Raw genomic sequence first — 144,179 nt, forward strand, 5'->3', positions numbered from 1 at the left:
AGTGATGGATGAGCTTACGAGATCAATTCAAGAAATTGTGTTATGGTGTATGTTGTTTGTTGATGATATTATTTTGATTGATGAGTCTAGAGTTGGGGTTAATGCTATGTTAGACTTATGGAGACAGACATTGGAAGCAAGAGGTTTTAAGTTGAGTAAGAGTAAGACAAAATATATGGAATGTCGGTTTAGTAAGCAACGAAGTAGTGATGGGAGTGTAGTGAAGCTTGGTGAGCAAGAAATACCGGTCGATGATTGTTTCAAATATTTGGGATATATCATTCAAAAGTATGGAGAAATTGATGAAGATATAAATCATAGGATAAAGGTTGGGTGGATGAAATGGAAAAGTGCAACTGGAGTGTTGTGCGATCGTAGAATGCCATTGCAGTTGAAGAGAAAGTTTTATAGGATTACTATTAGACCCACTTTACTATATGGTACGGAATGTTGGGCTGCCAAGAGACATCATATTCAAAAAATGAGTGCAGTTGAGATGTTTAGATGGATGTATGAAAATACAATAAAAGATAAGATTCAGAACGAGGAGATACGTAAGAAGGTAGGCATTGCACCCATTGAAAATAAGATGAGAGAAAATCGTTTACGGTGGTTTGGACATATTCGACGAAGGCCTAATGATGCTCCAGTTAGAAGGATGGAGTGAAATGAGAAAATATATTAGTTAAAAGAGGTCGGGGTAGGCCAAGGAAGACATGGATGGAGATGATAGGAAAGGATATGAATGCTTTGAATCTCACCGAGGACATGGCATTGGATAGAAATGATTGGAGAAGAAGGATTCATGTGGAAGACCCAGAATGATTTTCTTTTTTGGTTCATATCGCCGACTCCAATTATTTTGGGATGAAGGCGTAGTTGTTGTTGTTGTTGTTGTTGTTGTTGTAATAAAAGATCCATGGTCGTTTCAAATGCAATAGCTAGATTTGTGGGGTTCTTCACACTATCTTTTGTTCGAATTTCAACATAGATTATATTCCACCTGTTGAAAGAATCAAATAAGAATACAAAAACAAAAGCAAAACACCCTTAAGAAATCAAAATTTGGATCCTTAGGGTGCATTTGAATCCCCCGGGAGTCTCGAAATCGAAGGATCAATTTCATACCAGAGATCCTGGGTTCTAGTCCAGCCGCTCCCTGTCCATCCCTTAATTGGACTGGAGACAGAGGATAACTTAAAATGAAGAGATCCAACATCTGAGAGGGAGTAGGATCAAGACATGGGGCCACACCTTGATCCGCATGTCTGTGGATCTCCTCAATGATCCACGGCAATAGAAAACTCACCTTAGGGCCTCTTTGGAATCTAGGAACTAGAATAGGAGTTATGCATTTGGCAAAAAGTTTGTCATACTACCACCTTGGTGGCTGTTTGGAAACTGGTAGCTGGGATGAGAATGCATTTGGGATGAGAAGTGGCATTGTATTTACACTAAAGCATGGAATTGACAGCTAGGAACCCTCTTGATTTATTTATTTTTTGTGATTAAAAACAACGATTTTATGAGCCAAGAAAATATCACACATTATAGGCCATTAATTGATTTTTCAAGACTTTATGCATGTGTCATAATTAAACGATCTAATAGTCCATTCCCACTAACCAGATCTTATAATCCCATTCTGTAAAGTTGGTTTCATGAAAAGCAACAAAAAGATTGAAAAAAAAAAAGACATTTGTATGTAATGATGACCTGACCAAATTTAACTTTCTTGTAAAAACTCTCTTGTAAATGCTAATCTTAGGTGTTTTTTTTTCCTTGTGATATTTTATAAAGGGAAAGCCTGATTAAGGTAGTGGGGCATATTAGAAATTGATGTTCTATCGCATGGCTCACAAGTGGTTCAGATCTCTCAATCGCCATACTAATCTTAATCTTGTTAACCATCTAACTTGAATAGTTTTGTGCGTGAAGGAGAAGTTCAATCTTATTTTCATGAAATGAAAAAAACATGGTTTCATGTGTAAAAACCCTGGTCTCCAATTTTTTATATGTTTGCCACCATGTGAAAATGTCATTTTCACGTGAAATGGGTGAAAGGGTGCTTATTTTAAAATGTAAAGACAATGCGCACTGCTACGGCCGTGGATGTTCCTTCTCCATCACACTCATAATCACAAATCTCATTCTTACGAAAGTATCAGCGAGGGAAAATTTTGTGATATTTTGAAAAATTAAAATTTTTTGTAAAATCTCAAAAAATATCAGCATGTATAAACATATATAAGATATACAAAAAATAACAACAAAGCCTAAATAATATAAAAACTAAGAAGCGCGTTTATAACTTTAATTATCACGTTATTATCATTGTTGAAAACACGTTATTTAAAAAAAATGTCAGGTTTTATAATATTACCCTTTGAAAATATCACAATAAAATTGCATTATTTTCAAAATATTGGTAATGTTGTTTTCTATAAAGTATCATTCAGTCACGAGTCTCATTTAACTTAAGACCTCAAGTGGTTCTGCCACTTTAGCCTCCTATCTTTAAACCTTTTTAATTTCTGATGATTTGACAGTCCTCCCAAAGAAGGTTGTTGTTTTCTCTTTGAAGTGAAGGGGAAGAAAGTATAATAGAAGCCAAGGCCTTGTGTGGATGAGATGTGGCAAAACCACGTCTCTAAAAAACTTGGTTTTGCTTCAAAACTAAGTTTTTTTTTTGAATAAAAAATTCTGGGTTTTCTGATGTTTTGATGACCAAAAAACTGATTTTTAGTTTTTTCGTTTGAAAAATTAAAAAAATAAATAAATAATATAGAACCCATTTTGCGTGTCACTAGCTAGAAAATGGATACAAATGGCCTTTTTATTTAAAAAAAAAAAGATAAAAGTTAATCTAACCATTTTCAGCCACCCACCTACTAAAAAATAATCGGTCATCGTAATCATCAAGCCTTATCACAACCACATGTGGTTGGCTAGAAAATAGCTTGTCACCACTGATATTACAAAAAAGAAAAGAAAGAAAGAGGCTTGAATCCAGTCAATGACCAACCAAAGGATGGTCGGGATGGCACCACCCGGCAAGTGCCACACTAGTTCAACCATCTTCCAGCCGATCAGTGACCAAAACTTAGGGCTAATGCATCAGTAGGGCTGGTAAACCAAGAGAGCAGCTCATGACTTGGCTCGGTTCAGCTTGTCACGAACTTGTTGGTGATCGATTCATATAGTTGGCGAGCCGAGCCACGAGCAGCTCGTTTTGCTTAAACGAGTCCAGCCCGAACACAAGGTGTTCAGCTCATCTCGATAGTGCTCATATAGATAAATATATATTTTTATGGATAATATATATTGTGTAATATATAAAAAGAATAATACATCAAATATATATAAAAAGAAGGATGAATGAAAACTATATACATAAAATATGGACTATTAAGTGTAATTTGTAAAATGTTATATATATTTTCAAGTATAATATATAAAAATATATATACTATGTATAAATAACATGGAATGTTTTTACACGAGCCAGCTAGTCTCATTCAGGGACAAACTGAGATCGAACTTGGCTTGGCTAAACACGAACACTAGCCAGCCACAAGCCCAATCCACTAGTAAACAAGCCGAGCCCGAACATGCCCTGTTCGGTTCGTTCGGCTCTTTTACGAGCCCTATGCATGGGGCTCATATAGGAGGCGTTGTGAGATGGTGGTGGTAGGGGTTGATAACACCTTCCCCTCTATAAACTTGGTTAAAAAAGAGGGGGAGAGTGTGTTGCGACAATCCAGTTTTGCTCCACACAACACCTAACGATCCAGGTAGATCTTAGAGTAATTTAGATTAATCGGATCATCATTTGAGTCCATAGAGAAACATGCAACTTCAAAGGTCATAATTTTGTCATCCGATATCAGAATTGGTGATTCTTGAGCCATTGGAAAGCTTATTTCTAAGGATACAACTGAAAAGTATTAAAGATGGTTTGCTACCATTTTCAGGTCCATCCGAGATGTTTTAATGGGCTTAATGGAGAAGTCAAAGTTTTGCATATTATATATAGCAAAGTTTGACCGATGTTCATCTCTTTATTCTAGAAGAGTTTGAGGGTGATTCAAAAAGCAAAGTGGATGTAGTCAACGAGTTCTACACAGATATGGACTCATGTAATTTGAATATATGTAACCTAATTTAATTGAGTAAGATTTTTCCTTTATAATTAGTAGAAGGATCCCACCCTAATTAAAAAAGAGAAGTATAACCTAATTGGGAATCGGAGTACCCATGACTAGTATAAATAAAAGTTCTATGTATCAACGCAAAGATAGTGAGATTCCTGGAGATTAATGAAAGCAAAGATGGTCTCAATGCCTCACTTTGAATTTTTCCTAAACTTTGTATGAATCCTATTTTGGATTTTTCTTACTCTTGTGTGTTCTTGTTCGGGAGTATTGGGGGAAGAGATTTCTCTTCTCCTAGTTTCGCCGTTTCGGATCACCTAAACAACCAGAAAACCAAGTTTTTGGGTGTAAAAACTAGTTTGACACTCAAAACTGGTTTTGAGTGTCATTCACAGGTCCTAAAACACATCCACTTGAAATGAGAAGCTTGCCTCCGAAAGAATAAAATAAAACATGCAACAAAGCACAACCAAAAACCAATGTCAAAGTTTTACTTGGAATTCATATTGAGCATCTCAGCTTGTTTCCTTGCAAATTTTATTTTTCTTGCACCAGAAAAATATGATTTTTTTATTTTAGTTATCCTGGATCAAGAAAAACTGTAACATGTAAACCGGTATGTACCAAGATTTTTATAAATTTTTTTATTTTTTTCTAAAATTTCATCGTACAGATGTGATCTAGATTTATGGTTTTATAGAAACAAACTTTTGGTTCATCTGATTACGATGTATAAGAAGGATCTTTTAAGCCTTGAAAATCAATGGCTTAGAATTTTTTGTAAATATGAAAGCATAAAAAATCATATTTTTTATCTGATTACGATGATCCAATAGTTGATTTCAAGCAAATGGATCACAGCGAATGCATCTGCAGGGTTAGATTTGCATAAAAATCTATGAAAATCTTGATTCATACCGGTTTACATATTATAGTTTTCCTTGATCCAGGGTAACTAAAATATGTAAATTGGTATATGCACAAAGACTTTCATAGGTTTTTTTTATTTTTTTCTAAAATTTCACTGTATAAATGCGATCTAGATGCATGGTTTTATAGAAACAGACTATCAAATCATCCGATTATGATGTATAAGAAGGATCTTTAAGGCTTAAAAATCAAGGGCTCAGAATATTTGTAAATCTATAAGCATAAAAAATCACATTTCTTGATTCAATTACAATGATTTAATAGTCAATTACAAGCAAATGGACCACGCCAAATGCATCTGCAAGGTTAGATTTGAAAAAAATCCTATGAATAGATTACAAATGATCAGCATAATGATGACGATAATTATCATCGTTAATATATCTAAAATCAATGATAATTATTATTATCATTATGAATTAAAATCGATGATAATTGTCATCGTAAATATAAATATAAAATCAATGATAATTATCATTGTTGATGTTAAGCTTATACCTAAATCTTTTGTGGGAGGGCTCTCGCTCTTTTACTTTTCGCTCTTGAAACCCCTTCTCCTCTACCTTTTCCTCCACATCCCAAAAGAAGAACACCCGTTGTTGGACACCCTTCTCCTCTGCCTCACTTGCCGCTATTAGTGTGACACCCGATCCGGGACTTCTGGAGTCCGAGTTCGTGGGTATCACTTCCTAGAGGAAAATACCAAAGTAGTGCACTGAAAATATGGTACAAAATTTTGTTTTTTCTAAATAAACATTATCATTTAATTTAAATAAAGCAAATTCTACAAGTCATAAAGGTTACATCATCAAAATAAGGCATCACTTCTCAAGTTTATTAAATAAGAGAAAAAGAAGAAAAACTATTCTACTGAAAGACGAGGCCACCTACATCCTGAAGAAGGATGGCAACGTCCTAACACAAAGTCTTGTCTCTCAAGTCACTTGAAACTTACAGTTGTAATAATTAAAGAAGGTACTATAACTCAATAAAAAAATAAATTATAAGCAAAAATAAACTCAAATTACAAATGTAGTGGGCTCTAAGCTCCTAGTCTTATTTTACTTTTCGATCACACATCACACGCAGGTTTGTGTCTTTTAATTTTTCCTTATTTTTTACTGGATTATCATAAGTTAGCATCATCTCAATGCTAACCAGTATCTATTTCGGTTATACCGGTAATAGCCTATTATGGGTGTAGTAACCCGTGTAGAATACTAAAATTCTACAATGTTGGCTAGACCATGAACCACTCTCACTCAGTCCACTGCAATGTAGAACCTTCGATAGTGAACCGACAAGTCAGAAGTCTAGAGTTACACTTGTCACAAGGTTTTTATGGTTTATGTTACATCTTAATCTACTCTAAAGTCTCAGATTCTCTTGGTAAAACCTTAAAATTTTCTAGGACATATGAATCTCATGCATTCACATAAACTCTCACTCGAGTTCATTTTCATTGTCTCCCAACAATGTTCTCAATGAACATTCTTATTCAAGTATTCTCAATGAACAAATCCTAGGATTCTGAGGTTCACCAAATTTTTAAGCATGCAATTATGTAATCTTTCTACATCTATAAATCTCAAGGACCCCAATAATGGTGACTCACGCATTGACGGCCATCAGGCAGCCATTTTCACCATCTTCCCTAGTGATTTATTGGGTTCTAAGCATGCTATAGTATTTCAAGTATAGTAGCACCTTTGTAACTATTATTGAAGTCAAATCTCATCTCAAGAACTATATTCTCATTCATGTATTTCTATGTTCTTCACAATTCAAGTATACATTTCATTTATCATACAATAAGTCAATACATGCAACTCATGTTGAAATATCATACATACATGAAATCATTTATGTCATTCAGGACTAATTCATATGCATTTAGTCTCTAATCATAACAAAATTATATTTTCATCCTGCAGTTTTAAACTCATTAGAATTCAGTTATGATCTCAAGCAAACATGATTTTATATACTCTAAGTTATAACACTACAAGAAAAATGTTAACTAGCGATGAAAATTTGTGATGGACTATTTCCGACAAAAATTTGTGATGGATTAGCTAGAGAAAATTAATTATCTTTAAAATTAAAAATTAGCAACGAAAAAATTTATCGCACAATCCATCGCTAATTAGCGATAGATTAGCGATGGCCAAATTCTGTCACAAAATTCATTGCTAATTAGCCACGAATTTGCGATAGAAAAATTCTGTTGCAAAATTCATCTCAAATTTTTTATTTAAACAGGCGCAAAATTCTCCCTCCCTCGCTCTCTCTCCCTCTGATTACCCTACCCATATCGTCGTTCCCCACGAGATTCAAACGCTTTTTGTGTGTGATACATTTAAGATGAGGGCTAGGGTTGGGGTTACAGGGTTCCTCGCACAGGGTGCATGAGCGAGATAAATTCGAAGGAGGGTGAGGGGGTCTTGGTAGGTTCTGGTACAGTTGAGGAAAACAGAGAGATGGCAACTCCCATCGACAACGATGATGGTCTCCCCCCTCCCCCCGGTGACAGGAATCTGGTGCCAGCAAGCACCGGAGAGGTAAGGTTTCACACCTTTTTTTTCAGTGTCACCGAGGTTGCCGTCACCACCAGCGGCCAGCCAAGGCTGTCGGCTCCAACGGTTGGTCGATGGCAACATAGACTGCCATCATCCACCGCTGACTCCCATTAGAAGAGGGTGGAAGAAAAACCCTGTCGTCTTCACCCGACGAGACCCAGCTCCCGTTCGCTGCCACAGAGACTAAGCGCAGGCAATGCGAGGTTCCGTCGGCGAAGGCCACCCCATGGCAGCACTCTGTCATCGATGAGTCCTCCCAGTAGACGCCGGCTAAAGGTAACAAAAAAGGCTTTATATATATATATATATATATAGGCATCGCCCAGGCTGAAATTGCCACCGGCGGTCGGCCAAAGCAGTTGGCGGCGACGATCGATGGATGGCAACCAGTCACCGTCTTCTACCGTTGTCTGTCGGCAGTTGCAATAGACGTAAGCCTGCAAAACCCAAAATCCCCTATTTTCCCCTTTTACTGCCTGTAGACACAGCAACCGTTGGTGGCCTCCGGCAACCGATCCTAAATGTCGTTGACGACGGCCATCCACCGGCAGGCAGCCGTTAAATGCATCGAGAAGGAAGATGGACGGAGTGGTGCCTTCTGTTATGGTCATAAGAAAAAGGAGAGGTTCAATGGTATCCTAAAGATGTATGTTGGTACTCATAATTTTCATAATTTAACAACCCGAACAAAGGCAAAGGATCCATCAGCTAATCGCTACATTGTGTCATTTGAAGCCAACGATCGTTGTTGATGGTATTGATTTTGTGAAGTATGTAGTCGTGGGGCAGTTCATGCTACATCAGATTTGCAAGATGATCGGGCTTGCTGTTGCAGTCATGCGAGGTTGCGCTCCAGAGTCGTTGATAACAACAGCTTTGAGGAGGTAGACTTCTGCTTGAATTTCAAATTTCATCCAGTTTTTTGTGTGATCAGTTCATACTATCGATTTTGGTCTCTTCCTGGTTTTGCCATTTTAATTTTGCTTTCCAGTCTGTTGTTTTCTTTGAGAATTTAGTGAAATTGTTACTTACAGGAAATGCTAAAGTTTCATGTCCTTATTTCAGTGCTGTTGAAGATTTCTGTTAGCAAATTTATTGAAGAGAGCAGTTAGAGAAATTGATACTTTCGCTTAGCTATTCATGGATGTTATGATGCTCTTAGAGTTGATGACATGATATTTTCTTATATTCAACTGTGAATAATGTTGCCCTTTCATTTGCCTTTGGTATCTTCAGGGATGTGAATATCAATGTTCCTACAGCCCCTGAGCTAGGTCTTTTTCTGTATGAATGCTTGTGTTCCCTTGCGACTTACAGTGTACAGTTGCGCTTAGAGTCTGTTTTGCTTTTGTTGAGTCTGATGTAAGCTGCTCGGTTCAGGTGAATCAATACCCCGAAGGGGCAGCCCGTATACTTGAACTGTAATAGCCTGCGGGCAAAATTGTGAATGAAGTAAATGCGTTGAGCTTTCTTTTGTTCACCCTCGTTGTGATTGCTTCTTGTGATTGCAATTTCTCTCCCTCTATTCTCTCTTGCTCTCTTGCACTCTGATTACAAGCTTCCGCGACCGGCAAGCGAGCTGACGAGTAGGCTTGCGGCGGTAAGGAAGGACCGTTGCGCCGCGCTGGCCCATTAAAGGAAATAGGCCTGTGACAAGTGGTACCAGAGCCCGTTCTCGTGCTGGGGAAGGGACTCCGGAGTCGGTGTCGACAGACACGCCGACAGGCTGCGATTTGTGAGCAAGACATCGTGGCGCCTTATCAAAACTTGCGCAACACCAAAGGCAAGGCAGTTGCCGAAGCTGAGGAGATGGGTTCACCTCGGGGCCAAGAAGAGTTGGCTGCAACTGTTAACAAGCTGGTGAAAGATGTGAGTTCGCATGATGAAGTGATTTCACGCGCATGTGAATCATTTAATGGATTGAATGATATGGTGGCGAGCCTGCAAGAGCAGATGAACTTACTAATGGGGCAGGTCACTTCATTGACGACTATAGTGACCGATCTTGAGTTGAAGAACCGTACGTTGCAGCGGACGGTGACCCTAAATGGCGGAAATGGTGAGAGACCATCAAGGATTGATGTACCTAGACCCGCAAAATTCAATGGTTCTCGCGACAGCAAGGCCATTGAGAACTTCTTGTTTCAAGTAGAAGACTACTTGGATATCCAGAATGTGACCCTCGAAGATCTGAGGATCAAGGCTGCAGCGGCCTTACTTGATGGGGATGCTATCGCTTGGTGGAGGCGGAAGCGCAATGACATGGAGAGGGGTCAATGTGTGATAGACACCTTTGATGACTTCAAAGTAGAGTTGTGCAACTACTTCATGCCAAGAAATGCACAGAGACAGGCTTACCAGATGGTTTGTGAGCTCAAACACACTAGTTCGTTGCAAGACTATGTCAGAACGTTCCAGAAGCTTATGCTGGAGATACCTAACGTGCCAGAAGACGATATGCTCAACTGGTTCATTGTGGGACTTCAACCATGGGCACAGTCTGAAGTGGAAAGGAGCAACCCCCGTATTTTGGAAGATGCATATGTGGCGGCAGAGCGCTTAGTTGACACTCAGCACAAGCCTTTCACCCCATCAACCAAAGTTGGGAAGAAGCCTGACCACGGAGGCAAGAAGGATGAGCAGTGCAATGATAAAGGTAAGGTGTCGACACGCCATCAATCCGAAAAGAAACAGAACTTCACAAAGCATAACAACAACAACAAGGGTGTGGTTGTGACATGTTGGTTCTACGGCGATAGACATATCGCCAGGCAGTGCCCAAAGCGCCTTGTAAAGGACGACGGGTAAGCCAATGTTGCACGGTAAGAATGCAGCGATACTGAATGCAGTGACACTGAGACCATGCAACCAAGGATGGGAGCCATGCGATCGACTAACGCAGCTAGAAGTTGCGCATCTAAGAACATGCAGGTCAGTAAGGAACTTATGTACGTAGAAGTCATTATGAATGGAAAGTCTACTTCAGCAATGGTAGACTCGGGGGCCACACACAACTTTGTCTCGCGGGAAGAGGCAGAACGATTGGGCTTGAAAACTGGGCCAAAGCAGAGGACTATCAAAACAGTAAACTCTGAGGCCAAGCTCATCCTTGGTGAAGCAAGAGATGTGGCTACTCAAGTAGGGAGTTGGGTCGGCAAAGCCAACTTCTCTGTAGTGCCCTTGGACGATTTCAAGGTGATTCTGGGTATGGAGTTTCTGCGAAGCCAGAATGTTATGATGTTGCCAAAGTTTAACACGTTGACGATCATGGGGTCAGACCTGTCACACACAATACAGTGCATTACGCAGAAAGGCAAGTCTTTCGTGTTATCGGCAATGCAACTGAAGAAGGGTGTCAAGCATGGGGAGCAGACATTCTTAGTTGCAGTGCGTGCAGATAAAGGGAAGGTAGAAGCAACAGTGTCGTCGACCCTAGCCCCACTATTGGAGAAGTTTCGGAGGGTGATGCCCCCGGAATTGCCAAAGTGTCTTCCGCCAAGACGTGAGGTTGACCACAAGATTGAGTTGACCCCGGGAGCGAAGCCTCCTGCAATGGTTCAATACCGTATGGGGCCAGCTGAGTTGAAGGAACTGCGCAGGCAGCTAGACGAGATGTTGGACGCAGGCATTGTTCGTCCATCAAAAGCCCCATTTGGTGCCCCGGTCCTTTTTCAGATGAAACATGATGGCTCTAAACGGTTATGTGTGGATTATCGTGCCTTGAATAAGGTCACGGTGAAGAACAAGTACTCATTGCCATTGATAGCGGACTTGTTCGATCAACTAGGCAGTGCCCGTATCTTTTCCAAGTTAGATCTGCGATCGGGTTACTGGCAGGTGAGGATTGCCGAAGGTGATGAGCCGAAAACAACTTGTGTCACCCGCTATGGTGCTTATGAATTTCTAGTAATGTCATTCGGGTTGACAAATGCTCCAGCCACGTTCACGACTTTAATGAACCAGATTTTCTACCCTTACTTAGACAAGTTTGTGGTAGTCTACCTGGATGATATCGTGATCTACAGCAGCAACATGGAGGAACATGTCGAGCACTTGCGAACAGTCTTTCAGGTGCTGAAGGAGAATGACCTCTGTGTCAAATGAGAGAAGTGTATCTTCGAGCAGGAGGAGATCAGCTTTCTTGGCCACGTTGTGGGGCGTGGTGTGCTGCGTATGGATGGGCAGAAGATAAGGGTCATCCAGGAATGGGTTCCGCCAAGCAAAGTGTCAGATATACGGTCATTCCTCAGTTTGGCAAACTATTATCGGCGTTTCATCAAAGGTTATTCCCTCATTGTTGCGCCCCTCACAGATTTGTTAAAGAAGAATCGGGTATGGCTCTGGACAGGAGCGTGCCAAGATGCCTTCGATGGCTTGAAGAAAGCCTTAGTGAGGGAGCCAGTGCTGCGACTGCCTGATCATTCGAGACCCTTTGAAGTCCACATTGATGTCTCAAACTTTGTCATTGGCGGAGTTATTATGCAAGATGGTCATCCGATTGCATATGAGAGTCGCAAGCTGAAGGATGCAAAGAGGCGTTACACAGTGCGCGAACGTAAGATGACTGCCATTGTGTATTGCCTCAGGACCTGGCGGCACTACCTTTTAGGTGCAGAGTTCGTCGTCAAGACGGACAATGTGGCCACGAGCTATTTTCAGACACAAAAGAAGTTGACGCCTAAACAAGCTCGATGGCAGATGTTTTTGGCTGAGTTCGACTTTGCCTTGGAGTACAAGGTTGGAAAGACCAATGTTGTGGCGGATGCCTTGAGCCGTAGGGCCGAACTGGCAGCTGCATGCGCGGAGTCTTCTGAAGTGCATTTGGAGGGTGCATTGCTGAGCCGCATCCGCGAGGGTACGCAGCAGGATCCGACCGCACAACACCTTGTTTCTCTGGCGCAGGCAGGGAAGACTCGGTGATTTTGGCTACAGGATGGCCTCCTCGTAATAAAAGGGGGACGCATCTTTGTACCACGGTGGGGAAGTCTTCGCTGAGAGCTACTCAAGGAGTGCCATGATACACTACGGGCCGGCCATCCTGGTCAGGAGCGGACCTTAGCACTCCTTGAGCGCGGCTACTATTGGCCGCAGATGAGAGACGACGCTGAGGGGTATGTGCGGACATGCCTCATCTGCCAGCAAGATAAGGGGACAAACCAGAAGGCTGTCGGTCTCCTTGAGCCTCTATCAATTCCTGAACGTCCTTGGGATAGCATCTCCATCGACTTTATTGTTAGTCTGCCGAAGGTAGAGGGCCTCACTTCTATTTTGGTTGTGGTGGATCGTTTCTCAAAGTATGCCACCTTCATCCCAGCTTCCAAGGAGTGCCATGCAGAGAAGACTGCAGAGTTGTTTGTAAAGCATGTGGTGAAGCACTGGGGCATACCAAAGAGCATTGTGAGTGATCGTGATGCTCGTTTCACGGGCAAGTTCTGGCGTGAAGTATTTCGGCTACTTGGCTCTAAGTTGCTGTTTTCAACAAGCTTCCATCCGCAGACAGATGGGCAGACAGAGCGTATCAACGGGATATTGGAGCAGTACCTTAGGCACTTTGTTAGTGCCAATCAGAAAAATTGGGTGAAGCTTCTTGATGTGACACAATTTTGTTATAATCTGCAGAAGAGCGAGTCTTCAGGCCACAGTCCGTTCGAGATAGCCACGGGGCAGCAGCCACTGACCCCTCACACTCTTGCCACACAAGAAAAGGGAAGGCCATCATTCGCCTATCAGTTTGTTCGCGACTGACACGAGCAAAATGAGTTGGCGAAGGCATTCTTACACAAAGCGGCAAAGAGAATGAAGAAGTGGGCGGACAAACACCGTCGGCCCACAGGGTTCCAAGTTGAGGACCAAGTGTTGGTGAAGTTATATCCTGGTCGCACAGGCATCTTCCGTGGGCGGCACCGCGGACTACTCAGAAAGTATGAGGGACCCTTCACCATCACAAAGAAGGTGGGCAAGCTGGCATACAAGCTGGAGTTGCCCCCAGACTTCAAGGTGCACCCGATGTTCCACGTGTGCAACCTCAAGCAGTTTCATCCAGATGATGGAGACCCGGAACGCAGTGTGCCACAACGCGCTCCCATCATGCAGAGGGCCCCGGCATCACAACAGGCCGAGAAGCACCTCAGTCAGATCCTTCGCCACAAGGTCAACTACTTGGGACAAGCGAAGAAATACTTGGTGCAGTGGGAGGAAACAGCGGAACCAACGTGGGAGCCTGCATTTCGAATGAACAGCCGCTACCCGGCTGAAGTCAGGGCTTACCACGAAACAGATGGCACCGAGGACGACGCATGATTTGAAGGGGGGAGCATGTTCCCTTGCGACTTACAGTGTACAGTTGCGCTTAGAGTCTGTTTTGCTTTTGTTGAGTCTGATGTAAGTTGCCCGGTTCAGGTGAATCAATACCCCGAAGGGGCAGCCCGTATACTTGAACTATAATAGCCTGCGGGCAAAATTGTGAATGAAGTAAATGCGTTGAGCTTTCTTTTGTTCACCCTCGTTGTGATTGCTTCTTGTGATTGCAATTTCTCTCCCTTTATTCTCTCTTGCTCTCTTGCACTCTGATTACAAGCTTCCGCGACCGGCAAGCTAGCTGACGAGTAGGCTTGCGGCGGTAAGGAAGGACTGTCGCGCCGCGCTGGCCCATTGAAGGAAATAGGCCCGTGACAGCTTGTATACTTCATATAATCAGAAGTGGGGAGATTCTCATGAGGAGTTGTCTTTGGAGGGATATGCTGAACAGGTGGAAGAATTCAAAGCATATATATGCTCACATTGCGTCAACTGAACGTAAGGAAGTAGTTGTAGCACTTTGGCTTCACTCTCTAAACCATCGTAAGTATCTTGATTTCCGAATGGAACATCCCAATGGAGATAATGATACTGAAGTAGGCATGCAATGTAAAAATGGTGCCATGAGTGAATTGGTCTGATATGATTGGCTGCCATGGCACATAAGTTTTGTTATTTCCAACTTTTCCTTCCAAAATGTGGATGGTATAAAAGCCTGCCATTTTTTTTAGCAGGGAGTGTGTTCTTCCTGTATTATTTATAAATGCTCATTATTCTATTAACAAGATTTTTTTTTAATGCTATACATTGCCAGGAATTGTTGCAAAGATGTTGAGAATCCAAATAGCAACTTAAAGTTCAGTTTATATCATGCTGTGCAATTGTTTATGTTATATCTTATTAGGGACAAAATTACACAATCCACCAATCCTGTATTAAAAGAGACTTTATGATACTATGTTGTATTCTTATGTAGCATTGGATGCATACTGTAGGTATAACATAGAAGTAGGCCAGTTATTGAAATTGACCCTGATCACACATTTCATAGTGATTTTCCTTGTCAACATATGCACAAGAGCATTTTGATGGTACTCATGACTGTCGCTACATCTAGAAACCTAGACCTCCTTTTGCACTCAAACAGGACGCAGAAAGGCCTTCATTGCAAACACTATGTAGTCAAAAGCATTAGGCGGTTCCTAGTCGATAGACCCCTAAAAATCCACAATCATTTACCTGTTCTTGATTCTCTGGTTGTGGATTTTGCATTACTCAAATTAGCTTCCTCTTTTAAAACGTGAATGAGTGTTGTATGCATTCATTTTTATGCTGTTATTGCCTAGGTGGGGGGGGGGGGCTCAACTGGCACGATACAATTATATATTGGTTATCAGGTGAGGAGGAAGCTAAAAATGGAATGGTGACCAGTTCTGAAGTAAATCTGCTTGTACATATTTCAAACAATTTTTTTTTTTAATTTTATGATGGATTAGCGACTGCTAATATTTGTCTCTAATCCGTCGATAAAATAGCAATGCAAAACCAAATTTGTGCTTATTTAACGACAGACTCGTGATAGATCATGTTTGTCGCTAATTAGCGACAAATAAGTTTTGTCGCTAATTAGCGACCAAGAATATGTGACGGATGCTATTCGTCGCTAATTTGATTTAGCGACGAATAGTGTCTGTCGCTAATTCGTATTTTTCTTGTAGTGTAAATACGTCAGCATATAATGTTTTATTAACTAAAATACTCATAATTTTTCTTACATCGAATACGAACGTTACACTCTAATCGCAGTCGAGTCTCACATGGCAGCCAAAAGAAAAAGCACCAACACCCACACTTATAATATCATTTTAACATTCAAATGAATTTCAACATACTAACGAACATCTTTGCCATCTTCTAAAACTGAATAGCACCAAAGGATCGTACTACCTTGCCATTTAGCATCTTTTAAAATCACTATTGGTGGAAAGAGAGAGGTATACAGTTTAAATAGAAGTTTGTAATTTTTAATCATCCATATTCCTTCATATATTCATGAAAACAGGGTTTTTACATTCAAAAACTGGTGAAAAACTAATACTAACCTGTCAAAAAATGTCCATAAACCAGTCTCGAAATGCCTTGTATCAGTCTTAAGCTGGTTTAAATAGTACATGAACCTTATTTCGGACCTGATCTGATCCAATCTAGATCTAGATCCAATTCTAATAGATCTCAATTCTAGATACAGCCCCATTTATTATTGGGTCTCAAGTTTGGTCCTATGATCCAAACCTGCCCTAGATCCATATTTGATCCAAATAGGATCTGATTCAGGATCCATAATGCAATCTATATTCTGACCCAATCCAAATAGGATACCAGTCGGATCCAAGAACCTGACCCGTAAAAGATGCGGGTTGGATTCGAATGCTGGATAGGGACGTTAGACCCAGACCCGATATCTCAAATGGGTTTGGGTTTGGTCTCATCCAATGGATCAGTTCCTGACCCAATCCACCCAGTTTCCTAATGGATCTGATTTGTGGATCAGGCCTGACCCGTGATGTGATGCAGACCTGATCCACTAAAAACGGGTTTAGATTGGGCCTGCCACCGGGTTGGGATATCCGATCCGACCCGGATGGATATCTGGCACCTAATAAGGCCCGATGGCCTTTCAGTTTCTGAGAAAACCGAAAGCTTTCGAGCCACTCTGACTCTGCACACACACACACACCACACACGTTTCAGTTAACGGTCACCGGCACTGGAGATGGCACCGACGAAGGTAAGTCGAAATATTTTTTTTTTGTTTCGTAGGCAACCTCAACGGACGGCCGGGGCCACTGTAACCGACGGCGACGGCCGGTCCACGGTGACCAGCCGTTGTCCGCCGACAGCTGCAGCAATGGAGGGCGGCCAGGCCGATAGGGAACTTCATTCCCTGTGGCTTGTGTCCACCGAAACAAACACCACCTCTGACGATTGTCGACGATAACCGGTCCCAGATGCCGCTGACGAATGGCCAGTCGTCGGTGCCCTGGGCTGACTGCCGACGGCTGTGGTGGTGGAGGTCAATAGAAAAAAAATTTGGGTTCTCGACCCCCCTGCTTTGATGCTCCTCCATCCGACAACATCCAGCCTCCACCGCTGGCCGTTGCTAGCGGCGGTCAGCCGAGGGTAGCCACCGGCGTGGGCTGGCCAGTAGTGGTCGGCCCTCGATGCCAGGGTCGTCCGCAGCACCAGCAGACCCCGTCGACGGTGATCTTTAAAGGAGCATAAAAATAAAAAATGTTAAGCAAGGATTGAGTCGACCCTAATTATCGCTGTTCGGCAGTAAATAGATAGTTTGGGGCTGGCTGCTTTCGATGGGACTCCGAAACGGGGTGACTCATAATCCTGACAGAAATCGAGATCGGACATCACGGCGACCATTGCTGCCTTCGCAGGAGGGCTACAACTACTGCCGACCCTCTGGCGGTGGTGCGCTGGTCAACTCCTCCTCGGTCGCCATCCGACTTTCCAAAATCTAACGAAAGTCCTACAAGAGAGAAGTTCCCCTATGCAAATTTCATCGAGTGCCCCATGAACGCTGATGACGCACGTCGAAAGAGTGGTGGGCTTATAACTCATTGTTGATCTTCTTCAAACAAAACTGAAATATAAAAAAAGCAAGAATACATACCCCAAGATGTGCACGACATTTTTCTTAACCTATCGATGTCCACGATGAGCTCAAGCTATCAAGTCGATGGTGAGTAGGATCCTCAACCCAAATGAGAAAAAGAGGACACCTGGTTGCTCTCTCCAAGCAATCATGCATTAATTTATAAGAGGAGGATAGTGGAAGGTTATATACATGGCATTCATGTATGTGAACCCTTCTCATCTCATATTAAATATGAACTCTTCGCATGCACGTAACTCCCTCTTCAGTCATGCTTTCATTAGTGATTTGTGTCAAATTGAGTTACTCAAGGATGAACCTGATCAGAAATATCCAACAAGAGCTTGAAAGAATTAGAGTTTTGTCGGACAACCGAAATTCATGACTAAAGCTATGAATTTGGTTGATTAGATAGCTCAACTAGGGATGGTAATGGACCGGGGCGGGGTGGGGGACAAGGTCTCCACCCTCGCCCCGTCTCAAAATCTGAACCTCCATCCCCACCTTCATCCCCGCACGAGAATGGATTTTAACCTCCACCCTCGCCTCCATCCCCGTTTCATGTCCTCCATCCTCGGTCTAAACGGGGGCAAGGCATGGTGGGGCCCATTTTCCCTCGATCTAGTGTCATCCCTTAGAATGATTGAGGGTGGGGTGGGGTGGGGTGGGGTGGGGTGGGGCAGGGCGGGGCAAGGCAGGGATTGAGACGGGAAAGCATAAGTTCATCTCCACACGGGGATGGATTTTAACCTTCATCCCCGGTCCAAACAGGGTGGGGCGGTGCTCCCCTTTCCCTTGGTCCACTGCCATCCCTAAGCTCAACCCGAATTTGTGGCAAGAACATACTGAAATTGACTGTAAATACATCTAACATGCTTGCAATTACACATTTTACGTATCTAGCATGCATTACGACAGTAAACAAGTCGATTCAGATGTTGGAAGGACTCACCGGATTTCCGCAAGCCACAAGAGGATCGTGATTGCAAGATGAGATTCAGTTGCCCGCGACCTTGTACAGATTTGCAGATCAACCCGATGTGATTAAACGGCCCAGGGTATTGCATTGCTGCTGCCCCTTCATCCAAGTTCGTCACCCACTCACCAGGTGCACACCTATTCCACGGCCTCTGATGATCAACCATCGGCAATGGCCAATCCCTAACTAGACTGACTGTGGAAATCGGCTAGGCCTATGCGGAAGTGATCAAGATCACTATTCTCAGATCAAGTGATTAGCAAAAAATGAAAAGGCGAGCCAAATTCGATTTATGATTTGAATTCTATGCAAGAAATGGCTCCACCAAGAGTAGTTAATACAAAAAACTTGAAACATGAATGGTTTCTAAACAAACTGAAACAGAAAGAAGTGGAGGGGACAACATGCTCCACGCTGGCCTGGGCGGTAGGCTGAGTCATCCGCCCGCTGCTGAGCTGCGCACTGCGCTGTGCACTGCATGGCACACGCTGTGCACTGCATGGCGCGGGCCCCACTACTGACAGGTCTGTCCTCAGGGTGATCAGATGCTGAATGCACAAATATTTGTTCAATCATATTTCACCTTATCTTTTCATCTTCCAAGTAGGGTAGGAGCTAACTTTATATTTAAGAAAAGATGGAAAAACAGTAGCATGGAGAGAAGGGACTACGCTTGTCACCTCACATGCGTGCAATGTATAGAAGAGAGAGAGATATGATGATGATGGTGGTGGTTTTGAATGACTGTTAACAACAAATTTGAGTGATCATCCAAATAATCTTACACTGCCATTTTATGTGCATCCACTCTTTTGTCCCATTAGGAGCCGATACCTGAAGCGTACGTCAGCAATCAAGAATTATCAAAACTTGTCGATCAAACCCCATCGCTCAAACCCCTGGCGGCCAAAATCTATGGAATCCTACGGCCTGAATATCAGGTGAATATAAGGAAAGGTAAAAGGGATTTGAGAAAGATGGCTCACAAGCAACTAGGTTTGATAAGGGTGGTCTGGTGACGAAGGAGCAATAGTGGGCAGAGAGGGTGCAACGTGAAACTTGAGAAAAAGGGGTTTCTCTCTCTTTGGCGGGTGTCTTCAGTAATGGTGGTTCATTGAGGAAGTCTGGCGTGAGCTTCCGACAGTGAATCTCTCTCTTCAGCGAGGGACGATCTTTGGCAAAGGTCTCTCTCTGACAATGGTGGCTTCAGCCCGGAGAGAGAGAACAACGGGCAGGCCATTCTTTTCATTTTCTTGTGCTCTTCCTCATTACCATTAAGCTTTCCTTTGTACTGTTGGGCGACACCACCTCGCCCAATCGCTTTCCCAAGTGGGGTGTAAGTGGGTCAGATCCAAATCAGATATCAGATCCAACAGAAACTACTTCCAGCAAATATAATACTTAAAATATGCACATTCTGCAGGTGAGTTCGTACTCGGATCCAAGTAGGAAGTGTCGATATCAGATTCAAATTCGGATCTGATTTGATATTTCTTCAGAAAGACCATACTTGGATCCGATAAGGATTACATAAACCAAATCAGATAAAATAATAATTTTTTACATTGAAAATTGTGGATGAAACTCAGGATGGATCTGATTTTGGTATAAAATTTCATAAACCATATTGAACTTCATGGGTCTGACCCGAATAGTTAATCGGACTCCTTTCTTTGTTACCAAACCTTGACACTATCAAATTCAGTACGGGTCCAAATCGGGTCATACCCAACCCATAGCATGATCAAAATAGTAAGAATCAGCTAATTGACTATTGAATTATGATTTTTCAAAGTAAAATATAATTTTATAAGGGTTGAAACTTTGTTACATTATAAGATGTTGCTTTAACCCTTGTAAAAACTTACATGTTGGAATAATAAGATCCAAACACTGATTTCTATCGTGGTCTAGTTTTGTACAATAGATAAGGAATTAACTTATTTTATATTGATTATGCATTTAAACTCTATTATTACAACAAAAAAATCGTGCATAAAAAGTATTTCTACAATAGGTCGATTTGGAGATGGCCCCACATGTATTTAATATGATTTCATGATCGTAGATATAACTTGTTTTATCTTGCACTATAAGTCTAACTTAATTGTGGTTTACATGTGCATACATATAAGAAAATGAATAATATGAGTTAGTTATAGGAAAATAGTATTTATTTTATATTATTATTTATTAATAGTTTTTATTTAAAATTTTCATTATTTTATTAATATTATAAATTTTATTATTTTAATTATGAAGCTTACGCTTCAACACTTTGAGGCTTACGCGTCGCTTCATACCAGGCTCAACGCCTCGCTTCGCCTTATCACATTTAACAACCTTGACTAGGAGTTCAATTGAGACCAACAAGCCTTCACTTGTCTGGTACAATCAGCTAGTGCACGTCACCTTGTGTTTGGGATGTTTTAAGTTCAAATCCCAATGGTATCGGTGTATAAGGAAAGCAGATCAGGTCATGCTGAAAATGAGCGTTTTTGCTCATGCTGGCCATCCCATTTGCATTTTAAAAAGCTCAAAAGTCAACAAAACCACGTGGCATTCCATCCAAAATGCAAACAGACGGCCACGATGTCCGAATGAGCAAAAACGCTCATTTTCAGCATGACCTGATCTGCTTCCGTGTACAAGGGGTCTGCCTAACCCCAGCTTGCCTTTAAAAAAAAAAAAAAAGAGGAGTTCACTTAAGAATACTCATCTTCTTTAAATCCTATGTTCAGAATAAAAAATCTGCTCTTTAATTTAATTATTTTTGTAGGAAGGCAAGACATGACTGCAATCACGTGCACAAAATTTCTGTAATAAGCACTTGATCGCCCTCCCTCCATCAGGCCTTGGGCCCCGCAACTGACAGGCCCTGTCCCAAAGATTATGGGTGATCAGGTGCTTAATGCACAAATATTTGTGCAATCATGTTGCACCTGATCTTTTCACAGATTCCACAACCATTTCACTGTTGATAATACAAAAATAAAAAGGAGATTTCTCATGAGCCTCAAAAAGCGAAATTCTGTAATATGGATAATGGTTTCATTCTCTATGAATGTAGCGTATATTAACTATACTATGGCAATTTATTATGGTATTGAGTTTGGACAATTGTGAATCGAACTGGCGTAGTCCATGAATCTTTTTAACATAGGTTTCAATGCTTGACAAGCTTAAACTTAACATCATTTTTTTTATACCCAAGGCGGCTATATGAAATGCATTCAGATAAAAGAATGTAAGAACGGAAACATTTGGGCATCTTTTTCAAAATAGCTGACGAATTAAGTGGTTTTCTGTACATTATTGTTTTTTTTTATTTTTTCTTGTGGGCTTTGGCATTGAATAGCCCGTAAAATTGGAGGCATTCTGGCATCGTTACCGAAACGGGAAGGTAAGCAAAATAGGAAGGAGGCAGCTAAAAATTGAAGTCTATCTGTCCATCTATCTAGAGCTCTACCGACGGGTGAGCACCAACGTGGTTCATATAGGCCACACAAGCAAGGGTTCCAACGTTATCAACTGAAGTACCACTACCCAGATAAAGTTTCAAGCCTTTCTAATAATTCATCTGCCCTTCATATTTGTAACTTTTTTGCTTTAGCTTTTCACCAGTCATTGACTAAATCTGAGCACCACCAAACAGCTTTTGGTATTTCCTTTTCACCAGTCATTCTGATATTCGAGCATTGACTATGAAAGCCATGGTCTCGGCAGGAGAAGTTTGGTAGAGAGCAAGAAGCTTTGGCACCTTGCAGGCCCAGCCATCTTCACAGCAATATGCAACTACTCACTTGGTGCACTCACACGGACCTTCACTGGGCGAGCTCGAGCTGGCTGCAGTGTCTATAGAGAACTCTGGGATTGCAGGATTGGGGTTTGGCTTCTTGTTAAGATCGATCATGACATGAATATAGTTTCTACTAGAACATTTTGTATGATATGTTGTATATTGACATAAATTTTAGCTGTTGGTGGCGGTGGTGATGGTGGCAGTTGGGCATGGGTAGTGCCTTGGAGACGCTATGTGGGCAAGCTTTTGGTGCAGGGAAGTTGGGGATGTTGGGAATTTACATGCAGAGATCCTGGGTTATCCTGTTCACCACAGCCTTGATCTTGACTCCCGTTTACATCTTCTCAAACTATATCCTAAAGCTTGTTGGAGTCGTAGACGCAATGGCTGATCTAGCAGGAAATTTTTTTTCTTCTGCAGCCATGATCATCACCATTCTTTTGGACTAGTCATTACCATCATCATTTTCATCATATGCACGTTTGTGCATATGGTGAAATCTTTTGTCATGTGGATGTATAGTGAACTTAGTACCCTGCTTTTTATGTGAGCCTCACTAATAGCCCAAAACCAAGCCAAAGAAGGACACGAACGGATCCAGTGATCGGGCTCAAGTACTTTACAAAGTACTAGAGTACTTTGTAAAATACTTGGGCCCGATCACTGTTTTGTGTTTTACACAAAAATCGCTGCATGCCTAAAAAATTTCTGTGTTTGTGTTTTTACACAGAAAATCGCTGAATGCGTTAGCAAATTTTCATGTTTTGCGTGGCCCAAGTACTTTACCGATCACCTAACCACTCCTCGAGAAGTAGGAAAGACTCAATGTTCAGGGCCGAACACTTTTTCCAACTAAGCTTTATATCAGTAGCCAGATGAATTGCTGTCATGTGATTGGCTATGGCACTTAGCCATGGTACTTAGCCGCTTCTTGGATCTTGGATCCCCCCACATGAAATGCCAATCATGTGATTGGCTATGGCACATAACCGCTCCCTGGCCTTCCCAACTATATAGCACCACGTAGTTGGCTGTCCCCCTCCCCTCCATTAAGAGGAGAGCCCACTGCTCAGGTTCCATTTATCAACATTTTTGATAAAAGAAAAATCTTAATAAATAGTTTTTTTAATTTTGTCTTCTTTTTACCTTTTGTGGGGCCAAAAATTAAATCGCATCTGACTGGTCAACCAGCTAAATGAACCAAATAGAGGGTGTTCAAGCTCAACTCGTTCTAGTGGCAAGCTCAGCGCTGAGCTCGAGTTAAACAAGTTCACTTGATCTGGCTCGACTACAAAAAGTTGCATTTTTTAAATTAGAAAATGATAAATTTTGGATTCTAAACCTAATCAGCCAAGCTCATACTAACTCATTTACAAAATGAAACACTGTTTTAAAGTGGTAAGCAATAGGATTGAACTCTAAACTTTTGCCAGCCTAACACTTCAACCATCTGCATTTATGATATAAAGTATGCTTACTGCTAGTTAACAAGCCTATGCAATTGGAATCAAGCTGAGCAACTGATGCTCATGTTCAGCCCGAGCTTATCTCATGAGTTCAGTGACTTTAACAACACTACACAGTTCCCTAAAAAAGTATATCCTAAGCGTCCAAATAAAAATAAGGTCACTGAGATTTTCATGCAGAGGTGGGGTTGTAAGGGCTTTGACCGGTAGGTACATGCTTTCATTCAAAGCAGAGATTGAAGAAGTGACACTAAAGTTATAATTTGGAAGCATTGGTAGTGTCACGGGCCTATTTCTTCAATAAGCTAGTGTGGCGCGATGGTCCTTCCTTACCGTCACAAGCCTTTCAGTCGCTCACTTGCAACTAATTTGTCACGAGCATAAAATATTTTGCAAACCCGCGATACACCAAACTGCCCATTCTGACCAGCCTAACGGCCAAAGGCCGAGTACCAACACTTTTTCATGTGTTGAATCATTTTTATTGGCCCTGCACACCACCTCATGCACGCTGCCTAGCGGAAACTGATCAAGCACATTTTTAAATGCGAATTTTATCTAGTTCATGTCACTTAGTGCATAGTCATCTCATACCAGCTATCACTTTCGAAAAGACCACAAACTTTGCCTTAGCCCTGCGTGCCATGGAGCGTATTGCGACTCCATACGCACGCTACAGCAAAACCCCGCCACTAAAAGAACAAGACCTTGTGACCCCCAGTTCGAAGATCAATTGATGATTGAACATAATATCGAAGAGCACCACCCAGACTCATTCGCTGGCATCTAGGCATTCACTCGCCTAGCTCCGAGTCACCATACTTGGTTGGAATCACCTAATGTGATCCTTGAAGGAATTAGCCCTGACCTACACATACTCTCATGCATCCAACTGCTACGCATAGGACATTTTGCAAGCCAAGATGTCCTTAACCAAATCTCTAAAGGCAACATCTTCTGATCGTTGACACTACTTAACCAAACAACGTTTCATGTCTGTGCCGCCACACAGTAATTCACTAACGACGATATCATTGCCTATTGTGTGCTATGCTACCACTACATATCACCCATCAAGCAAATGCATACTACACGTTCCTATACTCAGTGCATTTTCCACTCAGTAGAGCTCCATACTTTGCATGCCCTATTCTAAAAGTTTGGTCTGGGGCATTCTCTCCTACATAAACCATTGTCGTCCTCAATAATGTCGGTGGAGGTAAGAACACAATCTTAACAAATATGTTAGTTTCTCTTTATACTTATCTTTAGTTTACTCATTTTCTTCATCCTATTGAACTTGTTATGGTTCATATCCACCATCACCGTAACCTTTAATACACCAAGTCTCATTCCTTAATGTGCATTTGATCACTTAAACATCGGTCTTCTGCCTTATCAATATCGAGTATTCTTTACTCGTGAGACCCTAGTGCAGTCTCATACACAAGCAGGTCATCATCACTCGCTCGACAAACTTGTCGTCTTCAAGCACATGGCTGGAATGCCTTCCAACTCCAGCAAGGGCAATTTCAAGCCCTTCGTGGTCCTCGCAGAGAAAGACGACCATCAATGTGTATCACAGGGATATCAACTTTCTTAAGGCACCAACTTGTGATTTTCCAATGGTTCAAACTAGTCGTCAAGTAGGGGACATCTACTTGCGTATCACCCCAAAACGGTCTCTTAAAGTGTCTTCATAAGCACTCGTCCCCACAAGGGCACCTTGGCCCAACACTGCAACTCTCATCTAGATCCAGTATGTTGTAGCTCTCTCCCAGAGTCAGCAAAATAATCCCGCAAAAACTAAATTGGTGAGCCATGAACAATAACTTTTTTCGCACATACAATCCATAGAAGAACCGTCAACTCAAGGAACTAAAATAATGAGCATTTTGCTCATGATTGACACTCCGCTAACTCATAATCTTGGGAGAGAATATAAAACTTTTGTTGAGTCTCACATACCCAAAGGTGCAAATCCATTCAGCCGAATCCAATATGCATTCTATGTATACACAAGGCAAACATCACGCTCCACCTGCGAACCTAATGCGCAACTGATAGGAATCTTTGGCTTATTTGTGTTCCCTTAGCCAACTAAACAATAACCTTATATTTCTGCTTACCGTGGTAAAGATGTCTCATACCATACTGCTAACATCTTGCTTTTGTGCTCAGTTAACAATACTTCAGCTATACAAATTTATGTAACCAAGATAAACCATTTATGTCCTCTTCAGTGTCGCATACAATGAACAACAATGTCTACATGAATTTTTCTGCTCTAATATCATTTTGTCACGCGCCAATTTCTTCAATACACTACAAGAAAAATGCTACTTAGCGACGGAAATTTGCGACAGATTTTTTCCGTCGCCAATTTGCGACGGATTAGCGAGCGAAAACTATTTGTCGCTAATGTTTAAAATATTTGTAAAATTAGCGACGAAAATATCTATGTCGCTAAAGTCGTCGCTAATTAGCGAGGGATTAGCGACAATATTTTTTCGTTGCCAAAACACTACAAAAAATGCTAATTAGCGACGGAATTAGCGACGAAAGTTTTCCGTCGCTAATTAGCGACAGAAAAATTCCCTCGCTAATTTTTGTCCCACCTGAGGCACGAAATTTTCCCTCCCTCCGTTCAAATTTTTTTCTCCCTTTGTTTTTTCCTCCCGTTCGATTTAAACCATCCCCACTTGAGGCGCTTCTCAGGACGCCAGAAGCCCCGTTGACGACGTGCACAAAGAGTCGATCCCCACCTATGGAGAAGTCGCAGATGGAGCCGCCGTGGCTTCGCTGAAGTCGAGATGTCAAGGAGGCGACGAAGAGAAGGCTGCTGTTGGGGAGCCACTGGAGCCTGCCGGAGTCGAAGAGAGTGGCAACGAAGAGGAGACTGCTGTTGGGGAGCCACTGGAGCCTGCCGGAGTCACCGACGGACCAGCCGGGGGTCTCGTAGTAGAAATCTGATTGCTTCCCGGTGTGGTCGTCCCACACTCCTATGTCGTACTCGTTGCTCCTCCCCCTGCAGCTCGCGAAGATCCGCGTGGAGTCGCAGCTGAAGCTGAGCGCCCCCGCCGTGAAGCTCTTCAGTTGGTTCTCGTGGCAGACCTGGAACTTGAAGAGGAGTTCCCCCCGAAATGCGCCCCCGCCGTGAAGCTCTTCGGCTGGTTCTCGTGGCAGACCTGGAACTTGAAGAGGAGCTCCCCCCGGAATGCGCCCCCGCCGTGAAGCTCTTCGGCTGGTTCTCGTGGCAGACCTAGAACTTGAAGAGGAGCTCCCCCCGGATCCGCACGGAGTCGCAGCCTGTCGGAACGCACCGGTTCTGTGCAAAAAAAAAATTGCTCCTTGCCAGAGAACGCGCCGACAACGAGCAATTTTTTTTAAATTTTTTTTTTAAAATTTAACGATGGATTAGCGACGGATATTATCCATTGCTAATTTAAAATAGCGGACTCGCGATGGATCATATCTGTCGCTAATCCATTGCAAATTAGCGACGGAATTAGCGGCGGATAAGTTCTGGCACTACTTAGCGTCGAAAAATTCGCGATGAAAGTTTTCTGTCGCTAATCCGTCGCTAAACAGTTTAGCGACGGATTAGCGTCGGATTAGCGACAAATTTAGGTCATCGCTAATCCACAGGTTTCTTGTAGTGATAAGCTAGTGCGGCACGACGGTCCTTCCTTACCGTCACAAGCCTTTCAGTCCCTCACTTGCAACTAATTTATCACGGGCATAGAATGCTTCGCAAACCCGTGACGTGCCAAACTGCCCAATCTGGCCAACCTAACTGTCAAAGGTTGCGTACCACTACTTTTCTATATACTGAATCATTTTCATTAGCCCTGCACACCACCTCGTGCGCAGCTGCTTAGCAGAAGCTGATCAAACACATTTTTAAATGTGAATTTCATCTAGTCCATGTCACTTAGTGTATAGTCGTCTCATACCAACTATCACTTCTGAAAATGGCACAAACTTTTCCTTAACCTTGTGTGCCATGAAGCGTATTGTGACTTCATGCGCACACCACAACAAAACCTCGTCACTGAAGGAACAAGACCTTGTGGTCCTCAGTTCGAAGATCAATTGATGATTCAACACCATAGCGAAGAACATCATCCAGACTCATCCGCTGGTACCTAGCATTCATTCGCCTAGCCTCGAGTCACCCTACTCGGTTGGAATCACCTAATGTGATCCCTGGGAGAATTAGCCATAACCCACACGCATCATCATGCATCCAACCACTACGCGTGGGACATCCTGCAAGCCAAGAGGTTCTTAACCAAATCTCCAAATGCAACATTCTCTGATCCGTTGGCACTGCTTAACCAAACAACGTTTTATGTCTGTGCCACCACACAGTAATGCACTAACGACGATATCATTGTCTATCGTATGTCATGCTATCACTGCACGTCACTGATCAGGCCAACGCATACCGCGCGTTCCTACACTCGATGCATTTTTCACTCAGTAGAGTTCTGCACTGTGTATGCCCTGTTCCAAAAGTTTGGTCCGAAACAAGTAGAGTGACGGCCCAAAAAATCAGAGGCAGTATGATTGCACAAATATTTGTGCATTAAGCATCCGATCACCCTCCATCTTGGGTATAAGGCCTGTTGGGGCCCATGGCATGATGGAGGGTAATCAGGTGCTTAATGAACAATTATTTGTGCAATCATATTGCACCCAATCTAGACTTAGCGGCGATAATCTGACAATTGTTAGGGGTGCATTGGATGCCGTTTACGGTTCATCTATGAGATGAACCTCAACCCAAAAAATGCCATTTGTTTTTCAGCGTTTCTTTTTTATGCTTTAGATGTCATTCATCATGTAGATGAATGGCTATGAAAGTTTTTGCGAAACCCATCTGAGAGGTGAACTATCCAATCATGATGTTTGGGCTGCCGTTCATTCCATGGATGAATGGCATCCAAGGCATCTTTGTTAATCCGTCAGAGATGCCTCCAACCTGATGGCGCCTCTTTTTTAAAGAAATCAAAAAGGAAATTATCAAGTTTCTAGTTGCCAGAAAGTACTATCGTTTAGGGAGCCACATGAGGAAGGTCATGGCCATGGAAATTATCAAGTTTCTAGTTGCCAGAAAGTACTATCGTTTAGGGAGCCACATGAGGAAGGTCATGGCCATGGTTCGGTTTTCAGGTAAGACAATACACTGGAGAGTTGGTTCGGTTCGGATCGAGGACAGCGAAAAAAAATCACACACATGCACACATCCTCTGCACAGGGTGTGTTTACATAATGGAGGGGAAAGGATGCTCGCATAGGGGGGCTTTGTTATCTCTCAAGATGCCTTGGCACACTTGGCGTAAATTAGATTTTTACTTGCTTAAATTTACAATTGGTGCAAGCCGATAAAATAACATCTCAGTGCATGGAAACTTGAGTAGAGTATGAAAAATGTGTCCAAGTCAGAAAGACTCCTACTTGTTTACTATCACTAGGGGTGGCAAAACCTGACAAGACCCGCCAACCCACCTCTTAGGCGGGTTCGGGTTGGGCTTAAGCCAACCCGTTTAATAAACGGGTCGACCCGCCTAACCCATTTATTAAACAGGTCGGGTCGGGTTGGGGGTATGCCAACCCGGCTGACTCGTTTAATAAATGGGTTAGGCGGGCGGGCCAACCCGTCGACCCACCAACCCGCCAACCCGTTTTCCCGACCCAACCCATTTATTAAACGGGTTGGCGGGTCATGTCGGGTTACCCGTTTATTAAATGGGTCGGGTTAGTGTTTGCCACAGCCGACCCGTTTAATAAACGGGTCGGGTGGTTGAGGTATGCTGACCCGCCAACCCGACCCGATTGCCACCCCTACTATTAAGTGGTTTTCTCACCAAAACCTAGCAATAACATTAAATTCATGTGATCATGCTGCTATAAATATAGTCTCAGACGCAATCAGAGCCAAGTTCAGCTCAGAGTTGCAATACTCTTGCAATCATTCCTATCAAGAAATCATTTTTTCAGGAGATAAACCTAGGGGATATAACTCTCCATGGGACTAAAAAACAAGACTCATCGTTAAGACAATGCAATATAAATCCAGCAGTCAAACACATTCCGTACCATGTCAAGCAACCATATATTTATGTGGTGCCCTTGATTATCAAGAACAGGAGCCAAGAAGATTTGCATGATGGATGCACTCATCTAAATAAATCTCTTTCCTTTCACAAAATGGTCTAAGATGAATGGCACTAAAACACAGGTTAGTGGAACAATTGTAAGGAGATAATGAAGGAAGAGTTATTGTACGTTCTACATTCTGCAACTAATTTTATCCTGTATATTCAAATAAATTATTACAATAAACAGTAGGCAGTCAAAAGGTTAACTGCACGTGCAACATCAAGCATCAAATTTTCATAACCACCACTACATCAATTCTACCGCCTGCAGAATGTTATGGTGGAGAATGAATGGTAATTTTCTATTTTTTATGGATTTTAAAGTACAAACGCTTTACCTGAATTTCTCCAACCACTGAATTTAGGATAGTTCTCAAAGTTCATGAAACGGCAATTCCTGACGATGCAGATCCCTACCACATGTATGACTCAAAGAATATCAAGCCCATCTCTTGTTGAATTTGATATGCACACATTTTTCTCATTTAACAGAAAAATTATTTCTCCAATTAAAAAAATCAAAAAATTTGCTTCCTTAACTTGTAAAACAGATGAATTGAGTACAAGGATCATGCTAAAAAGATGTCTTAGGATTGAATGAAAGTAGAAATGAAAGAGCTCTACATATGCCTGCTAATTTTTTGGTATGTTTTTACCAACAATCTTTGCAGGTGTTATGCGCAGGAGATTTCCTGGCTTACCAGGAACAGCACCCTTGATCATCATTACTCGAAGCTCATTATCTATTTTAACCACCTGCAATTTTCTGATTTTTGTCTTTGTCCCTCCCATCCTACCAGGCATCTTTTTCCCTTTATATACATGTCCAGGCGTTGTTCCCGCACCAATCGAACCCAAGGCTCTGTGGCTTTTTGAACCATGAGTCATTGGACCACGTCGAAAATTGTGTCTTTTAATCCCACCTGCAAAAATCAAAGAAAACACATAAAACTAAGTTCTACAAAAATGGAAAAAAAAAAGTTGTCTTTTCCCTGGCTGAATGTGGATTTAACACAATTGAAGTCCTGAACAGAAAAAATCCAATTGAAAATTCAACCTTTAAAACTTAAGCAATAACTATAGGTATAAACAAGCCGAGACCAGCACAGTACTATGCTGGTCTGGCTCAAAAAGATGGAACTGTGGGCTCAAGCTGTAGCCAAGCTCATGAAAGTATAAAGTTTGGTTTGCTTAAGCTCATTCTCAGATCAAATGAACATCAGTAAAAGTAAATTTTCTTAAGTTAATTTACTATAGTGGTGATTGAATTTCAATCATCATCATACAAGAACCTGACATGCAAACTGAAAGCTCTGGAAACTTTCCAATGAAAGAAAGAAAAACCAGATTTTGGAATGTGAAAGTTGTGCAGAAAGCACATGAAACTTTTTCAAAGGAAAGAATAAAGAATGCATGAAAATTGCTGCCAGAAAGTACAAACCTCATATGCACCTTGCACAGACATTTTCTGAGAGAAAAAAATACAGATTAGGAAAAAGACAAGCAGCTGTAGCAGAACTGGCAAATAATTTCCTTCCAACACTTGGGAAATGTATGCAACCAACATCAGTCACAAGACTTCTACTGATGTCAGAAATAAACAGAACAAGATCTTACCCATTTTAGCTTTATGCCTAGGTATAAGTATAAGTGAGAGTTGTAAGGAAATGAGAGCCTCCAACCATGTTCACCAAATCACCAAAGTGGACACATAAAAGAGCTACAACAAAGTCCACCAAAATACCAAAGTGAACAAACAAGAAGCCAAAAATGGGTTCACACACAAAACCTACTAAAGGAGTCAACACAATAGGCTAAAAAAATAATATTTTATTGATATAAATCCATTCAAGAAGCATTACAATCAAGAGAGGACTCATCACCTATTTATAGACAAAGCGGGAGCTCCATAGAGTCATTGGAGCTGGTGACTAGTCAACCAATGTGTTGACTAGTTCAATAAGAACTAAAAAGTTTAAAATAAACTAACCTAGTTATATATATATATATAGAGAGAGAGAGAGAGACAGAAATATAAATATGTATATATATACATATATATTTACACAATGGATATACATTTTTAACACTCCCCCTCAAACTTATGGTTGGATAACCGAAAGTTTTTCTAAGAGAAAGTGAAATTTAGGTACAGCGAGAGGTTTGGTAAAGAAATCTACCAATTGGTATTCTAAGGTAACGTAGGGAAGATCAATAGTACCATGTAAATACTCTTCTCGTACATAATGACAGTCAATCTCAATATGTTTGGATCGTTCATGAAAGGTTCTGTTGCTGGCAATGTAGATGAAAGTTTTGTTGTTACAACACGTGTGATGCTTCTTTACTCGGGACGCCCACATCAGCCAACAATCTTCTTAGCCAGACTACCTCCATAGTGGTTGTAGTCATGGCTCGGTATTCTGCTTTAGTCGAAGAGAGAGACCTTTTGTTGCTTCTTACATCGCCATGAGATCAACGAGTCACCTAAGAAAACATAAAAACATATGGTTGAGTGTTGGTTATTGGGATCACCTCCCCAGTCAGCATCAATACAAGCAGTTAAATTTAAAGATGAAGAAGCAGATAAGAAAAGACCTCGATAAATGAAAGTCTTAATATATCTAATAATACGCAAAACTATTTCCATATAAACAGAAGTGGAAGCATGCTGAAACTGGTTAATTGTATGAATTGCATGCGTTATATTAGGTTTTAAAATTAAGAGATAAGAAAGTGCCTCGATAAGTTGTTTGTACAGTATTAGATTCTCAAGTGGTTATCCATCATCAATTCTCATTTTAGTATTGACAACTTCGAGAGTGTCAACCTTCTTATCATCTGAGACTCCAAACCTGGCAATGATATCTAGAGCAAATTTAGATTGAGTCAACAGATAACCTCTAGAAGAATAAGCAACTTCAATGCCAAGAAAATGTTTTAAAAAATCCAAATCAATCATTTCAAAATGTGTTTTGAGAAGTTTCTTAATGTATTCAACTCTCTACTTGTCTCCTCCGGTGATGATCATGTCGTCCACCTAAAGAAGAAGAAGAATACTTGCATCAAAAATCTTAATGAACAAAGTTGTATCATTCAAACAATGAAACTCAATATCAAGCATAACTTGAGTAAATATGGTCATATCATGCCTTTGGTACTTGTTTAAGACCATATGTAATGCCTCAAAATTTCAAACTTGTAAACTTTTAAAAATACTTAGAAAACCTTTCATTTTTCAGAGTTTTTATCAGCAAAAACGATTTTTTTAAAAAGCAAAACAAGTTGACAACTTTGGACACGTTACCGTAAAAATCCATTATCAAAAAACATTTTATACAAGACAATTTTTGAGCCAAATATTCATTATGAAAACTATCAGTTGTATAAAAGTTAGGGTTTCCCCTTATACAAAACTCCAACTAAAACAGGTGTCCCAGATACAAAATCGTGAGCAGAAGAGTGAAGTCTCAGGCCATCTCGCATCCTACCATCAGTTGTCTGAAAAAACTACTTGTCACATGCGCCCATAAAATGGGTCAATTTCACGAAAAACTGGTAGATACGCAAGCAAGACAATATGGAACCAAAATTAAAGCAAAGCATATTATGCTAGCATGATGAAAAGTTTAAATTAGTAATTAAGCTACACTAGCAGGAGAAGTTATCTATGAAGAAAATAATCTATTTCTAGCATGAATAATTGATTACACAAGCGGAGAGTAGTCAACTAAAGCAATTAACAGAATATAAGCATAAGCAATAAACAGTTCATCCATCTCAAAATGCACAATCAATAAATATTGTGAACAGGATAATCTTTGTTTCGATATTAGCTAGCCAGTGAGTACGCACAGACGCGAAACGTAGAAACAATCGAGACTGATCTGAGGGTTTATTATGCTATGTATTTTATGATACCCCGGATAGCTAGCTGAATCCGCTCTTAAGGGGACGGTCAGTGACCAAGAAAGGATTCCTCAAAGGCATTTGTGGCCACAGATGCATCCTACTTCTGCAGAAATCCATGGGATCTACCACCTAGGATAATTTTTGGCAGTCCCGTCCCCTAACTCCGATAACTGGGAAGACCGAGTCATTTGCCCGAGGGGTAGTTGTTAACAACCTGTCCATCGGAGTTTTTGTACTATCTATCCTCTCCCTTGATAGAAACAAGAGGCGAATGGGCGCATCAAGGGTTACTTAACTGACGCCCCATCCTATATGTTCTGGTCTTTCAGACCCACTCGAGCATATTGCCTGTAAAAGCGAATCATCACCATTTTATGTGATAACAAAGTGCTTATTGCACGTTTTGAGGTTGTCATCGACCTCTCATCACTCATCGTAGTACAAACATACCATACATGTCTAAAGGTACGGCTACGATGATAGGGGCATGGGTTTCTCAAAGGATAACCCAACAGAAAGTTTCATATAAGAAATTTAAAATTCAACATGCTTAGTCTTGCGAAACTGAAAACACTTGCATGATTTAGGATCTCCATGGATCTGAAATGTTTCTCCCAAGTGTACCAACTTGAGGAAAGTTAGTTGCTAATTTGAAACTCACAACATTCTCTAGCTTGGCTTTGCAAGACTGCATACTCGAGAAGCCGGGATCTGTGCAAGGAATCCCCTTCTCGAGACTGTAGTGCTCGTACGCAAATTCACGTCTTTTCGAAAAGAGCGAAAATGGTGTGCACTCCTGTGTGCCCTGCGAGACTTGCATTTAAGGAGTCACTAGTGCCAAAAATGTAAGTTTGCGCTCTAAGTGTGGCGGCAAGGGTAAACAAGAGTAGTAAAGCGAAAGCAATAGCTTGTGTAATAAAGTGCGACGGCAAAGCAAGTACAAAATAGTAAATGCAAAAACAAGCTTGTGCACTATAGCGTGGTGGCAAAGTAAAGACAGGAACAGTATAGACAGAAAGCAGTAAAGATAGGAAAGTAAATGTGAAAATAAAAGCATGTGGACATCAAGCGCGGCTGCAACAAAAAACAGGAAAGTAAATGCAAAAATAAAAGGCTTTGCACATTAAGCGCGGCGGCAACAGAAAGCAGTAAAGACAGAAAAATAAAAAAGGACAAGGATCGTGAAACAGCATCCTTGACTTAAAGGCATACATATATAGATATACGTATACATATATATATATATATATATTGTCCTTTGTCCTTTCTTTTCTATTTTAAATTTTAATTTTAATTAGTTTATTTTAGTTCATCCATTGTCCTTTGCGCAACTTTCTCCTACCTTGGAGAGTTGCGGCGTTGCGCACGTCTTCGAGTGTATGTGACGAATGTCTCGGGTCACGGGTCATGAATGGGCTCCGTTGTGCAAGTTGCGAAAGCAAAAACACCTGCTGAAGAAAAGAGGCAGGGGCAAGGGCACGACCCCCTCCTCGTTGGATGTCGGCTTGACCAAAATAGGGACACAGGGGGGTGGGCTCGGCTGTCAGACCGAGCCCGACCCTACTTGTCAGCGCAAGGGGGATACAGAGGGGGTGGGCTCGACTGTCAGGCCGAGCCCAACCCTTGCTCACAACAGAGGAGGGGTGGGGCTCGACTGTCAGGCCGAGCTCGGCCCTCGCCTGACAAAGGAAGAGGAGGGAGGCAGGGATTTTGCCCCTGCCTGCCAGGAGACGCAGAGGCAGGCTGCCTGAGAACGTAGAGAGAAAAAAGAGAGGGGTCTGGCCCCTCCTCTGCGTACAGAGGGAGCAGGGAGGGGCTCGACCCCTCACCTGCAACAAAGAAGACACAGGGAGGGTCTCGGGCCCCCTCTTGCAAACAGAGGACGCAGGGAGGGGCTCGGGCCCTCCCCTGTGTACAGAGAGAACAAGGAGGGGCTCGGCCCCTCCCTTGCAAACAGGGGACACAGGGAGAGGCTCGGCCTCTCCCCTGCGTACAAAGGGAACAGGGAGGGAAGTAGGGGTTTCGCCCCTCTCCTGCGTACAAAGGGAATAGGGAGGGAGGCACCCCTGCCTACCGGAAAAATAGGAGGGGCAGGGGCAATCACACACAAGCGGCAAAGGCGTCGCCCCTGCCAGAAAAAGAGAGGAAGACGAAGGGGACGAAGAAGACAACGCAAGAGGAGAGGGAGAGGGATTATGATGCAGGGAGGAATGCGATATGCTCACGATAATGGATACCCATGTAATGAAGTATGCGGAAGAATTCAAGAATGCCAAAGCATTCACAATGTCCAACACGGACAAATGAAACAAGCACAAGAGAGAAAATCCACTAAGGGATATACGAAGGGCCTTATAAAAAGGCTACACACATAAAAGAATATTTCTTTTATTGAAGAGGAGCTCTCTAAGAGCCATACAAAATACAAGGGGGGTTCCCCCTATTTATAAGAGAAGGGAGACCAAAGGGGGCTCCCAATAGAGTCGTTGGGAGCCCCCAACGACTCCATTGTGACCGTTGGGAGCCCCCAACGGTCACAATTGTGACCGTTGGGGGCCCCAACGACTCCATTGTGGGGCCCCTTTTCGGTATCCCAAAATACATTTAAAAAATAAAAAACAGCAAAATAAAAGAAATAAAACAAGTACCCCTATTGGGTACTTGGTGAAAAGACCATAATACCCCTATCGGGTATTATGGTAAATGCATCTATATTTATATATATATAGATGTATATTATTACATATGTCTTAACAACCCACACTGTCGTTCCTCAGTGCAACAACAAAAATGAATCACCCACGCACAGGCTTGACGTTGTCGTGGATCTGTCTGGTGCCCGATCAGTTGTGTGATGGCAAGAGAAGCAAAAGGAGTGCACCGTAAGGGATCAAATCAATGGATCTGATCAACGTCTTTTATTCAAAGGACCAATAAACTATTACAATGTTCAAAAGGCAAACAAGCTAACAACTATTGGCTGAATGTAAAGAACTAATGCAAACAATGTGAGAAACCTACGGCTGTAGTGAAACCAACAGAAAAGGACAAAACCAGGAGAAGAAAAGCAACAATAGAAGAAAAGTCGTGCGGCTAAAGAAAAGTAACAGAGCTGTTGCAAGGGTTTAATTTCTCTTTGTCTTGCGCACGCAACCCTAGAGGGGTTTTAAAGGTCTCGTCTGGTTCCAGATATCGGGTCCGGCCCCGAACCCGATACCGCTCTGCTATGTCACATGGGTGCGGGTGCGGGTGCGGGTTCGGGTGCGGGGATTCGGCACTTCCAAAAAACCCGGGTGCGGGGGTGCGGCAGGGGCAAAAATGTAAAAAAAAAAAAATATATATATATATATATATATATATATATATATATATATATATATCAAGGGGGTCAGCAGCTCTGTCAGCTGTCAGCAGCTGACAGACAGCTGCTGCGGCTGACAGCAGCTGCTGCAGCTGACAGCAGCTGTCAGCAGACTGCTGCAGCTGTTCTGACAGACAACTGCTGTCAGCAGCTGACAGACAGCTGCTGTCAGCAGCTGTCAGCATTACTTTTTTTTAAAAAAATTTCGCAGCCCATTAGGGCAATTTTTAAAAAAAAAAAATAAATCCAAAACAAGAATGGACCAAAATGATCCTGGGTGCGGTCAACGCACCCAGGATAGGGTTGACCGCACCCGGTGCCGCACCCGCACACGCACCCGCGTCGAGTCGCGTCGACGCGGGTGCGGCACCCTGCTAGCCGAATCCCTGTGACATAGCCGCTCTGGTGTGCTGCTTGATCTGGAGTTGTCTGTCTCATACTCTCTGTGCTCGCCTGGAATTGGTATGCAGCGGGACCTCTTCCCCATGTCTTGGAACCGATATCTGGATTGGATCCAATCCCTAGAGTGTAAATTTGGTCCCTGGCTTGGGTCACGCTGTATGGATCCGGGTCCATCCTACTCTGCATCAGATTACCTGAGAGGGAAACGAGGTAGGGGGAGTTCAGGGACGGCGTCGAGTGGAGGCCACCAGCGTCAGGGTGGCTGCGGAGAGCTAGGGACGAAGGGGGTCGTTGGGGCTGCCGGCGCTGAGTGGTTGGAGCGAGCAAGTGAGAGAGGGAAAAGGTAACAAATAGAGAGAGAGAGAGAGATCGCGAGGAGAGGGGGACAGCAGAGGGGAGGTGAGGATGTGGGTCAGGTGCAGGGTGGGGTTGTCGGCGAGGGCTCCGGCGAGCTGCAAAGGACGGAGGTCGGAGGTCAAACGAGAAGAGAGAGAGAAAGGGATAGCGAGCATCGAAAGGGGTTTTCTCGAATGAGAAAACCCTACCCCTTTCGCTGCTTAAATAAGCACGAGGGGGGGGGGGGGGGTTATCGGGTACCCGGGTCGGATCCAGATCCGACCCGAGTCTAAAAAAAAATTCTAAAAATCTCGAGCCTTACACCATAAACACTCAACTACAACATATAAGTTTCTTTCGTGAGAGAATATCTTGTATAATCCAAGTATTTGCTTCTTCTAAGACATCTAGCTATACCCTCATGGTTTTTACCCATTTAGAGTGTTCTTTTGCTAGATCATAGGTTGAGGTCCCTACATACGAGTGTATTAATGCAATATAGGCTTGGTACTTAGGTGAAAATGAGTTATAAGATACAAATTTCTCAGGAGGTTTTGATACTCTAGTTGATCTTCTAGTTTGTGTTTTCATTATCAATATATCTTTCTAGTGCACATGGAGGTTTATAATCACTACACCTGGAATATTATATACAACTTTAATCTCATTATCACGTGATTGTTCTTGACTCTATATCATCTCTAAGATCTTCATCAAGATCAACATTATAATTGTCATACTTTGAAATTAGATCTAGCAAAAAAGAATACTCAGTTATTTTTTTAGATTTTTCAATTTCAAAAAACCTTTCTTTTTCTAAAAAAGGCACATTCCTTGAAACATATAGCTTTTTATTTTTAAAATCAAAGCATCTAATACCTTTTTTATTACTTGCATACCCCAAAAAGACACAAAGAATAACACAGGGAGAAAGTTTATCATTCTTAGCAATAAAAACGAAACATTTACACCTAAAAACTCTCAATCTAGAATAATCAAGAATTAGTTTGAAAAGTTTTTGAATTGGTGACACATTTTTCAAAGATGATGGCATTATGTTAATGAGATAAATCACAGTCAATGCGGCTTCAACCCAAAATTCTTTAGGTATTTGGTTTGCAATAAGCAAGGTTTTTGTTGTTTCTATAATATGCCTATATTTTTTTTCAGCTAAACCATTTTGTTATGGAGTGTAAGGGCATGATTTTTTATGTGTAATTTTATTTAAATCTAGATAATCTTTAAATTCTTTTGATAAAAATTATCCCCTTGAATCAATGCAAAAGATGAAAATATCATTTTTTAATTTATTTTTGACCAAACTGTGAAATATTTGAAAATGTAAAAAAACTTCATATTGGTGTTCAAGGAAATAGATCCAAGTATGTCTGGTACCCTTAGATATAATAGGTGTTGGGCCCCAAACATCCGAATGTATAACTCAAGCAGTTGTGAAGAAACAAAGGTTCTTTCTTGAAATGGCAATCTCTTCATTTTGCAAAGAATACAATCTTCATATGTAAAGTTTCAGAATTACAAAAAAAAATCATCTTTGAAAAATATTGAATTTTGAATACATTAATATGGCTAAACCTTTTATGCCATAAAACCAAATCTAAGTTATGAACATTATAACAAAAAATATTTTTGGGTATTTTCAAAAAATCCATGTAGTACAAACATCATTTCCTATGGCCTTCCCCAATCAGCTTCCCTAACTAGCAATTCTGCACTCGACAACTACGAGAGGAGAAGGAAACGTTACACCCATGGTCAGATAACTGAGAAACACACAAAAGATTTAAATTTAATTTAGGAATATATCTAATTTTTTTAATAGAAAATCTTTTTGAACTTTAAGAAATATTTTTGAAATTCTCTATTCTTTTTATCTCAAGACATATCCCATCGGCAGTAAACACATTTGACCCGCTTGAGTTACAACATTCAAATAACATATTACCATTTTGTGTCCCATGAAAAGAGGTGCCTAAGTCAAGAAGTCAAAGAAATTTATCGGGATCGAAAAAGACGAATGAAGACACTGCGGCTCCAATTGATGAAGATGCTCCTTTGAGTAGAGGTTGAAGGGCCTCTGCTAATTGTGTCAAAGGCATATTACCAATTGATGAATCTTGTGTGATTTGACATCACTTGACTCTTGTGGAGGTCCAACCAAGGAAAAAGTCATTTTCAACTTTGAACAATAGGTTTTAATGTGTCCTGAATCATGACAGTAATAACAAAACTTTTTCTTCTCATACTCATTGCCTCGTTTTCCATAATGTTCATTGTTTGGTGTTCCATAGTGTGCCGGTTTGTAGGTACAAACATAGTTTTTCGGTCTAGATACGGCTAGAACCGAGTCATCATCACTCTTAAAAATCTTTTTTAAAAGTCTATTTTCCTTCATACTTAATTTATCTATAGTGTCTTCAATTGAGGTAACTTTTCGCCAATTAAGGAGAACGGATTTGGTGGATTCAAATTCTGATCTCAATTCATTAATAAATTGGTAAAAATGCTCCGCATCTATTTGATTTTGACAGAGTTCTATATCTTCGGGACAATGTCATTTTGGTTCAAGAAGAGTTAACTTTTCCTAAAGCTTGAACAATTCATTATAGTATTCTCTAATACTCTTGTCCCCTTGAGTCATGTTTCGAACTTTGTCTTGCAAGTTGTACATATGTGCAATATCTTTAAGAGAATACATTCTCTTGAGATAATTTCATGCCTTAGTTGCATGTTTGAATTTAGCAAGACTATAACACTTCTTAATATCAACACTACTAATTAGCCAAGACATAATCTTGGCATGCCCCATTCTCCATTCCTTTCATTTTTTCTCATAAGTAGTGTCATTGCCTTGGTTTTTTCAACCTCTATAAGAGACACTTATTTCTCACCTTCTACTTTGATAAGAAATAATTTGGGTTTCAGATCGGTCCCGTCCACTAGTCCCCATAACCCTTTTCTCCATATGAGGTGCTTCATAACTGAAACCCATGTTACATAATTTGAGTCACTAAGTTTAATGGGTTTTAGTCAAAGATGAGGAGATTAAGGAGAGATGGAAAGATTATTTTGATAAGCTATTAAATGAAAGTCATGCTCAGGATCTTGAAGACTTCTCTATTCCTTTTCATGAGATGAATCGTGACTTCATGCGCAAGATTCAAAAGAAAGAAATTGGAGAGGCTTTAAAGAAAATGAAATCAAGAAGGGCAGTTGGCCTAGATGGTATACCTATCGAGGCTTGGAAATGCTTGGGAGAGAAAGGTTTAGAATGGTTGACAAATCTTTTTAACAAGATTTGACGGACAAATAAGATGCCTAATGAGTAGAGGAAGAGTACTTTGGTGTCTCTATATAAGAATAAGGGTGATATACAAGATTGCTCAAACTATCGTTGTATAAAACTCATGAGTCATACTATGAAACTTTGGGAGAGGGTGATTGAGTCTAGGTTGAGGAAGGTTGTCATGATATCAGAGAATCAATTTGGTTTTATGCCTGGAAGATCAACTATGGAAGCTATACATCTTCTTAGACAACTTATTGAGAGAAATAGAGAGAGGAGTAAAGATTTGCATATGGTTTTTATTGATTTGGAGAAGGCATACGATAGAGTACCTAGGGACGTTCTTTGGTGGACAATGATGAAGAAAGGTGTTTCTCTCAAGTACATTAGAATAATTAAAGATATGTATGAAGGAGTAGTAACCAATGTCCGCACTTGTGGAGGGGTGACAACCAATTTTCCTATAACGGTTGGGTTACATCAAGGATCTGCTTTAAGCCCTTTCCTATTTGCTATAGTGATGGATGAGCTTACGAGATCAATTCAAGAAAATGTGTCGTGGTGTATGTTGTTTGCTGATGATATTGTTTTGATTGATGAGTCTAGAGCTGGGGTTAATGCTAAGTTAGAATTATGGAGACAGACATTGGAAGCGAGAGGTTTTAAGTTGAGTAAGAGTAAGACATAATACATGGAATGTCGGTTTAGTAAGCAACGTAGTGATGGGAGTGTAGTGAAGCTTGGTGAGCAAGAAATACCGGTGGATGATTGTTTCAAATATTTGGGATCTATCATTCAAAAGTATGGAGAAATTGATGGAGATGTAAATCATAGGATAAAGGTTGGGTGGATGAAATGGAAAAGTGCAACTGGAGTGTTGTGCGATCGTAGAATGCCATTGCGGTTGAAGGGAAAGTTTTATAAGACGACTATTAGGCCTGCTTTACTATATGGTACGGAATGTTGGGCTGCCAAGAGACATCATATTCAAAAAATGAGTGTAGTTGAGATGCGTATGCTGAGATGGATGTGTGGAAATACAATAAAAGATAAGATTCGGAACGAGGAGATACGTAAGAAGGTAGGTGTTGCACCCATTGAAAATAAGATGAGAGAGAATCGTTTACGGTGGTTTGGACATATTCGGCGAAGGCCTAATGATGCTCCAGTTAGAAGGATGGAGAAATGGGGAAATATATTAGTTAGAAGAGGTCGAGGTAGGCCTAGGAAGACATGGATGGAGGTGATAGGAAAGGATATGAATGCTTTGAACCTCACCGAGGACATGGCATTGGATAGAAATGATTGGAGGAGAAGGATTCATGTGGAAGACCCATAATGATTTTCTTTTTTGGTTCATATCGCCGACCCCAATTATTTTGGGATGAAGGCGTAGTTTTTGTTGTTGTTGTTGAAGTTTAATGGGTTTTATGGTCACATTTTCATTATCATCCATTTTTAAGAAAAGAATAGAGAAAAGAAATAAAAATGAGGAAGAAAGCAAGGTGAAGATCATGAGCACTCCACCACCAAGCAAGCACCACCGATAACAAACACGAATACCCCTCCACTAAGTAAGCACCACCAATCTTTTACTTGAAACACAATCATGATCTCACAAGTACTTGAATAGGAATTGCAAAAGAGCTTCAATACTTTTAAATTTTGAATAGCACATTTCCCGATGCACAAAAACAAATTCATCTTAATCATCAAGATCTGATACCATGTAAGAAAATGAAAGCCTCCAACGATGTTCACCAAATCACCAAAATGGACACACAAAAAAGCCACAACAAAGTCCACCAAAATACCAAAATAAACACGCAAGAAGCCACAAATGGGCTCACACACAAAACCCACTAAAGGGGTCAACACAAGAGGCTAAAGAAATAATATTTTATTGATATAAATCCATGCAAAAAACATTACAATGAAGAGGGGATTCAACCCCTATTTATACACAAAGTGGGAGCTCCATAGAGTGGTTGGAGCTAGTCCAACGGCTCTTGCCTCCACCCACTCTATTGACTGGTCAACTAATGTGTCGACTAGTTTAATAAGAATTAAAAAGTTTTAAATAAATTAACCTAGTTCCAACCTAGATATATATATATATATGTGTGTGTGTGTGTGTGTGTGTGTGTGTGTGTGTGTACACAGTGTATATACATTTTTAACAAGAGCTACAAACTGCATTTCTCAATCAAATTCCATTGTAAACACCCTTCAACACCACGGTATCATCACTCCGCTACAAACAGTTGGATTACCACATCCATTAGCCGTTTCAAATACTTCAATCATGTAAAGATTTCACCTCATGAATTACTTATTTTTCATGTATAAATCCAAAATAAAAGAAACCATCAAAACACAGATGAGTCATAATCAGAATCGAACATATCGTTTAATTAGAAACAAATAAACACAAAACAAGTGAATAGAACTAACTAATTCATTCAACACCAGACCATCAATTATCTAAGATTGTGCATTCGGAGACCAACAAATTCGACTACTTTTTAAATTCATCAATGCTCACCAAATTCAATAATCTAGAGAATCTTTTGATTTCTCCACCATGAAATCATAGTAGAAACACATTTCACGAACTCCTCAAGGATGGCAGATGAATTAGTACCTTGGAACCCTTTTCCGATCGACTTCCCGGAGACGTCGACGAGGTCGCCTTCCTTGAAGACGTCTTCGATGACCAACCTCTGGTTGGGCTCGAACCCTTCGACGGAAACCAGCCGGAACTCCTGCAGATGCCTCATGGGGATCGCACCCACCTTGTTGAGATGGCCCAGTTCGGGCTTGGTGAGCTTCCTATCCCTGACCCTCCGGTAGCCAACCTGGACGGCATTGTAGCCCTCGGTGGCCTCGGCCTTCACCTGGGTGACGATGTTCCCCTCGCGAAAGCCGACCACCGTAACAGGGACGACCTTACCGCCTGGCTCGAAGTATGTCATCATCCCCAATTTGGTGCCCATCACCCCAATCCCGGCCTCCATGCTCATTGACACAACTGGCTTCCTCTGTATGGGGGTCAGGGTTTTGTTGGTGGGGAGGGATATGGAGATGGTGGGGAGGTGGTGGTAGGGTTTAAGGCCATTGTAGGGCTTCGGAAAGGGAGTTTGGGAAGGGGAACAAGAGGAGATTGGGGTAAATGGGGAGCGGATAGAGATGGAAATGGCCATCTTCTCAGGAGAGAGAGAGAGACAGCTAGCTCTCCATGAGCTTAGAGAGAGAGAGATTCTTACTGCCTTATCCGTTGAATTTTTCACTGATGAAAATACCCTTAAGTTTTGCCTGGTATATGGGATTTTGGCCGTGGTGGGTAACTCAAACGTTCTAGGGTAGTTTAGTCATTTGAACTTGACTCTTGGAGCGTTCCATGGAATTCGAGAACTCAGTTTGTGGTTATGAATTCATTGTTCGACAAAGAGTGCTATTTTTCCTAATTTTTGTGTTTTAACAGGAATGCAATATGTCAACAAAATTTCAATCCCATGAACTCGGCTTCCTGAACCAAAAGCGCACTGCAAGAAATGGCTTTGCCGTTGTTTCAGTTTAAAAGAAATTATAATTTGAATGTTCAGCTAGAAAAGAAATCAAATCCTAAAATAGTGACGCTTGTGAAAGTTTTTCATTTCTTCCTTTTTTCTTACAAAACTTTTGGAAGGTGGGAAAGTGATTCATTTTCATGTGAAAATGAACACTCATGTACAGGCATGTTTGCTAACTTCTCATGAGATTCGGACTCTCGTGCAAGTAAAAGAATAAATCTCGTTGGCACAGCTAACCAAACATCGGAAAATGAGCGGTGAGAAACTAAAATCATAATTGCAAGGGGCCTTTTGCGATTCTGATTCATGACTCCAAATCAAGCTTGGGATCTATTATCCCAAGTCAGTGAGAAATTAGATCCTGGTCAAAGAGACTTGTCATGGGATTTGAAGTCACACATCCATCCATATGATTTTGATTCCCATGAAAGTTTTTACCACCCATAATTTGTGCCTATGATCTCTCTCTCTCACACAGAATATTAATAGGTTAGATATGAAAATTATCATATTCAACCTATATATGAAATGAAGCCCATGATTTGATATTTAATTAAATATCTATTTATTCAAATGCATTTCGTCTTTGCTTCTCGATTCATTGCTTTTGAATTTTATCTTCAATTTTGGATCTCCAAAATTGAGAAATCTCAATTTATAAAGTTCAAAACAAACATAAGAAATTGATACAAAGGATTCTACATAATATGATTCATTTTTCACATACGATTTACTTTCAGATGTGTAAATGTCTTTCCGAACGTGACCAAAAAGAGTTTGTCAAAAGCATGCCTGTGAAGAACATGTACACTTGGTTTTGTTATCAAGCTGAGTAAATCATTAGCCTCGCTGAGTTAAAACTTGCAAGCAGTCTAATACAGTCTACAAAACTAATAGAAAATTAGTAACAATATGGGTAGCAGGCCTGCAGTTCAGGAGCAAGCATTGTGTTTCAATTGTTTTTTTGGTGATTTGGATAAAGACTGATGCTTTCATCAGCTTATGTAGTTGTGCACTAAGATGGTCACAAACCCTCATATGTATGTGTATATGTAGTTGAAATCTTGTGAACAATAACCATCTTTTCAGAACAAACATAGCATTTTTAGTTTGATCTTGCTAAGATATGAATCAATTGTGACCAAATCTCTATGGAGTAGCAAAACTTTGAAGATAGGAGTTCCACCCCACAATTCTTTCCATCAAAGAATCACCTTTGCATTTGACTACTTGCTCAAGTTATGAAGCTGGAGTGCACGACTCCTAAGAGTAAAAATGAGAACTAACCAGCAAAGATCGAACCTTGGAATCGTGTCAAGTTCACTTTGAATCTTAGCACACTTCAAGCAACCTATTAAACATGCTTAATGGGTTACCACCGATATAGACTTGGTCCTATGTGCATCACATAATGGATAGATTATTAACAATAACAACCACCAACATTGCATTGGTGTCTTGTTTCAAAGCTAACACCATGTAGAGGTCAAATTCCACGGCCAAGGATAACCAGTTACTAGACAGTCAAGGTCATCAATTATCGAGAACAGACACAAGGGGAACTTGGTTAGACTTGATCATTAGGTTCGGTCTGTACTTGGCGCAAGAAAACTACGAACTTTTTAAACAGTCCAGTAGCCAATTCTTTATTATTTGGTAACTGTGGGAGTTGCATATAGATGGTCGGGGCATGCTTTTTGGCTTTTTCTCTTTTGTGAATCTAACCTTACAGATGTAATTTGTTAAGTAAAAAACAAACTGTGATAAACTCATCTATGGGGTCAGATTGACTAGACAAAGCTTGAATAGATGATTTCTAACCATATTAGTACAATATATATATATATATATATATATATATATATATATATGCAAAATGTGTAAACTAGTATGAACCAAGATTTCTATAGGTTTTTTGCAAATCTAACCCTGCACATGTGTTAGGGAACAACTCTTTGACCTATCGATGGAGAAGAAATAAGCACGAAAAAAAATGAGGAAAAACAACCATATATGAAAACAAAGATTTTACGTGGTTCGGCAAGAATTGCGTACATCCATGACCACACTAAGTCTTCTTTTTTATTTATTGAGATACACAATACAGAAGAGGAAGCCTCCTTAAATAGGAGTACACAAATTTACATGGAGTCTACTAGTGTTACTGGATACAACAAGGAACCTAAGGTAAAATTACAGAACTATCCTCCAAAACAATTGCTTCTAGGGTTAACGGTCTTGAACCTCAACCTTATGGGCAGGATGGCCGACTCTCCGCCAACTTACCGCAAAGTTGAATCTAGATAAATTATGAATTTATATCCAGGTAGGAAATAGGCTCCACACTCTAACAAGATGCATTCAGCGTGATCCATTTGCTTGGAATCGACTATTGGATCATCATAATCGGATCAAGAAATGTGATTTTGTATGCTTGAATATTTATGAAAAATTCGAGCCGTTGATTTTCAAGCCTTAAAAGATCCTTCTTATACATCATAATTGGATGATCTAAGAGTCTGTTTCTATAAAACCAAGCATTTAGATTACATAACTATGAAATTTTAGAAAAAAAAAAACTATAAAAATTTTGGTGCATACCAGTTTACATATTTTGCTGGTTTACATATTTCAGTGACCATGTATATCTATACCCATTTCTTGTTAGGCAATGTGCATGCCCCACAGCTCACCTCTACAAAGCAGCTAAACTTTAGAAGACTGAAAAAGTGCCCCCAGAAAAAGGACTCAAAAGATCTCGACCAACATATAGTTGCTAAGTTGGAATATAATGCAGCTATTATGAAGACTTGGAACATTGCAAGTATAATAAGTTCACTAAAATTGATTGGTAAATTAAATTTTAATTGCTTAACAGAACTACAATCAAGCAAATGACTAGGCACCCTCAATTGTATGAAAGGCGTGCATTGCTTTAATGGGAATTGAATGCCTTAAATTCTCAATAACAAACATTTATATCTTATTTACTGAACACTTCTTTTCTCCTCTTTTCTTACACTACCATATTCATACAGCTAACTCTGATGTCTCGCTAAAGAACCAAGAAGTGATGAATCTTAATCATGCACTTGAATTTGCCCGTGGCAGAAAACTTGAGGACAAATTCAGTAGAATGTCAAAAAATTTCTCCATCTCTGAAAAAAAATTGCATTCTGTACTTTACATGTTGCAGTTTTATAATCCCCATTGCATCACAAGAATTTGCATGCAAGTTCATGAAGCAGTTTCTCCGCGAGGCTGCAACGAGCCCCCCCACGCTCTAACATGCTCTTCAGCTCGCAAAGCCTGTATCAAGACCATCCCAATCAATCACCAATTTATAATCTTCTCAAAGTATGAACTTAATTGTGACACTTAAGAGATGATCTAACAGGATCAAATAATGGCTGCTAAGAAGCAATCTCTTTAAGATGGTGAAACATTCAATTGTTAGATGCAACATCTAGATTTTCCTACCTCTTTCTGCCAGTTAGTTCGAATTGTAATCGTCATCAGAATTAGCGTCTGTAATAGACATCCTGCTAACATTCCAGACCAAATACCCTACAAAATGATGAAAACAAAAAACAGCTGTGTTACGCACATAGATCTAGATGACATGAAATTAGCTTTTCAAGTTGTGTTTTGTTTGTACCAGTACTCCGAGGTTGAACTTAAAGCCTAGTAAGGCACCAGCAGGCAATCCGAAGAGATAATAACATCCTATATTGATATATGCAACTAGAGACTGCCAGCCTGCACCTACAGCTACACCTGAATGGCCAAAAGAAACACCAGTCATCAACTGAGAAAAAGCTATACGAATCTTCTACTGCCCCTCTTCAATGAGAGATATGGACAGATACCCGAAAGAACAGGTTGGACACTGTTCAGAAGCATTGTCACAGAGAGAAGGTTTGCTAGCTTGGATGCCTCTTTTATGACATTAGGTTGTGATGTGAACAATTGAGGGAAGATACTCCTTGTGATGAAAACTACAATCATAAAGATTATTCCAATGGACAGAGATGTTGAAACAGCAACTGTGACAGAAAACTTAGCAGCTTTGGGACGCAATGCACCAAGTTCATTCGAGACCCTCACACTGCATAGAACAAAGAGCATTGGATTGTTAGAAATAGAAGATATCGAGTGCATCCTAGTGATTGCTATCATCAACTAAATGGAAAGGAAAATTTCACCGACCTGACAGCTGCATTGAACCCCAAAGCTATCATCAGTGTCCACATCTCCAGATTCATGCTGCCACAATTTAATAACAAGAAAGAAATTAGAATGTGCATAAGCTGTATTTAGACCATGATAACTTGAAGTTGCCTTAAGACACAAGAGAAGAGTATCACTTAACCAAGAAAACGATTTCTTTGATTAATAAATTCATCCTAGAACAGGCAAAAGAAAGCACTAGAATAAGCAAATGGCAGTAAACAGATACTACAATCAGAAAGTGAATCCTGCTTTCTCCTGGTTTCATGAAATGATAAAACAGTCATGCAACCTAGGAACCAGAGGCTAATCCAAGCAGCAAATGGAGATCAAAAGGCACATCCTTGAACAAGTGTAAGAGTAGAAACACAATTTATGTAGATACGGAGAAGGACTACTCACCAAATTGAAATGGCATCAACTGCAACTTCTGGGTTCTTTAATAAACCAACCAAAAGTAGAACTGCAGTAAAATACCAAAGTTCCAAGCTGCCACAAGAGAGTTTAGATGTAAGAAACAAAAAAAACTAAATTAACCACTGATAAAAGTTTCAATAATTTGATTTCAGTACTAACCATAACATTACAGCTGATGCCAGTGATAGCCTTATAAAAGAACCCAAGGAGTGAAATGCTGCCCAAGAAAAGCCAGTCCATGCATCAGGGAATTTACCAGATACCACATAGAGCATCTGAGCCAAATTTATGATCCACCATGAAACATTCCCTATAACTGCCGCTCCAACCAGCCCATACTGAAGCTTTGACAAAAAAATCCAGTTCAACACAGCATGCAAACCCAAAGTGACTCCAGCAATCACAGTCATGATTATTACTCTGCTCTGAGCCTGGTAAAATTTCTGCAGGGGGAAGTTCACAGCATATGCAAACAATTGAGGAATGACCCAGATAGAGTATTTTCCAGCCATCTCAGCTATGTCATGAGATTGATGAAGGCCTTTCAGAATTGGTGATGTGAAAATGTATATTGGTGAGATGATCAATGCAGTTATTAATGTTATAACCCATGACCTTTGCATATAGATTCCAAGCATATTCAACTGCCCAGCTCCAAACGCTTGTCCGCAAAGAGTCTCCAGAGCGCTGCCCATCCCAAGCTATACATAAATGAGTACATAGATAATTAACAGAAGGGTAAGAAATATCAAACGTGATAATCATAAACGATGAAAAGCTTTCAGCCATCCAACCAATACAATTATTCCCATAAAAAACAGAAAACGAGAGATATTTTTTTGTTCTCCCATTTCTTCCTATGTTTGTTTGTTAGGCGTGGGTAGACCATTACCGGTTACCAATATAAATAATATTGGTGTAAAACATACAAAGGTTTCATATTTGGCAATTTTATCTTCCTACGCAACATCATCGCTAAAGAGAGCTAATCTGATAAAAAAAGCATTGAAAGTATTAATTTGGTATCCAATACAGGGAAATCCTCATGTTCTCACCAAAGACAAATAGCAAAGCTGGGGTAGAAAATATATACCAGCTATAATTTCTTGAGCAAATAATATTTTTTATCATGTAGATCACTCTAAATTGTCTGTAGCATAATCTTATCCTTATCATGAAACCAAATAACTAAATAGATGGTACGAGCCCAGTGTGGTGATCTTTATTTACACGCGTAACTGTCAGTTCTTGAAAAGCCTGGAAAAACAAATACTTCGACACAAGGTTGATGAATTAGTATCTAAGCCAAATTGATTCCATAACCAGATACCATCAACATTAAAAAACCATGATTCTCAGTTATGCAAGTATGAACTTCAATTCACCGTAAAAGCATCTGTTTTTTCACCAAGAAACAAGAAAAAAGAGATCATTCAAATTGTACAGTAGATTTCTTCTGCAGCAGATTCTAAATCTAGATTACGATATAACATTTCAGGAACAGAGCGACCCTGTTCCCACAGACATAATCCATAAATGGTGAGAAACATCTGCAGAGCCCAAGAATTTAAATACTATGAGAGAATCGAAGTCGAAGATATTAAGCCTTGCATATGGATTCCTAGAACGTAACTGACATATCCGCATATTATGGATGATAAAATTAAAAGGAAGAATAGACCACAGCTCTAACAAAGGAACGAAATAGCAGCAAAATTCCTATAACACGTCAAATTTATCAATGTTAACGAAATGTTTAGCACTATCGCTAGCAAATTTACGCTAATTGTGCAAAAAATAAAGCAGAAAACCTTTTTTTTGCTTTAAGCAAGCTAAATGGTATTCATAAAATTCAAAAAATTTGTAATTTATCCAATAATTATCCAACAACATAAAAATGAAACTTTCACCAAACAAACAAACAAACACCACCACCAGGAGAGAGAGAGTGTGTTACTCAGGAAGTGATCCTTACCAGAACGCCAAAAGCAAATCCTTCAATGACATTCTGAGCAATAGAGATAGCAGCGAGCTCAACCTCACCCAGATGGCCAACAAACGCCACCGTCACAAGCCCAATCGAGAACTGGAAAACAGAGGTCAGGATTGCAGGCCCTGCTATGTACCACAGCTTCTTAGATTCCTCCCACACCCTTCCCGCCACCCTCCTCAGAGTTGATCTCAGCTCCCCAACAGGAGCATCCCCACCATGGCTCACCTCCATCGCCCTCGCCATATCCATCCACTCAGAGAGCTACTATGATTGAAGGTAGGAGAAGACTCCTAAATCCCACCCACCATCAAACTTTCTTTCTATATATCCCCTCCCACTTGTCACTGTTAGAGACGCAGAGTTTTGACCAGCTAGCCGTTGAAAACGCAGCTAGTGAGATGTATGCTGTCACTGTAGCTCCTCATTTCTACTAACTATTTGACACATCTCCTTGTTCTCTTGAATTTTTGGTATTGTGGGTGATTGATGTGCTCTCTCTCGTTTTTTTAATTGTTGGTGAATGAATGCCAGAATGGTGATTCTCTATAATTTTTGGTATTGTTGGGGTGATTGATGTCATTCATGTGGCCCTCTCTCTCTCTCTGCAGATCATTTAATCTGTTCATACATTATAATCTCTGTTTTGTTTGTGCATGGGCTCTCTTTTTCCGTGGAGCAGGGGAAAAACTAAAATATTTTTTCTATTAATGGCCATTAAATTTTAAATCACCAACCAATTCGTTTGTTTGCTTGCGCAACAGCGCTACTGCTACCCCCACTTTGAAAATTTCATGACCAAGTTATTATGAAGATGGGATCGGCCAAGTAGCTGTTTGAAATTGCTGCCTTCTTCTGATCTGACGTGTGCTATAACATTAGTGGCATCCCTACAGAAGGTTAACTGGCATAGAGTTAGGCGTCTCCACGCACCTAACAATTGATGTTGATGTCAATATTTTGGCACTAACCAAAGCAACTGATAATTCGGATTTTTTATTTTTTAAAACTATTTCTAAAAAACAAAATATTCAAAAAATTTAAAAACCAAAAGAAAAATGAAAAATACAATTAGCATAATATAAAACCCCTGCCCAACTTGGTCACTTCAACAACAACAACTCGGAACTTCGTGATTTTCTGCGAAATTATTAAACAAAAAAAGTAATTTTGAAAGAAACTTTATTATGTTCCTCTAAAAGTTAAAACTCGTGTTAACGTTTTGGGGATCACAGTACCTTTAAAAGTACTCAACCTAATCATCTAGAATTATCTCAATGACATATTCCTACTTATCTCAGTGGCATGGAAACGAAAAAAAAAGAAGAGTTGGGAATTTCGTCATTTATCCAAAAAAGGCTAAAGAAAAGATGTAGCAAAAGTTGGAGGTAGTAATTAATTTGGTTTAGTGAGAACATCAAAGTTGATGGCTGCTTATCTTTTGTTATTGAGTGCGGATCAGGTCAGACGTACCCGTGACAGAACCCTCAGGGGTCCCTCTACCTCTAATGCCATTCACCTAAGCATTGAAATATTGCATTGTTTGCACTGGGTCCCATAAAAAATTTCAGACCCGGTATGCTTTAGATAATCGGCATCTAAGTCATCCAAAAACGGACAGCCTAGAACAAAGTAGGGTATGAACCGATCTCGACCCGTACCGGATCCTATAGGGTCAGGGTTTGGGATCCGAGTTAAACCCATGAAGCTAAGTCCGATTATTGAATGTGTCGGGTATGGTTCTGCCTGTTTATTAAACTCTTTGGTCATAGGAAGGGGCCCACTTACCTACAATTAGCTGTTGGTTGCAAGCAATAGTATCCCTTCCAGAAGCTGAAGCGTTTCGTGTGATTCTCAAGTGGGTAGGTAAATGATGGCGATGATTTGATTGTCAAGATCTTTTGTTTTTTCGGTTGCCAAAGTTGGTGTTTGGTTAAACAGGATAAAGCTCTGATTGAAAAGATGACATGCTCTTGTTGCAGGATCCTTCATATGATAAAATATAAATCTGCTTGATCACGCCATTGCCATCCATCATCAAGATGAGTGATGATCAATGCATCTGGTAGTTGTGGTTTTGTGGATGATTAGGGCCCCTTTGTGTCAATAAGCCTGCGAAAATGCCCTTTCGTGGACAGGAGCATGAGCTTAGGAAAAAAAAATAGCCACCACTTTTTCATGAGAAAGTGGAGTTTCCACTGCCACTTCTTTTTTTCTTTTACCACATAAAGTTTAACGATCCAAAGTTAGTAAAAGGCTTTTTCCCAAAAGCTTCGTGAGAAACATTCACCGATTCACCATGCCATGTGGACTGACTACTTTTACATGGAACTAGGGATGGCAGTGGACCGAGGTGGGGGTGGAGGCCCCGTCTCAAAATATTACCCTCCATTCCCACACGGGTTTTGATTTTAACCTTCATCCCCGCCTTTATCCTTGTTTTATGTCCTCCATCCCTGGTCCAAACGGGGTGAGGCAGGACTCCATTTTCCCTTGGTCCACTGCCATCTCTAAAGAATGATCAGGGATGGAGTGAGGCAGGGATCGAGGACGGGTATGGGGCGGGGTGGGGGAAAGCTTAAGTCTATCCCCGCCTCCATCCCTGCATGGGTTTTGATTTGGGAAAGCATAAGTCTATCCTCCCTCCATCCCTGCATGGGTTTTGATTTTAACCTCTATCTCTGTTTCATGTCCTCAATCTCCGGTCCAAACGGAGCGAGGTGGGGTGGGGCTCCGTTTCCCCCCGGTCCACTGTCGTCCCTGCATGGAACTAGTTTGTTTCACATCCAATAGAAAAAGTGGCCTCTTTCTCCTGGGAAAGGAGGTGTTTCCCGTGAGACAAAGACCTTAAGTTTTGTTTGTTTCGTAGCCATGAAAGGGAAAGACTTTTCATAAAAAAGGACATGGATTTTTCCCCCAAAAAAATTTGTCAACTCAGCCGTTCCAAGAAAATGTTTTTTTGTAGAAGGTTGAAACCAAAGTGGTAGACGGTAGAAAAAACAGTCTTGTTTATCTCAGTGATATAAAAGAATGTTAGCCCAGTAACTTTCTATCAAATTACATGAAACAAACGGGCCGTTAGGATAAGTACGCCCATTTGTGCTGTCTTTTTTTTTTTGTCTGAAAGGCAAGCTCGGGTTAGGTAGATCCCTACCGGTTATTATTCAAAGTACCACTGGTGTTTGAACGGAACCTTCAACGTCCCACCAGAAAGAGACATGCACTGACAGCTCCTGTCAACCACGCGGAGCCCCCATTGGCCATTTGTGCTCTCTGTCTTAGCTACAAGAATCAAAGCAGTTTTTACATTTGTTTTTTGGTTTGGTGTGATGCAATTTAATTTAATGAAAATTTCAGTAACCACAGCTCACCAGCTTTTGAAGATTATGAATATTTTCTTTTTGGTACACTCGAAGGGGAAATATTATGTAAGACAAGCAAATAGTAGGTGGACAATATATAAAAAAAAAAAGTAGTAGAGGAGGAAGATTTTTGTTTGCTATATGATAGGCATGAAAGAAACAAAAAGGAAATATTTTGGTAGCAAGATGCCAAGATCTGTTTAGGACGTTTGGAGTAGAGTGTGACGATTTGCAAGCAGACTCGTGTAACGATTTGTAGAAAATCACTGTGAAGGAGAACGGTTGGAATCCTCAACCGTGAAAATGAGAAAATTTTGTATATATCATCTTGCATATGCAGCCCCTTTTATATACAATTGAGTGACAACATGGTAAAAATAATAAAGTTACAATAGGAAATATATACACACTTATGATAAGGTACAGGAGGAAATAAGGAAACAGGAAACAGAATCAGTTGTGATCCTTCGAGATCCTCCGTCAAATGAGGAAACAAATGTGAACGTAAGATTACACATATCACACTGGGAGCCCAATCCAAAATGGATCTTAACACTCCCCCTCAATTTGGAGCATGAAGATCACTAAGGCCCAAATTGGAAGTCAATCTCACAAATAGATCTTGTCCAAGAGGCTTGGTAAACAAATCAGCAAGCTGACTTGAAGTGTGGACATAAGTAGTACTAATGAGTCCTTTACACAGTTTCTCGCGAACACTATGATAATCAATGTCGATATATTTTGTACGTTCATGATACACTGAGTTTGCTGAAATATGAAGCACAACTTGATTGTCGCAGTAGAGCTTTGTGCGTGAACCATGAGATACCCTGAGAGATAGAAGCAAAAGACGAAGCCAAGTAATCTCACAAACCATATTTGCCATGGCTCGATACTCTGCCTCCGTAGAGGATCTGGACACAGTAGGCTGCTTCTTGGTCTTCCACAACACTGGTGTAAATCCCAATAAAATGCAGTAACCAGTCACTGAACGTCTAGTTTCTGGACATGCAGCCCAATCAAAGTCACAATAAGCATGAATTTGAAGAGAAGAAGATGAAGATAAGAACAGTCCTTGACCCGAATGGCTCTTCAAGTATCTAACGACTCGAAGGGCTGCATCCATGTGAGATTGTCGAGGAGTATGCATGAACCAACTTAAGATGTGTATTGAGTATAGAATATCTAGTCGAGTTATGGTCAAATAGATGAGACGCCCAACAAGACATCGATATGGGGTTGGGTCATGCAACACTTTGCCCTCAGTACTTGTGAGATGTTGGCGTTGTTTCAAAGGGACATTGACAGGTTTAGCTCCTAATAAACTGGTTTCATCAAGTAATTACAGGGCATATTTCCTTTGAGAAAGAATGATACCTTCTTTTGAGCGAGCCACCTCGATGCCCAAAAAATATTTTAAAGTGCTCAGGTCCTTCATATGAAACTGACTGTGAAGGTATTGCTTAATGGTCTGAATGACACATGCCTTGTTCCCAACAAGTATAAGGTCATCAACATACACAAGTAATGCAAGGAAAGCATCACCTTGTTGAAAAGTAAATAGAGAATAGTCCACCGGAAATTGACGAAAACCAAATATGAGGAGTGCAGAGGAGAATTTGGCAAACCAGTTTTGAGGTGCTTGTTTAAGCCCGTACAAGGACTTGTGAAGTTTGCATACTCGATGATGTTCCCCCTATCGAGCAAATTCAGGTGGTAAAGCCATATAAACATTTTCTCCCAGATCGCCGTGAAGGAAGGCATTATGCACGTCCATTTATTGGAGAATCCAGATTTGTGTTGCTGCTACTGAGAGAAGACATCGAACAATCGTTAATTTTGCCACAGGGGAAAAAGTATCATGATAGTCGATGCCGTCTTATTGGGAATACCCTTTAGCAACCAACCAAGCCTTATAGCGTTCAATGGTCCTGTCTGATTTGCACTTAATCTTGTAGATCCACTTTCTTCTAATGGGTTTGACCCCTGGTGGTAATTCAATGATAGTCCAAGTATGGTTGGCTTCAAGAGCCTGAATTTCAGCAGCCATAGCCTCCCTCCAACAGGAATGCTTCATAGCTTGGGTGAATGATGTGGGTTCAACTTCATGGGATATGGTAGTGAGGAAGGCTTTATGAGACGAAGAAAATTTGGCAAACAAAACAAAATTTGACAAAGGAAAACACGTATCTCCAATCGATTTTGACGAAGGTTGAGGCGAGGACTGAATCGATGCACAGTAAAAAATCCTTTAATCGGATAGAAGGTTGACGGTCGCTAGTGGACTGTCGTAAGTGGGTTGATAAGGAGGTGTCGAACGTATGAAGAGAACTAGGTATTGTGTCAGAAGGGTGTTCACTTGATGGATGTGAATCAGACACTGAAGGAGATTGCTCTGAGTGAGAGTTTAGAGATGTAATTGGGGCAGAATGAGAGGAGTCATGCTGGTCCAAAAGGGGTACAGGCAGCACCAGTTCAGATGGTATCTCTTGACTCGTATGAAATGGAAAAAACTGTTCATGAAAAACAATGTCGCGACTAAAAAATATTTTATTTTTTTTTCAAATCAAAAACTCGATATGCTTTTTGTCCATGAGCATAGCCAAGAAAAACACACTTTGAAACACACAGATCAAATTTCATCCTGGTTTCACTAGTGTTGATAGTATAGCACAAACATCCAAATATCCTGAGATTTGTGTAGCTAGGTTTTTTTTTGAAAAAGTTTCTCAAACGAAGGTTTGCCTCCCAATTTGGAAGAGGGTGTGCGATTGATAAGATATGTGGCTGTTAAAATGCATTCACCCCAAAATTTTAAAGGAAGATTGCCTTGAAAGCGTAAAGCCCTGGCTATTTCGAGAAGATGGTGATGCTTTCTTTCAACAATGTCGTTCTGTTGAGGAGTTGCAACACACGAATGTTGATGAAAAACTCCTTGAGAGGAGAAAAACTCTTGCATTTCATATGAAAAAAATTCAGAACCATTGTCAGTTCTGACAATTTTAATTTTGCCTTTATGTTGAGTTTCAATTAAACAAAAATAATATTTCAATAGACTCTGAGTTTCAAACTTATATCTCATTAGATATACCCAGGTGCATCTAGAAAAGTTATCAACAATGCTTAAAAAATAGTGAGCACCATTTAAAGATGCTTGAGAGTAAGGTTCCCAAATATCACAATGGATTAAATCAAATAGTTTTTTTGTGACAAATTCACTCAATAAAAAGGCAAGTCTTGATTTTTTGCTCTAGGATAAATTTCACAATGACATAAGCTATTCATCTGATACTAGCATCATAATTATTAAAACATTTCATACGAGAAGAAGATGGATGCTCAAGGCGCCAATGCCAGAGATGTGTTGTGGTTTGGTGAGACGATAATGCTGATGGAATAGGTAGAGAATGATTGAAGTAATACAATCCTTCTTTTTTCTCACCTGCTTCAATCGTCGTCCTCGATTGTAGGTCCTGAATAAGACAAGAGTTTGAAAAAAATGTTACTGAACAATTTAGCTGCTTAGTCAATTTACTAACTGAAAGTAAATTGAATCTAAAAGAGGGAATGAACAAGACATCCTAGATGTTCATATTGGTGTTTAAAGTGGTTGAACCAATGTGAGACACTGGAATGAGATTACCATTTGGTAATTTGACTGGAGGGACTGAAGTATTTTGAAAGGAGTGTGATAAGAATTCTGGAGAAACAACCATGTGATAGCTTGCTCCAGAGTCTATAACCCATCTACCTGTGTGTAAATCAGAGTTGGAAACTGACAAACCTGCAAGATTTGCGGATAGAGCATTCTATCGAAGAAGAGACATAAGTTGATGATATTCTTCTAATGTAAATGAAGGAACAATTGAGTTTGGGTTATTAACCGAATCACCAATGTGAGTCTTTCCGTCAGAAATAATGCCACTATGATCTCGTGATGTGGAGTTTGCGGCTTCAGTGGTTCTTTGACTGACATTATACGACTTATGTCCAGGAGGATAACCATGAAGAACATAACACTTGTCTTTCACATGTTCCACTCTATTGCAATGGGAGCACACAGGTCTGTTTTTCTGATTTTCCTTCCAATTTCGATTTTTGAAAGTTATTTGAAGACAATCGATTTGCATATCCTGAGTTCACGGCACAAGTCGTTCTGTCCATTGGTTGGGTTACCCCATGTCGAGCTTCTCGTTGTTTCTCCTCTTAAAGTACCAAGGAGTAGGTTTTTGCAATGGAAGGTAATGGCTCTATTAACAAGATTTGTCCCCTCACTGTATGGAACGAATCATTCAAACCCATTAGAAACTGAATGACTCGTTCCCTATGAAGTTGCTCGGTCATACTTCTAGCAGCCCTACAAGTGCATACTGGCATGGGGGAATATGATGACAACTCATCCCAGTATTCTTTTAGTTTGGTAAAATATGTTGCAACTGAACTAGATTCTTGTTGATATTTTGTAATTGCATATTGAATTTGATAGATTCTTGGAGCAATACTCCGAGTAAATCTCTCTATGAGATCATCCAAAACTTCTTTAGCCGAAGTAGCGTAAATGACGTTGTTGGCCAAATCTCTCGAGATAAAATTTAAAATCCAGGAGAGAATCATATGATTGCAACACATCCATACCAATAATTCGGGTGAAGAAGGGTTTGGTTTGGATAACGTACCGTCTATGAAGCTGATTTTATTCTTTGCACTTAACGCCATTGTCATGGCCCTGCTCCACGTGGGGTAATTGTCACCATCCAGTAGTTGAGTAACCAAGATTGAGCTTGGACTATCTGAATGATGCAGATAATATGGACTTACTGCATCTGAACTTAAATTCATTGAAGACGTCGGAGTGGTACCTGCATCACTTTCTTCAGTCGCCATCAATCAAAGTGAGAATGAACGATATTGTAGCACAACAAGGGATGAAGATCGGGCTGTGAGGATCTGCCCACAGTCGTCCAAACAAAATATGGATGAACAAGGGCAACCAGAGACGCACGACTAGAACTGGAGCTTAGCCTCTAATACCATGTGACAATTTGCAAGTAGACTCATGTAACGATTTGTAGAAATAGCTGTGAAGGAGAACAGTTGGAATCCTCAACCCTGAAAATGAGAAATTTTTGTATATATCATCTTGCATATACAACCCCTTTTATATATAATCGAGTGACAACATGGTAAAAATAATAAAGTTACAATGGGAAATACACACACTTATGATAAGGTACAAGAGGAAATAAGGAAACAGGAAACAAAATCAGTCATGATCCTTCGAGATCCTCCGTCAAATGAGGAAACAAATGTGAACGTGAGATTACGCACATCACATTGGGAGCCCAATCCAAAATGGTTCTTAACATAGAGTAACATGATTATTGGTCACTTCACACCGGTGTCCTACAGTACTGGTAGGTATAGGAGGACCAAATTGCAGCTTCATGCCTACCAAACACACCTACCTCACAAAGACACGAGTTCATCAATTCTTTGAAAAAATAAGACACGACATGAATTTGTTAATTTTTATCAATAAAGTTTTTTATATTTAGTATATAATATAATGTTTTATTGAATTATAACAAAAATAATTAAAAGTATCAAAATAATGTTTGTATATGTGTCATTCAATGTTATGTCATCTGCCCCAATCATGTCCGCTACAAATGGGCTTAAGTAACGTGTCATTGTGATGTAAACAGAAACCATTGCCTTGATCAATTACTAACTCCGCCCATACATACACTGCATAGTTTTTAACTTGAGATCAACGGAATCCAAGAGAGCTCTAATAATGGTAATTATCCCATCTCCAATAATTCATTCATATATATACCATGTAAATTTTATTCTCTTCCAATTTGCAATAGAATCAAATTTTATTCTCTTCAAATTTTATTCGCTTATCTGGTAGGAGCAGCTGGTGCACATCACCTTGTGTTGGGACGTTGCAAGTTTGAATCCCAATAATGGTATAGTTGTATAACTGGTAGGGGTCTGCCTAACCCCAGCTTTCTCTGTCGAAAAAAAAAACTCCATCGTCGCAGGACGTTGGGAGGTTAATTAAGTGGAAACTGGGTTGGTCTTTCATCTTAAATTCTGATAAAAAGCATAACAAAGTGAGATAAAAACACTTCTAAAGGAAGCTCTGCAAAAAAGCTCTTAATTTGTACCGGGGAGTGAACCTTGTTTGTGTGAGTTGATTACTAAATGCAGCATAACTCTATCAATCACAAAGAATCATGCACACAACTTTCATCGTCTTTTAACTGCCCTTTTATTATTTTGTTTCTCGATTGGCCATTGTTTAGTAGACAAAAAAAAAAAAGAAAAAATAAAATGCCCTCAGCATTAATATTTTTAACAAAAAGAGATAAAAAGGGTTATTTTAACAGCAAAGATTTAAAAATAAAAGTATTTTTGTACCTTAGGTTGGTATTTGAAATACACTCAGAAGAACAGGTGGCGGCTTGTAATAACTGAAAATTTGAGCAGTTCTTTGTGAATATGTGATAAGTTCTTTTTGCATCATTGAACTAAAATATTCCGTGATTGGTATAATTAAAGTATCAGAGACAGGTTGGAGTTTGGGCAAACACTTTTATAATCAAAAGAAACAAAAGGTGTGGCCAAGTGTTTGGTGCACTACTTTCTGCCTAAAGCATGGTTGGGGCAGTTAAAGTCTTAAAAATAACTGTTTCGATATTTATTGTTCTTGAAGAAATGAAATTGAGCGCGTGTTACTTTGCTAAAAAGTTGTATCACTATATTATACTCGATAAGAAATTAGTTTAGATTAAATTTGCAGTTATGATTTAGCATAATTTAATGTTGGAACCATAATGCTATGAGTAGAAGAATATATATATATGTATATATATATATAGGAAAATGAAAACCTACCTCATAGAAAACCTCCAAAACCTACCCAATAAAAAACATTACATCTATGTTTTTTCAAAAATTTGACCCTACAGATGTATTTAGCATGTATTCAGTATGATTGATTTACTAGAAATCGATACTTGGATTATGCATTTTGGATGAAAAAAATGATATTTGGAACCTCAAAATTTTATGAAATTGTAGGCCATTGATTTTTGTAAAAACATATCCATGCATGAAAATCAAATGCTCCAAGAACTTATTCCTATAAAAACAAGTACATAGATCACATCTGTAAGGACAAAATTTTGAAAAAATACCGAAAATATGATAAATATTCTTATTAGATAAGTTTGGAAGGTTTTCTATTGGGTAGGTTTTCAGTCCCATTATATATATATATATATATATATATATATATATAGAGAGAGAGAGAGAGAGAGAGAGAGAGAGAGAGAGAGAGATTTCCTTTTATTTTAGATCAAGTTGAAACTTGAAAGTGAGGCTTTACCATCCAAATATCGGATTCGACCCACAAATAAGGTTGCAAATGGATCGGGCCGGGATTGATTCTGTCACGGGCATATTTTAACATGGCGGGCTGGAACAGATATAGATATTCGATATAAAACCAACACGTTATTTATTGATACAAGCCCTTGAAACAACGTTCAAACGCGCGTTTGGTTTGGATCTGGTTCTACTTGTCAGATTATTTTGATTGATTTTTGAATTTGAATCGGTGTTATGTTCGATTTAAGTTCAAATTCTTATCATATTTGGTCCAACGCACTTTTTTACACGCAAAAAGCTTTTTTATAGTTTTTTCTACCGGGTCCAATATTGCCATATATTGTTTCAGATCTGCATTCAATCCTACTTTACTGTATAGCTTTCAAATCCGGATTCAAAATGCAAGTATCAGGTCAGATGCAGCTTTACGATAAACCGTCAGAGCTCCATTAGATGACATTCATTCATGTGATGAACGGCAGCCAAAACACCATGGTCAGATAGGTTGTCTCTTGGATGCGCCCCACAAATTTTTTGAGAGCCTCTCAAGTTTTAGATTGACGGCATGCATCTAACAGCGCAACAAATAAACGGCTGAAACAAAAAGAAACAAGATGGTGTTCTGGCAGCCAGTGGTTGGGGCCGAACACTTGTAAGGTGTTCGGCCAGGATCACCGAATCTGCTCACCTCTGGCCAAACTCAGACTCAGACTCATGGATGATGTTAACGTGAACCTCATGATCATATCTCTTGCAATAATCCATGATGATATCTCCTTGGGTCCACAGCTTTGACGAAAATGCAGATCCATTATGTATAAGTGTTACTGATATGTGGATCCAGTCACAATCTTGAGAGTTGTCTTTACCATGGGCACAACCAAAGTAGATGATGGCCTCCCCCACACGATTGCTTTATCATTAAAAGGATAGAGACTTTTCCCTTGTTCCTTTGCCACTTTCTGTAGTTGGTGGAATAAGATAAGGATTGGATCCTTTTATTTCAGCTACTGTCCACCTACTGAAAGAAGCCGAATCAGGTACAATCACATTGCACGAAATCAATATACCGCTGCACCTGAGTGTCCTCCATCGGTAGTTGGGCCCCACAGCTCACAGGGAGATCGATGGCGGGCACTCAAGGGATTTTGTGCAATGTGATTGCGCATGATCCAGCCTTCACTAAATTAAAGCCTCAAGTGCAAGTTCCTTTTGTACAACCAACAGGGGGGGGCTCTACTTGTCTGGCAGGATCCGTTTGTGCACATCATCATGTGTTGGGACGTTGCAAGTTCGAAACCCAAATGGTATCATTGTATAACTGGTAGGGGTCAGACTAACCTCAGCTTTCTGTTGAAAAAAAGTTTCTTTTGTACACCTCCCACACTGGTGGATAGAGTTGCTGAGAGGAAGAAGGCTGCCCTCAAGAAGCTCCGGAAAGCTCCCCGTTGATCAAATTAAAAATCCATGTTTTGTCCTTGTAATCCGTTTTTCCACAGAGAAAGCTGGGGTTAGGCAAACCCCTACCCGTTATACAACCATACCATAGGGATTCAAACTTGCAACGTCCCAACACAAGGTGACGTGCACTAATTGCTCATGAGCCCTCTCCTTGTCATCCTTGATTTGCCTTTTATTGTAGCTTTTTGTTTTGCAACTTTGGTCGGTAAGGCCTAGGGGTGGCAATCGTGTCGGGTTGGTGGGTCGACCCGACGGGTTGGCGGGTCAGCATACCTCAACCCGAACCCGACCCGTTTATTAAACGGGTCGGCTGTGGCAAACACGAACCCGGCCTGTTTAATAGACGGGTAACCCGACACGACCCACCAACCCATTTAATAAATGGGTTGGGTCGGGTAAACGGGTTCTCAGGTTCGCGGGTCGGGTTGACGGGTTGACGGGTCAGCCGGGTTGGCGGGTTGGCATACCCCCAACCCGAACCCGACCCATTTAATAAACGGGTTAGGCGGGTCGACCCGTTTATTAAACGGGTTGGCTTAAGCCCAACCCGAACCCACCTAAGAGGCAGGTTGGCGGGTCGTGCCAGGTTTTGCCACCCCTAGTAAAGCCTGGTAGGGGTGACTTGTGAATGTCACCAAGTTGACTAATGTCACTAGTTCCAAACCAACAAAAGGCATTTGTTGCCGTAAGGTTAAAACTAGGTGTACTCTCCCAATAGGTAGAGAGGTTTCAAGGGTTTCACCAACCAATGAGCGTTCGGTGATAAAGTTTCTTCTTGGCATAGCAAAAAAAAAAAAAACTTTACTAAGTAACTAAAAAGATCAAATGTGAAGCATGTAACCTCGAGATAGGTTAATTGTCCTTGTGCATAAATGATAATAGAATTAATATGATAAAAAACAAATGTAAATATTAATTCGATTGATGTTTACAATAAGAAGTAAGTGGTACCTTCAGCACGTAAGGTTGCTTCTCTCCCACCACAAAAATAGGAGAAACCTCCACAGTAGTCACGGGGTAGAAGGTATCTAACTCATGAGTGAAGTCTAATATATCAGGATAGAGGTATTAAGAGCTCTCTCTCGACAAGGTCGTCCCTCACTCAGAACTGGTGACTGGTGTCCAACCAAAGTTAAGCCATAACTTGTTTGAATATAACTCTTTGAGTTATTGCCCTGATCTAGGCAAAGCTTTTGTTAGTATCCACAGGATAAAAATTGAAACAATAATTGTATATGCATTAGTTTAGACATCACATGCATAACGTAAAAAAAACCTAAATAAAAGAAGTTAAAGTCACTCATGCATGAACGAGATACATATTCACATTGATAAGTACATGTATTATTTAATTGCTCATGCTTCATTCTGATAGTTGCTTCTGAATCAATTTGTGGTATGTACTGATACATGAAATCATGCTCTAAATGAATATATACTTAGTGATTGTTCATAATTGTATAAAAGTATGTATCACATATATGTAATTATGTTTACATGTAATGTGTTTTAGTATTCTCTATTGAGACTCGATGAGTCTAACCCTAATTATCATATGTAGGTATTGATTAAGGAGCTCTGCATTAATGACAAAATGTTGTGGCGGTATCGAGAGTCAGTTTTTCCTTTTTTGAGAATGTTTTTAGATAAACTATATTTTGTTTATAATAGACATTGAGAGACTAATAATTTTTAAAATTGATGAGATTGAATTAAATTTATAATGAATGTCATTCGCATTATAATTAATTAAGTTGTGATCATTCATCGATCTGTAATTATTTAACCATTTTGAACAAATGATTTTTATTATAATTATTTAAAAAAATCATATTTTTGGGGTTAAAATTTTAGGGAATTACAAGTACTTTCTCCATCTGTTTCTTTGCAAGAGTACTACATCAGGTGGTGAATAATAATATAGAAAGGACTACTGAAAAAGACGTAGATGGTAGTGGCTTTTGACACCATTCTGTATTTTGGCCAAGATTTGAAAAATATGACAAACATGGCTAATTCATGACTCAAAATATGGAAAATCTCACCAATTGATTTTTTTTGTTTTATCACCCAAGTTGTCATCTAAAAAAATCAAGCACCTTGTAAGTTGTTGCTTAAAAAATAAAGCAACATATAAGTTGTCTGAAAAAATCAGGTGCCATAATTTTCTTTTCTTTCGACAAGAGTGGGTTAGGTAGACCCCTACTATTTTATTAGAAAAACACTAATAAACATTACATATTTACAAAGGTGAAACCCAATCCGGGTTCATATTTAGACCATTGTCTGCCTTCTAAATAAGTAGTGAAACCAAGTAATCTTTGAAAAGAAGAGATTCATAACTCAGCAAGTTCAAACACTATTTATCAGTAGTAAGAGAGCATATGTTATGAATATATTCAAGAGTGGATTATCCGACTGTTTGGAGATGAAAGAATGTGGGAATTTGGACTCTCCTTCTAGCTCATTAGATTCAGGTTAATATTTATATCAAATTTTGTTCTAAATGGCAGGTGGTTATATGATTTGAGACTCTGATGTTCACTTTTTTAAAGCAGGGCAGATCACCAACCATTCTGGATGATGGGGATTTTCATTGTTGGGTTAAAATCCTTTCTTTTATTCAAATTTCATCATGTGTTATTGTAGAAGTCTCCTAAAGAGATTTAGTCATAAAAAATAATCAAAATATGGGAGGCAAATAATGTAAAAGCCCTCTTATTATTTATTTTATATTTATCCAATTTACTCTTTTCTGGTGGTTAGATTTATGGCGACTACGTGGTCAAAAATCTGATGACAACCTTAAAAAAATTGCCTTTTGTCGGGCACGGTCAAACAACAATGAGGCTTTTTGCGCCTCCGCTGTGGTGCCCTAAAAAAATTTTGGCACCTGCGACCACTGATGAGGTTCGGTGAACACCGGCAAGGTCCAGATATTCCAACAAAAGAAAAAAATGTATTGACCTCAACCGCTATTTCAGATTTTTCTTTTTGTTTGATTTTCCCGTGCGATTAATGATGAACTGTGATCGAAGGTGACGAGCGACTAATCGTGAACAGAAGTGAGGTTCACCGGCAATAAGAAGCGTATCCACCGATAAAAACTTTGGCTCTGATACCACTGATAGAATGAAGGAGATCAACCGGTGAAGAGATAGAGTGTTGTAAGAATGAGAGTTTGATTGATTATATTCACGGCCTGCTTCATGGGAGGATTCTCCTCTGATTATATTGCATATTATTTACAGTTATGTGCTCTCTTATTGAAGAGCGCATGTTGGGGATAAGATATCTCACCCTGAGATAGTTGTTTCTTAGCATTAATGGGATGCTCCAGGATGAAAATGGGGTTGATAGCTATCCAAATGAGGGCATAATGCTCACATTTGAATATGCTCACGTATGGGTATCTCATGCAGTGAGCCAACCTCTCTTCTTAATGCATGAGATCATCCAAATGAGAGTGCATGCAGATAATAGGCGGGAAGCACAAAAGTTATATTAAATCTTACCAAATTAACGTGATCGACATTTTTGGACTTTCATCCCAAGGAGGTGATTACTTGAATCATGCATCGCGGCACATGAAGTGATTCACTCCATCAAAGTCACATATAAGAAAACATTTATTTTAAAAATTGACTTGGAAAAAGCATTGGGGAAGGGTGGAGGACCGCATAAGGGCGAAAGTCCAAATGTGTACTTCCTGCCTATTATCAAGGGAGGGTCGCATTAATTTGGTAAGATTTAACATAAATCTTGTGGTGTTGTATTTTCTACAACTTTGAGTGAGGAAGAGTTTTTCAAACATCTCTTTTGGGAGTGTGTATTAATGTGTGACCTACTTAGTCATGCTTAGGGCGATTGCAACTTTGCATGGGATAACTACATTTTTCCTAGAAACCTTTTAATTGCAGCGCATCTTAACTCTAGGGGTAAATGTTGAAAGTTTATTTGGTGATCTTGAACCTCTGGGTATAAACCAAACCTGACCCCTTAGCCGTTGACACCCTCAAACTCAGGTTTGATATATGAATTTCCAAATAAAACCCATGATCATATACTACCTGAATATTGTGAGTCCAACTTGATTAGCCAATTTGACATACTAAAGTATAATAAGCCTAGACATGACTTTAATGCTAAAGAATATGTATCAGGTTTGGTTGAGTAAGATTGTAGCCTATTGGATTTGGATTTCCTTCATGTGGAGGACCCGATCCAAGGAAGGTGAAGAGACGCACTTCACCTTGCATCTTTATTGAGGCTTGAAAATGAGCAAAATAACAAGAAGTGAGAGACTAAAACTGAAAAAGTGAAAAAGAAAGAAAAAGGAAAAAAGAGGGCATGATGGCCCGTATGCTTGGTGGAGTCCTTTTGGGTTTTGCTCTTTGAAGAAAAAGTGAGAAAGAAAGAGACGGAAGAGGGTTTCTTCCTCTTGTTTGTGTGGGGCTTCCACAAGATTATGAGAAAGAGAGAGAGAGTGGGAGAGAAGGAGGAAGAAGAAAGAAAAGCTTTGATTGTTGGTGTTCTTCATCTTCTTTATTATCCCTTTCTTGTTTTGTAAAGATTAGGGCAAAAGAAAGAGGCCTTTTGTTGTGAGAAGGTCATCACTATTGATTAGGTGATATTCTTCCACTTCCATCTCTTTATTTGCTTTGTTGTTTCTCTATTGTGGTAATTTGTGGGCTTATTGTGGGTACACATTGTGTATGCCCCTTTGTAACCATTCTTTATATCACATAGTAGAGTTATTGTTGGGTTTCTCTCAACCCTGTATTTTTTACCTCTCATTTGAGAGGCTTTTCCACGTTAAAATTGGTGTGTGTCTCTCTCTTATTATGTTCTTTATTTTTTTTTATTATCCTCTGCCCTTGTGAATCGAAGTATATATATTTTGTGGTATCCCTTTGATGATAAGGGTTTTATTTTGGAGCTTGGGTGAAAGAGTTATTCTATGTATTACGTGCAAGGCATAAAAGTGTTCTTCTTTTAGGTACTTTGTTGTCATCACCTTCGTTCAAGAAGTGGTTGCATTCGGTTTGTGCTTTTTTTTTTCAACACCAGTGGTATCAGAGAAAGGTTCAAGAATGGATACAAGCACAAGTCGGATGATTAGTTTGAATGGCATAAATTATAATTTATGAAAGAACAAGATGAAAGATCTTTTGTTTGTTAAGGCTATGCATCTTCCGTTGTTTGCTACTCAAAAACCTGAATCTAAAAGTGATGAAGAATGAGAATTTGAGCACGAGCAAGTGTGTGGTTTTATTTGGCAATTTGTTGACGAGAATGTCTACAATCATATTCAACATGAGAATCATGCAAGGACATTGTGTACTAAGCTTGAAAATTTATATGCTTCAAAGATCGACAACAACAAATTGTATTTGCTTAGACGGATGATGCAACTCAAGCATAAAGAAGAAAGCTCTATAGTTGACCACTTGAATGAGTTTCAAGCGGTAATTAATCAGTTGTCTAGCATGGGTATTAAATTTGAAGATAAAGTTGTAGGGATTTGGATGCTTGCTACTCTATCAAATTTATGGAAGACATTTAGAGTCTTACTTACCAACTCCACTCCTAATGGTGTTGTTTCTATGGAGCTTGTTAAAGCTTGTGTCCTTAACGAAGAGATGAAAAGGAAATCTCAAGGCTATTCTCCACAGTCAGAGGCATTTGTCACTGAGAATGGGGAGAGAAGTAAATTTAAGGGTGAGAAGGGTAGAGATAAAAGCTGAAGCAAATCAATATCAAGATATAAGATACAAGAATATGGAGTGTCATCATTGCAGAAAAAATGGGCACATTAAGAAATATTATTTTTAGTTGAAGAGAAAGAACAAGAATTGTGAAAAGCAAGAAAAGAAGAATAATGAGAATGATGATCATGTCACTGCAACTACTTCGACTGAGTTAGTTGTTGTCTATGATGATGATGATATGGTGAAATTGACTAGTCATGATACTAGTTGAGTGATAGACAGTGGTGCTCTCCATATTACTTTAAATAGGGAGTTCTTTGCTACTTATACTATGGGTGACTTTGGAGTGTTGAGAATGAGCAATGATCGTTTGTCTAAAGTTGTTAGTGTTGGTGATGTAAATTTGTAAACCACCAATGAAACTATATTGATGCTTAAAGATGTTAGGCATGTGCCAGATGTTCGCTTGAATTTAATTTCAGCGAGAAAGCTTGATAAAGAAGGCTTTTGTAGTACATTTAATGATAAACAGTGAAAGCTCACTAAAGGCTCATTGGTTATGGCTTGTGGAAAGAAGTGCAACAGTTTGTATGTTTTGCAGACATCAATTTTAAAGGATGTCATGAATGCGACTGAAAATGAGAAGTCAGTTGAATTGTGGCACAAGAGGTTGAGTCATATGAGCAAAAAGGGCATTGAATGTTTGATAAAGAAGAATTTACTTTCTGAAGTGAAGAAAGAGAAGTTGAAAAGATGTACTCATTGCTTGGTTGAGAAGCAAAGGAGAGTATCTTTCAAGAGTCATCCTCCATCAAGAAAGAAGAAAATTTTAGAATTGGTACACTCAGATGTTTGTGGTCCTTTGAAAGAGAGTTTGCTTGGAGGTGCACTTTATTTTGTGACTTTCATTGATGATTATTAAAGAAAGTTGTGGGTTTATGCTTTAAAGAGAAAAGACCAAGTGTTTGATGCATTTAAGTAATTCCATGCTCTCGTTGAGAAACAGACAGAGAAGAAGTTGAAGTACATTCGAACTGACAATGGAGGTGAATATTTAAGACCATTTGATGAGTATTGTAAGATGCATGGTATAAGGCATCAAAAGACTCCTCAGTTAAATGGTGTAGCTGAGAGAATGAATAGAACTCTTATTGAAAGAGTTAGATGTTTGTTGTCAGAGGCAAGGTTGTCAAGACCTTTTTGGAGTGAAGCATTGTGTATAATGGCTCATGTTATTAACTTGTGTCCTCATGTTCCTTTAGATTGTGATATTCTTGATAGAGTTTGGTTTAGAAAGAATGTTTCCTATGACCATTTGCGTGTTTTGGGGTGCAAAGCTTTTGTGCATGTTCCTAAGGATGAAAGGACAAAGTTGGAAGCAAAGACATGACAGTGTATATTCTTGGGATATGGTCCGAATGAGTTTGGGTACAGGTTGTATGACCCTATTGAGAAGAAGCTTGTCAAAAGCAAAGATGTTGTCTTTGTTGAAGACCAAACCATTGGAGACATTGAGAAAGTAGTGAATGAAAAATCTCAGAGCAGTGATAGCTTGGTTGATATGGATCTTGTTTCTTTGTCATCTTTCCCAAATTCAGTTGAAGATAACACACATGAGGATGTTGAAGATTCACAATAAAATATTGACAGGTCAGATATGTCTGATGGTGATGATGTTGAGCAGCATGAGACAAGTTCCTCTTCAGCTGCAGAGCCACTTCGTAGATCTACTAGAGAGAGATAACCATTCACTAAATATCCTACACATGAGTATGTCTTGTTGACTGATGGTGGAGAACCTAAGAGCTATGATGAAGCTATGCAAGATGTGCAGAAAGAGAAGTTGATTGAAACAATGAAAGATGATATGTGATCTCTTTATGACAACCATACTTTTGAGCTTGTACAATTGCCTAAAGGTAAAAGAGCTTTGAGGAATCATTGGGTTTTTAGAGTGAAGCGAGATGAGAACTCGTCACACCCACGATATAAAGCTAGGTTGGTTGTAAAAGGTTTTAGTCAGAAGAAATGTGTTGACTTTGAAGAGATCTTCTCATCAGTTGTTAAAATATCTTCTATCAGAGTTGTTTTAAGCTTTGCAGCAAGTCTTGATTTGAAAGTTGAGCAGATGGATGTGAAGACAACTTTTCTCTATGTTGATATTGAGAAAGAGATATACATGGTTCAACCTGAAGAGTTTGAGAAGAAAGAAAAGAAAAACTATATCTGCAGATTGAGAAAGAGCTTGTATGGTTTGAAACTAGCTCTCAGACAGTGGTATAAGAAGTTTGAGTCTTTTATGGGGGAGCATGGCTACAAGAAGACTACTTAAGACCATTGTGTTTTTTGTAAAAAAAAAATCAAATGATGGTTTTGTCATTTTGTTGCTCTATGTTGATGACATGCTCATTGTGGGAAAGAACACTTCAAAAATTACTAACTTGAAGAAAGAGTTGGGCAAATCATTTGCCATGAAGGACTTGGGAGCTGCAAGTCAAATTTTGGGCATGAAGATTGTTTGTGATAGAAAGGTAAAGAAGTTATGGCTATCACAAAAGAAGTACTTTGAGAAAGTACTTCAAAGATTCAACATGGACAAGGCAAAGCCAATGAACACCCCACTTGGAGCACTGTTCAAGTTGAGTGTGAAGCAGAGTCCTACAGATAAAGAGAAAGAGGATATACAAAAGATTCTCTATGCTTCTGTAGTTGGCAGTTTGATGCATGCAATGGTGTGTACGGGGCCAGATATAGCTCATGCAATTGGGGTTATTAGCCGATTTCTCTCAAATCCTGGTAGAGAGCATTGGAATGCTGTGAAATGGATTTTGAGATATCTTCGAGGCACAAGCAATTTGTGTCTTTGTTTTGGTGAGTAGAAACCTACTTTACTAGGTTATACAGATTCAGATATGGCAAGTGATGTTGATTCTAGAAAGTCCATATCTAGATATTTGATTACTTCAACAGGTGGTGCAGTGTCTTGGCAGTCAGGACTTCAGAAATGTGTGGCACTATCGACTATAGAGGCATAGTTCATTGCAGTGACAGAGGCCAGTAAAGAGTTACTGTGGATGAAGAAATTTATGCAAGAACTTGGTTTTACTCAAGAGAAGTATGTTTTGTATTATGACAGTCAGAGTGTGATTCATCTTGGCAAGAATTCTACTTTTCATACAAGGTCAAAGAACATTGATGTGAGGCATCATTCGATACGTGATGTGTTAGATGTAAAGCTACTTGAGCTTGAGAAGATTCATACATATGATAATGGTGCAGATATGATGACCAAGGAGTTGCCTTATGGTAAGCTTGAAGTATGTTGCTCTATTGTCGGTTTGGCGAAGTCCTCCACATAGTCGGTGAGGGAGATATGTGTTGGATTTGTGTCTCCTCCATGTGTAGGACACAATCCAAAGAAGGTGAAGAGATGTACTTCACCTTGCATCTTTATTGAGGCTTAAAAAGGAGCAAAATAACAAGTGAGGGACTAAATTGAAAAAGTAAAAAAAAAAAAGAAAAAGAAGAAAAGAGGGCACGATGGCCCGTATGCTTGGTGGAGTCCTTTTGGGTTTTGCTCTTTGAAGAAAAAGTGAGAAAGAAAGAGATGGAAGAGAGTTTCTTCCTCTTGTTTGTGTGGGGCTTCCACAAGATTGTGAGTGAGAGAGAGAGAGAATGGGAGAGGAGGAAGAAGAAAGAAAAGCTTTGATTATTGGTATTCTTTATCTTCTTTATTTTTCTCTTCTTGTTTTGTAAAGATTAGGGCAAGAGAAAAAGGGCTTTTGTTGTGGGAAGGTCATCACTATTGATTAAGTGATATTCTTTCACTTCCATCTCTTTATTTGCTTTGTTGTTTCTCTATTATGGTGATTTGTAGGCTTATTATAGTTAGGCATTGTGTATGCCCCTTTGTAGCCATTCTTTATATCACATAGTGGAGTTGTTGTTGGGTTGCTCTCAACCCCGTAGTTTTTACCTTTCATTTGAGAGGGTTTTTCACGTTAAAATTGGGGTGTGTCTCTCTCTTATTGTGTTCTTTATTTTCTTTATTATCCCTTACTCTTGTGAATCGAAATATATATATTTTGTGGTATCCCTTGGATGATAAGTGTTTTATTTTAGAGCTCGGGTGAAAGAATTATTCTATGTGTTACATGCAAGGCATAGAAGTATTCTTCTTCTAGGTACTTTGTTGTCATCGCCTCTGTTCAAGAAATGGTTGCATTCAGTTTGCTCTTCTTTTTCTCAACACAACCCTACGCTCGACCGAAAAAACTTGAGTTGAGAGCGAGGAGAGAAGTGGTGATAGACATAACAATCCAATTTAAATGAACCACTTTGACCAAGTCCTAGTAAGAATGAGTTGAACGAGTTCGAACTGTTGAGATGGTTGATCCATATTCAATGACTGATTTGGGTCCACATCAGAAACTTGAGTCCAAGAAAAGTCTAGAGGGAAAGCTGACTTAGGAGACTTATCTAAGAGGCATAAGGATATGGAAGGAGCTGGACGTGATTCTATTGTTAGAGTTTATCTCCTTCCTATTTTGAACACTTGTTACCATGATAATAATGTAAACTTGTTACCTCATTGTAATTCCCTATGTAATGAATGAGGCATCTCTATGGAGAGAGAGAGAGACTTGTGGGAATCAATCAGATTTCCGATCTGAGTGTCACACTAAATAAGGATATGGATTTAAAATAAAATTCGAGTATATAGTATATCAGAACTATATTGGGATTCCAAATCACTACTTTCTATTGGATTTTCATTAGAGCTAAATCGGACTTGTTTGCACTTGTTACATGTAAAACCAATGTCTCATATCCCCGGCTCAAGAAAATCTCTACAAAATTTTAAAAATTTGATTTTTTTGATAAAATGTCAAGGAAATATAAAATACAAAATATAAAAACATATATGAAAGTATAAATAAAAAAATATGATATAAAAATGCAAAAAAAAAAATTATCACATTAATGTGGCACGCGAATTCAATATTTTCAAAACAATTCTGAAAATACCATGTTTTCCATCTATTAAATCAGCCTATGAAAACATCATCGATAAACACACTATATGCTTACCAGTCTCTGTAAGTAGGGGTGTCAATGAGTCAGATTTGGTTAAGACCCAGATCTGATTTGAGAAGCAGGTACTGGATACAGACTCAGGTTCAATCAAATTCACCAAAAGAGAAACCGAACACAGATCCTATAACGTGAAGCAGACCCGAACTATACCTAGTAAAATAATATTCTTTTATCACTCAGGTCTGTTATGAAATTTCACAACCCAAGTCTAGAACCATATTATTCGAACCTTTTGAGTCTGACCTGGGTTCTAATCCGACCTCCTTGTTTATCACCAAACTCTGACCCTATAAAGTTTGGTACAAGTTGGGTCCAGGTCAAACCTTATGTTTGGCACCCTTACCAGTAAGGCATGGGGTTAGTGCACTACCTATAGTTTTACTTAGTATGGCAGCAAGCCCATTATGCGATAGTGTAAAGCACTTATTTTCAACTTCTTATGGAATGCAACGTTGATCATTCAAAATTCGGACCCCAGTTCAACTCTATCACATTGGGTCTACCTTAAATACGGATCTGGATTTAGATTTAGATTTGTTGCAAAGTATTCACTTTTGGATTCCAATCTATCATAGTTCGTACAACTCATTTCATGTTTGAAATAGTTCGGTAATAGGGATGGCAGTGGACCGGGGCAGGAAATCAGTGGCGGAGCCAGGGGTGGGCAGTCGCCCACCCCAGAATTAAAAATCGAGTCCACTCGGGACTCGGCCGAGTCAACTCGACTCGGTGCCCAACTATAATAACCGTGAGAAAAAAATTCTTGGCGGACCCGGGTCGGGTCCAGACCCGACCCGGGTCCGAGAACCCAATATGGTTAAGTGAGTAGGGTCGCGGGGAAGGGCTCGCAATGCCTTTCTCAGTGCCACCCTCCCCCTTCCTCCTCACCTCCCGTAACGGCCATCGTCGGTTGTTGCGTTACTCTGTGAAAGGAAATCCTTCGAGGTTTCCTTATTCATATCCCCGAGGGGTTCTTTATCATCAGAGAGAAGGGGAGGAGCTCTGCGCCTGCTCCCTCTTCCCTCCCCTCTCCTCGTAACTCTCGTCTCTCTCTTTCTCGTTGCGGCTTCCGACAGTCCCAGCGTCGCCGACGCCCTCTTGTCCTCTCTGTTTCCCCCTCTGCAATTTTTGGCGAGTCGATCCCCCGCGCCAACCCTGCCGCAACGAGCACCGGTGCCTCTCGCTGGTAAACCCCGATTTCTGTTTTTATTTTCTCGTTCGTTCGGGATCGTCGAAGGACCGACAGAGGGTCGATGTCCTTTGTCGGAGCCTTCCTTTTCCCCCGTGACCATTGGAGGTCCGACAGACGACCGATGGCCTCTGCCAGAGCCTCCCCCTTTTCCTTTGGTGGTTGCTGGAGGCCCGACTGCCTCTGTCAGGCCCTCCCCACCCATTTGAGGTCGGAAGGGGGAGGGGGGGGGTCTAGCATAGGTCCCAACCACCTCTGCCAGGTGTCCTCTGCCCCTTTGGTCTCTTCGGCAGGATGGGGGGGGGGGGAGGGGCTCCACCTCTGTCCTCGTGCCTGCCAGCAGGGGCCTTTGCTTCCTGTCCCTTTGTTCTTTTCGACAGGACAGGGGGCTCCGCCCCTGCCCTCGTTTCTGCTGGCAGGGGGCTTTTCCCCCTGCCCCTTTGATCTTTTCGGCAGAACAGGGGGCTCCACCCCCTGGCGTTTTGATCGTCGGCAGGGGCAAAGCCCGTGTAGTCATGAGCTGAATGCTTCTCTTATATAATTTTCTTGAAACATGTAGAACTTGGATATTTTTTTTTATCTTTTTAATGATTTGTCATTACTTGCTAGAACTTGCGAACTGAAAATCAGGTTTGGACTTACTTGGCATTACTTCAGATGAGGTAAACTAATTATTTCATGTAAGAGGAATATTCAAAGATCACATCGGGTTTTGACTTTGGAGAATTTTACGGTACCTGCTGCCACCTTCTCTAGAATTTTACTTTCACTTAATGATTGAGAGCTTTAGATTCAGTTCATATCATGCTGTTGATACTCATTGCTTAGTTACAAAACATAGTTTGATACCTAGCCTCATAAAAGATTGTCATTTTCATTTTGCTCAATCCTTTTTTGCAATGAGATTTGGCTCATAGAATATTGTCTTGTTTTTTTTCGTTGCATAGGAATGGATAAGTTTATAATGAAAAGGCCAATCTTTGATAAACCTGTTGTAACTCGAGAAGGAGAACCAAGTCAGAAAATAAGCAAAACAGAAAGTGATAAATCAGAGTTACCTACAGACCCTACACTTTGTCCTTCTATTTCTAGTTATCATCCTAATATCCAAGATGATGTTCGTAGAGCATATATGATCTGAGGTCCTTGTCAACCTCGAGATTGTACATTTCAACTAAACCACAAAAAATGAAGGTTTATTTCAGCTTGGTATGATGAATATAAGGATTGGTTGGAGTATAGTACAAGTAAGCATAAAGCATATTGTTTGCAGTGTTATATTTTCAAGCCAAAAAGCACAAAGAAGATTAGTGTAGAGGCATTCGTATCAGAAGGATTTGATAACTAAAAAGACAAGAAGATGTTTGATAAACATGTTGGAAGCTCTAGCAGTTTTCACAATTCAGCACAAATGAAGTGTCAAAATTTGTTGCAACAAAAATAATACATTGATGCTATACTTTATAAACAAAGTGTTCGACAGAAAGATGAATATAGACTTCGCCTTTGGGCAACTGTTAATGCAATCAGATACTTGTTAAGTCAAGGATTGGCATTTCAAGCGCATGATGAAGCTGAAGAATCTCTTAATAGAAGAAATTTTATTTAGTTGTTGAAGATATTTGCAAAGATCAATGATGACATAAATAAAGTTATATTGAAAAATGCTTCAGAAATAACAAATTGATATCTCCTGATATACAAAAGGATATTGTCAAGGTTGCTTCTATACAAACCACAAATGCTATCATCATGAAACTTGGAGATACTTTTTTTTTTCTATTTTACTTGATGATTCTCGTGATGTATCAACTAAAGAACAAATAGCTACTGTTTTACGGTTTGTTAATAAAAAAGGTCGAGTGGTTGAGCGATTTCTTACTCTTGTGCATGTTCTTGAAACAAGTTCTATGTCACACAAACAAGCAGTTGAAGAAGCATTTTGTAAGAATAAATTAAGCATATCAAGTTTGCGTAGACAGGGTTATGATGAAGTAATATGAGAGGGGAGTTTAATGGATTGAAAAGTCTTATATTACATGAAAATGCATCTGCATATTATATTCATTGTTTTGCACATAAACTTCAATTGGCATTAGTTGATGTTGCTAACAAAAATTCATTGCTTGATGTGTTTTTCAATATATTAGGCAGGTTGTCAACTTTTTTATCCACTTCATGCAAGAGATTTGAGCTTATTCGAGAAGCAAAATTTATGCGAATTGTTGAAGCACTCGCATTGGGTGAACTTGAAACAGGACGAGGATTAAATCAAGAAATAAGTTTCAAATGACCTGGTGATACTCGGTGGGGTTCTCATTACGATGCTTTGGTTAATTTACTCAGTATGTATTCTTCTGTTATTCAAGTGTTAGATTTCATTGCAGAAGATACATATTGAGGAAAAAGTTCAGATGCAATTATTTTATATCATCAGTTGCAAGATTTTGAATTTATTTTTTGCTTACATTTGATATAAAGTTTTGGGAATAACTGATGACCTTTAACAAGCACTTCAGCGAAAAGATCAAGACATTGTGAATGCTATGAGTTTAGTCATTACATCAAAACAGTACCTTCAAGGTCTGATAGGCAATGGATGAGACTCTCTCATAAACAAAGTGTTCATATTTTGTAAGAGATTTAATATTCTGATTCCTGATCTAGGGGACTCATATACACCTCAAGGACGACCAGAACGTAAGGTTGAAAAGATCACCATATTGCATCATTATCGTATTGATGCGTTTTATGCTATTATTGATTTGCAACTTCAAGAGTTGAATGATTGTTTCACTAAAGCAAATACAAAGCTCCTCCTTTCAATGGCATGCTTGAGTCCAAAGAATTTTTTTTCTGCTTTTGATAAAGATAAGTTGATTCATCTTACTGAGCTTTACCCTAAGGATTTTTCTAGAGTAAACATAATTAGACTTGAAAATCAATTAGATGTATATATTGCAGAAATGCGAAATAGTGATCAGTTTTCAAGTTTAAAATCTTTAGCAGAGCTAGCAGAGATGATGATAGCAACTCAAAAGCACATTGTATTTTCTCATGTGTATCTATTGATTAAGTTGGCATTAACTTTGCCAGTTGCAACAACAAGTGTTGAAAGAGCATTTTCAGCTATGAACAATATTAAAAGTCGTCTACGTAATAGAATGGGAGATGAATGGATCAATGATGCTTTGGTTACTTACATAGAGAAGGAGACATTTGATACCATCAGTGATGATGCAATTATGAATTATTTTCAAAATATGGAAAATAGAAGATGCCCATTGTAAAATTTTCATGAAATTAGTTGTTTGTATTTCTTAAGTGAACAATATTTATTTTAGTTTAAAAGTACAATTTAAGGTTTTATCTTATTATGTTCATAAATTTAGTTGTTTGTGTTTGTAACAATTGTTATTTTAATTCAAAGGCTTATTTAAGTTTTATCTCTCCACGAACGACTGTTCCTACAACGAATTTTTTTTGGCTCCGCCACTTGTCTGAATAAATGGATCATCCTTCAAGACCATAGCATTGTCTCCGAGACCCGAAATCTGCCCACCCAACGAAAAACTTCTGGCTCCGCCACTACAGGAAATATGGTCTCTACTCCTGCCTTATCTCAAAAATTTGCCCTTCATTCTCGCCTTCATCCTTGCATGGGTTTTGATTTTAACTTTCATCTCTCATCTATTTTCGTTTCATGTCCTCTATCTTCAATCTAAATGGGGTGAGGCAAGGTAGGGCTCGGTTTTCCTCCAATGCATTTCCTTATTAGAGAAAGGAGAGAAAAAAAATAAAAGTTCATGTAACTCGTTAGAGAAAAGGAGAAGAAAAGAAAGAAGAGATTCTAAAAAAGTTTTATGTTAGGATTATAAATATATATATATATATATAATTTTATAATATGTATAAAAGTATAATAGTAATTTCTTTAACAAGGATCGGAGGATGAGGCAGGAAGAGGGCAAAAATAAGTTATTCACCGCCTCCGTCTTGACACTGGTTTTTATTTTAACCTCCATCCCAGATCTATTTTTCATTTCATGTCCTCCATCTTCTGTCCAAGCGGGTCGGGGGCGAGGCCTCGTTTCCCCGGTCCACTGCCATCCCTAGTTGGTAAACAGCCGTTCCGCGCTTTTCGGTCGTTCGACTCGGGAAAGAGGATCTCTTTAAGCGATACCGGATCTGGACTCCGAACCCGTCTCTCCTGTATACCCCGCGAGGCGGTTCAAGACTCGCGGTTTCCAAAATTCGCACCCTCTTCTCTCTGTTTTTTTCTTTGCTTGCAAGGGAGGGAAAAGGAAGGGAACTGAAGTGGGGTGGAGGAGAGGGTTCGCGGCTGTCCGGAGCGGTGATCGTCGTCGTCTGACGATCGCGACGATAGCCGGAGACGCCTCCGACAGCCTCCCGTGTTCTGGCCGCCTCCGATCGACGGAGCCGCTTTCCGATGGAGGAGTTGCTCATCTGCAGCGACGACGAGTACTTCAGCGACTGTGATTCCTTCGACGGCATCGAGCAAGACGACTCCTCGTGGCCCTCCACTAGCGTCTCCAAGGTTAAGGTACGTGCCGGCAGCCGAGTGCGATTCCGACGTCGTCTCCTCTCTGTTTGTAGTCTCGTCAACGATCGGCTCGGTTTCTCGATGTCTGTGGTTTAGGGTTTAGCGTGAATTTGGTGGTGTTGTTTGCTTGTTTAACGTGAAAAGGAAATTGTGTTTTCGGATAAACTTTTTTTTTTTGAGCTTTTTGTCTTCAATTCAGTGATCTCTTGCACGCCTTGTGTTTTAGCTACAGGGAGGTTTTTAAATACAAGAATCATATGCCGTTGCTCTCAAATCATTCACTTTTTGGTGTTTGATGATCCCCACAGATAGGCTGCATGCTGAATGCAGGTGGATAAATCATTCATTCTAGATTCCGTGTCATACTAAATTGGGGATAAGCACGCACCTAGGTGGTCAAATCTTGGTCAAGCCTAGATTGGTTAGCTTGATCTTAAACTCTCTCAGGTGAGTCCAATTTGCTTTTGTTCGAACCCAAATAACTACAGACACCTAGATGTGTAATTTTGAAAAGCAGTAGGCAAGGCTTTGCCGTTAGGTGACTGGAATCTCTATGTGAGATGGACTAAGCAACGGGTTGGGCAAACACACTTTAAGAACGTTGCAAATTTTTTCCCCTCCCTGCTTTGTATTAATTAAATACATCTCTTTTAGTATTGAATGAGAAGGAATGGAAACAACTTGATCAAATGCATAATAAAATCATACAATTAACAATGAAACACCAAAAACTACACCCACATATATGAAAGCATGGACTTATTAAGGGTTTTATAAATTTAAGTCATTGCTTATAAATATGGGTGCTTCATAAATTTAAAAGTCACTGCTTATAAATATCGACCAAGTGTCAACGACAACTAGCCTTTTTTTTATTGAAAGAAATAACAACTAAGAAGCAGATTACAATTAAAAGTAACAAGTGAGAGAGTTAAACATTATGACAAACTTAGGGTAATTGTACTGCTATTTCAACATTTTTTCAAGAAATGAGCTGCTATTTTGGACTGGAATACCAAATACGTTTGCTTATTCAATTTTGGGGATTGTGGTATATATGCAACGTCTTCTCAGACGTAGGCCACATCTTGTGCATGCCATCTTTATAATGCTTGACAGATTATGAGAATATCTCTCCTACCTTGTAGAATATAAATGCTTTATACAGCGTGCCTTTAATTGAAGAATCGTTTGCAGTAGTGCTTTGTCAATCCTGTGCTTTCTAAAGTCTGAAGCTTGCATTTTAGTCATGATAACTAATCTGTCCTTTTCTCTCTTGATAATGGTCTTAAACATAATCTCAAGACTTTAGTTAGATGTAGATTCACACGTTCCTTCTATGTTCCGTTTCCGGCAAAAAATGTTGTTTAAATCATCTTTTGGCCTTTTCAGGTTATTACAAAAGCATCTCTTTTGGCAGCACAGGTACATGCTATACTTCTTAGCAGTTTGCATGTCAAGTATTGTACTTCATTTGGAATGGCGCTTTGGTTCTTTCCCAAATGTACTGTAAGAGAGCTTTGTTATATGCAATTTTTGTTGGTTTTAAAGCATAGTTGGCAAACCTGTGACTCGGACTTGGATCACCCTACCCTTGACTCATGGGTCAGCTGGTAGACTCGATAACTCAGACGGGTTAGGACCTACATTTTTTTAGTTTTTTTTTTTAATAATAACTTAAATATTGAATTTAACACTATGATTTCTACCATATGAATGTAAATAATCAAAATCCAAGGCTCAAGCAGCAAATTCACCAAAATCAAAGCATTAAAGGACAAAAACTACATGCACATTGGAGTGATTGCACACAAAGACAAACAAAATTGCACAAATATCACTTTGTAGATTTACATTATTTACATCAAAATGAAAAAAATAAAAAAAGATTCACACAGACATGGTACACAATAAGGTGAAAAACACCCAAAATGTGCATAGAGAGAGAGAGAGAGAGAGAGAGAGAGAGAGAGAGAGAGAGAGAGAGAGAGAGAGAGAGAGAGAGAGAGAGAGAGAGAGAGAGAGAGAGCGACTGTTGCCGGCGTTCATCAGTGGTCGCCGGTGTTCATTGATGTCCACCAGCAGTGATGATGGTGGCAAAAATGGATGGGAGGTACCGGAGGTGGAGGGTTTCTGGAAAATGGGGAAGGAGGGGAAGAGTCGACTGACTCGAGCCCCATAATATAATTTAAAGTCGGTTTGTCTCGGAATGAACCGGCATGCATACCGGTTCGGCTCGGTGAATCGGGTCAGAACCGGTATGTTTGAAACAATCTTGGACTGTTCGATCCAGCATAGACTCGGTGAGTTGCCGAATCAGTGCCGAGTCGGGCAATTCCTGAATGATTCCATCCTGAACCTGGTTAAAACAGGTTTGGGCTGAATCGGCGGCCAAACTGCTAGACGATCCTATCCGACTTGGACGATTCCCAAGTCAGATCCCCGGGTTTGCCAACTATGTTTTGAAGCTTTCTAATTGCTGGTTTTTAACCATCAGTATAATTTCATTTTTTTTCAGGAAAACTAGTTTCTTGTTATCAAGTGAATTATTTTGACACATTTTTGTAAATTATGATGGCATTTGCTTCCCATTTTCCTTTATGTAATGAATATGTATGTTTTATGACTGGAGAACCTCCACTCCTCTTTGCAGAAGTTCCTTAGATGTTGACCCTCAACTCCAAAGGAACCTTGCCCTCTTGTTGATTTTAAGGTTTTTTAGTTGCCAGCTTTTTGAACATAAAAATACTTTCATTGTTTCAAGGAAACTTGTTTCTTGTTATCAAGTGAATTTGTTTTCACACATTTCCTTAATTGTGATTGCTTTCATTTTCGTTTATCTAATTAATATGTATGTATTATGTTCCTGGATATTCCATTGTGTTTAAGCCATTAAACCAAGACATTGATTATCAAACTGCTAAATTCCATCCTATTGTATACTTCTCCTACTTTGTTTCTATCTATGCTTATCTGAACTGATTTAAAATGATCAACAGAGAGAAGATATACAGAGAATGATGGATTTACTAACTTTGAAGGAACAACATGCAAGAACTCTACTAATTTATCATCGGTGGGATGTTGAGAGGCTGTTGTCAGTGCTTGTAGAGAAGGGGAAAGATCACTTATTTAGGGAGGCGGGGATTATTTTGTTGGAATCACATAACCAAACTTCCTTACACTCACAAACAAGGATGACATGTGATATCTGTATTGAAGAGGTGTCCTCAGCTGAAGCTACAACCATGGACTGCGGGCACAGCTTCTGCAATAATTGTAAGAATCAATTGCCAATGTTATGATAGTGTTTGTTGGGATATTTTTTTTTGTTGAAAATTGAGGATTTGTTTGTGCTTTTCTATTGTCAGGCTGGACAGAGCATTTTATTGTGAGGATTAGTGAGGGACAAAGTCGGCGCATAAGATGCATGGCACACAAGTGTAATGGTATATGTGATGAAGCCATTGTCAGAAATCTTGTCAATGCCACGGATCCTGAAGTCGCAGATCGTTTTGAAAGGTTTCTTTTGGAGTCCTATATTGAGGACAATAGCAAGGTTAAGTGGTGCCCAAGTGTTCCACACTGTGGAAATGCAATTCTTGTCGAAGAGAGTTCTTGTTGTGAGGTAGAATGTGCATGTGGACTGCAGTTCTGTTTTAATTGCTCATCCGAAGCACACTCACCTTGTTCGTGCCTGATGTGGGGTCTCTGGAGCAAGAAATTTAAGGATGAGTCAGAGACTATCAATTGGATGACTGATCATACAAAGCCCTGCCCAAAGTGTCACAAACCTGTGGAAAAGAATGGTGGATGCAACCATGTTACTTGTCTCTGTGGGCAGTCATTTTGGTACTGGCTTGTTTACCTTTTTCTTTGTTGGCATTTATAATTAAAAAAGATCAGCTTTTCATTTTTTGTGTTTTTCAGTAAGGTATTTAAATTTCAATGTTTCTATATGTGATTGATTATGAACTAGTTGAATGTTTCTGTTCATAACAATTACATGTTCTTAGAAGTGCAAATTCATGTGAGTTCACTGCTATGTCATACAGACTCGGCTAGGAGGTCGACACACCTGCGTCGACACGCCCCGACATGGGTGCGGACATGGACACGGGGCAGACTCAGTCAACAAGTGTCAGACTCGGTCAATGCACCTGGGCCGAGTCCGTCCACTTTATAAACTCGGTCAACGCACCTGGGAGAGGGGAGGCAGGAGGTCGGCGACCTCCTGCCGGTGTCTCCGGCGCGCTGGGAGACGAGGAGGGTGTGTGTCGGGATTTATCAGAGGGCAGCCAGGCCGCCGGTGAACAGAAGAGGACGAGGGAAGGAGAAGAAGAAGACTGCCGACCGACTAAGCACAGACGGCAGGAGGCGTTGCCCCTGTCGGCCTGCCGGAAAGCAAGAGGCAGGGGCCGACCAACTTAACATAGGTGGCAGGGAGGGGCTTGACCCCTCCACTGCGAAAAAAAAGAGGGAGATAGCGAGGTGGGGGCAGGGGTTTGTACCCTGCCGACCGAAAATGCAAAGGCGGCAGGGGCTTTGCCCCCATCAACCAGAAGTAACAGGCGACAGAGGCAAAACCCCTATCGTCCTGCTGTGAAGAAGACGAAGAAGATGAAGACAGATGAAGAAAAGAAGAAAACAAAGGCAGAAGAAAACAATAGAAGAAGAAGAGAGGGGTTGGGGATTACCTGAAAAAGGAGTCGGCGAAAGGGGGTCGTCGCCGTGGAAGAGGGTGGTCGCCGGCGCAGGGTTCCCGGGTGTAACGCCCCAAAATTTCAAACCTTTCAGAAAACAGACAAGAGACTAGAAAAATCTTTCCTTTTAGAGTTTGTTTATGAAATCAGTGGAAGACTATTCTTTTTTTAAATTCAGAAAGGCAAGCTGACAACTTTAGGCACGTTAGCTAAAAAACAACAAACAACAACAACTACGCCTTCATCTCAAAACAATTGGGGTCGACGATATGAACCAAAAAGAAAATCATTCTGGGTCTTCCACATGAATCCTTCTCCTCCAATCATTTCTATCCAATGCCATGTCTTCGGTGAGGTTTAAAGCATTCATATCCTTTCCTATCATCTCCATCCAAGTCTTCTTAGGCCTACCCCGACCTCTTTTAACTAATATATTTTCCCATTTCTCCATCCTTCTAACTGGAGCATCATTAGGCCTTCGCCGAATATGTCCAATCTCTCTCATCTTATTTTCAATGGATGCAACACCTACCTTCTTACGTATCTCCTCGTTTCGAATCTTATCTTTTATTGTATTTCCACACATCCACCTAAGCATAGGCATCTCAGCTATACTCATTTTTTGAATATGATGTCTCTTGGCAGCCCAACATTTCGTACCATATAGTAAAGCGGGCCTAATTGTCGTCATATAAAACTTTTCCTTCAACCGCAATGGCATTCTACGATCGCACAACACTCCAGTTGCACTTTTCCATTTCATCTACCCAACCTTTATCCTATGATTTACATCTCCATCAATTTCTCCATAGTTTTGAATGATAGATCCCAAATATTTGAAACAGTCATCCACCGGTATTTCTTGCTCACCAAGCTTGACTACACTCCCATCACTACTTCATTGCTTACTAAACCGACATTCCATATATTCTGTCTTACTCTTACTCAACTTAAAACCTCTTGCTTCCAATGTCTGTCTCCATAATTCTAACTTAGCATTAACCCCAGCTCTAGACTCATCAATCAAAACAATATCATCAGCAAACAACATACACCACGATACATTTTCTTGAATTGATCTCGTAAGCTCATCCATCACTATAGCAAATAGGAAAGGGCTTAATGCAGATCCTTGATGTAACCCAACCGTTATAGGAAAATTGGTTGTCACCCCTCTACAAATGCGGACATTGGTTACTACTCCTTCGTACATATCTTTAATTATACTAATGTACTTGAGAGAAACACCTTTCTTCATCATTGTCCACCAGAGAACATCCCTAGGTACTCTATCATATGTCTTCTCCAAATCAATAAAAACCATATGCAAATCTTTTTTCCTCTATTTATATCTTTCAATAAGTTGTCTAAGAAGATGTATAGCTTCCATAGTTGATCTTCCAGGCATAAAACCAAATTGATTCTCTGATATCATGACAACCTTCCTCAACCTATACTCAATCACCCTCTCCCAAAGTTTCATAGTATGACTCATGAGTTTTATACCACGATAGTTTGTGCAATCTTGTATATCACCCTTATTCTTATATAGAGGCACCAAAGTACTCTTCCTCCACTCATTAGGCATCTTATTTGTCTGCCAAATCTTGTTAAAAAGATTTGTCAACCATTCTAAACCTTTCTCACCTAAGCATTTTCAAGTCTCGATAGGTATACCATCTGGGCCAACTGTCCTTCTTGATTTCATTTTCTTCAAAGCCTCTGCAATTTCTTTCTTTTGAATCTTGCGCATGAAATCACAATTCATCTCATGAAAAGGAATGGAGAAGTCTCCAAGATCCTGAGCATGACTTCCATTAAATAGCTTATCAAAATAATCTTTCCATCTCTTTTTAATCTCCTCATCTTTGACTAAAACCCTTTGCGTTTCATTTTTTATACATCTAACCATACTCAGATCCCTCGATTTCTTATCTCTCATCTTTGCAAGCCTATAAATATCGTTCTCGCCCTCTTTGGTATCCAACTTGTCATAAACCTTCTTATATACCTTATCCCTCGCGTTTCGAACTATTTTTTTAGCTTCCTTCTTTGCTATCGTATACTTCTCCAAATTCTCATTATCACGACTCTTACTTAGATTTCTATGACTCTCTTTTAACCTTAATAGCTAATTTGACATCCTCGTTCCACCATGATGTATCCTTACCTAGCGGTGCACCACCTTTAGACTCACCCAATACCTCCTTAGCCACCTTTCTCATGCCACCCACTATCTTATTCCACATTGATTCTTAATCCTCCTAGAGCCCTTGCTGACCTGCTGTCAGCAAACAACGTGGAGGCAGGGGGCTGCACCCCTGCCTGTCGACGGTTCAGGCAGAGGCAGGGGTTGCGCCCCTGCCTTCCAAAAAATCGGACAGAGGCAGGAGCTGCTCTCCTGCCTTCCGAAAATGAGAGTAGGCAGGGGTTGTGCCCCTGCCTGACAAGGTGGAAGAGAGGCAGGGGGCTTCACCCTTGCCTGTCGAAGGAGCAAGGCGGCATGGGCGAGGCCCATGCCCGTCGATCAAAAAAGGGTGTGGCAGGGGGCTTCACCCTTACCTGCCGAAATTAGCGGAGGCAGGGGCGACGCCCCTGCCTACTAGAACGAGAAGGCGTAGGGAGGGGGCTCGGCCCCTCCTCCGCCAAACTAAGGGTGCAGGGAGGGGCTCGGCCCGTCCCCTGCAAAACGAGTGCACAGGGAGGGGCTTGGCCCATCCCTGCCAAAGGGTACGTAGGGAAGGGGCTCAACCCCTCCCTTGCATACAGGGAGGGGGCTCCGCCCCTTCCCTGTCGTTGGAAGGTGCAGGGAGGGTCGCAACCCCTCCCCTGAACAACGAGGGTGTAGGGAGGGGGCTCGACCCCTCCCCTACTGAAAAAGGGAGCAGGGAGTGGCTCAACCCCCTCTCCTGCCGTAAAAGGGTGCAAGGAGGAGGCTGGGCCCCTCCCCTGCTAAAGATGGTGCAGGGAGGGGGTTTGACCCCTCCCTTGGCCTCAGGGAGCAGAGGGAAGGCTCAACCCCTCCCTTGCCAAAAAGGAGACGCAGGGAGGGGGCTCAACCCCTCTGTTAAATTATGTATATATTAATATATATATATATACATATACTTATATATATATACATTTGTATATATAAGTATATATATACATATATGTATATATACATAATTTATTTTCTTTTTCTGTACAACCAAAAACCCGATAGGGGTGTTTTGGTAATTTACCATGTATTTTTTCTTTTTCTTTCTTTTTCCCCTTTTTTTTTTTCCTTTTTTATTTCTTATTTTTCTTTTTGTAGGACCATAAGGGGCCCCACCCATCTAGTCGTTGGGGCCCCAACGATCATATTTATGACCGTTGGGGCTCCCAACGACTAAAAGGGAGCCCCCCTTTATGGTCTCCTTTTTAGCTCTCCTCCTCTATAAATAGAGGAGGCTCTCACTTGTAATGGTATGGGGTTTTCACCCTTCTCTTTCTTTCTTCAATAATATTCAACTTATGACTTTAAGTCATTTTCTACTTTTGTGAGTTTTGTGTGTACACCTTTAGTGTTTGTGTTCTTGGCTCTTGTGGTCACTCTTAAAGAGTGCTCTTGCTCTATTGGTGCTTCCGCCTTTTTCATTACATGGTATCAGAGCTCGGTTGGTGATTGGGCTTCTCTTTGTTATCTTGGGACGTGTGCCTCTCAAGCTTTTGAAGAAAGGAAGAATATTTGGTGCCGATGGAACGTGATTCTAAAGTTGAGCTTTCTTTTAAGCTCAATGGGTCCAATTATCTTATATGGGCCTCTGCTATGGAAAATCATCTAAGAGGTTAGAAACTTTGGGGTTTTGTTATGGGAACTACTCCCGAACCCTCTCTTGTTCTCACTAAAATCGAAAATGAGGTTGAAAAAGCTTTAGATGGCGATGAGCGCATCAAAGCTATCAATGACCATCAATCCAAAGTTGAGGATTGGGAGAGTAATCATGCCAAAATTTTGGCATGGTTTATGAACAATGTAGACCTTAAAAATTGTGCTAATATTGCCAAATTTAGAAGGGCCAATGAGGCATGGTTTTTCCTTAAGGGTATGTATACCCAAAAGGATCTTGCTCGACAATTTTTTTTTCAAAATAAAATCCGTTCCACCAAACAAATGGATATGAGTGTCCGAGACTACTTTAGCTCTCTAACCCCTCTTTGGGATGAACTTGCTCTTCTTGAGCCTAAATGGGTGGCTTCGGAAGATATTGAGTTAAGAAGTGAGCAAATTGAAAATGAGCACTTTTTCCAATTTCTTCATGGTCTTCGACCGGAATTTGAACAAGTTAGGGCATCCCTTCTCCATAGAAGTAAAGCCTTACCCATTGAAGACGCCCTTGCCGAAATATGCCAAGAAGAAACTCGACTTGGCCTAAGCGTTAAGAGTGATGAAGTTTTGGCCGTTACTAGGCCCGGATCAAATGTAAAAGCATATAGACCTCCTCACTTTAACAAAAATAATGGGCCTAGAAAGAGAGTGATATGTCATTATTGTAATGAACCGGGACACATTAGACCGGTTTGTCCCAAACTTAAGGGAAAAGTAGCCGCGGTTGGAGAAAATTCTCCAAAGAAGGAAGAAGAAAGTGCCAAAGAGGGAGATATCAAAGAAACTCTTAATCATATTTTCGAAGTTCTCCAACATCTTCTCAAGACTTCTTCTTCAACATCCGGAGCCGCCATCGCCTATTCTTCATCACCTCCAGGTATGTGGATACTAGACTCCGGTGCTTCTTTTCATATGACATCTCATAAAAACTCTCTTTCAAATGTTTTTTCCGAACCCATATCCTCTTATGTTTCAACGGCCGATGGAACATCCTTGAAAATTGAAAGTATTGGAACACTTGATTTTAAAAATTCTCAAAACTTTTCTTTCCTAAAGTAAGAATCGTTCCAAAAATTAATCTAAATCTTTTTTCCGTTTTCCAAATCACCGATCATGGATGCCAAGTCTCTTTCTCACCTAAAGATTGCACCGTGCAGGATCTTCAGTCAAGGAAGCTGATTGGGCAAGGCCATAGAAGGGTGATCTCTATTTTATGGATTTTTTGACTCTTCCATCTAAGTCATCTTGCAATCTTGTAAAGGACAAAAGTATTGGAATTTGGCATGAGAGACTTGGTCATCCAAATTTTGTAAAAATGTCTCTTTTTCCTTTTTTGAACAATACTTGTAAAGACAATCACATGACTTGTAAAGATTGCATTTTTGGGAAATATAAAGCTGCTCCATTTCCTCAAAGAAGTTATTTCACCACTCGGCCTTTTGAACTAGTTCATTCCGATGTGTGGGGACCTTCCCCTATTTTGTCTAAAGGAGGATTTTCGTACTATGTGGTCTTTATTGATGACTTCACTCGATTTACATGGATTTATTTCCTAAGTCGCAAATCCGAAGTTTTCTCCTTCTTTAAAGAATTCCATGCGATGGTTAAAAATCAATTTTTGGGAAACCTATCAATTCTTAGGTCCGATTCGGGAGGCGAATACATGTCCAATGAATTTCAAAGCTATTTAAAAGAAAATGGAATTTGTCATCAACGTTCTTGTCCCAACACTCCGCAACAAAATGGTCTTGCGGAAAGAAAGCATAGACACATAATAAAAACCACAAGAACGTTATTAATTTCAAAAAATATTCCAAAATCCTTTTGGGCTGAAGAGGTTCTATCCTCAACGTACCTTATCAATAGAACCCCTTCATCTTCTTTGAAAAATCCTTCTCCATTTGAAAAACTTTACAATATGTCTCCCGATTATAAAAGACTAAGAATTTTTGGATGTAAATACTTTGTTCTAACTCACAAAAATGATAAACTTTCTCCTAGGGCTATTGAATGTATTTTCTTAGGATATGGCGAAAAAAAAAGGTTATCGATGTTTTGACATACTAAAAAACAAACTTTATATTTCAAAAGATGTCACATTCCTAGAAGAAGAAAATGGTTTTTCGCACCAACCAAATGAAAATATTGATTATTCCTTTTTATTTGACTTGTTGCCTCAAGAAAACATCATAGATGATCATTTTGATCCTAGTGAACCTCTCATTGAAGATCATTTTGAACATCCAAATGATGATCAAAATTTAGAAGAAAATGTTTCAAGACAAATACAAGTCTACTCTAGAAGGAATGAAAGAAATCCACATTGTGCCCTTGAAAAATTCTCTTAAAGTGAGTCAATCGAAGAAACCTCTCAAAGAAGATCAAATCGTATTTCCAAAGTACCAAATAGATTTGTATCTTATGATTCTTTTTCTCCAAAATTTCGAGCATGTCTACTTGCTCTTCACTCCTTTCATGAACCATCTCATTACAATGATGCTAAACAATATGCCCATTGGAATGAAGCTATGGAACTTGAACTTAATGCTCTTAAAAAGGCACAAACTTGGGAAATCATTGATCCACCCAATGGCAAGAAACCCATTGGATGTAGATGGGTTTTTAAAGTAAAAACTAAGAGTGATGATTCATTAGAAAGATATAAGGCTAGGTTAGTAGCCAAAGGATATGCCCAAGAGTATGGGGTAGATTATGATGAAACTTTTGCCCCAGTTGCTCGAATGACTAGTGTTCGAGCTTTTATTGCTATAGCCTCTGTTAAAAAATGACCAATTTTTCAACTTGATGTCAAAAATGCCTTTTTGAATGAAAATTTAAATAAAGAAGTTTATATGAAACCTCCTCAAGGTATGAATTTAAATGGAAAATTTTAAAATTAAAAAAGGCCTTATATGGACTTAAGCAAGCTCCTAAAGCTTGGTACGACAAGTTTAGTAATGTATTAATCAATTTAGGATTTACTTCTTGCTATACTGACACTGTTCTTTTTGTTAAGAAGATAGGTGACTCCATTGTTATGCTTTTGCTATATGTTGATGATATGATCATCACTGGGAATGACAAAAAGGGGGTAAATGATGTAAAGTCTATGTTAAAAGAAACTTTTGATATGTCTGATCTTGGATACTTGAGATATTTTTTAGGAATTGAAGTGGCTTATTCCGCGCGATGATACATCATATCTCAAATGAAATTAGCTGCAGAAATTTGTACCAAATCAGGAATATCTGATGAAAAGAAAGTTGAAACTCCCGAAGTTATCAATGCAAAACTGAGACTTGAGGATGGTGTTCTTCTTGAGGATCCAACCCCCTTCCGTCAATTAATTGGATCCCTCACTTATCTATCCATCAAACGTCCAGATATAACTCATGCGGTTCATGCAGCAAGCCAATTTCAGCATGCACCTACTTCGGTTCATATGGCGGCCGTAATGAGAATTGTGCGATACATCAAAAATACCATCTCCAAGGGACTCTTCTTATCCTCTTCCTCATCTCTTGAGTTAACTGCTTTTATTGATGCTGACTGGGGAGGAAATCCCAATGATCGTATCTCAATTACGGGTCTTTGCATTTTTTTAGGTGAATCTCTCATTTCGTGGAGATGCAAGAAGCAGTAGAAGGTCTCACTATCATCCACTGAAGCTGAATATCGGGCCATGCCAATGACAACTATGAAAATCGTATGGCTCCGAAGTCTCCTTGGTGACATGGGCGTCCTCATTTCCACTCCCACCAAGCTCTGCTGTGATAACAAAAGTGCGATATACATTGCAAACAATTATATTTTTCATGAGCGGACCAAGCATATCGAAATGGATTGCCATTATGTTCGAGACGAATATCTCAAAGGAACCATCACATTGCCATATGTTACTTCAGAATATCAACTGACTGACTTCTTCACCAAGGCGCTCCCAACTCCACATTTTATGTTTCTTCTTAGCAAACTTTCGGTCTTCTCCCCGTAAAGTTTGAGGGGGGGTGTTAAATTATGGATATATTAATATATATATATACATATACTTATATATATATACATTCGTATATATATAAGTATATATATACATATATGTATATATACATAATTTATTTTCTTTTTCTGTACAACCAAAAACCCGATAGGGGTGTTTTGGTAATTTACCATGTATTTTTTCCTTTTTTGTAATTTTTCTTTTTCTTTCTTTTTCCTCTTTTTTCTTTTCCTTTTTTATTTCTTATTTTTCTTTTTGTAGGACCATAAGGGGCCCCACCCATCTAGTCGTTGGGGCCCCAACGATCATATTTATGACCGTTGGGGCTCCCAACGACTAGAAGGGAGCCCCCCTTTATGGTCTCCTTTTTAGCTCTCCTCCTCTATAAATAGAGGAGGCTCTCACTTGTAATGGTATGGGGTTTTCACCCTTCTCTTTCTTTCTTCAATAATATTCAACTTATGACTTTAAGTCATTTTCTGCTTTTGTGAGTTTTGTGTGTACACCTTTAGTGTTTGTGTTCTTGGCTCTTGTGGTCACTCTTAAATAGTGCTCTTGCTCTTTTGGTGCTTCCGCCTTTTTCATTACACCCTCCCCCACCAAATACGGCACGCATGGAGTTGCTCGACCCCTCCCCTGCAAACAGAGGCATCAGGAGGGGGCTGGGCCCCTCCCTCGCAAAACACATCGCAGGGAGGGGGCTCTGCTCCTCCCCCGCGATTTAAGGCAACAAGGAGGGGGCTTTGCCCCTCCCTTGCGATTGAGGGAGGCAGGGAGGTAGCTCAGCCCCTCCTTGTGCAAACGGAGAAGTGAGGGAGAGAGAGACAAAAGGAAAAGGAGAAGAAGAGAAAAAGGGTGCGTACCTGGAGGTCGCTGGTGGGAAGGTCGCCGGCGTGCGTGTGTCGCCGGAGGCCGCTGCTCGGCAAAAGCAAGGAGAGTGGGAGATGCGGTCGAGGGGAGAGAGTGTACAGAGAGAAACGAGAGAGAGAGAGGGGAAAGGGGGTTTCTATTTGAAACCCCTCTCCTGCCTCGCTGTCTTTAGAAAGCACGAGAGGCGGTGCCTCCGTTGGGTCCGGATCCGACCCGAATCCAAGCCCTTTTTTTTAGGTTTTTACACTGGGGAAGGTGGGTCTCTGGCAGGCGAGGTGCGCACAGGGGGGCGGGAACGAACAAGAGGATAGAGAGAGGAAATCAGGGTTGCTCGGGGAGAGAATGGGAGAGACAGGAGGTGAGAGGTGCTCGCCGGACTGAGCTTGCCGGCGAGATGGGGCTTTGGCGAGGGCTCGGGAGAGGGTGTGTTCGAGAGAGAAGAGGGAGGCAGAGAGGGAGAGAGCTCCGGGAAGGCTCTTCCGGCGATGGCATAGGGGGAGGAGAGGGTAACAGAGAGGGAGAGCGAGCGGCGAGAGGGGGGAAGGTCGGGCGATGGGGAGAGAGAAAGAGCAGCTGGAGGGTTTTGCGTAATGCAAACCCTCCCCTAGGTGCTGTAAATAAGCACGGGGAGGGGTATTAAAAGTACCCGGATCGGGTATGGGTCGAAACGGTAACCTGGTCCGGATCCGGGTCGGGTCTGGATCCGACCCAGCTCCAATTATATATATATAGGTGCGGATGCAGGTGCGGCTATGGGTGCGGATGCGGTGATGCGGCACTTTAAAAAACTTGGTGCGGGGAGTATATATATATATAAATTTTTTAACAGTTTTAAGTTAATTCTACGTGTATTTGTGTGCATTTATGTATTTATATATATATAATATAGATAAAAATAGACTTGATTAGGGTTAACTGAATCTACTTTTGGATAGAAATGGACCTCGGTGTGGTTGACTTCACCTAATACAAAGGAAGCTGTGTCCAAGTGTCGCACCCGCCTGGGTGCGACGCGGGTGCAGTGCCCTTTTAGAAAAGTTCGTGTGACACACACACACACACACACACACACACATATATATATATATATATATATATATATATATATATATATATATATATATATATATATATATATATATATCCGAGTTACCGTGTCCAAAATTTTTGAAATTGCGCTGCACCCGCACCCGCACCCATGTGACATAGGTTCACTGTTTTCTTATCGATGGTCTTCTTTGTTTACCATTTTGCATTTATTTTATTCTTGTCTTTATCTGTCATGCATGCATATTGGCATTTAATGGTTTTGCATTGCGGAATTGATGTGTTTATTTTAGGAATTAGGATGCATTTATTTTGTTTAAGTGAACTTGCACGCATATGATCTCTGCATTCACATGCATGCAAGATCAATTGAACCTTAGTAATCCTTCTCAAATCAATGTAACATTTTGGAAGTCATTGAATGAATTTCATCCTCTCATGTTTTGCACTCATTAATTTGGCTTCCAGATCTTACATGTTATAAGCTCACATATCATTTTCGGCCACTCTTCTCCAGCACCTTTCAGCATGCATGTCTGAGAACCACACATCTCATATGCTGATCAAGCTTTTAACCACCCCTTTGTATCATAGCTGCACCTAAAGTTGTAATATGGAACCCATTGGACGGTTCTAAAAAATTTTCTGCTTGATGCTATTTTTAGGATATTTGTGCTGGTTTACATATGAAAATTGTAAGATGGTCGATGCTGCAAGCCACCTAGTTTGATGCTAATATCCAGTTTTCTTCAATGTTGTAAATATTGTATCGGAAAATCTCTGAATACAAGTGTATCATGCTGTATCGTATGATATGGGAGAAAAAGGTATTTAATTTTTTCAAAAATAATAAAAAAATCACAAAAAATATTAAGAAAAATGTTCAAAAGTCAATAACATATATGATAGAATATAGAAGCATTACATGACTGCAAAAGTCAAACGGCTCAAAAGTTCAGTATATAAACCCATAAAGTCAATAACTTAGAAGTTCACTACAACTACATAGTTGACTACATGACTTAAAAAGTGAAAAGACTCAAAAGTTTTCACTACAACAAGTCTCATCAATCGTTTTCATTATCAAACTTTCCTCATTCATAATCAGAAATAACATCTTGTTGTGAGTCAATTGAGGCTTGTGCTTCTTATTGCCATTCATCTGAATTAGATTCTGCATTGTGTTGTGCCAATAGGGATGCACAACCATCCGAGCTAGCTCGAGTTCGCTCGATCTTGACTCATTTAAGCTCGGCTCGAACTTGTTTGAAAAATAAATGAGTCGAGATTGAACATGGTTTCAGGCTCGAAACACATAAACGAGCTGAGCTTGAACTGGCAGTCCAGCTCGAATAAGCTCGGTAAGCCCGATTAGGCTCAGTTCACATAGTTATATAAAAAAATTAGATTTATATATCTATGTATTTTGTTCATAATCATAACAGAAAGAAGGGTCTTACCTTAGTGGTTAACGCATTGGTCATCTTTGGAAGAGGCATGAGTTCAAATCCCACTGTTTACATCTCTTTTAAAAGGCATTTTATGCCATTTTCAAAAAATTTAGGAACATTTTTAAATTAAAGGTTTTCAGCTTGAGCCGATCCCGAGCCATGGTTGTTCAAGCTTGGTTCGAGCTCGAGCCGAGCTTGAACAACCTGTTTTCCTTCACAAGCCGAGCCGAGCCAGCCAAAGCTCGGCTCGAACCCAGCTCATGTGCATCCCTATGTGCCAGTGCATGAAGGCCTTGCGCACATGTCATTTTTTGTAATCTTGCTTCTCTCCTTTTATATATCTCACTCAAATTGACAGATATTATAGTACATGCATCATTTGAAACTCGCATACATAGTCGTACTAGAGCATCAGGTTCTCGAACAATGTGTTGTTTCATGCAATGCAAACCTCCATTAATTAGCAAAATCTGAATCTCAAAATATTACGTTGCCCGAAATCATCGACAATCTCACAAAACGGTCACACTAGATCATCAACACGTGCAATCATTGCTAAATCTAATTTTCACAAATACAATTAACTAAAACTTGAAATAAAATATCATTGCTCATCAAAGTCAAAATGTTTACAACTTTACATAATACAATGATAGGACCAAAAAAATGCCATAGAAGGTTACAGATTAAAGATCTCTCTCTCTCTCTCTCTCTCACACACACACACACACATATATATATATTAGCTTAATGATTTTCTTTATTTGCTACAGCGTCCACGAGCTTGAGATGTTGATGGTTCATCTTCATCTTCTGAATCAAGAACACACGTGAAAACTGTCTTTTTATTAATAGTGGTTTATTCTTTAAACTATTTGCTAGTTAACTATTATTCAGGATGGTTTCATGTGGCATGATGATCCAACTATAACTTTTTCTTTTAGTGGACAAAAAAAGGGGTTCCATTTGTTATGTGATTAAAATGTTTGAAGATTAATCATTGTTTCGTTATTACTTTTCTGGCCTCCTTAAAATCTGACAGAAAGTCTCCTGTGGTTCCAAGAAGAAACATATTTTCCATCTGGAATGAAGTTTTTCTGAATTGTTTGTGGTGAAGACTCTTCAATTAATTTGGATTTTTTATTTTCTAGTAAAGGGCTTTCTTCGTTTCGCTCATTGATTTGTGTGCCTATTTAGTTATTTGTTCAGTTGGTTGGTTATTATTTTACAATTTTAATTTTGAAATACCAAAAGTATGATTTTCCAAGAAAAGCAAAGTCCCAACTGAGTTTGTCACTTGAGAAGACAAACTTCAATTCATTTGCACTCTTTTTTTGTTAGTTTTTTATTTGTGATTATTAATATAGTCCTTTTTTCAATTTCTTACTTATTTCATTGTGACTTTTGTTGGACCTGAACATCTGTCGACCAATCCAATTTTGTTCTTTGATGGGCATCACCCCCTGCGTAAGCCAAAGCTTGGCGACTCCTTGGGGTCGGGGGGTAAGCCCTCAGAGTTTTACGCTGACAGGACAGCGACCATAAGTGCAGCAGGCTGAGCCAGCGCGGCTGGGTTTCTGCGTCTTGGGCGGTTTTTCCAAGTAAAAATAAGAAAAAAAGGGCTACACAGGATTTTCTGAGGTTGAGGTATGGGTGGCCTGCTGGGTGGGTTGATAGGTCTTATCATGTTTGCTCAATTACTTGGGCTCATCTGTCAGAGAAGGTGTAGTGTCTGGTTGAAGTCAAACTCAACCCAGTTTTATTGGGAGGGGTTCTTTCACTCTCATCATAAACATGGATGGTGGTATTGCCTGTCTTCATGTTTGAGAATATGACAACATTGTAGGCATATCATAAGTTTAAAGCACATATAGTATATATAATACAAATTGAATGGGCTGTACTTTAGCCTACAAAATTTGTATGCATGAATGCTAGGGGATTTTCCTGATTTCTCATTTAGGCAGCTTCCACTTGCTCGTTTGCCTTTTCTTTCCTAGTTTTGATCACATCCATTTTAGCTTTCTTCCTGCCTCAGCAAGAGTTTCAGAAATGAAGACTTTTTTCTTTTAAGCAAAAGAAAATTTGTAATTTTTTAAATGTCTTCTTGTGCTCAGTTGGTTGTGTGGTGCTGCTACTGGTCTCGCACATGATTGGAAAAGGATTGTAGGCCATACTTGTGGGCGTTACAAAGAACATGAGAAGATAGCTGAAAAGGCAAAACGAGAATTAGATCGATACATGCATTATCATTCACGGTATAAAGCCCATATAGATTCCTTCAAGCTTGAGACCAAGCTGAAGGAGTCTGTGGAGAACAAGATTTCAACTTCAGAAAACAAAGAAACGGGGGTCAGAGATTATTCTTGGCTCATAAATGGGCTTCATAAACTTTTCAGATCCAGACGTGTACTTTCTTATTCATATTCCTTTGCATTTTACATGTTTGGTGAGCTTTTTAAGGATGAATTGTCAGAGAAGGAAAGAGAACTGAAGCAGCACCTCTTTGAGGATCAGCAGCAACAGCTTGAGGGAACTGTTGAGAAGCTCTCTAAGCTTATCGAGGAACCTTTTGATGAGTTACCCAAGAGTATGGTTTTGGAAATAAGGATGCACATCGTCAATCTGACTGTTCTCATAGATAATCTCTGCCAAAAAATGTGAGTTACGATTATGGCTTTCAAATGTTGAGTTGAGTGGCTTTACTCGCCTTTTTCCTGAATCTGATTTTACCTGTAGGTATGAGTGCATCGAAAATGATTTATTGGGTTCTCTGCGATCATCAAGCCATACTGTTGCACCATACTGCTCAGAGGGTGTGGGAAGAGCTTCAGAGTTTGCTATTTCTCAAAAGTTTTGGCAGTACAAAAACCAGTACTGACAACCGCTTTCTGGATGCTTATGATTCGAGCATGACAGCAACTGGTCAGTATTTCTGGAGTTGTCAAAATCTTTGGTTGCTTATATCTTAATTGCTTTCCCTGGGGCTCATAATTCATTCATATTATTTCAATGTTCTGGGAAAACATTTAGCAACTTAGGACTTTGGTCATTTATAGAACGGGCTTTTGTTTGTTCCATTGCTTTCTTTCTCCTTTTGGGCCTTTCATGTCCTGGTAGTTAGCAATTACGTGTTGACGGTTCTTATATTTCTTTGTTTCAGACCCATTTCTTTCATTTCTTCACTTGATCTTTCACTTCTGTGTGGCAGCATGTGCGTCTGACACAGAGTTACCAGAAGCTTCTTAGATAGGTGGGAAGCTCGCTTCAGAAGCGTGAAACTCCTCGCTTCCGAAACTTGATGAGAACCTCGATTCCCCCACGCTTCTCCTATGCTTTCCACACACTTCATTTACTCATCTTATATGTTCTCTTACTCAACTTTTTATGTTTTTTGTGTTTTCTCTCACTCCTCACTTGCTTCCATGTGCTTTCTCTAAATTGGTAATCATCATTTTTAGATTTTGTTAAAAATTTAATTCTTACACTAAAAAATCATGAAATTTAATATTAGTCACTTTTATTTTAGTTTTTATTTGTGTTTCATTATGATTCACATTCAATTATTATATATATATTTTTATTCCTCGCTTTCCAGCTTCCTATATATTTTAAAATGCATCGCTTCTCGCTTCCGCTTCCCGTATCGTTTCCCGCTTTCGCTTCCTAGTCTGGCAACCTTGGTCTGACATCTTGAATGCACATTGTGTTGATCTGCATCTACTTCTATGTGAAAGATTTACTTTTTGTTCTACCTTTTGCTGATTAATTTCCTTCTCTTCTTGATTTTGCAATTCCTGTTTTTTTTTCATTTAGTGTAATTGGAATAGAATTTGGAGAATAAGACAGTTCATGTCTTTCAAAAGCTACTGACGTGTTACGGGCATGCAATTACGGCTTACAAAGTGTACAGCTAATCCAGATGAGGCCAAATGTTCGAACCATAAGTGGGCTCGTGAAGTTTTGATCTGAATCTTCCTGCAGATGTAATTGACGAGTTACGGGTTGTGTTTCTTATCATTCCAAAGTGTACAGCTAATCCACCGAGGTACTTATTCAACATTCAGGGAAGAAGTATTTTGCTGCATCCTCAAACTTTTGTTCTCTTCCTTTCAGATGCTGAGATTTTTTAATTTAATAGAGATATGGTGCTAAAATCGTATAGAGGCTTAACTGCTATTCTATGTGCATGTGTATATCTTCTTGAAGGACAAATTGACTACAATTTATTTTTTTCAATGAGAATAGATATTTGTTATCCAGCAAGGCTTCTGTTTATACCTCCATAGAAGAGGGTACGTTTTCTGTATACAGGCCCTAAGAAACCATATAGAATTTTAGGGGCTTATTAGGCTTTGTTTGGGAGCCGGAGATGGCGATTTAATAAATGCCACCAACGCTCACCTACCCCGCCTAGTATTTGGAAATCTGGATGTGGGAGACGGGAGTTGTGATGAGAGTGGAAATGACAGTTGAGATCTCTTTTCAACTGCATCCTAACCAGGATGTAATTGACAACTCCATCCTCATCACCCATTCCCTTTTCCACTCCCATCACTCCTCTCATCTCTTGTCAAACGCCAACTCCCAAACAGAGCCTTAAATATTTAGATAAGAAAGTGGGTTCATTTTCTGCTCAAATTGAGTTGAGTTGCACTATTCATACTGATAACAGAATCGCTCAATATAGCTAGATGTTTGAAGAACATTATGAGGCAGAGTTTACTTCGTCAGATTGTTGAAGAACTAAGATGCAAAGTTTAAAATACAGCAGCCGCAGCCACAACTGCTGTTGCAACAGCAACAACCGAAGTGCCATAGCCGCAGCAGACTGCACACACAACACACGCCTGCATGCACAACCTGTTGTTATTTGGCTCAAAATTATGTCTGTTTGTAAAACAGAGGTTTTTGGTCAAATAACCCCTTCATTTGCCTAGTTATTTGGAAAAGCATTTTGAAGGGAAAAAGCTTATTTTATGAAAATTGTTTAGTCCTATTGATCACTTTTGATAAACTCCATGAGTTGAAAATGAAGAGAGTAGCATAAGGTCTTCAAAGGCATTTGATCTTGGGCTTGTCAAATGAACTTTGAATATTAAATATTGATTGGGTCCTGGCCTTGGCTTTGGATTGCAAAATTATGAGTTGTGATTTGCGAATTTCTTTTGTGACTTGCGAAATTCCTCTTGGCTTGCGAAATTCCTTTGTGACTTGCGTTTAGAGTTAGCTTCAACGTGTCAATACGTTGGGACGGTTTGTGCACGTGGTACCCTGTTTTGGTCGGTGCTTGCACTTGAAACGAGCTTTAAAAGATGAAAAAGAATTGCAAAACTTCTTCTTTCCTGTGCTTGTCAAATGAACTTTGAATCTTAAATATTGAATATTGATTCGGTCTCGGCCTTGGCCTTGGATTGCAAAATTATGAGTTGCGACTTGCGAAATTTCTCTTGTATGGTGAAATTCCTTTGTGACTTGCGTTTTGGGTTATCTTCAATGTGGCAATATGTTGGAACGGTTTGTGTGGCACCCTATTTTGGTGGGCGCCTGCACTTAAAATGAGTTTTAAAAGATAAAAGAATTGTGAAACTTCTTTCATGTTTTTTTATGTGGTTTTCTTGTTCCTCTCCTTTTCCCTCACCCTGAAGCACTGCAAGGTGACTGTATCGTAGTGACTAGCCTACCCAGTGTCAGGGGTGGTTAGTATTTCACAAAAGGTGAGACTTTCCATAACCCCTTTAGCTTTTGCCGTCTTGTTTGTTTATGTGTAAGCCTACATGGACAAGTTTGAATACTTTGTTTTTTTTGTCTTTTTATTATTTAGCAATTGGGTGTAATGGGTTTAGGAATTAGAGCTTAGCTCCAAAAGCTAGCTAAGTCTAATATAAATAATCCTTATGGATTAGGTTTTGGGGATTATATCTTAATGAGAAATTGAATTTCTCTCTCTTAGCCATCATTCTCTCTCCTTTTCATCTTCTTTTTTCTTCTTCCTCTACTTCTCAAATTCTCTGCAATTTAGTTAGAGGATGCCCAATTGTGAGCTTGGATGTGGTTCTTCCTAAGCCTCTCCAATTGGCTAGCTCATCGTTGTGGTTCCCCAGTCTCCGCAATTTTCAGCCATCCTCTATTGAAGCCGATGACATCCCAATTGTGGTTCAATTGAGCACGAAGGGCAAGAGCACCCACTCACTTCAAACTCTCCATTGACGCCCAACTCATTGGCCGTAGGGATGGCAGTGGACCAGGGGAAAGTGGGGCCCGCCCCATTTGGACCGGGGATGAAGGGTATGAAACGGGGATGGAGGCGGGGACGAAGGTTAAAATCCATCCCCGTTCCGGAATGGAGGCAGGGATGGACTTACACTTTTCCCCGCCCCGCCTCGTCCCCGCCACGATCTCCGCCTAGCCCCGCCCCGCCCCATCCTCAGTCCTTCTAAAGGATGGCAATAGACTATGGGGAAACGGGGCCCCGCCCCGCCTCATCCCCGTTTGAACCGGGGATGGAGGACATGAAACGGGGATGAAGGCAGGGGTAGAGGTTAAAATCCATCCCCGTGCGGGGATGGAGGTTCCAATCTTGAGACGGGGCGGGGGTGGAGACCCTGTCCCCCGCTCCAGTCCATTGCCATCCCTAATTGGCCCAGTAAACAGCACCAACTACGGTAATAGTCAAGTCCCTCTTTACTTCCAATTCCTCTCATGTGGCTATTTCCATTCATTCTTGTTGTGCTTCTTCAATTTCACTCTTTGAGCTTTAATAAGTCGAGCTCGTTCCCTGCAAATTGGGTCACACCAGCTAAGTGTGTTCAACACATAAGAGTGCACAAGCACAAGAGAGACAACAACACAAGCCACTATGGCCAATACAAAGCCACAAAGGGCAATATTCAAACACTAAGACACAAGAGGAGAGTGTGAGAACACCACAATGAAATAAATAAAATTTTATTAATAAAGTTCAAGAAGAGCCATCTAACGGGCAAGATGCCCATTTAAATAGAGAGAAGAGAGCAAGCAATGAGCTCCCAACGGCTAGATATCAAAATAAAAAAATGCGCCAAAAGGACAAAAAGATACAAAATACAAAATGCAAAAAAATAAACACACAAAAGACAAACCTAAATACATTCCAATATATATATATATATATATATATATATATATATATATATATATATATATATATATATATATATAAGGTTCATATATACATATTGAGTATTTATACACATACAAATACATGTATATATACAAAAATATATAAAAGATAAATACATATTTTAACACTCCTTTCAAACTTACTCAGCGTGATGATTTTTTTCAAAAATTCTTCTTAAACATAATAGCAATACATCTCAATATATTTGGTGCGCTTATGAAATAGACGATTGTTTGCTATGTATATATATGATATTTTTGTTGTCATAGCATAACTTCAAAGGCTCTTTCAAGTGAATTCCCATATCTTCAAGAAGTCTTTGAAGCCAAACAACTTCAAGAGTAGTGGTAGCTATGGCACTGTATTAAGCTTTTTTGGATGACAATGATACCGTTTGTTGTTGTTTTTCATTTTCACGAGATTAAGAAGCCTCCTAAAAAAACAAAAAAAAAAACTAGTAGTTGAGTGTTAGATATTAGAATCTTAGCCCAATTATAGTCTGTGTAAGCAATTAAATCAAGAAAAGAGATTGAGGAAAAGACTAATCTCTTAGTAGTTGAGTATTTGATATTCCTTTCTTTTTTAATGAATTTTAACCTAAACTGAGAAATTTGAAACTCAATATGTTCTTGAATCAACAAGAGCTATTTCAATTTCTATGATACGAAAGAAATTTATTATATTGTTATTCCCCTTGCTTTTTATTTACTAGAATGGAAAAATAGTAGGTCTATTCCCTAAGTCCTCAAAAGACAAGCTTTGTTTAAATAAATGCTTGAGCAAAAAAAAAATAGAGCTATAACTATAACTTAGCTATATAAATTATTGCACAAAACTTATTTTTATATTCCAACTTCATTCATTCTATTAGACATCTCAACAACGATTTCTACAACCAAACAAAGGGAGCGAGGTTTTTTTGTTTTTAACTTATTTATCCTCTTTCCCAATTTCATCACGTATCCCGAGAGACAGGACATGCCAGCACTCTAATTTTCACAAAATTTTGATCTCACCTCATCTCCTTATTCGATAAATGGCCATTCCTATACAATAATCACAATGTAGTGAGTATAGTTTAGTGGTAAAAGTGTGATTCGCTCTATTACCAATTGAAATGGTTAAGTGTTCTTTTGGTTTGATATATTCATATTTCGATCAAAAACTTTATTTCTTACAGGGGTTTAATCTTTTCTTATCAATGCCATATTGGGGAAGAATATACATTTTCATGATTTGCATCCAAAAACTGGGATTATGGAACCGTGAAGCATAATTTTTTTTAGTTTTTCAATTTAGTTAAAAGATCCATGGATGAAGATACAAAAATGTATTTCCAATCGTAACTAGATCTTTGATTTTTGTAAAGGGGAAATTGAAGCCAAATAGCTATTAAACAACAACGGTTTACTGGGGCCATCAACATATATATTGTTTCAGCAAGGTAGAAATAAGATTTTTTTTTCTTAAGAATTCATGGGAACGAACTAACTATAATAGAAGGATTTTTATAATACTCCCCCCCTCTTCTAAGGGGATCATCTAGAAAGCTTGGATTAGATACAATCAGACATAAAAACTGACATAGGTGTTATGGATTGAATTTTTCTTATTCTGATTTGCTTTGCTATGATTTTCTTATTTTCTTTCCATACTAATATCATACATTGCAAATATTTTAGTTTAGGTCATTTTTACACACTAAATCTGAGAATCTATCCATATTCTATAAAGAAGCATAATGAAACCAAAGTCTCATGTTTGGTTTTGAATTAGAGACATTAAAATTGATGAATCAATGTTGAATATAACGCCTAGCCTGATGAATCAATGTTGACTATAACCCCTAGCCTTCCAAGTTAATGATACGGGTTCGATTCCTGTGAATCATAATACATCCATCATTGATTTGAATATGCATTTTTATTCTCTAAGACACATACAATCTGACTGTTTTTGCTTTCTCCAAACATGGAATGAAAAGGAAGAATAAGAAAGAAGAGAATGAGAAGCGTACATTGTCTAATGGATAGGACAAAGGTGTTCTAAACCTTTGGTATAGGTTCAAATTCTATTGGACACAATTTTTTTACATCTATTTTGTTTGGATTGCTATTTCAAGAAACATATTTGGAATTATTTGAATTAAAGCCATTTCTTATATCAACAATTTCTGTTGAACTAAGAGACTACCAAATGACCAATTTCTTTATGTTTGTTCCTAAAGTAGAAATAGTTCGATATGCTCTTGAATAGTCTCCTTCAAAATAGCTTATGCTTGCTCAGTGAATACCTTGGTAGAAGATATGATTTTTTGAAACCAAGGCTTATTCGTTCTTAAATAAGTAGACAACTGAACAAAAAAATTTCATACCTGTCCAATTTTTAATTGATCAAGATATCATTCGTATATGTATAAATAGTAGCTATACGTTTGTCCACCACGAGAGGGGATGATTGGGATTGTTTGGGCAACTCCCGTAGTCGTTGACTTCTTGCCAATTGATTCCAAGTAGCTTTATCTAGGTTGGAAGCAAACTGTCTGCCAATTGAGCCAATTTAAAATTTGATTTGCCAGCTACTTGTTTCATGGCTTTAATTTGAGTTGTGGATCCTACTATGGAGATTGAAACACCCACATTAATAGCTGGATGAATTCCAGCTTTGAATAAATCTGCGAATAAGATAAGAAGTCTGTAATGAAAATTGCATTAGTGGGAATATAAGCTGAAATGTCCCCAGATTGGAGGACCAGAGGCCACTGTGTCATTGTCATTCTTATGATGTACTTCAACAATACTAGATATGCGATGGGATGTAGAAAACCATTCATAGCATCCCGCTTCCAAGTTTTCCATTGTCTTTCCGAAACTCGAACTCCAGATTTTGCTTTTGGATTTTCTGTAAGACACCATAAAGCCCCTTTCAAGTTTCTGTTTGTAGAGGGTCTTTTTCAGTGCCAAACACTGGCTGCCTTTTTTTCTTTTTACAAGTGATGTTGATTCATATTTAGAGGCAGTTAATTGAGGATTGATCATCTTCGAATATCAATAGCAATAAATTAATTCCAATGTATCCAGACCATGATTAATCAAAGTATAAGATATCTTTTTCAACAGTGGGGGTGCCATTGTGTTTTTTATGGATTTTTTGATCATCTGAAGAGAATGTTCTAACGTTTTTCAGTTGTAGGATTCTTCCAATATTTATTGTTTGTACCACAGGGTGGAGCTTGTCTGGTTTGTCATACAATAAAAAAATGGTATAAAAAGAACAGCACCTTTGAAGAGGCACAAAACATACTGTTGGCTAAATAGAAGTACAAGTGCTCCACCCCTAGAAGTCCTTTGTTAAGTGGTCATGTAATTGGTGCTCGTGAGCTGAACAGGGAGTGATTTGTGCTTGAGAATAGCTATGTGCTCAATGGGAAGATTAGGCCATAGAAAGGCATACTGCGATGGAATAAAATGCAACTCTTAAACAATAAATGACTTCCCTAAACCTTGCCCTAGCTTGGACGGATGCATCAAATTAGTCATGTGCACATCCAAAAATAAAATGTCTGAAACACAAGAATGATTAAATACACATCTTACATATCTTTTCCCTTCTTTTCGCAAATTCTTTCGATGCAAATACACTTGCTAACAATAGCTATGACCTATATAACTTGATAGATTCTAGTATTTTAAAGCCTATCGAATCTTTTAAGTCCATTCAGAAAGGTCTCTCTTCACAGGTACATTTTCTTCCAGATGCACTTTGATCACCGACATGATTGAGCTGCAGAGTTTATGATGTATGCTAATCACCGAGGGTCCAAAGCCCGTGTAAAATAAACTTGTGGTAGTGATCCTGGATCCAGTCACTGCTTTAGCCAAGCAAATGTTGCATGATTTTTCAGGGGAGTAGCTCCAATAACTGTACAATCGGGAAATTGCTTTATATGAATAAAATTGTCAATCAATCTGTATGGTCTGGCCGTGCTGCTTTATGACATGCACAAGGCGATTTGTATTTCTACACCCACCAACTTCTATCAGAGGAGATTGTATCACTGGGATTCCTTCTCCAAGAGATGATTGCATCACTGGGAATCCTTCTCTGTACTTTGATAGGCCCAGGCAGTGTCTTGCAACTTTGAATCATTATACTGGAAACTGATTCCAGATGTCATGAATGAGTAGAGAAATGTGTGCTAGTTTCACCAGTAATCCCGACAAGAACATGCACCATCCTTGAAATGGTGAAACCGGTTAGCATCTCTCAATACTACCTCTCGCTTGGTGATCCTGGAAATCAACTTGATTGCAGAATGGCAATCCCCACAAACCCTGAGGTTCTTCATGACACGAATTGGCAGGTCATGAGGCACCCTTAAGATCCCAAAAGCTACAGCCAGTTTCTCACTGTGATAACCCAAGCTATGCTCTTTCTGTTCATCATCCACATCATGGAGGACAAACCGCCCATCTGGACAGTACCCTGCCTCCCTCAACATCCCACTCAACTTCTCCAACAGCCCAACAATCATTGCATACTCAGGGCGTTGCTTTTCTCCTTCACCACCTGCAAATACGTAAACTCTCTTGTCAACTTCAATCCAACTACATCCAGGCATCTTATGTACATTCCTCTCCTTCATCACCTTCCTCAGTTCTTCAACATCTTTCCATCTTCCCTTGGCTGCGAGCATGTTAGACAGCAATACATATGGCCCTGCATTCTTGGGTTCAATTTCCATTAGCTTTCTAGCAGCTATTTCTGCCATTTCTAAGTTTGAATGTGTTCTACATCCCCCAAGCAAAGCACCCCACACTATCGCATCAGCCTCGACAGGCATCTCTTTAATGAGTTCCATTGCTCTATCTAAACATCCAGCCCTGCTGAGCATGTCGACCATGCATGCATAATGCTCCATCTTTGGCTCAATTCCATACTTATGTCTCATTGATTGAAACAACTGCCAACCTTCCGTGACCCTCCCTGTGTAGCTGCACGCAGACAGGACCCCCACAAGGGTGATATCATCTGGAAGCGTGTCCAATGCACACAATTCATTATAAACTTGCAGTGCTTCCTCCCCAAGACCATGCTGTGCATAACCAGTGATCATCGAATTCCACATAACAATGTCTCGATGATCCGCTCGGTAGAAGACTTGATGGGCCTTGTCAAGTTGTCCACACTTGATATACATGGTGATCAATGCAGATGCAATAATCACATCCAAGGCCATCAGAGACTTCAATATTGCAGCATGGACCTGTCTACCATGATCAAGTATGGCAAGACCAGCACACACGCTTAAGATGCTAACAAAGGTTGAGTGGTTTGGTCGGCTTCCTGATTCTAGCATTTTCCGAAACAGATCAACAGCCTCCAATTCAAATCCATTACGACTGCATCCCTTGATCATTGCACCCCACACAGCAGGTGTACGCTCCTCTACCTCTTCAAGCAATCTCCTAGCCATATCCACCATCCCGCATTGAGAATAGGCAGTAATCATACCCGCCCATGATGCATCGTCCTTCTCATCCATCTTACTAAACAAATTATGTGCCTCAAGGAGCTTCCTGTTCTGTGCATAACCCACGATCATGGCATTACAGGCGACAAGTGACTTATCCGGCATTCTCTTAAACAGTTCGGATGCTTCCTCTATCCGGCCACATTGTGTATAACCTGTCAGCATAGCCGTCCAAGAGACCTCGTTTCTCTGCGGCATGACCTCAAACAGCTTTCGAGCTAAATCAACCATGCCATTCTGACAATAACCAGAGATCATGCTCGTCCAGGACACCACATTGCGCTTTGGCATTTCGTCAAACAGTTCCCGAGCCTCCCTTAGCCTTCCATATTGACAATACCCACATAAAAGGTTGGTGCGAGCGACAACGTCCTTCTCAGGCATTTGATCAAACAGTTGGCGGGCACTATCGATCCGCCCATCCAGAATAAGGCCCCCCATTAAGACCGTCCACGAGACGACATTCCTCTCAGGCATCACCCGAAAGAGCATCTCCGCTTCACCAACCATGCCTTCTTGCACGTACCCCCTCATCATGGCGGTCCACGAAACTACATTCCGTTCGGGCATTTCATCGAACACTTTGCGGGCATCGCCGACTCGCCTGCTCATCACGTAACCAGCAATCATTCCGTTCCAAGAGGTGGTGTTCCTCTGAGGCATACTGTCGAAGAGGTGGAGGGCTTCTTCAACCTTCCCATTTTGAAAGTACCCACTGATCATGGCATTCCATGAAACCGTGCTTCTCTCATGCATTTCATCAAACACTTTGCGCGCACTCTCGATCTTGCCATGTCTAGCGTACCAAGAGAGCAAGGAGTTCCCCGCCGTGGGCTTAACGTAAACGATCCTCGACGATAATTGCATAGATGTACACCAAAGCACACGAATCAAAGAAGGAAAATATGTGAACTATAGGATCAAGCATGAGAACTATAGTGCTGCAATCTTGATGTAGTTGATAATTGATCCTTCCGTTTTAACCTCAGGTTCTAAACGGGTCGGACTCGGTCCTGATGTGGGTACTGAATAAATATGGATGAATGATTATAAATGGGTACGGGTTTGGATTTGATTAGGGTGAGCCTTATGGATCGTGACCTGGTTAGGTTTGCACTGTAATTGATTCAATTTTCTAAAGTAAATAAACTTGATGGATTAATTGCATTTTGATTATGTTTGGTTGGGTCACAAAATCTTGAAGCCACATTCAATCATGTAGTTAATTGGGTCTGGAAGGAGCTTAGTGAATCTGGGTACCTGGTCCGTTCCCACTCGATGTACAAAGAAGAAAAGAAGCCTTTTTCTTTTTGGATAATAAGAAAAGAGCTTTGTTGTTTATTAGAATTTGTAGAAATCCCAGTTTGGTTTAAAAGGGTGACTTAGGGTATGTTGGGTTGTATCATTCTGATTTACTTTCTCATTTAAATGAGAAAGTGAATCTGATTAAAAAGTTAAGCTGTGATATTGTGAATCTCATTTACCATTGCAAATGAGACACTTTTCTAATTTGTTTGATATTCAAAATCACATTAAACCCATGCAATTATGAATCTCAAGCAAATTATAAAGTGACTCTAAATCATGTTTTTTGAAAGGAGCATTGAAACGTAAAGGTATATTTGGTTGTGTTTTTGAAAAATGAAAGTACTGTTCAAAAGAAATTCACTTTCAAAATTTGAAATCTCACGAGACATTGTGATAAAGTGAATCTCACACAAATAATATTCACTTTCTAAATATTATTTTTGGGTTTTATTTCAATTCACTTTTTATGATGTTTGTTTTTTTAATTATATATATATATATATATATATATATATATATATATATATATATTTTATGTTTGATTGTTTTTAGGTACTGTTCAAATAAAATTCACTTTTAAAGTGTATTAAGAAGTGAATCTCATGTGATCTAACCAAACATACCCTTAAGGTACTACATTGTGCTGCTGAACTTGGTGAACATTGGGGGTGAACATCGGGCAGGGAAGGCTGTGACCCGCCTGATAAGCTGGTGTCAATGAGAAAGAGAGAAGCAACACTAATCACCATCACGCTCAAAAACCCCACCCCTACTGCCACCGTTGTAGCCTCCTTACACATTTGTAATCATCGTGTCAGTGTCTGTTTTTTGGTCAGAGAGAGAGAGTCCACTTACGGGTTGGGAGTTGCATGGCACCGCCCTAGCTCAGACTCATTGGGATTGTATTTTCTCAATCTAAAAATATGAAATTTTGAAAGGTGCAATTTGGTACATTTTAGGCCGTTGATTTTTCAACTCTTAAAAAGACCTGTATATATGCCGGAAAAACATGATTCAAAGGGTAGTCCTGCTGATCACATCTAAAAGGTCTAATTTACAATAATAATAATAATAACATTTTTCACAAGAGTGTCGCTAATGTTTTCCCCTGAATGTACTATGGTTTATTTTTGCATTTAACTGTTTGCATGCATGGACGCATAACTATGACCTAACTTTTTTGGGTTTTTTTCATTTTTAATCTTGAAGACATTTTGGTTGTCCTTGGTGACACGAATCGGATACACTATGGCACATGTTGACATGACCTGGATATCTACAAACAATTTTTTTAATAAATTTAAAATTGTAACCATCTTAATTATATTAAAATAAAAATATGTTTTTTATATTAAAATAGTTTGTTATTGACTAAAAATTTAAAAATATGTATCCTTGTATTCTATTTTCTAACAAATTTACAATCACACATCAGGTTATACTTCTATCTTTGTGACAGGAATTAGCTAAGAACTTCCACACAAACTCGGCATTGTTTGAAGCTGAACAACTTATTTTTGACTAGTGAATCTCATGTTTAGATAGATTTTGGGCTAAAAGTAAGCTTTTTAGATGTAAATTACCCTTAAATTACACCTTAAAGAATTGCTCACATGGTGTCCGGCTCATGTGGACACCCCCAAGTAAAGAGGCTCTTTAGAAGTGGGCTACTTAAAGCAGGGTGGTTGTAGGGCTCCACTTAGGGGTATCAACCGGTCGTGTTTGGTTCAGACCTAAGTGAAAGCAGACTTGGAACAGATTTTTGGGGTATGGTATTCGGTCCAGACTCGGGTCTAATCGGGTCCACTATAAAAAAATCATACACCCGATAAAACTACATGAACCAAACTCGGACCATACCCAGTAAAACCATATTTTTTATTATTTTTACATTGAAAATTTGTGGGTCTTAATTGGAACTCGAGTTGGGTCCGAGTCTAGTATAAAATTTCACAAACTATATCCGAATCCACTTATTAATCGGACCTTCAGGTCCGGACCCAGGTCTTAATCAGGTCTTCTTATTTATCACCATATCCCTATAGGGTTTGGTTTGGGTCGGTCCATAAACCAGACCAGTTGACACCCCTAGCCCCACCCAAAGCTTTTTCTTTGTTTAGGCAGGTTTTCCTCGTCATCAAAAGATCATAAAAGCCATAAATTTATTTTATGTGCAACTATAAAGATTTTGCATCACTTTTTAACCAATCAGCTTTGTCTTAAAATTCTGGCATCACTTAGCGACCAATCAGCATCCATGTCTTTTGGTTGATAGACCATAAGATTTTGCATCTCTTTCTAACCAATCAACATCCGTGTTCTATATCACCATTATTGCTAGTGAATAAAGACGAATGATTTCAGTGAGACTGATATTCATGAATACAGGCCATTGGTTAGGATTGCTATTGTTTTGGATCGCTATGTTTTCACCTCTCTATAGGTATCAGAAAATCGATACAATTCACTCTTGAAACTGTTATTTTTTAATAAATATAAAAAAATACTTAAAAATTTTTTTAATATTATTTTAATGACTTTAACATGGGTCAACACTCTATATTTTTTGGCCGATTCAGAACGATTCACTTGAGTATCGGTATCGGTGGATTCACCTGAATTGTTGGCCAAACAATACAGGGCCGGCAAATAATCTTGCAATGTTGTCAATATAGTTGCTGTATCGGCTGATTCAGGTCGTATGAACCAGAGTTTGATATGAAACCAAGCTGATTCGGCTTATTTTTAGATATTTTTTTTAAAAAAATTAAAATGTTTTTTAAATATTTTCATGACATGTAATCTGCTGGTTAAAAATTAATTAGTGGATGCAGTTTTATTCAGTTCAGAATGGGAATCGGCCGATTCTCCTGAATCATTTTCAAAACGATTCAGGGTCTTTTAATGTGGTGTATGATACTGCCAGTAAGTGGTTCACGACAATCTGGATCAGGTCCTACAGTGACCCATCAAAACTAGGGATGTCAAGGAATCTGATTTTATCCAGTATCTCAACCAATTCGACTCCATTCTGTTTCAGTAAACTAAAAGTCTAAAACTGCATTCAATTATAACCATATTAAGATATGGTTCTTATTCTTGTTACTGATTGAATCTGACAGATCTGTATCCTATTACATGTAAAAATTTGGATATGCTATGATGTGCTGCCTTGCGGCCCCAATGTGCTCTGAACTCACTACTCAATAATAATATTTTTATCATATCACTGTTTTTAAAGGTGTCAAAAATCAATGGATCACAATGCACTAAAATTTTATGGCTTAAGAAATCTACAACCAATGATGATAGGACGGCTCCCATTTTCTAATGTTTGAATGTTTCATCGATAGGACCTTTAAATATTTGTTATAATTTACTAAATAATCGGCCATCCCATATGGCCAAGTCTTATAAAATCAAATGATAAAAAAGTCTATATCAAATATATTTATCAAGATTGAAAGTAAAAATTGGAATCATAAACATATTGAACGTGAACCTCCTTCAAGATCAGTTGAGTTTGAGTTCAATTCTTATACCCGATTAAAAACATGTGTATTAAAGACCCGACCCGATATATACATGAACCTCTTAACCTACATGAGTCCACAATTTTCAGCTGCACCTGGACCCGGACCCAAACTGAAATTAAATTAAGTTGGATTTTGATCTAACTCTTAGAACCAATTTGGATTTGGGTCTCATAAGACCTAACCGAAACCCAACTGGGTTAAGTGTTATGGAGAGAGAGAGAGAGAGATCATTTTATACCTATTAAGGAGGAAGAGAGAGATTTTGGAGAGTGAAAGAAATGAAGTTTTTCCATGCTATGTTAATTAAAGAAGGTGAGACGTGAGAGAGAAAGAGAGCAATTATAGATGGTAATTATTTTTTATAAAAATCTTACAATGTGTCATGCAAGTAAGACTTCTGCAAAATTTAAATTACATTCTCAATTCACATGACAGAATGTCAATTAAAACAAAGTTATAAAGCATCCAATTTTTTGCACATGATACCCACATTTTTGCTTTTATAATATTTAGGGTGGGAGTTATGATTGGATAGGATTTGGACTTAGTAAGAAATATGCTTTAACAAAACATCTAGACATGTTTTTCGAAACTTAAAAAAACAATGGCTCACAATGCAGTTAAACCTTCAAAATACAAAGTATTGTGGGCTGTTGATCTTTAGTGATTTCAAAATAATAAAAAAATATGTTGCTTACTAAATAAATGATAAAAAACTTGATCGTTAGAAAATGAACGCCATTGATCCTCATCAATTATAGATTTCGGAACTTCTCCCGCCCTCTCTTTATATATATATATATATATATATATATATATATATATATATATATATATATATATATATATATATATATTTGCTACTAACGAAGCTAAGAAACTAATGAGCTAAAAATCATAGTTACATTGACTCAATCTAATCACATAAATGTGTTCAACATGGTTTGTTTGCTAAGGATCAAGCATTGAATCGCAGCGACCATAAGTATGGCAGACAAAATTGCACGCTAGGTTTCTGATCCCAGGGTGGTATCTCCGTATAAATATACAAAAGTGATAATCATTGTCGTCACCATTAATAAAAACAAATGGCTACGATCAAAAACTAAAAGATCACAATGGGTATTCAGGTTGAATTTAAACTCATATCATTGGACTTTTAACCTATTCAGATTCTGATTCGGGTCAATGTATTTTGTTGGATATGTTTTTGGATCTATATTTATTCGGATCAATTTTGTGATTATTACATGCAGCAATCTAGAAACCTCATGTTTCATACTTACTTTTACCAGATGCAAAATCTGGATACGGTCTCAGCTATACCGCATTGGATCTAGTTAAGGTCGTTTAAGAAAGCTACAGCGTACCTTGCATAGATGAACATGCAGAACACCATCAGTTTGCTTTGTTTTTAATCGTTCATTCATCCTTTTCACTGTAGATGCTGCTCATTTAAAACAAAAATGGCTCCAAAAAAAATTTGTAGCATCTAAGCAGCAAAAGATATTTATTCATGGTGTTCTGGTTGCCGTTCATCACATGGATGAACGACATCCAAGGGAAGCTCTGATGGTATACGGGTCGGAGGCAGCTGCCTCTGACGTGATTCTTTTTTTGGGTATCATTTCCCGTCAACCATGTGACAATCAGCAACATGGACACGTATGCGGTTCACATTCGAAATCAGCAACTTTCCGTGATATCGAATGTGACCGGATCCGCTACCGTCCACGGCGCTGCTGCGCCGTAATATCGGCGGTCACGCTATCGCTACATGACGAAAATCTCGCGAAATCTTTTGGTTTCGCAGAATTTTCTGTTCTGACGGTGTTAACAGTGGGAAGCATCGATGGGTGCAGCCAGATGAAGGGCACCGCAGGGCGGGACGACCCTGTGTGAACTCTGGAGAGAGAGATATGTTTGGTTGCCTCTGTTTGAAGAGTGAAGGGTGAAGGGTGTGGGGAAGGGGCGGCGGCCGTGGATGTGAGGGGATGGAGGGGGACGAGATAGGGGTGGTTCTGTGCAGGGTGTCGGAGCTCCGGTCCAAGATCACCGGCTGCATCCACAAGGCCACCGCCGACCTCGACGATGAAGAAGATGAAGGAGAAGAAGATCAAGCGGCAGCAGAAGAAGCGGAGGAAGAAGAGGAGGAAGCTTCTCGAAGCTTCGAGCGACTGTGCTCTGGAGAAGCGGAGGGCGAGGCGGAGAGCCTCTTTGGCATCAGGGATGCCCTTGACTCCCTCGAGGAGCAACTCGCCTGCTTGCAGGTCCTCTATCTCTCTCTCTCTAAAAATGACCAAAGCCCTCTTTCTCTTTCTAAGGATTCGGTAGTCATCATCTATCACCATCTTGTTTTCTACATTTTCATTTCACCATCTTTATACATCTCTCTCTCTCTCTCTCTCAATAACCAAAACCCTCTTTCTCTTTCTCAGGATTTAGTAGTGATCACCATCTTTTTTATACAACTCCATCTCACCATCTTTTATAGCCATCTCTCTCTCTCTCTCTCTCTAAGGATTTACAGAAGCTGGAGGTTTATTTGACTTAGGTTACATGGAGTCTGTAGATAAAAAAGGCTTTACATTTGTATTCTTTTTCTTTTTTTTCCCTCGCTTTGGTTCCGTTTTCTTCCTCTGTTTAATGTGCTGGTGCTGCACGAATCGCGTAATTTTTTTCTTTTTTGTCTCATTGCTTGAATCATGGGCATCTGGATTCCCTTGATGAATAGAAATATCGAGCTGAAGGAGTGTAGAAGGGGCTGGGATGCGTTCTTTCCCCATGAAGTGGTTGTCGAGTTCAGTTTCTTGAGAACTTGTAGGAACGATTAAGATAAAGCAAGTACACGAAACAAAAGTTGGATTTTGTGGCCTCTGGTGAAGAAGACATTAGTTTCTCACTGACTGCCCAAATCGTAGGACACATAAATCGCGCTGGCACCCTTTAAATTTGGTTTCTCAATCACTTTTATCGTGGAACTTTGACAATTGCATTGGGGAAAAAATTGTTAGTGAATTGCAATCTTGGTTTTCGCATCCATTTTCACGTTGTAAGAGAACAATGTAGAATTCCATTTTCTGATGAATAATTTTCACGCGGTTACAAATTTCATATGAAAATGGGTCTGATGTGAAAAAGGAACAGTGAGCTATAAAGATGGTGAATAACTAATAGGAAAGGACCAATCGAAGAGTTCACTAGAGTAATTATTGAAGTACTTAAATTCAAGTAAAGTGCATGGTGAAATGCTTCCTATAGACCAAAATTGGTGGAGAAGATTCTAAGACTTCTTCCATGTTGTGACTGAAAGGGGGAACGAGAAGACCTTTGTGAACTAATTATTAGTTATTGCTAGGATATTTGTGGTCTCATGGATGAGGCACATTGAACTTTATCCAATATTTGAGAGACACGTTTTATCCTGCCTAATTACATGAAGTTTAATCACATGGATGGAAATTGTTGTGGGCATTTAACTGTGAAAGGCAAGTTTGCAGTTATCAAGGAAAATGTGAGTAGGCGATGTTATACTTGACCTAGGTAAAAAAATGAATGAAAGATCAAATAGTATGTTGATGGATAATATAATAGTCACGTTACATAGAAGTAGTGCCTCAATTAAGCTTAGTTTATCATATCCAATTTTAACAAGCTGCCTAAATCTAGAACAGAGACTGTCATCATTTTTCAATTTGCAACCGGTTAGTAGAAAAAGGTAAAATGATGAAAATAACATTTCTACCCAGACTAGGAACATTTTTTTTTATCTTCTTTAAGCTTCAAAGTAAAACATCTGTTCTCAGGTACCACCTGTAGGTATATATGTGAATTGGATTGTGGCTTGAACTGAGATATGAAAATATGAGGGGCAACCCTATCATGCCCATAGAACAAATACTCAAATTTAAAATATTGAAAACAAGGGATATGAATCAAAACAAGCTTTTTTACTTATGAACCAAAGAACTCTACATTGCATTTAGACTATCTGTATTCTGTATCCATAGTCAAGTTGCATGAGTTTATATTTAAAATAATCTGGAGAGTTTCTGATTACAAGTTTTCCTTCTGTAGTATGCGGACAAAATTTTAATTTTCATCATGGTGGTTGAATTCCATTTATGCAAAGTTGGAAACTTTTAGATGGCCGCTGGTTTTCATATTAATCATGGCAAGTCTAGATTCACTATGATTAATGAAGAGGGTTATCTGATCAGATTCTATTCGGAATTTGCATTTGTAAAGTTCAGAACTTGTTGATTACTAAAATAAGGTTTGGATATCAAGTTGTCTCTTCTTTTTGTGTTGTTTTCAGTGTACTGCATCTTGCCTAACACGAATGTATTCACTGCTTCATGATGTATGGTAATGACAACTAGGCAGTCTGTTTTGGTGGGTGGGAAGCTGCTAAATAGCATTAATTACTGTTTTTCTCTAATGTTTGTGCCTTAAAGCACATTTGGAATGTCATTAACATGTTGGAGTTTCCATGAACAACAAACTCTGAACATGTCCTTAAAATGCCAGCCATTAAATTTTATTTCTGGTGCCTCCATTTTAACATTTTTTTGTTGGTTTGTGTTATCAAACATTTACCAGATCAAGATTTATTCTTTTATATGGACCATATGTGGGGATTGTGCATTTGAATTGCTATCAATAAGTCCCTCAGCTGCCTCTGTTACAGTTAGTCGGTCGAATTGTGCATTGGTCTGTGCTGACAAGACTTCCCTTGGTTTGTCTTGGAACCATTTGGGCTGTGGGCGTGTGGAAAAACTGTGCCTCGTGCTGGGCCAGGCAATTGGCCCAGGTCTATCAGACAATTATTCAAATCCAGGCCATTTACGTGACCTTTAGGATATGGCCTACTCAACAATGTTCATGGATTAGGTCCCAGGAGAGTTCAGGCTTGGGTCTCATGAAGAGGCGTGAACTCAGCCTACCTGGATGGTTAGATTTTGGGGCTACCTGGCCCAAATCTCATCTGTAATATATGATAGAGCAAATAACCAACAACAACAACAACAACAACAACTACAACTACGCCTTCATCCCAAAACCATTGGGGTCAGCGATATGAACCAAAAAAGAAATTCATTTGGGGTCTTCCACATGAATCCTTTTCCTCCAATCATTTCTATCCAATGCCATGTCCTCGGTGAGGTTCAAAGCATTCATATCTTTTCCTATCATCTCCATCCATGTCTTCCTAGGCCTACCCCGACCTCTTTTAACTAATATATTTTTCCATTTCTCCAACCTTCTAACTGGAGCATCATTAGGCCTTCGCCGAATATGTCCAAACCACCGTAAACGATTCTCTCGCATCTTATTTTCAATGGGTGCAACACCTACCTTCTTACGTATCTCCTCGTTTCGAATCTTATCTTTTATTGTATTTCCACACATCCATCTAAGCATCCGCATCTCAGCTACACTCATTTTTTGAATATGATGTCTCTTGGCAGCCCAACATTCTGAACCATATAGTAAAGCGGGTCTAATAGTCGTCGTATAAAACTTTCCCTTCAACCGCAATGGCATTCTACGATCACACAACACTCCAGTTGCACTTTTCCATTTCATCCACCCAACCTTTATCCTATGATTTACATCCCCATCAATTTCTCCATACTTTTGAATGATGGATCCCAAATATTTGAAATAATCATTCACCGGTATTTCTTGCTCACCGAGCTTCACTACACTCCCATCACTACTTCGTTGCTTACTAAACCGACATTCCATATATTCCGTCTTACTCTTACTCAACTTAAAACCTCTAGCTTCCAATGTCTGTCTCCATAATTCTAACTTAGCATTAACCCCAGCTCTAGACTCATCAATCAAAACAATATCATCAGCAAACAACATACACCACGGTACATTTTCTTGAATTGATCTCGTAAGCTCATCCATCACTATCGCAAATAGGAAAGGGCTTAAAGCAGATCCTTGATGTAACCCAACCGTTATCGGAAAATTGGTTGTCACCCCTCCACAAGTGCGGACATTGGTTACTACTCCTTCATACATATCTTTAATTATACTAATATACTTGAGAGACACACCTTTCTTCATCATTGTTCACCAAAGAACGTCCCTAGGTACTCTATCGTATGCCTTTTCTAAATCAATAAAAACCATATGCAAATCTTTGTTCCTCTCTCTATATCTTTCAATAAGTTGTCTAAGAAGATGTATAGCTTCCATAGTTGATCTTCTAGGCATAAAACCAAACTGATTCTCCGATATCATGACAACCTTCCTCAACCTAGACTCAATCACTCTCTCCCAAAGTTTCATAGTATGACTCATGAGTTTTATACCACGATAGTTTGTGCAATCTTGTATATCACCCTTATTCTTATATAAAGGCACCAAAGTACTCTTCCTCCACTCATTAGGCATCTTATTTGTTCGCCAAATCAAGTTAAAAAGATTTGTCAACCATTCTAGACCTTTCTCTCCCAAGCATTTCCAAGCCTCGATAGGTATACCATCTGGGCCAACTGCCCTTCTTGATTTCATTTTCTTCAAAGCCTCTGCAATTTCTTTCTTTTGAATCTTGCGCATGAAGTCATGATTTATCTCATGAAAAGGAATGGAGATGTCTCCAAGATCTTGAGCATGACTATCATTAAATAGCTTATCAAAATAATCTTTCCATCTCTCCTTAATCTCCTCATCTTTGACTAAAACCCTTTGCGTTTCATCTTTGATACATCTAACCATACCCAAATCCTTCGATTTCCTATCTCTCATCTTTGCAAGCCTATAAATATCGTTCTCGCCCTCTTTGGTATCCAACTTGTCATAAACCTCCTTATATACCTTATCCCTCGCGTTTCGAACTATTTTTTTAGCTTCCTTCTTTGCTATCGTATACTTCTCCAAATTCTCATTATCACGATTTTTACTTAGATTTCTATAACACTCTCTTTTAACCTTAATAGCTAATTTGACATCCTCGTTCCACCACGATGTATCCTTACCTAGCGGTGCACCGCCTTTAGACTCACCCAATACCTCCTTAGCCACCTTTCTCATGCCACCCGCTATCTTATTCCACATAGATTCTGAATCCTCCTCGAGACACCAATTAACTTCCTTAACTACCCGCTCTACAAACATTCCTTGTTTAGCTTCTTTCAGTGCCCACCACTTAATTCTAGGATCTATCATATGCCTATCCCTTTTGCGGTATTGTCTAATTCTAAGATCTAAAATTAAGACTCTATGTTGTGTAGCTACACTTTCTCCCGGTATAACCTTACAATCGATGCAACAACCCCTATCTCTCTTTCTAAGTAGGAAAAAATCTATCTGACTCGTATTAACCCCACTTTTAAATGTTACTAGGTGAGACTCCCTCTTCCTAAACCAAGTGTTTGCTAAGATCATATCATAGGACAAACCAAAATCTAAAATCCTTTCTCCACTTTCGTTTCTTTCTCCTATACCATAGCCTCCATGGATACTCTCAAATTCATCCCTACTAATGCCTACATGCCCATTAAGGTCACCGCCGATGAAAAGCCTTTCTCCATAAGATATCCCTTGTACTACTCCATCTAAATCTTCCCAAAATTGATGCTTAATGGAATCATCTAAACCTACTTGAGGTGCATAAACACTAATAATATTAATAATATCCGTACCTAATACTAATTTAATAAGTAAAATTCTATCACCCTTCCTACGAACCTCAACTACATTATCTATAAACTGACGACTCATAACAATCCCTACTCCATTCCTATTCCTATTTATTCCTGTATACCAAATCTTATATCCCCAAGGTTCTATCACTTTAGCTTTCTCACCTACCCATTTGGTCTCTTGAAGACATAAAATATCAATCTTTCTCCTACACATAACATCTACTAACTCTACCAACTTACCAGTTAAAGACCCTATGTTCCAAGTGGCTAACCTAATTTTATGGTCTTGGACTAACTTCTTTACCCCCACCCGTCCAACAAAGTGAGGGAACCCTTGCCTATTTGACACCACACCCGGGCGCCGGTGTGACGCGTCGCTTCTGGGCGACGACCTAGCAACCCTTGCCCATTTATCACTGCCTCCGGGCCTAGAGAGTACAGCGCGTCGCTCAGTAGGGAACGCCCCAACGAAATTCTCATATTGGTTCATTTTCATAGGATATGACAAAGTTTTTATGTTGGCTGTCACAGGCCTACCGCAACCCTCCTCCTTTATCCGGGCTTGGGACCGGCAGTGTATAACTAAACAGTTATACACAGGCGGAGTTATGACAGAGCAAATAACCAACATGGAGAAAACCTGATACTTTTGCTTTTCCTTCTTTTTCTTGGGCACCTCTTTTCAAGGCTATCGGGTGCATATATTGAAATAATTGACCTGAGCTTAGCTATCTGGAGGGTGGTATCTAGGTTGACATTTTCAGGAGGTCAAAGATCAATGAAATGAATTCTGTTGGCCTGTCACCTGGGTATGGGTATGGAGGGTACGACACGGCAATTCCAAAAAATGTGGGTACGGGGACATGGCTAGATATATACTGAATAATATATATTATATATCTAAAATATATACTGAAAATATATATTATATATTGAAAATATATAATATAATATAGTATAATATAATATAATATAATATAATATAGGACACGGCAAATGCCGTGTCCAGGTACCATCACCCGTGTCGACACGGGTATGGCACCCTAAGTGCCGTGTCGCTGTAACATAGCTGTTGGCTAGGGACCCTAAAAAATGGTTGCTTTAACATTTATTTCTACTGTGGTTTTGTTTCATTTAGGTTTGGCATCAAAATATAATTTCCTTATATTGATTAGTGACTTTAGAACTTTTAAGCTATGTCACACGGACTCGGCTAGGGAGGCGCTGCACCCGAGTCGACACGCCCCGACACGGGTGCGGCTTAGGACACGGCTCGGACTCGGTCAACGAATTGAGGCCGAGTCCGTCCTCGTTTTGGACTCGGTCAATGTTGACCGAGTCTATATTCATCTATTTTAGGGTAAAAAAACTAAAAGAAACGATTTTTTTATATTTTTTTAAATATATATATATATATATAAATATATAAATATATATAAATATATAAATATATATATATATATATATATATATATATATATATATATATATATATATATATATATATATATATATATATATATAAAGAGTGCACTGTGCACAGTCACAGTGACTGTGCACTGTGCACAGTCACTGCTGAGCTGTGCACTGTGCACAGTGACTGTGCTGTGCACAGACTGTGCTGTGCACAGACTGTGCTGTATGCACAGTCATGATTTTTTTTAAAATAAATATATATATATATATATATATATATATATATATATATATATATATATATATAGCCGAGTCCCCATGTCCAAAATTTTTAAAATTGCGCCGCACCCGTGACGCACCCGCACCCATGTGACATAGCTTTGAAGCTATTTTTCTAGAGATGAACCGTGTGAGCTGAAGATTGTGCATTTGAGGTTCCTATCAAAAGTGTCCTTCAGCTATCTGTGTGCTTAGTGGCACCTTCATGGATTTCTTTGGATATTAAAAGCCTACTTTTTTCAGATACAAGTGAAATAAAAAGCAAAAAGTGATATATGGCCTTGGCTATTCTAGATGGGATTCTCTGGATAGGTATATCTTTCCAGTCAAATTCATTGAAAACATTTTATGTTCGTGTAAGCATCAAAATTTTTACTCAAAATGGTTATTATTGACCTTAAAGGTGAATGCTGCCTGATGTCTTTGAATTCTGTGGTCCTATAATGCTGATACTGCACTTTCAGTTTATCTGTGGTGGGAACCTGACAGATTTTTACTCTTTAATCCATGGTATATTAGCTGGGATTGAGAAAATGTGATGCTGGTCCTATTGGCTTCATACTTAATATAATTGGCAATATATACTAGTTAATAATATAGAGATATATGTCTTACGTTATGTCAGTCTTAAGTAATACTAGTTTATTATTATTGCATTGAGTGCTTTTATTATTAGTTTAAAGAATCTAGCACCACAGACTATATCTTGGCAGTTCAAATGCATGTATGGTCCAGGTTTAAAGTAACTATAATTTGGAAATTGTTTTAATTTAATAAATGAAATTTATTGTTGGAAGTATTGTGCTCTGTATTCTAGCTAGAAACACATTCATATGTAGAAGTCCATTCACATTTTTGACACAAAAATATGTTGGTAAGTTTGGTTCTCGACATGGAAATATCACTATCACTTGATAATCTTAAATGTTGTTCAAAATAACACATTATTCATGTTGTTGACATTTATGATGAGGATGAGGATAGTACCATAACAATGATATGCTTAAAAATGTTCACTGCTACTTGAGGGATGGTTTCTGATGACTTGTGAAGTTGCAGATTAATTTAACAGACTGAAATGGGTACAAGCTGGGAAGATCGACATATTAAGATTGTAAACACTCCTAGTTTCCTGTTAGGTTGAAAAGGAGGTTTGGTATTCTTAGTTATTTCTTATGCGTAGGCCGCATTGCCTGTACTGCTATTTGGCAACTGCTTATGGTGGACACAAGAATGTGAATTTGTTCCAGTATTAACAATTATTAGCAAGTCTCTTCTGCCACAGCTGACATGGTTTAGCTCCAAGGACAAATTCAAGCCGGTGCTTTCTATGATTGTTAGTCCACTTTCCCGACTTCTGCCTTATCTCTGTCATCCTCCACCTATGTTACCGTGACACGGCACCTTGGGTGTTGTCGACATGGGTACTGGTACCTGGACACGGCATTTGCCGTGTCCTATATTATATATTTTTATATATTATATTTTCAATATATAATATATATTTCAGATATATAATATATATTTTCTGTATATTTTAGATATATAATATATATTTTTCAGTGTATATTTAGCAATGTCCCCGTACCCATATTTTTTGGAATTACCATGTCGTACCAGCACCCGCATCTGTACCCAGGTGACATAGTCCTCCACTTTCTGTGCTTTACAGGGAAACTGTTCCTTGTCCACTGGCTTGATTGTCCATCATATTGATATTCATTCCCGAGGCACATTCAGATATCTATGTCACTTTTTCCTCATAAGACCTTATGGATGCTATCATGGAAAATCTAAGTTAAAACAATTGGGCTAAACTACCATCTGTTTGACTGTTGTTTCCTGGAGCCGTGTTTTGTTAAACATGGGAATGAGCTATTCAAGCTTCAAGACTTGATTACCTATTTATTTTTTTACGAAAAGTAAGGTACAAATCCACAGGGAGTATCCAATGTGAGCTTTTAACCTTCTTTTTTCCTTCTTTTCCCAAGAGTCTGGATTCTTGAAATCCAAATTAGTTTGTTGCCCTTAATTTAGTCTTCCTTAGCATCTGATACAAATGACTTTTGGTTTTGTTGGTGTTTGACTAATTCTTTTTCACTCTGTTGATCAAGTTGGTCAAGTCAGTAACTGATCTAGCTGATCAGTTGTCATGGCCAGATTGAATCTGGGGAACAATTCTCCGAAGTTTTTCACTCTTCATTAGCGTATGAATTTTATGTTTTCAATGCCATATGCTAATGTGTTGGCTTCTACACAAGCAGATTGGTCTCTAGTCAAATCTAGATTGCTCACAGAAACTGTTTAGATGTCTTGGATAGCTTGTTTGATTTGTCTTTGTCTTCTCTGTTAACCAAGATGGCGGTGGTCAGATTGAAACTGATCATGACTCACTGTTTAGCTGTTATCACGTCTTGTATTTTACAAAATTTGCAACCAATGGCTGGATGTGTAATTTATAAACAAGCAACCATTCTTTTTTCCTGCTGGACCAGCGACGGTCATTTGATGGAGCTTTTCAAGTTTGTTTACTGGTTTTGCTGTTTTTACCCTTGTGTTCAGGCTCTTCAACAGCAGCAACGATATGAAAGAGAATCCACTCTTGCTGAGATTGATCAGAGCCGCAAGATTTTTCTTAAGAAACTGAAGGAGTACAAGGGGGAGAATCTGGAAGTGATACAAGAGGCCTCTGCCTTTGCTAGTGGAACTGTTGAGGATGGGGCTGAACTATTTCTCCCTCCATACCCAAGCCTTCTGCCTGAATCTGTGATCTATGAAGGCAGGTACCGACCACAGTATCCATCATCATACATGCAACTTCCATGCAGCAGCCATGCTGTCAAGGATAAGCATGAGGCAGAAACCATGATGAATGGATCAGAAAATAAGATCCAGCCAGAGCATCCTGTTGATGAGAAGAAACCTCAATCTAGGATCAAATTTGCAATCAGGTTGGCAGCTAAAACAGTGCTTACGCTTGTCGGTTTTTTATCCGTTCTAAGCCTAGCTGGGTTTGAGCCGAGGCTGCAAAGGAGAAGTGCACGGTTTAAGGCTCTTGATCTGCTTCCAAGAATGCTTCATGAAGGGGAGAAAAGTATGCCCATTCAGTGCCCACCAGGTAAAGTTTTGGTGATGGAGGATGGTGTTCCGAGATGCGTAGTGAAAGAGCGTGTTGAGGTTCCATTCGAACCAGTCGTAAAAGAGCCCGATGTAAGTTATGGGTTTGGGTGATTCACATGCTGTTGCTTTCATGGATCTTTCTCTGGTTATGGAGTGAGATGTTGATGAGGTCTTTGAAGGGTTTGGTAAGCTAGTTGGTGATCTTGTAGTGGAAGAGGCTCCTGATTGATAGTTTTGTGCATGTTTGTTGGTGCGTGCGTCAACCATTGATGGCCTTCTTAACCCATTGAACCAGGTTTGTTGGTGCTTTGGAGCCCCTCTAGCCACCTCTGTGGCTACCTTTTTTTTTTTGTATAGGGTGATACTATGTTCTTGCTTTGGTTGATTATTTTATCTTGTTTGTTTCTTCTGTGGTTCTTTGTGCTTGCTGTTGTCTGAATGGAAAGCACGACCCACCTGTTTGAACCAATTTTGTCCGAATCAGTTTCTGTACCAATCGTTTTCAATCGGCCTTTTTAAAATTTTGATTTTTTTAAAAGCAATTAAGAAATAAAAAAATACAAAATTTGAGCAAATTTATGAAAATACTGATAAACTAATGGACGACTTATAGGGTCCAATCGTATTCTAAAACATGCGTTTGCTGTGTGGTCTTTCTCGTTTGATGCATAAGCATGGTGCTCATGGGGTCGTTCTTTCTCGTTTGCTGTGTGTTGCCCACGCCCAACAACTCGTGGGTTAGGATGGAGTCCAAAGAAGGGCAAAAGTCTAAAAAGATGCAGCGTTGGGATCTCTCTCTCTGTTTCCTTTTTTATAGGCAAGCTGAGGTTAGGCAGACCTTTACCAGTTTATTAGAATAAATAAATCAAAATTTTACAGACCCCTACGACATAGGGGGCCACTGTGCAGCAAGGGAGGTGAACATGAAATTGTATTCCATTTTTTGGCTGCAGCACCTTTTCCACTGTAATGGCTCCATGAGTTTCTGACTTCTGGTATCACCCTTTTGATAAAGGTCGTTTCTTTTACAGGTTAATCCGGTTCTCTTGTGTTCTTGGGCCTTGATTTCTCCTACCCTTTCCAACTAAACAATCAAGTAGCACTTGAGAAAGCCTTGCAATTTTATTTTTTTACAGATATTGGTAATATTTACACAATTTTTTTTTATTTTGTATGACTTTCACATAGGGATACGTCTTCTACACGTGCTTCTCATTTTAAGATTCTCTCTTGTTTTCTTGTGCTCATTTTTTACTCCGGCAACTATGAAATGGAAGTGTGTCCCGGGTTAAGGTTTGGGATCAAGATATGTTGAGTCGAGAAAATGAAAGCTTAAGCTCCACCTATATAATTTAAAGAGCATCTTAAACTCAATCAAACAACTCGAGTAAAGCTAACTATATAACCTCCTCTTAGGGGAGTCGGTACTGAGCATTTGACAAATGACCATGACTCTCATCTAATAATCTTGGCTATTGTACCTTGCTGTCAGGATCGTGACACGTAGCCTCTCAGTTCCCCGATCAAAATGTTGTAATTGTCTTTGTCGCTAATGTTTAGGATTAAAAAAAAACAAAACATAAAAGGGAAGGAAAGTAGATCCACTCCCACCTCCCAATCCCACTGCAACCCGGCCAATGCACCCCAAACCAACTTCTTTCTGCAACACATTTTTTTTTCTGGTGAGTTTTCAAGTGGTGTTGGTTGTGATCGACTTTCCTTCTCTCTCTCTCTCTCTGATTTGGATCTTAAATAATTACCATTGTCTTTTGTGATATAAACAAATGTTTTTAGAAAATTTATTTATTGTTACTAATAAAAACTGAATGCTGCAAAAGAAAAACAAATGTTTTTATAACAAAATTAGAAAAAAGTTTTTTTGAGAAGAATACAATATATATATATATATATATATATATATATATATATATATATATATATATATATATATATATATATATATATATATATATATGAAGTGTGTAAATGAAGTGTGTACCTTACTACCATAGGCGCACTCATATATAAAATAACAAACATAATCTCTCTCTGTCTCTCACTATATATATATATATATATATATATATATATATATATATATATATATATATATATATATATATACATATATCTAAGCATAAAATGCACAATCTGGCCTTTGAATCATGTTTAAGATGTTTTGTTTATTATTTTCATGTGCTAAAGTTGACTGAAATACGAAACACCCTTATTTTCTTTAGTTATGAGGTGTTGATTTTCACTGTCTCAAAAATAGGATCCTATGATGTATTAGGCATGATAATACGTTCTAACACCGTACATAGACCATGCTAAACACATCTGTATAACTCATGATGATCCACCATATATTTCCTTTATATATAAAAAAATAATATTATATTATAGTTTTAGAAAACCCAAAAGGTATATAAGGCTTGGCTCCCATGTTAGTCTCTAACTGAGTTGGGTCAGCGACTTCCCATCTCTCTCTCTCTCTCATGTGTTAAAAAGTTGTTGGTGCACACTTTGATTTGCCATATTAATTTGTCTTCAAAATGAAGAACATAAGCTTATCTCTACAACAAGGAGAGTAACCTCTGTTTGGGAGAAGGGTATCAGAGGAGCTGAGAAGGCTACATGATGTGGCAGGGTCCAAACAGATTTGGACTATGTTTGAAAGAAGAAAGTAGAGGGAAGCGTAAAATGTCAGTTGGGAATCAGCCAACTCCAAATACTAGACATTTCAAATTTCAACTCAACTAATAAATAAGAGGTATTTATAACTCCTTGAATCACAAAAGATTCGGGTGAGTTTTTAAATTTCTGATTCTGATGGTTCAAAATTTTGTTACCTCATTTTACTTTAATAAATCTTATATTAACCTTTTTTGGTCATATTATTGATTGCAACAATAGTGCAATCAAGAGGCTTATAACTATACTCACCACAGCCAAACATGGTGAGAAATCATGAGTTAAAAGCCTGGATCCTTGAAAGAGTCATTTATGCTTCTGGAGTCTCCTTTGAAATCCATTTTCCTTCTTAATGTCAAGTTTTTGTATTTTTTTTCATACTCCTTACGGAATCCCTCCAACACCGCTTCGCAAATTGAGCCTAAAAGTAGCCGGTGGCCCAGTACCATCATTTGTGTGATTGAAATGTTTGGTACACTTTAAAAAGGCTCCTCTATTGAACCTACTCTTTCCTTTGGCCTGACTCCACTTTTTACTCGAGTGGTCTCACGTTGACCTAAATACTATTTGGATCTGCAATTCTACACATACAATACAATCGATTATTTGGGTTCGGGTCGAATAAACTACCCGGTACAAACCTAAGTCTTTGGGAGCCGGATTTGAGAGGGAGACAGGAGGGGGGGGGGGGGATGAGGAGCCCGAGTTTTTGAGATGGGAATGAAAATGGCCACCCATGTTCCTTATCTAATTAATGTAACTATTAGTGGTTGAATTTGGGTCGAGTGCCAGATGACATCCGAACCGTGACACCTTTAGACGCAGGGGTATCTTAGTAATTTCGTTTAAGACAAACATCTCTAAAATGAAAGAGATGACCTACACGTCTGTCCCCCCACAGTATTATTTAAATCATAAAGAGTCAGACCTTCACAACAATAATAGCAAAGTATCTCTACTGCTATCATCAAGAGTCACCCTTCAGAAGCTCTGCCATCTTCCTCTCCCTTCTGTCTCTCTCCTGCAAATCGTCCATGGACCTACTGACTCGAAGCTCTGCCGTCTATGCTACTCACACCTGTGTTAAGCATCATAGCTCTCCCAACATTGTTAAGCTAAGACAAGACTTGGTCAAGGCTCGAGAGACTCGGAAATGGTACCGACCGAGTCCGTCTATATATCTTGGCCTCCTTGCCTTATGAGTCATGCAGGTTTTGACTGGTTCAGAATGCGACTCGAGTCAGGTATGGTCCGAGTCTCATTTGGGCAGAGATCCCAGCATTTATGTATCTATTCTTTTTTTTTAAAGAAGATTTATGTATCTATTCTAACAATAAGATTTGGAGAAATATTCATCTTGATGAGGTCATTCTAAAACAGATTCTAAGACTTTCACTATTTCTGACCATATTAGAGAACCCGATCATGTAGGTACATTATTATTTTTTGCTTAGAAAAAAGGGTGATGAGCCCGCCAAACCCGATATGCCCGGCCCGCACCCTTTTGAATGTGCCCGATAAGCCCTAATATGGTTTATGACCACCAAAAATTAGAAAAGAAATGCATAAAAACAACAAAAAGATTCAAATGAAATAAGAATTACAGAAAAAAAACATGATTTATATTGAAACCCTAAAACACAACTACATAGGGAAAAACTTAACAACAACAATGAAAAGATTCAAAATAAACTGAAGAGGCAGGCCATGTTTTCCACCTCGCCATCACATGGCACACTTTGAGTGTGCCTCTGCACATGGTTGCCCTCCATCTGCTTTTGGGCCGTGAAAAGATCAGGTGCAATATGATTATACAAATATTTGTGCATTAAACACCTGATCGCCCTCCATCTTGGGGACACAAGGCTGTCACCAGCCCGCCCTTTATTTTCACTTCTTTTTGTTTTCAAATTTTCAAAAATGATTGCTTTTCATGTGGCAGGACCTAAGATTAGGGATGGCAGTGGACCGGGGGAAAGCGAGGCCCCGCCTCGCCCCGTTTGGACCTGGGATGAAGGGTATGAAACGGATGGAGGCGGGGACGAAGGTTAAAATCCATCCCCGTCGGGGGGTGGAGGCAGGGATGGACGTGCACTTTTTCCCGCCCCGCCCCGTCCCCGCCATGATCCCCGCCTCATCCCCACCCCGACCACTTTTCCCCGCAATATCCCCGCCCCGCTCCGCCTCATCCCCGTTTGAACCGGGGATGGAGGACATGAAATGGGGATGAAGGCGGGGATGGAGGATAAAATTCATTCCCCGCCGGGGATGGAGGCGGGGGTGGAGGATAAAATCTTGAGGAGGGGCGGGGGTGGAGACCTTGTCCCCCGCCCCGCCCCGCCCCACTGCATGCCATCCCTACCTAAGATATTACATTTTTTTTTATCTAAAGTGGACCTGAGTCGGGCTGGGACCTCTGCCCGGGCAGGTCAGGACATGCCCGACTTTATTAGAGCGGATCCCTTTCATTTGGGCCCGAGTCATGCAGGGCGCCCGAAGCCTACCGACAGCCAGACCACTCCAAGCCCACGGACAGCCCGACCCAATGTCCAGCCCTAAAAATGTCCTTCAAGCGGCAGGTCCCATTTTGAGAGATAGGATCATGGAACCACAGATGACAAGTAAAAAGGAAAGGTTCGTTGTGATAACTAGGGGTGGGCATCGGGCCGGGTACCCAGTGAGCTGTCGGTTACCAGGCTCGCAAAGGGACAAGCAAAGCTACAAAATGCAGTTCCGACCCGATTGAACTTGAGCGTAGCCTGGCTCGAAAATAACCAGGCTTGACTCAAGCCGGGTCCGACAGGCCCAGGCCCAGGCCCAGCCCGATTGTAACTGACTTGGGCCAGGTTGGAGCCACTACGATGGCCTCCATAACTAAGATATTGGAAGAAAACGTCAATCAGATTTCAATTGCATATTCGATTAATCTTTTTCGCTATCTTTTTGCACAAGTAACATCTCACAGATAGAGAGGTGGAATTATGTTTAATTTTTAGTCGAAGAAAGAAATGTCAAAGATAAAGAACATTCTTGAATATAAAACGTTAATATCAAGATAGATATTAAAACGTCTGATTGGCCATTGAGTTTTATAAAATGTAAATAGCCCACCTACGGCTCGTAAACGAGCTGAGCCCATCTTGTTTCAGGCTCTACTCGTTTATCATTTATCTCAGCTCAGGCTGTAACTAGAGGAGCTGAGCTCGATTACGAGCCGAGCTCGAGTCAGCTCAGCTGAGCCATGGGCTGGCTTGTTTAAAAAAAAATGTGTATTTTAACAATGACAACAACGGGATGTCAACTGCAAACTTCTTTTTTGTATGTTATAAGACCTTGTCAACAGTACAACAACACCTCTTATAACAGGTATTGTACTAAAATGATATATATTATAATCTTACGAGCTTACACGAGTTGAACGGAGCCAAGCACCATTTGTTCGTGCTCAGCTCGTTTTTGGTTCACGAGCTGCTAATGGCTCAGCTCGCCAGCTACATGACTGAACACGAACGAGTTAATGGCAAGCCCAATGGAGCCGAACCACGAGCAGCTCGGCTTGTTTCTCAGTCCACAACATCTGTCATTAGGATAAGGATAGGTATCAGATAGGGAAACAAGATATGAGAACCCAATTTTTTTAAGAACTGAGAACATGGTTTCCTATTTTTTAATTAATAAAAAATATAGTTCTCTTATTTTAATGAATAAAAATATTCTTTAAAACATTAAAATAACGATATATATATATATATATATATATATATATATATATATATATATATATATATATATATATATATATATATATATATGATGTAGAACAAATCGTGATGTGTCTCATGTCACGTTCGCGTGGCGTGTCGTGTCACCTAAGCAAAGGGGGCCTAAATATGACGTAGGTTAAAGGCAAATCAAGCCATGGAATCAATTATCAAAATAAGTGCGCACCTACCCAGGCTAGCTAGGTAATATTACCTGTCTTTGAAAGGTTTATGGGGGAGATTGCACCTTCCTTTCATGTAATCTCTCTGTCTCTTTAATAAAAACTTTCTTTCACTAATGGGGGGTTTCCGATTGTCTGGTAGGAGCAGTGAGTGTACGTCACCTTATGTTGGGACGTTGCATGTTCGAATCCCAATGGTATGGTTGTATAACTGGTAGCCTGGTAGGGATCTGCCTCTAACCCCAGCTTGCCTATCAAAAAATAAAAATAAAAACCTTTCTTTCATTCAGAAAAAGATTCTTAAAAAAATTGAATCTAAGCACAGCAAGGACCATATTATATAACACCAACAATGGGTGGCCCAATTGGCCCGTGGGGGGTGCGGGAGGGCATTGAAGTGAAGACGCTGGATCAACCCCTGCTGGTGCATGAGTGTGTCTGCAGCTTTTCAAATGGTTGGGGCACCTCAGGCCATAACCTCGCCCGGGTTTATCTTACAAGGACTGGGCCTATAAAATGATTTCATCCTCGAAAAGGCCGGTTTCTCGTCATTTAAAAATAAATATACAAAAATGATGTTATATTCTTGGTTAGTAGCAGCAGCAACAACAACAACAACAATAACAACAATCAATAGTCGGCAAACTCACAAAGTCAGTGAGCCACTCAGTGGCTTGATTCTAGCCTTATACAAAATGGGTCAACGAGTTTGTAAAACTCATTTTGGACTAAACCTCCATGCAAAACCGGTGCAACTATGGCATCCAACCAGCATACCATTCGTTGGTAACTCTCAATTCAGATCGATTCAATTTTTAAAAGAAAAAATGAACCTTTGGATCATGTTTAACACGTTCTATTTATTATTTTCATGTGCTGGAATTGACTTTAGAACAGTATTCTTATTCATTTTCAAACCATTAATGTATTTATCAACTGTGAGCTATCCACTTTTACTATACTAAATTAAGCTTGAATCTTATGACATAATGGACGAGTGTACCTACTGGCATAATTAAATACATAAAAATTACTGTACACACGTCCATTTTTTAAGTCATAAAAAATTGGCAATTTATAACCATTGATTTTGAACCGTTAAAAAACCTGTACACACACCCGATTATAATGATTCAAAAGTTGACCCCCCACCGAGCTAGATGATATTTATAAGGTTAGATTCACTTAACGGAACATGAGCAATAAGATATTGCTCATTTCAACTCATTAATGCCGTATGTGACGGTCCTTTTTTATTTTTTATCTTATAATCTGACCTTACAGATGTGTATAACGAATAGGCTTTTAATTAGTTCATCCGATTATGACCTGTAAACCCGTTTCATAAGACTCCAAAAATCCACGAAGTTAAAGTTTTGATAAATTTAAAGACTCATAAAATCATATTTTTTCATAAAAATCACATTCCAACAGCCAATTCTTATCAAATTAATGAATCATGTTGAAGACATCTGTGAGGTCAGATTTGCCAAATGTGACTTGAAACACAAAAATGTGTTAGTGAACATTGTATGAATGATTAAGAACACACACATATATATATATATATATGTTTTCTTAACCAATATTTACATTTTTTTTTTAATTTCAGGATATGGATGTGATCTAGATACTTAGTTTTATAGAAATAGACTCTTGAATAATCTGATTACTATATATATAAGAAGGATCTTTTAAGGTTTGAAAGTCAACAACTCAGATTTTTTTTTTAAATATTCAAGCATAAAAAATTACATTTCTTGATAAAAAATACATGATTCAAGAGTCCATTTCTAACAAATGGACTAAGCCACGATTAGATATGCAAAAATAGCATATCAGAAATGCCTAGTTCAAACCAGCAAACATGTTTTGCTAGTAAACATATCTTAGTTTCCCTATATATAACTCGCCGGAGTCACGAGTTGGTCTAGACAGGTTTCGATCCAAGGTATTGAATTGGCCAACAACAACAACAACAACAATAACAATGGCTAATCCTGCCCTCCAATGAATAAGAAAAAAGAAAGATGAAAACAAGACTCCGGTCTCCTTTTCCAAGCATATGGTAGCACCACTGGCTCTACAACCACGGCAATCATAGTAATAAACTTTAGACAAAGTGGCTCATCATGAGCGTCACCACATACCCTCCTTCCTTTATCCAAAAGCATAACCAAATACCCCAAAATCATGCTCCTTGCAAACAATATTCCAAACACAAAAAAGACAAAACTTTCTCGCCGATCACATCATATATTTACATCTGTTGTTTTTACAAAAACACGAGGAAGAAAGAAGAGAAAGAAAGGGTAGGTGCAAATCATCAGAAACTTCGTCGATGGACTCGAGCACGGGCACGAACTCGCCGGTGCCTACTTTTCTCGCCGGAACCAGGGGGAAGGTCCGATCGCAGCCGGCCAGCGCGGAGCTGGCGCTGACGGCGAGTTCGCAGAGGTCGGAGAGGGAGAGGCGGTAGGGAAGGCGGGAGAGAGGGAGGAGGAAGTACACGTGGCCCGGCCGGAGCACCTCCCTCTCGCCCATGCGCACCGCCTGCGAATCCACGTTCATGGACTCCGCGCAGCAGAGAAAGCACCCCGAGTGGCCGGACACCACGCCGCCCGCTGTCGTCGTCTGCTCGTACTCCAGCACCTGCCCCTCGTGGTGGATCACGATCGCCACCGGCGCCCGCCGACCGACTCCGGCGTCGCGGCCTCTCGGGATGCAGTTCCCCATCGCATTGAGAGAGAGAGAGAGAGGTAGTGCTGTTGGTTGGTGCCTCCTTTTGACTTATAAAGAATTCATGTTCCCTCTCTTGGAAGGAAGAAAAAGGAGACGATAAATTTTAATGCAGGTCCCCACTTTCCCTTAAAAACAGGTGAATGTCACCTTGACAGAGCTTTACAAGTTCTACCAACGGGGACAATAGGGTAAGGGTGTCAACGGGTCGGGTTTGGTTCGAATTCAGGTAGAACTAGACTTGGTTTCGATTTTTGAGTATGGTACCGAGTCTGGACTTGAGTTTAATCGGACTTATCATAAGAGAAACCATACCTGAACCCCATAAGAACTACATAAACCAGACCGGAGTCGTACCCGGTAATCCCATTTTTTTTTATCATTTTTACATTGAAAATTTGTGGGTCTTAATTGAAACTTGGGTCAGGCCCAGTCTGGTATAAAATTTCACAAACTATTCCCAAGTTCATGACCTTCAGGTCTGGACTTAATTGGGTCTTAATCGGGTTTTCTTATTTATCACCATACCCGGACCCTATATGGTTCAGGTCGGGTTCCGTTGGCACCCCTACAATAGGGTGCTCAAGGGTTTTACCAACCAGAAGCCAGTCAATGCGCGATTGGTGACTGGAGTTTTTTTTCTTTAGATTATTAAAAAACAAACTTAAAAAGGACAAACAATTTGAATGAACTTTCCACAAGGGACACATCATTACCTTGCCCATTTAGGTTCTGTTTGCTTAAAAGATAGGGTCGTAGAAGGTGGTAAGGAAGTTTCATTAACTTTAAAAATAGACGAAATAAATTTTCTTAATTCTTTTGGAGGATAATCAATCTGGGGATAACCATATCGGATCCAAATACAAGAATTGAACATAATAATATCTAGATATAAGTGGTAAACTAGTTTATGATAAGAAATCTTAGACCGACTATCTTGAAAATTTTAGGTCATGGGAGTTTAAGGGGGGGTTCAATAACTAAGATTTCTACTTATACCACTACTTATTGACTGCTCTCCGAATGTATTTCTAATAATTCAAGTTAGTCACGAGTTGAAGATAGTGAGAAGGATAGTAAGATAGCAGCCACACATACGACTCGTGCTTATAAAAGGAAGGGTAGCTTGGTTATTCATAGGAGGGTGGCGTTAGCTAAATTGGTTGCCTTGCCTCATGCATACACGATAGCCACGTGAGGAGGTGCCCTCTTCATGTGGCAAGACACAGGGGTCTCCTTCAAGGAAGGCTGGCTCCCAATGCCACCCCCCAACAATGAGACGACCAGCCAGGTTGGGGCTGCACTCTTGTCAACCAGATCCCATGACAACACGTGAGAGTTTCTCTACAAACATTCCAGTATAAGACATGAAAGGACAACTATTTCTCCTTTTTTTTTTGTCTCCCTCTTCCATTACCAGGTCCCATTCCATGAGAATACTAGTTTAATCTTGTGGGAAACATTTTGTGCATGTTTGTTTATGTTTTCAATCATTAACAAACAGGGTTTGTGAGAAATGTGAATCGTGAAAAAGCATTAGATCATGAATAAAGCCTTGATCTTTTCTCTATCTTGTTTAGAAGGTAAACTCACTCACATTCACTTTTTATTTTGCGGCAGAGTTTGAACCCTTCTTCTATCATTTCCCTAAGAGGAAACTTCAAGCAAGGAGAAAAAAAAAAAAGGTTGCAAGTGTTCTGGTGGACAAGGTTGGCAGGTCACGGGCACATCTCAATCAACTCAGTTATGTGATTGTAATGGTTGACATTGTCATGTAAATTCAGTGTCTGATTTAAAGTTAAGCCTACTCATTGTAAAAAAATTTGAGAAAATAACAAGATTTCATCCAACTATCCTAAATCCCATCACATAACAAATACTTATAATCACTACAAGAAATCAGACATTTACTAGCACTAAATTAGTGTTAATAAAAGTCTATCGAGCGGCAGTAGTTTCACCAATAAAAGTGTCACCGATAATACATTTACTGGCGCTAATGCATAGCGTCAGTGAGTGAGTTTTTATTGGTATTAAAATAGTGTTAGAAAAAGGTTTTTTTGGCGATAAAAAGTGCCAGAAAAATATCTTTTTTGGTGCTAAAATAGAGCCATAAAAATGCTTTTTTTGGTGCTAAAATAGCGCTAGAAAAAACACCTTTTCTGACACTTTTTTTTAGCGTCAGTGAGTTTTTTTCATGTATAACATGCTTACACATTCATTCAATAACAAACTTACTAATACATACATTCATTCACTTATTCATAGAAAAATAAATATATTCATACATACATTCAATCATTTAATGATAAATAAGTTTATATATTCATTCATTTCATTCTTACATACATTGATAATTTTCATTCAATATAAACCAACACTTATAATCATTTATTCATTCATCACCAAACACTTTATAACTCCAACCCTCAATAACTCTAACATTCACATATGAAACTCTGCAAAAAATATAACATATACACATACATAAACACACAATTATCATCATTCAACACTCCATAATTTTAATATTTACATATAAAATCCTGCAAAAAATACAACACACAATTATCTTTATTCAATACTCCTTATCCATAACTCAAACATTCACATATACACATACATGGCTCCAACCCTCCATAACTTCATCATGCTCATACCTACATATATTCATTTATCAATAAAAAATTTGTTTATACATACATTAAAAAATAAATATACTCATACATATATTCATTTATTTAAAAATGATTCAGTTCATATATTTATTCAAAATGAATATGCACATTCATTTTATTTATTTTAGTTTATATATTTATTCAAAATAAATATGCACATTCATTTTATTTATTCTAAAATGAGCATGCTCATACATACATTCATTTTTTGTATTCAATATGAACCAACTCTTACAATCATTCATTCATTTATTACCAAATGAGCATACTTATGCATTCTTTCATTCATTTGATTTATACATTTATTTATTTTAAATCATATTTCTCATTTATTTTATTCATTCAATAAAGAATTTATATAACCAACATTCACATTTGAAGCTTTACAAAAAGCATAACCTTTTAAAGCATATATACATAACTATGTGTATTTCTTCCATCAATCTTCCATAACTCAAACTTTCATAACTTCAACATTCACATTTGAATTTAAAAATTTAAATCATTAGAGAAAAATCATGAATTCACATGTTAAATAATGTCAGCTAATAAAAAAATAAATAAACTTTGTTTCAAAGATATACAAACAATTTTATAATTCATGAAATAAGAAAATGATATTTCATAACCTGAAGTTTTATAGCTAAAAATAACGCATCAGGGTTTCCTACTGATAAGAAGGAATGTAAGGTACACTACGCCTGTATATAAGGCCTGCAAATGAACATAGATGAAATAATAATACATATATATAAAACCAAATATAAATTCATGTACATATTAAAATATGTAGTTATATCAACTTACCTAAGGATCATGTGAGGAACTTAATTGATTGTTGACCATCATTCTCAATAATAGCTTGTTCAATCCTACAGCCTCATATTCCAAACCTATGAGCTACTCTTGCATTACATTTATTTTCTTGTGATACGAAATATTTTGATGCAAGAATTCTGCTTAACTTGAACCTGTAATAAATACTTCTTTGTTAGACACCCTCATGCCAAACATATGTATATGTTCATATTTGTCAGATCTCAAAACCTGAGAGAGGACATCCCCTCACGATGAGTCATCCACAGATGCACCTTTGAGACAACTGAGTTATCTTGTTTCTAACCTTCATTTGCAAGACAACATATTAATTCAATAAGATTACATATTTTATTTTTATATATAATTCTTTTATGAAAAATAAAGAACCCTAATAAATCAAATAGGTCTTGTCACCACTTGATTTAGTTCCATAAAGACAATCCCAGGTTTTTTGTTGGTACGAGTCTAATATTTGTTAATTACCATAAACAATATTTCATTGTCAATATGACGTGATTAGTATTGCGGACATGCACACACACAAGAAGAGAGGTCATTTATGTTGAAATAACTGATATTTTCATGGTTGCTCCTAGAAATGTCTTCATATAAGTTTTGACCATATATAGTTACGAGAAGCTTCTTAAAACCTCATAAATTCATTTTGTAGACAACTCCGGTGGAGAGCCTAAAACTAGGGTTCTTTTGAGGGGCATAGCTAGGATTCTAAAATGGGGTGGGTACATTCCTTTTTCAATTGACTTCGTTGAGTTTTTCAATTTTGAAAATCATTCATAATACATTGATGATGGTATGATATTTTAAAAAACAAATCAAAATCTTCATTATGTAAATCATAAATTATGCATTTATTCCAATTGATAAAAAGTCTTTAATATTCTAAATAAAATCAAATCACACAATATTCACGGATCCATGTGTAATGGTGATTAGAAAAAATAAAAAAGCCTAAAACCATAAACCAAACATTTATGCCATTCTAAAAAACAAATCAAAACCCTAATTACTATAAATATCATAAATTATGCATTGCAAGGAGGGCAGAAGCAGGAATAGAGAGATAGAGAGAGTAGGGTAGTGGGCAAGGGTGGAGCGGTAGTGACGGGCCACAGGTGGGATCACTCAACTGCGCTCTGCAATTGGTAAATAGTTGAAAATTATGTCCTTTTTATACCAAGAAAAGAAACCAAAAACTCAACTTATATGCATCTTTCTTCTATCTTGTAGTTAAAATAAAGATCTTCAAAGAAAAGAAGGAAAACCCATAAAATTTGAAAAAAGAGAAAAATTCAGAACACTGTACTTAAGAACAATTTACCAAACCCCCACAAGTTTGGAGGGCTCTTTCATAATTATAATTTGTAATAAGTGTCATCATCAATCTCCTAGTTTCAAGTAAACCCCATTTTTTAAATTTCATTTCTGCTTTTGGGCTATATAAAATATCAAACAATCCTCGATTATCTGGAAAAACTTAGGGAAAAATGTCCTTCCACATTTTTAAGTTCAACCAAACTACTCCAAGCATTTCATGTTGTTTTCCTCATCACCAACCCAAAAGATGAGAGAGAAAGTAACATGTTTTTGTGGTCTTACCTAGACTCATTTGAATAGCTTACCAAAGATTACCTAGCTAGTAAATCTCAAAAAAATAAAACCTGAAACTCTTGTCGTTCTTGTTCACTTTTTTTTTTCATGTCTTCTGGTGGACAGCATTTTTTTTTTCAACAGAAAGCTGGGGTTAGGCAGACCCCTACTAGTTATACAACCATATACCATTGGGATTCGAACTTGCAACGTCCCAACACAAGGTGACACCGTATTTCTCCCATTTCGTCCCTCATTTTATCAACAACAAGACTAAGCACCACCTGTACCCCAAAAAATCAAAAGAAAAAAAAAATTAGAAGAGAAAACACAATATTTTAAACAAAGATTTTCGTTTTCTCTTCTCTTTGTGGGGGTATAGGTATCCTTGCAATAGCCGAAGACACTACCTTCCCTGGTTTTCTTTTCTCTTCTAAAATAGAACACAAACAAGAAATACCAAGAGACCCAAACAAACAAACAATCCTGAAAAAAAGAAAAAATTGCAAAAAAAAAAAAATGAAAATTTCCCCTTTTCTCTTAGTGGTTTGATAACCGGCATCCCAAAAACATCATCTTCTTTCCATTTTTCTCTTACTTTTCAATACCAAGGTCACCTACAAAAGAACTATGAAAACCCCTACACACAACAGAGAAAAGCTTTTTCTAAAAGAAAAAAAGGGGGGGTGGGGTAATTCTTTTATTGCTTTCTTCTTCTTACCACAGGATGATGAAGAGAAGGCAGGTTTTGGGAAGAAGAAGGGCTTGATATCCTCATCCTCCTCTTCAGGCTCGTCCTTGAACTCATGGAAATTGGCCTCGAAATCATCCTCGATCTTGATCACCGGCGGATTGGTCGGCTTCAAGGAGTAATCGGGGGCTCCCTTCAGCAGCTGGTTCAGGGGCAGAGAGAGAGAGAGAGAGAGAGAGAGAGAGAGAGAGAGAGAGAGAGAGAGAGAGAGAGATTTGCTTAGGCCTTGGGGTATCGAGGAGGGGGCGATGGAGTTGGGAAAGGGAAGGGCCCGGGCGAGCCGTCGGCCTCCTTGGCTCTGCATCAGTGTCCACCCTGACGCATACTCCCATGGGCGTTTTCTGTGGAAAAGGGTGGGCACGTGCCCACCCTCCCAATAACGTGGCTTTACCCCTGCTTGGTGGCGTTTCTAGTAGGCAGGGAGAGTGGAGACCTTAAGAGTTTTACCAATCGGCAGCCAAGGTGGGTCGGTGATGGGTTTTCCTTATGGATTATCAAAAAAAAAAAAAAGTCACTTTCCTAAAAATGAAAAGCTTATTTCTTCCAATATGAAAAATGATTTTTTTTTTATAATACATTTCTCATGATAAAAGATTTATGTTTTCTTTTTATCAAAATTATGTTTTTGTGACAAAATCAAGAAATATAATGAATCTTTTTGACAAATGAAATTTATTTTAAAGTAAAGAGAATATAAGTTTTAACAATGTTTTATGTCATTTTTTACTCGTTTCGTTGCTGCTAATTTCTTACACTCATCCTCTTGTGCTTTCACACTTTACGCACCCAAGCATTATTCATAATTTATGCATCACTCCTCCCACCTGCTTCATAACTAACTATGGTTTCAGCCAACTCCCAAAGGAAACATCGATTACAAAAATTCACGAGCCTACGAAACAGCATTCAATCGCAGGCAACCAAACTTTGTTGATCGATGGAGCGCCATAGGTTGATACTTTAGACTGTCAGTGAGCCATCTCCTGGTGCGCCTTGAGGTGAGTCGATCACGTTGGCCAGCCCATTTGCAGTAGCTCACTGAGGTACTCAGATGTGTCAAAAGCCCTCGAGTGTCTCATGCAGTTTACCATTCAGAGTTGAGTCTCACGGTCAGCGATCTATGTCATCATGGTAGAAGTATTCCTTTTTATAACAAGGAGAAACCACCATTATGGTGTGGACATCAATCACCTCATGGGTCGAAAGTGCCACATTAACCATGACCCTGTTTGGGTGTCCGCGGTCTAAAACTCTACTGCTCTTGCCCACCAAGGAAAGTTTGCACAACCTTGGTATCGAACTGGTGACATCCTTCAACCTTAATTAGCTGGCTTCAATGCAAAGCTTGCACAACCTTGGTATCGAACTGGTGACATCCTTCAACTTGACTGCCTTAATTAAGCAGAGGCATCTAGCCAGATGTGTAGCCCCGTATGGGCTGCCATGGTGAGAGGCTTAGTTACAAATTAACCCCTTAGTTGCTGTCTTACTAATTATGTGGGCGTACAAAATGATAACCAACTTGAATGTTGTTAGCATATTATAATGCTAGACGTCATCAAATTGCTATTGCTGCCATCTTGCTTGGACTTATTGTCTTGAGGTTGTCAAAGAATTTCATCCATGCTGAACCATTAACCCACTACAAGAAAACACATCATTATCGATCGATCGTAAATATAACGAGTCATCAATAAAAAATTAATCCTAATGCTGTAATAAAAATAACTATACCAGACAACATAATATCATTGCTCTTATCTCGTCGATAATATAAATAGGATGACGCGAAAGATGATCGAGACTAGATATTGCTGACAATATTATCATTGACTTTAATCTACAATGATAATTAATCCTCGCCTATTATCTTTTATACTTTTCATAGTGTAGACAATGACAATTATCATCATATATATTATTATTTCCAACATAAATATACGATGATAACATCATCAAATTTAAAGATATACACAATGATATTTATCATCAATAATATGTTAAATGTCTCCGATGATATTTATCATCATCAATATACTGATTATTTGTGATAGTTTAATATAAAACCAACGATAATTATCATCATCAATATGCCAATTATTTATATACTAATTTAATCTAAAATTGATAAAAATTATCATTGTCAATATGCTAATTATTTGTATACTAGTTTAATGTAAAATCGATGATAATTTATGCTCATTATTTGTCTACTAGTTTATTCTAAAATTGACAATAATTATCGTCAAACTTAAATATGTCTTAGACGATATTTATCCTCATCAATATGTTGATTATTTGTATACTAGTTTAATATAAAATTGATGATAATTATCATGGTCAAGATGATGATTATTTATGTACTAGTTTAATCTAAAATCGATATCATCAATATGTTTATTATTTGTGTACTAGTTTAATATCATGGTCAATATCCTGATTATTGTGTACTAGTTTAATATCATCGTCAATATCTCGATTATTGTGTACTAGTTTAATTTAAAAATGATGATCTCCCACTTAAAGTGAAGTAGGATCCCTTCTCCTCACCTTGTCAATGATCTCCCACTTAAGGCGAAGTAGGATCCCTTCCAACCAACCATCCAAGCCTTTGAATACTCGTTGATTCCTTGACAGCCAAATAAATCTCCATGC

At 39.3% G+C, this 144,179-nt stretch overlaps 5 protein-coding genes and 1 pseudogene across 7 annotated transcripts; 2 read left to right on the forward strand and 4 right to left on the reverse strand.

Moving 5' to 3' along the window:
- Positions 1 to 30,550: 30,550 nt before the first annotated feature.
- LOC149838641 (large ribosomal subunit protein uL3c-like) lies at positions 30,551 to 44,617 on the reverse strand. Its single transcript, XM_090006722.1, has 2 exons — positions 44,001 to 44,617; positions 30,551 to 30,964 (listed from the first exon to the last, which is right to left on the reverse strand). The coding sequence occupies exons 1-2, from the start codon at positions 44,557 to 44,559 to the stop codon at positions 30,675 to 30,677; spliced, it is 849 nt and encodes a 282-aa protein (XP_089862848.1). The 5' UTR covers positions 44,560 to 44,617; the 3' UTR covers positions 30,551 to 30,674.
- A 3,216-nt stretch (positions 44,618 to 47,833) lies between these two features.
- Positions 47,834 to 50,276, reverse strand: LOC149838642 (protein DETOXIFICATION 33-like). The gene is made up of 7 exons (XM_090007751.1): positions 49,735 to 50,276; positions 49,561 to 49,647; positions 49,138 to 49,194; positions 48,798 to 49,036; positions 48,587 to 48,705; positions 48,409 to 48,495; positions 47,834 to 48,237 (listed from the first exon to the last, which is right to left on the reverse strand). Exons 1-7 carry the CDS (start codon positions 50,268 to 50,270, stop codon positions 48,166 to 48,168), a joined length of 1,197 nt encoding a protein of 398 aa, XP_089863877.1. The 5' UTR covers positions 50,271 to 50,276; the 3' UTR covers positions 47,834 to 48,165.
- Positions 50,277 to 55,489: 5,213 nt separating this feature from the next.
- On the reverse strand, positions 55,490 to 59,811 carry LOC149838643 (uncharacterized). The gene is made up of 5 exons (XM_090008289.1): positions 59,604 to 59,811; positions 56,820 to 57,057; positions 56,556 to 56,623; positions 56,377 to 56,472; positions 55,490 to 55,929 (listed from the first exon to the last, which is right to left on the reverse strand). The coding sequence occupies exons 1-5, from the start codon at positions 59,809 to 59,811 to the stop codon at positions 55,490 to 55,492; spliced, it is 1,050 nt and encodes a 349-aa protein (XP_089864415.1).
- Positions 59,812 to 80,059: 20,248 nt separating this feature from the next.
- On the forward strand, positions 80,060 to 100,526 carry LOC149838644 (putative E3 ubiquitin-protein ligase ARI2). Of its 2 annotated transcripts, none has more exons than XM_090006723.1 (7): positions 80,060 to 80,350; positions 81,743 to 81,775; positions 83,350 to 83,629; positions 83,722 to 84,202; positions 98,389 to 98,931; positions 99,011 to 99,196; positions 100,088 to 100,526. In XM_090006723.1, exons 1-6 carry the CDS (start codon positions 80,237 to 80,239, stop codon positions 99,150 to 99,152), a joined length of 1,593 nt encoding a protein of 530 aa, XP_089862849.1. In that variant the 5' UTR covers positions 80,060 to 80,236; the 3' UTR covers positions 99,153 to 99,196; positions 100,088 to 100,526. The 2 variants fall into 2 exon arrangements, with proteins under 2 accessions (XP_089862849.1, XP_089862850.1); XM_090006724.1 differs by having other exon boundaries at positions 80,116 to 80,344.
- Positions 100,527 to 106,997: 6,471 nt separating this feature from the next.
- LOC149838645 (pentatricopeptide repeat-containing protein At1g56690, mitochondrial pseudogene) lies at positions 106,998 to 109,833 on the reverse strand (annotated as a pseudogene). Its single transcript, XR_016432249.1, has 2 exons — positions 109,005 to 109,833; positions 106,998 to 108,911 (listed from the first exon to the last, which is right to left on the reverse strand). The product of XR_016432249.1 is annotated as a pentatricopeptide repeat-containing protein At1g56690, mitochondrial pseudogene (transcript).
- A 5,755-nt stretch (positions 109,834 to 115,588) lies between these two features.
- Positions 115,589 to 126,701, forward strand: LOC149838646 (plastid division protein PDV2-like). Its single transcript, XM_090006725.1, has 2 exons — positions 115,589 to 116,080; positions 125,735 to 126,701. Exons 1-2 carry the CDS (start codon positions 115,805 to 115,807, stop codon positions 126,401 to 126,403), a joined length of 945 nt encoding a protein of 314 aa, XP_089862851.1. The 5' UTR covers positions 115,589 to 115,804; the 3' UTR covers positions 126,404 to 126,701.
- Positions 126,702 to 144,179: the final 17,478 nt, after the last annotated feature.

Source organism: Nuphar pumila, chromosome 5 (assembly GCF_984573655.1).
Source record: "Nuphar pumila chromosome 5, dmNupPumi1.hap1.1, whole genome shotgun sequence".
Classification (NCBI taxonomy): Eukaryota; Viridiplantae; Streptophyta; class Magnoliopsida; order Nymphaeales; family Nymphaeaceae; genus Nuphar; species Nuphar pumila.

Bases quoted from the DNA above. Each gene is read 5' to 3' on its own strand.
- LOC149838642 (XM_090007751.1), bottom strand. From the start codon at position 50,270: ATGGGCAGCGCTCTGGAGACTCTTTGCGGACAAGCGTTTGGAGCTGGG. The intron at 49,648-49,734 runs GTTAGTACTGAA...CTCTTGTGGCAG, and splicing joins GCATCAGCTGTAATGTTATG to CTTGGAACTTTGGTATTTTA. The intron at 48,496-48,586 runs GTACAAACAAAA...ATCATTTTGTAG, and splicing joins AGTTCAACCTCGGAGTACTG to GGTATTTGGTCTGGAATGTT.
- LOC149838641 (XM_090006722.1), bottom strand. From the start codon at position 44,559: ATGGCCATTTCCATCTCTATCCGCTCCCCATTTACCCCAATCTCCTCT. The intron at 30,965-44,000 runs GTACTAATTCAT...TGATTTTTGCAG, and splicing joins GATCGGAAAAGGGTTCCAAG to GTGGGATTAAAAGACACAAT.
- LOC149838646 (XM_090006725.1), top strand. From the start codon at position 115,805: ATGGAGGGGGACGAGATAGGGGTGGTTCTGTGCAGGGTGTCGGAGCTC. The intron at 116,081-125,734 runs GTCCTCTATCTC...CCTTGTGTTCAG, and splicing joins AGCAACTCGCCTGCTTGCAG to GCTCTTCAACAGCAGCAACG.
- LOC149838644 (XM_090006723.1), top strand. From the start codon at position 80,237: ATGGAGGAGTTGCTCATCTGCAGCGACGACGAGTACTTCAGCGACTGT. The intron at 84,203-98,388 runs GTACTGGCTTGT...TCTTGTGCTCAG, and splicing joins CTCTGTGGGCAGTCATTTTG to TTGGTTGTGTGGTGCTGCTA. The intron at 98,932-99,010 runs GTGAGTTACGAT...TTTTACCTGTAG, and splicing joins GATAATCTCTGCCAAAAAAT to GTATGAGTGCATCGAAAATG.
- LOC149838643 (XM_090008289.1), bottom strand. From the start codon at position 59,811: ATGGCGACTGAAGAAAGTGATGCAGGTACCACTCCGACGTCTTCAATG. The intron at 56,624-56,819 runs GTATTCCCAATA...TTTGCTCGATAG, and splicing joins GCTTGGTTGGTTGCTAAAGG to GGGGAACATCATCGAGTATG. The intron at 55,930-56,376 runs GTCAGTTTCATA...CTGCATGTCCAG, and splicing joins CATTAAGCAATACCTTCACA to AAACTAGACGTTCAGTGACT.